The sequence below is a fragment of the Sarcophilus harrisii genome, chromosome 2 (assembly GCF_902635505.1).
Source record: "Sarcophilus harrisii chromosome 2, mSarHar1.11, whole genome shotgun sequence".
NCBI classification, from domain to species: domain Eukaryota; kingdom Metazoa; phylum Chordata; class Mammalia; order Dasyuromorphia; family Dasyuridae; genus Sarcophilus; species Sarcophilus harrisii.
This window is the reverse complement of record NC_045427.1, coordinates 233446408-233590586: the sequence shown is the minus strand read 5'-3', so window position 1 is coordinate 233590586 and position 144179 is coordinate 233446408. Positions and strand designations below refer to the sequence as shown.

Genomic DNA, 144179 nt, shown 5'->3' with positions numbered 1-144179 from the left:
AAAATTTAATAGAAATATTTTTCCATTTCTGTTTTCTTTTGATTTTTATCTTCATTTATTTAATTTTTGCAAAAGCCTTTTAAATTTATGCAGTCAAAATTGTCTATTTAATCTTTCCTGATTTACTTTACTCCTTGATAGCTAATAATTCTCTGCTTAGTTATAGTTGTAAAAGATATCTAATCTAATCCTCTTCTAATTTTTAAAGAAATGGTATGAATTTTTATATTCAGGTTGCATATTTTGGATTTATTATAGCATATGGTATCCTCGTCTCAGTCTCCTTGTCTTCTTACCTTGATTATTTATTTAACAAATCTTTTGCTAGACATAATAGAGATGAAGCAATTCATTACCTGGATAAATGTTAAAAATTCTAAACGAGTGGAGCTAGAAGGTGTGTGGGAGAAATTAGGGTTTAAGTCCTTGGACCGTATTTCCAGAAGTTGTCTGTGCTTTTACATGCTGAAGTGGCCACATTCCAATGGTAAAGTACTCTTTTGTCATATAGATCATCAAACACCTCTCTAGTTTAGGTGAGTGGAGGATTTTCTTTAAGTAACCAGTATAGGCTTAAGTAGGACCCTACATGTCAAATTCCTCTACCACCCAAGTCTCTCTATGATAAAAAAAGATTCCTAAACTCTGGCCAAAAACTCAGAAGTAATATTGTATACAAGGAGATTTCATTTCAAAAGGAGACTTGTGAAAGCCTCTAACAGTTAATTGTCCTGGAATTTGACCTGCAGAGCAGTGACTGCCAACCTTCTTGGAGTTGTTATACAGTATTGTTTGTTTAATTTTAGAACCCTCCTCTTTCCTCTCTCTCTATCCCCTCCTAAAAGTGTTGCATAGCATCTATTTAATTTTTAGTGAAAGTGAATCAAATAGTATTTCAGGAATTTTTTGAGAACCTCTAGCTATTTGGGATAGCTAGAAATATCCTGGATGTTGTAAACTTTGGATGTTGCAATGGCAACATATAATTTAAAAATGCTCTACAGTTTTCAAAGTACTTTTGTTTATATTCTATAATCTTGAAAAATCATTGTAAGAAATCAATTCCCTTATTTTTACAGATGAGTAAACTGAGGCCAAGAGAGGTCAAATCACTTTATCCAAGATCACACAGATAATAAATAACAAAGCAAGAGTTCACATTCAGGTTCTCTGTTTCATAATCCAGAACTCTTCCCTTGACATAATTCTTTCCTTATTGCTATAATTAAGTAAAAACTAACTGTGTACCCCTGGGATATGGAGAGAGTACTAAACTGAGAGTCAGTAGACCTAAATTCCAGTTACAGTTTGCCAATAAATTGCCATATCCTCTTAGGCATATCAATTCTTTCAGGATCTCAGTTTCTTTAGCTGTAAAATGAGAGTGAAATTCCCTGGATGATCTCACAAAGTTTCTTCTGTGATTCTTAGTTTTTGTTTCTCCACCTAACTAAAGTTCTGGCTGCCTCCATAGGAGCTATGAAAGAATCTTTTTTTAAAAATTTCTTCAGTTTAGACTGTGGGTTTAGTAACTCTTGCTTTGATTTCTTTGGCTCATAATTGCTTCAAACTAAAACCCACAACATTGGCCTTTAGTTTCTAGAATTTTTTTTTAAAATATGATTTAGAACTAAAATTTATTTACCAGCCCTGGGACATGCTGGAGCCGTCTTTGAGTCGACTCAAGAGAGACAATTGTTAGATTTTCAATGTGAGCATTTATACCTTTGCTACAAACAAGGGCATGAATATTTTATTGATTGTCAAGATTTAAGAAAGATGGGAGAATATGTCAATAATGCAGATTTAAATTTAAAAGTGTGTTGTTCTTGTTGTTGTTTGGAGAGCCAGCTGTTAGTCATGCTTTACCACATCCCTCTACCAGCCCATTAAGAAGTAATGGTGACTTGGAATAGGAAAGGGGGAATAGAACTAGTGATCAAATTAGCCCCCATTCAACTCTGTGTCTCTCATTTGATGAGAATTTTCCTCTGGTGTTTGTTTCTGTCCTCTTAACTTCCTCACTTCTTTCCAAACCTTTTCCATGAGGTTTTCTTAGATTCCCCAACTTCAATTCATTGTGGACATTTGTGTCCCTGTCCTAGTTCTCCTACTAGATTGTAAACTGTGTGGAGACAGGTATGTATGTTATTAAATTTTGTCTCTAAAACATCCACTTTTTAAATATTTAATGAATGCTGAATGTTATCTTCTGCAGATCCTACCGCTATACCATATTGTGACATGGAGATGATCCTGGGTTCTTGAGGGCTTTGCCACTAATGTATAATCTCCAACAAACTACACCATGTTGAAAAGCTTTAAGTATGATTCTGGCAACAGACTAAGTCTTCCTTCTGAATTCCATTGTAAATATGGAGAGAACAAACATTGGGAGGTTGACCACTTGCTTATGAACTGTTTGGCTTCAGTAGTCTAGGAAAGAAAGGAAAATGCAAAATAATCCTTAATTCTATGTTGCTCCCTTCTGCTTCTGTCCAATCAAATCATTGACTTTTTAGGGTAAAAATAAAAATTCATTCAAAGCAAGAAGAAAGCATAAAAATGGAAAATACCCATACAAACTTGACATTTTTAAAAACCTTCCTTTGTGACCAATTTTTCAAGTTATTGATGGAAAATGGGATATTGATTGAAGTGCTGTATGTCCAGCACTAGTCTTTCTCCTGAGTTTCAGTCCTATGTTGGCAGTTGTTTATTATATGTTTCAAACTGGATCTTTAGAATCCATTAGTCAGTCAATCAAGTAGTCAATGAGTAGAGTTGAGAAGGAAGAGAATTCCAGAGCAAATGCTGTTAGCTGAGATATAGAATAACCTGTTGGTGAAGACCAGTGTCACTAAATTGAAGAGTTCATGAAAGGAGAGAAAGTTGTAAGAAGACTGGATAAGTAGGTGACTGAGGGATAGATTATAAAGGATTTTAAATGTCAAGCAGTGCATGCAATATTTGATCCTAGACCTTATAGGGAGCTCCTGAAGTTTATTGAGTAGGGAAGTGACATGGTTAGACATGTGCTTTAGAAAAATAACTTTGATGGCTTCATAGGGGATATATTGGAGTGGGAAGGCATCTCAAACAGATCTCATCATTTTTTCTCCAAAATCTTTGGCTTTATCAAACTCCTCTTTTTCTGTCAAAGACACAACCAATCTTCTAGACTCCCACGTACCAAGTTAATTTCAATGTTGTCCTTAATTATTCATTCTCCCTCTTTCCACATATCCAGTTGCCAAATCTTGCCATTTTAACCTCAATTATATCTTATATCCAACTCTTTCTTTGCAGACACACAACCACCAATTTAATTCAAGCTTCTTTTTTTTTCCCCACCTCTTTCATCTACTGTGATGGTTTCCTGATTGGTATCTTTGACCCAAGTCTCAGGATGTAAACTCTTTGAGAACAAGGAATATTTCTCTTTTTTATTTTTTGCTTCCCAGGACATAGGGCAATACATGGCACATAATAAAAACTTGATTGAAGAAGACACATACACAGACTAAAATAATTTTATATAAAAATTTAGCTAATATAAATCAGGGAGACCAAAAGAATCTAAAAAGTGTAAATTCAAGCAAATATTTGACTAACTTGTCAAGTGAAAAGAGATGATAACCAAAAGCAACATTGTTTCAAAATATAAATTCATTTTCAAAACCTTATTATGTTTACATGATAAAAGAAACAGGAAATATAAACAAAAATAATTTTTAAAAATTATGACAGATTATTAGTAGTATTTCTTAAATAAAGAAATAGTGGAAAGTAAAACCATTTTCAAGGCATCATTAGGGCAATTAAGGATAGAAATGGAAAGTGATAACAAACAATAGAAAAATGGAACAGATCTACAAAGATTTTTAAAAGCAAACTGCTTTCATCATCAAGGATATTTGAACCAAGATATTTGGACTCTAACATCATAGTTCCAAATGTGCTTATAGAAGAGGAAATAGGCAACAAAAAGAACAAAGTCAGAAAAAGTAGTTCGATTAAATCAATTTTATTTAAAGAAGATGGGTGGAGCTAATTGGGAGGATGATGAAGAATTGAGTTCTAAAATTTCTGGAGGATGGGAAGACATTAAAGGCATGAAAAAAATCTGCAGACTTTATTAATCCTAAAAAAGAAACAAAAAGTGAAAGAGGGGATAACAACCACTGACCTATATGCAAACTTTCCCATCTGTACAAAATCTTAAACAGAATAATACATTTATTCATGAAGAATTTGCTTAGTAATGGTGTTAATAAAGAACAGGAAGCTTTCAAAAGCAATATTTCATATTGGGCTACATTTTTATTTTCAGATTGACTCAGATATAAGGAGGATTATGAAAGAGCATGGTAAAAACAGTGCCATCTTTTAGACTCTCTTCTAACAGTGTACCTCTTTCCATCCACAAATCAAAATTATTCAATATTTCACAAGAGCACAGAATTTGAGAATTAGAAGAAATCTCAGCAGTCATATAGTCTAACTCTTACACAAAAGAATCCTAAATATAGCATATCTGAAAGTTGTTGTCCAGACTTTTCTTGAAGGCTTCTGGAGAAGGGATCCACCACCTTTTCAGGCAAAGTCATCTTACTTTTGGATGCCTCTAATCGTTTGGAAGTTTTTCTTTGGTTTCTTTATGATTTCTATCTAACCTATTGCTCTCAGTTCTGTTCTCTGAGGCCAAACATCCACATCTAATCATTGCTCCCTATGACAAGCCTTCCATTAACTGAAGACAATTATCATGTCCCCCAGGCTTCTTTCTTCTAGGATAAACATGCCTACTTGACTGATTGTAATATATCATAAACTCCCATGAGTCTTTCTTCATTCTGGTTCCTTCCTCTGGATACTCTCTAGCTTATCAAAGATATTCTGTCTTTCTTGAAAGATAAAACAATGGTAATGGCCTTGTTCTATGACTTTCTTATAAACATTAAGAAAGATATAAATAAGGAAGATGGCCAGAGTGTTTGCCACTGTCTTGGAGTAGATGGAGCAGAGTCCAATTTGAAGAAGTATTTGCAATGTATGATTAGGATAAGGTCTTCTAATTGCCTCTGTTTTCAGATAATAGCTGTTAGCAAGCTCTAGAACATTTTAGAATCCCCTGGAAATTTTGCGTGATTAGTTACAGATGAGATAACAAGTAAAAAAATATTTGTCTAATTAAGATTGGCAGTATATTGAATCCATCTCTCTCCCTCCCTCTTTTTATTTCCCTTTCTCTCTATCTGTATGATATGTGGTTCTAACTATACATATATATATACATATACATATATAGATAATTATATCTAATATATATAGCCATACTTGTTCTTTCTACATTGATAAAGATAATATCATAGGTCAAAGAAACAACATAGATATAGCAGTTAGATGCTATAGTGGAAAGAGTGCTGGATTTGAAGTCAGGAAGACCCAAGTTCAAATACAATCTTAGATGTATACTAGCTATGTGACCCTGTGGTGTCCTTAGGATTTATGGAGAAAGCAAGGAAGGACTCTGCCATATTGAGTGGGCTCTGCCACATTGAGTGGACCCCCTTTGGGCAATTTGTGGAAGGACAAGAGTAAGTCCCAGAGGATGGAAGAACATGAATGGCTTTATTACACACTGCATATTTGGAAGGAATATTCAGTCAATTAGTGCATATAACCACTTGCATATTTGTTGAATTGAATTACATTAATCTAAATTATTAGAATGGTAGAAAATTTTGCAAATGAATGATTAGTTTCTCCCAAGCAATGAATAAGACTTAAAACTGAAAGAAACTTTAGAGATTTTCTTTCTAATACAATCCCCTAGTTGTAGCAATTAATAGGTAAAATTGGGATTTGAACCTATAACCTTTGATTTTTCTGAGCCAGATGGAGCACAGGGTCCCTTGAAAATTGTGAGCAAGTATAAATAAGTTGTAGGCAGCTCTAAAGGACTAAACAGTGTGGGCTTTCCATATTTTGTTTCCTAGAAGACAAAGTGGGGATAGGATGAATTGGAACAGGGAATAGGACCAGGAAAACCTCAATTCAGAAATCCCTCCCTTACACTATTTAGGGAGTGCTATACCTCCTTTGGTGGGTTGCAGTAATTAATAATAATAATAATAATAATAATAATCTTATCCTGCACTCTAGAGGCTATAGCAAGCTAAAGTTCAGCCTGAACTTATCCTCAAGAGGTTTTCAGTCCCTTGGAAAATGGGTAGCTGGATATAAAAACATAAAAAACTAGGTGATATTTGCTCAGTAGTAGACAGAGTAAATACTAAATAACTTCAGAGGAGAAGGTTATGATCAATGGATTTTGACAGAAGTCTAGGATTCAAATGAGTATTAGGGTGAGACAGAGAAAGATTTGAGTCAATGTTGCAGGATAGGGGATTTGTAGGGGCAACTAGGTGGTAAAGTGGATATAGTACTGATCCTAGAATCAGAAAAACCCCTCTGGGCAAGTCACTTAACCTTGTTTGCTTCAGTTTCCACATTTGTAAAATAAGCTGAAGAAGAAAATAGCAAATCAGTCCAATCTCTTCCAAGAAAACCCCCAATAGGGGTCAAGAAAAGTCATATACAATGAAAACAATTGAACAACAAAGGGGATTTTCATGAAAAGTTTGGGGAGCTGGTTTATTGGATTAATCCTATTTATTTACTTAAATTTACTAAATTTAAGGATTTAGTAGAAGACAAAAGTTGGGAAGTGACTTCTGAAAAGGTTTTTTTCAACTGATTTCAACTCCATAGTAACAGCATGGAGAAATGGATGCAGTGCTATATTTGGAGTTCTGAAGAACTGGATTCAAATCATTCCTCTGATGCTATGTAACAATGAGCAGATATCTTAGTTTCTCATAGCCTGCCTCCCCATCTGCAAAAGGGAGATAATGGCATTTCTCTCATAGAACTGTTATAAGGAAAATACTATATAAATTTTAACTATTATCATATCTCCATTCTCTTTTCTCAAGTTTTCTCTTCTTAGTCTGTCAACAAGCATTTAGTAAGCACTTAACTGTGTGCCAGGCACTGTGCTAAATGCTTGAGTTAAAAGCATGAAAAAAAAAGTCCCTTCCCCTCAAAGGAGTTTACAATTTAATGGAGGAAGGTAACATACAAAAAGTAAGGTAAGTCTGGGCCTCCTCTTGAATTTGAAGCTGAGGAGCTTATGGCTCCACTCTCCAATCAGAGAGGCCCAAATTGGGGATAAAATGTGAGTTCCAAGGCTAATTGGATTTTATAGGATGATATTTCCCAATGAGTAGTTTGCTGGGAACAATTCTTCTCCTTCCAGTTCCATGTATAGTTTGGTCTGATCTGCAGTGATCTCACCATCATGATAGTCCTAGTCAATGAACTCCAATTTGTTGGGTCTCTTCTTTCGTGGTTTTCCACAATAATATTTTCTATTTTTAGTGTGATTAGCTTAGAGTAGAGGGGCACTGTCATCTTCTATAGTCTGTGCTAACCTAGGTTGTCAGTGCATGAATTGGAATGACAGGATTATTTTACGAGGCTATTCATTTCATTATGCTACAGTGTAGACCATTTTTCACAATCCAGTCTAGCACCATGTCTTCCAATCCAACCACATCTAGACCAGTCTTCTTTTTCCATCACTGTATCATAAGAACAAAGGGAGGAGGGAAAGAAAATTAGAAAGAAAAATAGCAACAACTCTCATTTAGTTATACAATTTATATAAGGTGAGATTTACTTCAAGATTCTCAAAGTGCTTTCTTTTCTGTGAGGCAGGAAGTATTATCTCCATTTTACAGACAAGGAATTGAAGTATGGAAGGAAATAAGCATTTTATAGTATCTACTATGTGCCAGGCATTCTGCTAAATACTTTACAAATATTATCCCATTTAATTCTTACAACAATCCTGGGAAATAAGTGCTATTATTATCCCTACTTTATAATTAAGGAAATTGAGGCAGGTGGAGGATAAATGACTTGTTCATGGTTACATAACTAGTAAATTTAAGGATGAATTTGGAACTCAGGTCTTCTTGACTTCAGATTCTGTCTCTGAAGGTACTGAACTGAACTAAACTAAACTGAATTGAAACTCAGAGAAATCAACACACAGAGTCACACAATCAATTAGTGGAATCTGAATCCATGTCTCTTGACTCCAAATCCAATTCATTTTCTCCTATATTACACTTTATCCAATCAGAAAGAATACAGGAAGGAGATATAACTATTTGCTTTTAGGTGATGGAGGAAAAAGAGGACAGATCCTTATTCTCCTATAGCCTTCCTCCTGTTTTCCCATTTTTCTTTTTCATTTTAATTATTGAATAATTCTAATTTAATTAGTGAACAATTATCCTACTTACTGGGGACTTCTAGCATCCATCCTGGTGAATAATCAGGATCTTTCACTTAAGAAATACCGCTGATATAAAAGAGATGAAAAGACAAAATTTGTACAAATGAAAAAGTTAGAGAACAAGAAGGGATAGATAGATATACATATATAGATATAGATAGATAGATATTGGTATCTAAAACAAAGTTCTAATTCATGTACTAGAAATAGTCAAGCAGTATAAATACATTGAATACTGGCTTGAGAGTCAGGAAGATTTGAGTGTAAATCTCACTGGAAACTTATTAGTCATGTGACTCTGAGATGAGTCTTAACTTGCCGTAGCCTCAGTTTCTTTATCTGTAAAATGAGAATAATAACAACAGATAACATGTAAATTATCTCACAAACTTAAAAATGTTAAATACTTGTTAGTTATTATATTATAAATAGATCCTCAGAGAAAGAACAGCATGCTGTAGAATAGAGAATCAAGGACTTGTAGAATTAGGAGGGATCTTAAGGTACATTTCATTCAGTGCTTTCATTTGACACTTAAGGTAGGTGGAGCTGAAAGATTAATTGACTTATAGGATGTCCCAAGTTGTGAGACTCTGGTGCAAACCCAAACCTATTGAACCATATTGTAGGATTCTTTATTTCCTTCACAACAGTCTGCATCCCAAGCAAAAAGGTCAAAGAATTTAATAATTGAAAAGGATTTTAGAAATCACCTAATCCAAAATCTCACATTCACCAAATAAAGAAACTGAGGCCCACAGAAATTAGTTGACATATATCTAAGGTCATGTGATAAGAGTCTGGATTTGAGTACAGATCTTTTGACTAGAATTCTAGGAGTCTTCATGGATGTGTAGGCAGGGAGGAAGGGTCCCTGCCAGTGTGCCCTGGAAATATAAAGGGTACAGAGAGAGCTGAAAAAGTAAAAAAAACTTAACCTCCTCTAATGGAGAAGTAACTGTGTGATGAATAGGCCAAATGACTCCCCCACCAGCCAGGACCAGCCCCCGGGTCAGCAGATGAACACTTTTAAAAGTAAACACATATTTTCTTCTTTGCTACATTCAGACCTCCTTAGCAGAAGGTTAAACTCGACCTAATGACAGATTCCTAGAAGTGTTAATTTATTGAGACAGTAATAATCCACTCATGATTTATGGTTTGGAGGGATTACTAGACTATTGTGGTGGGTCTGATAGGCATTTATTACCTACTTAACCATTTAAGTATAACAAAAAAAATCCTAGTGGCACAAAAGGTGATGAATGTTTCTGTTAAAACACTCCATTAAGATGATTCATTAACATGACAAAAAAAGTGCATGGCCTTTGTCCCACTTAAGGCCTGGAACAGTCTAAGAGACTGAGAGATATTACCTTAGGAAATGCTGTTTTGTGCTACATGGAATTGGCATAGATGCTTCAAATCGTTTTCTCTGTCTCTCCACAGGCTGCTTTCTCTCTCCCCATTCCCTTTCTTCCCCTGTGTAACTAGATCTTTGCTCACTTGAAACATAAACTCTTTATCAAGTTCAAATTACTTTGATAATATGAGAAAACATATTAATTGCTGTTTTTAAAAGAACTCATAATTTAATATATACGTTAACATGTTTAACATGTATAGGACTACCTGCCATCTAGGGGAGGGGATGAGGGGAAGGAGGGGAAAAGTTGGAACAGAAGTTTTTGCAAGGGTCAATGTTGAAAAATTACTCATGCATATGTTTTGTAAATAAAAAGCTATAATAAAAATAAATAAATAAGTAAATAAAAGAATCCATAGACTTTGAAATATTCTACTTCTTAGGATCAAGTCATTTTGTTTATTTCCCTTGTTCCTCAGAAAGAGACATACCATCTACCGACTCCAGGCATTTTCATTGGCTTTTCCTCTTTTCTGGCACAGTCACCTTCCTTATTTTCACCTTCTCGCCTCGCCTTGCTTCCTTCAAGTTTCAGCTAAAATGCCACCTTCTAGAAGAAACTTTTCTGGATCTTTCTTAATTCTGGAACCTTTCTTCTGTTGATTCTTTCCAATTTATCTTTTATGTAGTTTGGACATAATTGCCTGCGTGTTGTCTTTCTCATTAGGAGAGTTTCTTTAGAGCAGGTACTGTCTTTTACCTTTTTGTATCTCCAAACCTTAGCACAGTAGGTGCTTAATAAATATTTATTGACTGACATTTACTCTTTTCAAATAGTGTTTCTATAGTCACACTATAATAATTTTATCATAGCATACAAGACATGGCAACTGGCTCATAGAAGATGCTCAGTAAATATTAATTTGTTGTTTGATGTACACAAGAAGCAGCTGGTTCGATGGAAAGAAAGCCTTGGGTTTTCAGTTTTGGTCCACCACTGTCTAGTTGGATCACTGGAACAAGTCACTTCATTTATTCGATTCCTCTATAAAACAAGGGTTTTAGACTAGATATTTTAGGGCTCACTTAACTCCAGAATGCTATTATGTTTGTAGATATAACTGTGAAGACTTTTTTTCCCACAGAATCCATAGATTTTTCATTGAAGGCTATCTCTAGTTATCCTGATCTATATCTGGCCACTGGATCCAGATGGCGCTTGCACAATCCTCCTTCACTTCAATCCAATTCACTTGCATGTTACCTTCCTAATGTCATGGTCCTCTTCGAGAACAAAGGACAAACAGGTTTTCTCATCTGTCAAATGGACTGGATTACATGAATTCTAATCACTTCCCACTCTAATTACTACAGTCCTTTCCTGTTCATCCTTAATTTCTGTACACCTTGCCTCTGGCTGGGGGTACAATGAATAAAAAATTGGAATGAGCCAGGAAGATCTGAGTTCAAATCTTGCTTCAGATACTTACTAGTATATGTATGTGATAAGTCATTTAAACTCTCTATGCCTTGCTTCCTCATCTGTAAAGTGGGAAAATAATAGGACCAACTTCCTAAGTTTTTTTGTGAGAATTGAGTGAATTTGAGTTTGTAAACCCTAGAGTGCTATATAAATGCTAGTTTTTAATGATAGTTTATAGTTGAAAAAATGGAGAGAATTGAGAGGCAGTGTAACATAGTAGAAGAAACACAGCGTGGGAGGGAGAGGATCTGAGTTCAAATTTCTGTTCTACTTTGAAGAACTTGTGGATTTGGGGCACATCATTTTATTCCTCATGGGAAAAATGAAGGGATTAGATTTCCTTCAAGGACTCTTCTAGCTCTAAATCCTATTATTTAACAATGTATTTTTTGCCCTTTGCTTAGGCGACCCAGTAGTTAGTTATTCTTTCTTCCAAATATGCAAACACAATCATAGCCAACTCAAGAGTCCTGGGGGGAAAAAAGGAGTTTCTGTTTAATTAGAAAATCCCATATACATTCTCAAGAGGTTCACAACGTAATGGGAGAGATAATGTGCAAATAAATATATTTATTATATATGTAAATGTATACATGTTTAGTCATTTTTTCAGTCTTGTCTGATTCATCATCCCCAAATGACTGCTCCCATTTGGGGATTTGACAAAGATACTGGAATGGTTTGCTTCTCCAGCTCATTTTACAGATAAGGAAACTGAGGCAAACAGGATTAAGAAACTGAATCCACTTGGGAGATTAGAGTGCTCTAATTAGTGTCATTGGATTATAGAGTTCATGGTGGAGAGTCAAATGGAAAAGATAGATAGGGAGTAGGTAATAAAGATTATAAAGGAATTGGTTATAAAAGCCAAACAAATAATTTTTTGTTTGACCCTGGAAATGATAGGGAGTTTATTGAATGGGAAGAAAAGATGATATGATCAGACCCATGCTTTAGGAAGATTATTTTGATAGCTGAATAAAGAGGGGCAGAGACATGAGACATAGAGGTTTCACATGTACACTTTCCGAGCAACCATTAACAATTAGTAACTTAATCTCTCTCATTTTCCTCTGTCCTAGGAAGATAATTAACATCTTACCCCTCCTTACTACCTCCTGGAAGAGTGGCTAGGAATCATATGCTGTATCTAATTCAAAGTGGTTTCTGCTTCTTGGGAAAAGGAGCTATTTGTTCATAATAGATAGAATATCTGGCTTGGAGTTGGGAAGACTCATCTTCCTGAGTTCAAATACAGCCTCAGAGATTGACTAGCTGTGAGATCCTGTGCGAATCACTTAACTGTGTTTGCCTCAGTTTCCTCATCTATAAAATGAACTGGGTAGGGAAATGGAAAACTAGCTCAGTATCTTTGCCAAGAAAACCCCAAAAGGGGTTGCGAAGAATTGCACATAATTGAAAAATGATCCAACAACAATTCTACTTAAATTCAATAAGTATTAAGTGGCCTGGAGGATCAGAGCTTTTTATATATGTTGTTTCTCTCATTAGAATGTAATTTCCTCCAAAGCAGGAACTGCTTTTTCTTTTTCTTTGTATTCCCAGAATTTATCACAGTGAAATGATTATATTAGGCTTGGAGGATAAGATGATTAAAATTAGATGCTGTTCCTTGTGTAAATTACATTCTAATTCAGAAGATATGCTAAAGAATAATAGCTTATTTCATGGATTCCTTGCCACAACAAAGTTGAATGAGCTGTGCAAGATTTATTAATCCCCATTTGACAGATGAGAAAACTGAGACTGAGAACCATGTTATCCATTATTGCATAGCTAACAAATGGAAGAGTTAGGATTCAAGTCCAGACCTTTTGCATTAATAAAAAATGCAACCTAACTGCAAAGGAAGAAAGTTCAGGGAGGGAAAGATGCTCTGGGGTCCTATAGTTGGTTAAGTAAGCCTTCCCATTGGCTCCATTCTATGAGCTGCTCTGTACTTTCTGCATGTGCTAACTGTGATCTGTGGATCACTACCAATAAAAACTGTTCACACCCTTGTGACCCTGGTGACAGACTCTTCAATTTACCTTAAACACCCTGACAACCTAGCTTTCTATTTTCATTTTACTTAAAGGTTAAATTCATATTTCTACTTTCTATCTATAGGTGTGTCCAGGAGCAACTAGGTGATTTAACTGTCTGGAATTCAAAACCAAGGAACCTTTGAACTTTGAAGCCATAGTCATCCAGGGAATTGCGGTCAACTGTAGTCACTCATGTTATCAGAAGAGCCTCACTACAAAAACGCCTTTAGTGGGCAGACGGAAAATATGAGAGGTATTTGCCCAGACACTACATTTGTTATTGAACCTGATTTTGGAGATCTTAACCTCCTAGCCACCTTACCTAATGGGGTCCGGTTCCTCCTAGAGGCCATGGAAATGATTAAGTTTAAAATAATTAAGGTTGCTAAGTGATTTCTCTCCTTGTGAAAATGATAGAAAGGAATGTTGTCATTATTAAAAAGAGAACCAGAATGCTTAGAAGTTTGGGAATCTCACTCCCAATGAATATTCATTCTCATTAAGTTAATTTATTAATTTCATGCTTGGCTGGAAACGCCTTGTCATCACATTCCCCCTGTTGCTACAACACTTGGGGCTGGCACAACATCTGGCTCTGCCACATCTGTTTTGGCAGAAAACTCAATATAACTTCTTATGCTGGTGGAGAATGTAGTAGGCTTAGATTTTTCTTGTGGTCAGATGCCAGCTCTTTCACAAAATCCTAAGGTCTTAAAATATCACAGAAACTTAGAATACCCATGAGCAGAAAAAGAGAGAGAGAATAATAAACCTGCTGACCTCACAGAGCTTTTGTATGGATCAGATGAAATGAATGGGGAAAAGCACTATGCAAACATGAAGTACAATATACATGTCAGCTGTGTTTGATTATTCATCATCTCCCATAAATGATTCATTTCAATTTGAGAAAAATATATTAAATACTTATTAGGTGCAATGATCTGTACTAGACAAGTAAGGGTACAGAGACAAAAATCCTCATAACAGCCATCTGGGTGGGGAGGCAAGGTAGGGTCAGTATTGTTCTCAATGGAGAAAACTGAGGCTTGAGGCAGAGAAGTCAGAATGCCAGACTGATTATAGTAAATATATCATCCCAATCTTGTATTCTTTCTGTTGTCCCATGTTGCTTTATACCCTAGGCAGCCTCGAGTGAGAAACCAATTATAAATGGGTATATAAAAAAGTGAGTTGGGGGCTAAGTGTATATTTGTGTGTATACCCCCCCAGACTCGCATATGTATATAGACATGGATATACACACACACACACACATATATATACACACACACACATGCATATGTGTGTGTATGTGTGTGTATAAATGTACATATATATATACTTTAGGACTTGTTGGAAAGAGTGCAATCCTTCCCTACCACCTTCTACCTTTTAAGGATGTTGGGAAATGAAGAAGAATAAAGCTGATGGATTAACACATCTTTGATACATCAAAAACTACTATGTTATTGCCATTTTAGCATACAAAGTTACTCATATATAACAAGCTGTTTCCTACTACTATCTAGTGAGAGGCAAGAAAATCAACTAACACATTTAATCATAACCTTGTTCAAAGACCATTCTTCTGTGATGAAAGCAGTTGAAAGGAAATTTAATTCAATGAAGAATTATCCAGATCATGGTTTGTATAACCTTTCCTTATGAATTGTTTGAAAACTTATATCCAAAGATCCATGATTTCATTCTTGTGGGTACTCCCCCACTAATATACCTCTGCCCCTTAGTGAATTGGTTTATCAGTTGCTGTGGCCAAAAACATTTTTGTGATCTAATAGTTGACTTGAAAGTGAGCCATTCTGAATTTTGAATTGTCCTCAAAATACAACCACACAGTCAATCATGGGGCTTGTCCTTGAAGTTAGGTAGGAACCAGGCAGAATCTTGAAGGAAAAAAATCAGCATTACAAATAATAGCGTCTTTATAAAATTGTAATTAAATATTTTAGAAATTGTGATTGATTTGAATAATAGAAATTTTGATACTTTGATAAAAGGGAAGGAAGATTGGTGTAGATTAGACATCACATTTGCTAAATCAGGGCTTCTTAAACTTTTTCCCATACTACCCTTTTTCTCTTGAGAAATCTTTGTAAGACCCCAGGTATAAGGGTATATAAATAATTATGCAAATCAAACATTTATTGACAACAAATCACAATTTCATGACCCCCACATTCACTTACAAGACCCCATGTGGGGTCACAAAGCACAATTTAAGAAGCTAGACTCTAAACAAAATACAGGTAAATTTTAAGAAAATAATCTTTTGTTAAAAACAAAATAAAATAAAACAACAACAACATACATACACAACCGTATTCTCATACTTAATTAGTAATTCTACCCTTAAAATCTTTTTCTAGGGCCTCATAGCGGAGCTGCCTGATTTAGGATATATCATTGTGCCCTACAGCCTTTTCATTAAGTCTACTCCGATTAAATCTGCCACGGTTCTCATGGGCAATGGTGGGGGATTATATCTTTTTTCATTTTGTACACTTGCTTTCCCTGAATCTCATCTCCCCCCAGATTTAGGGAAACCCTTGTCACTTTGGTATGAAGTTTGATGTTATACAGATTTCCCATTATTATTAAATTCATAACACTTAGCAGATACTAATTATGGAAATTTTAATGGCATTTTCCTATTTTCCTCTCCTTCCCTCCCCCTTTTCTTTTTTAAACAAGAAACAAAATACAACTAATTCTCTATTGCAGTCGGACCACCAAAGCAGAGGAAAGTGTAGTCAGTCCCTTACTTCTGAGAGTTTTTACCCTGTGTGTTCTGCTCTGTTTGTCCTTTTCAAAGGCATCTCAATGAGAAGCCTTGATGAGACCTCCACTAGTGGCACTGTTTAGAGAGGGACTCATTAGGAACAGTTTGGTCTGAACAAAAGGAATTCTGTTCCTATTGTCCCAGTCACAGTTTAGACTTAGTAGCTGGAAAAACTCTCTTAAACTTAACTAACAAACCAATACTTGCTTAACTTGTATAGTCAGTCATAAAAGGGATTCTGAATGAAGATTCAGAATAGATAATTTACAGCTCAAAGGGGGCCTCAGTGAGGTCGTTTCACATGTCACAAATGTTTCCTATTAAAGACTATAGGATGTTTCACAGTAAATGGAATTCTAGCCCTCCTCTTGCCCACAATCTAAAGGTGATTATTTTTATTCATCTATGTCTCTGAAAAACATTTTTTTCCAGAAAGTAATATAGAGATCAGGAGGAAGACATATAGAAATACAATAATAGTAACCATCAGATCACAGGAGGCCATAATAATCTCAGAACGTAGGTAGTATTATTAGTCCCATTTTATAGATGAAGAAACTGAGAGAGGTTAAATCACTTGCCCAATGTCACATAGCTAGAAAGTGTCTGAGGCAGGATTCAAATTCAGGTTTTCCTAACTCCAGATCCAGTACTCTATCCACTGAACCACCTGGCTACTCTTTAGAAGTGATTAGAAATGCCTTCCATGTTAACACTTGTGGTTAGTGATTTTCTGCTGCTGAGATACAGGAATATTGCTTCCTGCAAGCAGTGGCATTGTGGTGAACCTCTGGAACCTTTTTTAAACCATGCAGAATCGGGCCAGAATCTAGTTGTTTATATATCATTGTGGAAGGGGACCTTTTGTGGCCAACTCTTTGGAATCTTAAATGAGTTTGGCTTCTCTGTTCTCTGGGATTGGGTCATTGACATCTGTATAAAACTCTGATATTTAGCAAAGATGCTATTTTTAGAAATGCTAACATTAAAAAAAAATGCCTATCACTTTCCCCTTTGCTTTTCATCAAGATTTCTACAGAGTGAGTAGCTAACATTTTCTCTGGTTGTACAGAATACATTATTACCTCTGAATCATTTCATCTAAAGCTTAACTTCTCTCTGAAACTGAACTAAGGGCACAATTCTCATTGACATTGATGATCCCTGTGTTTGGGAAAATGTTTTCTTCTGGGCACTTAGTAAGAACTGGCACTAATGCAAACAACTGAAAAATTAAACAGGAAATTTAATTTACTAAGAGAAGTTGGCTTCAAAGTATGTAGAATTTAAGTGCAAAGGAATTAAAATAATAGAATCTTAGAAATGGAAGGGAGATCAGTGAATCCCCCCTCCATCCACATACCTGACAAATGGATATCCAATTCTGCTTAAATACCTCCAGTGAAAGAAGGTTGATTACCCTCCTTCCAGTGAGCCAAATTTACTCTTGGATAACTTTGATTATTAGGAAGTTTTCCCCTGAAAACAAGCCAAAATTTCATTCTTTGCAAATTCTACCTTTTGCTTCTTTTTCTATCCTGTTGAGCCAAATAGAATAAATCTAAACTCTCATATGATAGCTCTTCATTATTTGAACACAGTTATCATATTCCCTTTGAATTTTATCTTTTCAGGCTAAATATTTTCTATTCCTCCAACCAATTCTTCTATGCCATAAACTAAAAGCCCTTTACCATCCTGATTGTCCTTCATCATTACTTTCTAGTTTATGAATATATTTCCTAAATTTTGGTGCTAAGAACAGAACACAGTATTCCAAATGTGCCCTGACCAGAGTATCATTTTCTTACTTCTGGAATAAGTTAAGCCTCTGAATTAAATTCAAATCACAGGTTTTTTTTTTTAATTTTTACATTACACTGCTAACATATAGATATTGTAATCCATTTAAAATGTCCACATCTTTTTCAGACAATCTTCTGTCTAACCATACCTCCTTTTTTCTTGTACTTGTGACAAGAATGTTTTGAACCCAAGTGTAAAACACTAATCATAATTTGATTTTGTCCAGTCCCCTAGCCAGTCGAGGTCTTTTTCAAGTAATAACTCTGTTAGAAAGTATTAGCTATCCTTTTAGACTTTGTGGCATCTGCAAATTTGATGAATATGTTTTCTATATCATTATGTAAGTCTTGACTAAAATATTTTGTGATACAAGGATAAGCACAGATTCCTGGGATAGTCCATTAGAGCCCTCCTTCCAAGGTGACATTGAACCATTAATAACTAACCTTTGAGTCCAGTCACTCATCAAATTCTGAATCTATTTAATTGGATTATTGTATATTTAAAATCATTCCATATTTTCTATTAGAATATTATGAAATACTTTAGCAAATGCTCTATTAAAATCCACATACATCATATATTACATATAATCTTTTACACATGTAATTTAAATATTTTTCTAATCTAACTATCTAGTGATTCTATCAAAAAAGAAAATAAGATTTGTTAATTTGGCATGAACTGTTCTTGATAAATCTATTCATCCTCTGCACTCTTTGAAATCTTTTTTTTTTTCCAAATCTAGTTTGCATGTCAGATAATCTTTAATCTCCATCACAAACTCTTGGAATGAGTGGTTAGGTTCCTCAGAGTTCTCATAATTTTTACTTCAGCAACAAATCCCTTCTTGTTAGTGAGAATCAAAGGAAAATAGAGTTGTTCTCTGTATCCTTCACTATATGGAAAGATGAAATTATCATCAAGGCAAGTCAGGGAACTATTAGTTACTCTGATTTTGGATGAGAGTGATCTTCAGCAAATGTTTGAATAATTGAAGTCTCTCATCATTGCTAACAAACATTTATGGAGGGCCTAATCTATGACAGGAACTGTGCTAGATACTGGAGATCCAAAGATAAAAATGAAACAGTTTTAAGAGGTGAAAGTGAGGAGGGAGGGTATTCAAGGAATGTAAGACAGATGGTGCAAAGACATGGAGGGGGGAAATGGAGTGTTCTGTATAATTAATGATAAGATTGTCCATTTGGATTTTAGAGTACTTAAAGGAGATTAAGCTGTGAAAGACTTTGAAAAAATCATTTACATTAACATTGTTTAGTATCATTATTTTGTTTTTACTTTATTTATTCTGAACTTAAATACCCCCCAAAAGAATATTTCCATACTTATAGCAGAACAGAAAAAGAGGTTTCTTTATGAAATCTTTATTTTTTATAACCTTTATAATTTTTACAAAATTATAATCTTTATAATTTAAAAAAATATTTATGAAACTATGACTCACCATTTTGTCCCACTTGCTAAAAACAAAAAGTATATAATGAAGTCTACTCATCACTTTCAAAACTCTTTTGTTTATCTGTATTTCTTTCTGAACTTCTTTTTTCTTTTGAATATTAAAGAAAGTTTCAATTTTAAAAAGGGCTCTTTTATGCTATCAGGAGAGATAGCATTACACAGACACAGACACACACATACACATGTATATGTAAAACAAAATTAGAGACAAATTTTGGAAAGGATGGAAGATAGTGACAGCTGGAGGGAATCAAGAATGGCTACATTTACAAAGTGGTGACTAAGCTGAGTTTTGGAGGAAATAAGGAATTCTGAGAAGCAGGGAAAGGCATTTCAAATAGGAGAAATGGCTTGTTCCAAAGTATATAAATGGGAGATAGTGTCCTGTGGGAGAAACAGAAAAGAAAGCCAGCATGGCTTAACCACAGAATGTGAGAAAGGGAGCAATGTATAATAAGGTTATAAGTGCAGGATAAAGCAAGGTATGAAAGTCTTAAGAAACCAAACAAAAACATTTGTATTTGATCCTAAAGGAGCTCTTGGAGATTTCTGAGTTGAAGAGAGACATGATTAGGAAAATCCCTATGATAATTATTTGGAGACTGGTTTAGAGAAAAGAAACAATTAAGTCAGGGAAACCAATTAAAAGTTATTGCAATAGTCTTTGATGAGAGGTGATGATAAATTGAACTAAGGTGATGCCCATGTGAGTAGAGAAAAGAAGCTGATGAGAAAAATTTTGTGGAGGCAAAAATGACAAGATTTGGCAACTATGATAAGGCAGAGTAAAGGGTCAAGGGTAATAATACTAAGGTTATGAACTTGGGTGATTGGGAAGATAACATTTGAGATGAGCTTTGGGAAGCCAGGAATACCAAAAGGCAATTTTGAGGGGAGAGATTATTTTAAGTATGAAGGACAGTTAGTTCAAAAGAGAAATGGAATGTCCTACATGATATTTAGTCATTTAGACTTTTTGTTGTTGTTGTTGGCAAAGAAAATGGAATGATTTATTATTGTCTTCTCCAGTTCATTTTACAAATGTGGAAACTGAGGCAAACAGGGTTAAGTGACTTGTTTAGGATCACACAACTAGTAAGTGTCTGAACTCAGGAAGATGAGTCTTTCTGATTATAGTTCTGAGCCACACAGCCATCCTGTGTAAGGAATAGCAAATAGGTCAGCATTGTTGAATCTTAAGAATTAATGGACGTGAGCAAAATATATGAAGATTAGGAAGGAGGAAAGAAGCCATATTGTGAAGAACTTTAAAATGCCAAGCAAAAGATTTAATATCGGATCCTAGATGCAATAGGAAGGCTGCTGGAGTATATACATGAGTGTGTGTGTGGGTTTGGGGGGCATTTTAGAAAAATCATTTAGGTATCTATGTGGAAGGTGGGTTGGAGATGAAAGAGACTTGAAATACAGAGACTGATTAAAAGTTTATTGTAATATCCTAAACAAGAGGTAATAGGATTTTAATTTAGAATGGGGAGAAGGACTTGTATGAGTAGAAAGATGGGACATATACCTATAGTTGTGAAGGTAGAAATGATGAAATTTGATAAGTGATTGTATATGTGCAGTGAATTAGAAAGATTAGTCAAGGAATACCAAGTAACCTGAATCCTAGTTATGTGTACTTTTTTCCTCAGACTTAAAGTTCTTAAAAATAGGTTTCAATGACACTCTAGAATATATACAACATTTAAAGTACATTTCAGTAACCATTTCTTGTGAATTAAAGTGAGTTAAAGTAAATGTGAGTTAAAGACTATATCTTCATTTAATTTTTCCATGATTGGATTTTCCTGATTGCCCCAGGTACTTGCCTATGGGAAAACCTCCAGAACCAGTAAAACTTCTTCAAATTCTTTCATCCTACCTCAATCACTCACAGAAATGGTTTCACTCTGGATCAAATCATTATCCACAAATGTTCTACTTCTTTCATCATAATCTCTGACATTCCTCTATTTGACAATAATCTCAATTATTACATTTCTTTTTATGCCTCACCTTTCCTAAATCTATTCTTCAGTTTCTTTATACTTCCTATTCTTTTACCCCTTAGAACTCAAGTTATTAACTTTATCTTTACTTTCTTTTCTTCCCTTCCACATAATTAACCAATCCAACTCTACATTATTATTCATTCTTGGATCCCTGGCCCACTTGTCTTATTGTTGCACATCCTTTGCCAAACTCCAGCCTTGTTTCCTCCCACTATCTACTTTTTTCACTCCTACTCACATAATACAGAATGGAGCCAGAGGAAATCACACAACATGTAATGACTAAATACACTATAAATTCACACCATCCAACTATAACTGGACTTTCATTGTAGCAAAGCAGTGCTTTTATTCTTCCTTGATTGATTCCCTATTTAACTTCTCACAGAAATGGTTTCAAAACTCTTCTTCTCCCTTCCAATCTTTCATGCCTACCCTTCTCTCCACTTTCTCAGCAGAGGATCCCATTTTTACTGGAGAAATTGAGGTCATTTCCTCTGAGCTCCTTCTCTCCTCAAAATTGCTTGACATCATACCCCTCTCCCTCCTACTTGATAATGAAGTAGCTTTTTCCTTGCCAAGGTGAAACCTTTCATGTGTGCCCTTAATTCTTCCATCTTCTCTAACACATTTTCCAACATCATCCTCCCCTGACTCTAATCTTCAACCTTTTTCTTTCTACTGATTCCTTCCCTATTACCTTCAAACTTGCCATGCTCTTACATATTAAAAAAAAAAAAAAAAAAAACTTCACTAGACCATTGAATTATCTCAATATCTTGTCTCTTTTTATCATCCATCATTGGTCAGTCATTTTTCAATCATGTCCAACTCCCTATGAACCTGTTGGAGTTTTCTTGGCAAAAAAAAAATTGGTGATTTCCTTCTCCAGTTCATTTTACAAACAAGTAATGGACACAAACAGGATTATTATGTGACTTGCCCATGATGACACAGCTTGTAGGTATCTACAATTTGAACTCATGAAGATGATGGTTCCTGATTCCAGACTCAGTGCTCCATCTACTGGGCCACCTAACTGACCCTTTTCATCCAGAATTTTTGAAAAAGTTTTCTTCACTAAACTGACTGCACTTCTTTTTCCCTCACTCACACTTCAATCCTTTGAAATCTGGTTTCTGACTTTATCACTCAATAGAAACCAGTCTCTCCAAAGTTACCAGTGATTTCTTAATCATCAGATTTGATGTTTTTTTTTCCTCAGTCCTCATCTTTCTTATCTCACTGCTTCATTTGACACTGTTGGCCATATTTGCCCCAGTACTCAGACCACAATGCCCTCTCCTGACTCCCACCTGTTACTAAGCTTGGAGTCATGAAAACCCAAAATCAAATCCTTCCTCAAATATTAGTTGTATGACTGGCACTCAACCTCAGGCTTAGTGAAATCCTTTTCTAACTGAATTTGCCATCTTTATAAGTCTTTTTTTTTTTTTTTTTTTTTTTGCTCCATATCATGCCATAACTTGGATGGCTCTGTCCTGGTCATTTTCTCTTGGGACCTTCTATGTTTCCTTAGGTTTAAATATTTTCTCCATGGAAATACTTACAGATATGTTGATCCAACAACAGTCTCTGTTCTAAGCTCCCATTCTAAATCAACAACTGCCTTTTAGAGATTTTGATTTGGATGTTGCAAAACAAAACTTATTTTAAAATTTAAATCTTTTTCCAACAATAAAAACTTATTTTTCTCTCTCACTTCTCTCTTAATAAAAAAAAAGATGGAAATTTTACAACAGATATATACAGTCATACAAAACAAATTCCTTCACTGGCATCGATCCAAAAACATATGCCCCATTCTGAGGTGAATAGCATAGTTCATCACTGGTCCTCTGGGGTGCTTTTTATTGACTCCCTACCCCAAACAGACTTCTCTTCCAAACTTCCAAATTTATGTTAAAGACACCACCATTCTTCAAGTTAGATGAATAGATTGATAAATAGAGCAAACAAGCAAGTGAGCAAGCATGTATTAATGGCTAGGATGCACATACAAGCAAGCCAAACAAGTCTGTTATCTCTAGGGAGTTTACATTTTAATAGGGGAAGACAATATATCAAAGGGTATTGGAAAAAAAAAGCCATAAAGGAAAGCCTGGACTCTGGCAAGATAATCAGTCTATAATCAAGACCAGATTTATGACCTTGATTATTATTATCTCCTTGATTCCTCAATCTCATCCCACATAACCAATCAATTGTGAAATCTTGTTTCTACCTTAACAACTTTTTTCAATCCAACTCTTTCTCTCTACCCACCTTATTTCATACCTTCGTCATCTCTCACTTAGATTATTGCAATGATTTCCTATTTGATTTCATTGTTTCAAGTGTCTCTCCACTCCTATCCTTCATTCATCTGCCATAGTGATTTTCCTTAGGGGCACAGATTTGATCATGTCATTCCCTACTCAATAAACCTTAGTGGCTTCATGCTTCAGTAGGCTTCATGATTTCAGGAGTTGCTGTCACCCTAAATTTGGTTCATCATCTGATTGCCAAACTTCTAGCCCTGGCTAGCTAACCTGGCCCTCTAGTAACAGGTTGTTTCCAACTTTGTAGAAATTTTTAGAGTTTATAGATCCTCAGTGTCATCTCTAAGAAGTAGGATCAACTGTAGACCATGACAGAGCAACAGAGAAAATTTTTAAATTTTTAAATTTCATTTTATTTTCTAAGAAGAAAAGCCATTAATTTACATACAGAGTACACAAGTGGCTTTACATGTTTTGATTTTGTGAACAATTTCTATTATATATGCCACAAATTTTCAGATTGTTATAGAAATATTTTTTAAAAATTTATGTGGCAAATATATAGTGATAATCTTGAATTTAAGGGGAAATATATATATATACATATGTGCATATATACATATAATTATCAAGGAAAGTAAATTCCTACTGGATATATAGCATTACATTTATTTTTATATTCTGAGGCAGTCAAGAGCAGATAAATAATTTACACTGGATTGAGGGATTTTTATATTTTATTTTAATTGCATGAAAATCTACAAAAAAAAAGTCTATTGAATTTCTCAACTTACTATTCATTTCAAAATATAGGATTTAAATCTGAAAGCTGGAAGAAAGACAGAAAACCTAAGCTAGCCAGGATGGAATTTTTCCTGGTTATTATTAACTGGTTACCGGGAAAATCTGTTCCATTGGCAAGAATGACTTTCTAGAAAAAAGCCCTCAAAGTAGGACTTTGGTGGAAGTTTAGAAGAAATAAAACAATAAAAATCAATGCAAAGATGCATGGTGGGCATTACCCACAAATAGCATATGGTGTTATTAAGGATAAAATGTGTGTAAGAAATGCTATGTAAGACATTATTGATAATATTTATGACTGGAAAATGGGTCTGGTTTATCTTGGAGCAAGAATGAAAGATAACAGATAGCCTGAGAAGTACATTCTTATCCCTAAAACACTAAAAAAATTCCTTTTCTTCAGAGAGTTGGATAGATGTGTAGTGGAAGTCATATGGGAAAATATAAAAAGAGTTATCCAAAATAGGGCATAGAGGGATTGTATACTGAGCTGTTGTTCATTTGAAAAAAAATCTAGGGGTTCTGGTATCCTGTCCTGTAAATTCAATATGAGCCAGGAGTTGGCTCAAGCCATCAAGAAAGCTAATGAAATCTTAGGCTATATTAAGAAAAATATAAGAATATGAAGGAGGTTCTAATGTATTATATCCTGATCAGATTATACTTATAGCACCATGTGGTATTCTGGGTATTGCATTTTGGGAAAGGTGTTGTTAAGCAGGAGAGCATCCAGAAGACAAACAGGAAGTAAAATCTATGATGTCTAGTACAGAGAAGAAAAGACTAGAGAGGATATAATAACTGTATTCAAATATTTGAAGGGCTGTTAGCAGAGGGATGAGTAGCATGCTTCTGCTTGGATTCACCATACAGAAGCAAACATATCAGATAATAAGAAAGAACATGGATAAGCCACTTCATTCCCTTCCTGCTGCTTCCATTAAACAATTGATCTCTGGCTGTAGTAATAGAAGTAGAGCATCCAATAACCAGTGAGGTGATAATCCTATTGTCCTCTGCCCTGATTGGAGTCCATTCTTAGCATTGTTTTTATTGCTAGCCACCTCATTTTAGAAGGACACTGACATCCTTCATGTCACTTGGCAGGCGAATGCAACCAGGATTGAGAGGGGACTGTGCCATGTAGAGACTGGTTAAAGAACCTAGACAAGACTTGGGAGTAGGTCATTAAAAAGATGGTAAGAAAGACCCAATAGTTGTATTCAGATATCTGATGGATTGTCATGTGAACAAGAGATGATCCTTGCTCTATTTGTCCCAGGAAAGAATAATTAGGACAAAGACCTAATGCAGAAGAGGAGGCATTTACAGAAAAGTCAGATGTTGGCTAAATATAACAAAAACAAAATAAATTCTTAATAATTCCTTCTGTCCAATGGTGTCATGGGATTCCACTTGTAATGCTGTGAGTTTCCCATCCCTGGAGATTTTCAGGCAGACTGGGAGTGAGGATGCCTCATTTCCCTGACTTTGCCACTTATTGGGTCATCTTGGGAGTTTGGTGAGCTACAAGCTCAAAGGAGCCAGCAATGTGACATGGCAGCCAAAAAACCCAATATAATCTTTGACTGAACTAAAAAAGGCAAAGGAATGCTGAGGTGTATTGGGTTAGACCATTTCTGTGGTACTGTACTGTATTTGCCCACTAAATGACACATTTTAAGAAAGGCAGTGATAAGCTAGAGAGCATTTTGGAAAGTTGAAAAAGGGACTCCTGCTTCAGGCATGGGTTAGAGGAGAGGACCTTTGAGGTCTCTGACAGCTTTGTGATTCCCAGCAAGCTATAAGATCACCAAATTCCCAAAGCCCGAAGATGTGTATTAATAGGCTTCTGGATAAAAAGAATTGAATCTGCACTGGGTCAACAGCATGACTTCCATGAGTAATGTTCTGTTGTTCTATAAAAATGCTGTCTCAGAGATAGTAATGCTTTTTAAAACCAGTCTGGGATTTGTTCTGTTTACTGTTTAATGCCAAAAAAAGAGTTTCTGAAGTGAGAGATGACTGGGAACTGGAAAGCCAAGGGGAACTGAAGATGGCTAAACTCGTTGCTTTTTTTTCTTCATGAATATCAAAGAACCAAATGTCCGTAAATTACATTTTCTGGTTGTAAATGAGTCTTTTGAACCCACCATAAATCATCCTTTCAGTTCTCAAGACCCACCCTTTTCCCAAAACACCCACAAATCATTCAAATGAGCATTTCCTTATTAGAACTATCACTGATCATGTCTATGTAGGAGAAATGGTCAATGAAATACTTATTTTGGGCCTATTTTACATATTACTCTCAGAGAAAAAGCACCACAGTACATATAATCTACGAAACAATTAAGAAGAATCCTCAGGTTGACTATATCTCTATAATGAAATTTTGCAAAGTTAGAAGGGTTCACTGATGCTCTTAGTGACCATTTCAATTTTTTCTTAGTGTTACAACTCTTTGCATCTTGCTGGTGTGCCTTAGATTGAAAATATGCTAGAAAAAATTTCAGGCTGATCAAAAATATTTAATTATAATCAGGCAAGTATTATTTTTTAAAAAATCAATATTTTTAATTGTATATAGCCCTTTATAGCTAAGCATCTTTATATCCATTTTCTAGTTTGATATTCATACCACCCACTAAAATTCTTTTCCAATGCCTTATCATTACATGGTGGCTTCTTAGCTTTTCCAAGGATGTGCCAATCTCTGACAAGAACTACAAAAATTTTAAAGGATGACTAGCAATGACCTATATTCCTGACATCTGAAGATCACTCTAGCTCAGTTTGGAGAAACTCATCTCTCCAAGTTGGCAGGCTGCTTACAGGTTGATCAATACTTTGGTCACAATCACTCTTCTAAGTTATTGAGAGGTTACTGTCTGTATTGATGGAAGGAAAGCCTGCACAAATGAAATCATAGGTTCTTTAAGAAGAAGTCAGGTATAATAATCCTCATTTTTAGATAAGGAAATTGAGGTATTAGAGAGATAGAGTAGCCTGGCTGTGACTGGGAAGCAAGTTAAAACTCCAGGAAGTGAAATGATGGTCATCAACCCAGGTGTCCAAATTACAGGTTCAGTGCCCTTTCTATGATACAGCATGCTGCCTGAATCCGTTTGTGTTAAGTGTTTGGGTCCCTCTACATTGCTACTTGACTTCCTCATTTCCTGTTTTAAAGATCAGAACATTCGGGTCACAAACACTTGGAATGAGCAAAATGTTTCTAGAAGCTATTATGTAAAATGTGAATGAGTGTAACAACAAAGGGAAGTTTTCATTTTTCACATATGTGGGTTACCTATACTGTATACAAATTCACATTTGTTCAATAGAAATGTTTGTGGGCCTTAGGGTAACACTATCCTGTGTGAGGTGCTGGTTGAGGGATAGAAGAAAGGACACAAAGCTTTGTAAAATTATGAGGTTGTTCTAAATGTCCAGGGTCCTTTCTAGCTCTCAGTCTGGTGAATAGCCAGGTGAATCCCTGCCTTCAAGGACCAGGAAGTATAGAAAGGAAGATTAATAATAATAATAATAGCTAGCATTTTATAATGCCTTAAGGTTTGCATAACTCCCAACTAAACTCACTTAATTTCTATCTGCTTCTGGCTGTCTCTGTCTCTCTCTTTCTCTCTGTCTCTTGTCTCTGTCTGTCTCTTTTTCTTTCCCTTCCCTATCTCTACCCCTCTCCCTCTCATTTTACTGGAAGCTTTCCCTCTGTTAGTTAATTCCTCTTTATTTATATATAATTTGCTTTCTATAGATTTGTTTGCATGTTTTCTCTGCTATTAGATTGTAAACTCCTTGAGGACAGATCTTAGTTTTTTTTTTTTTTTTTTTTTTTTTTTTTTTTTTTTTTTTTTTTTTTTTTTTTTTGCCTCTTTTTGAATTTCCAGTGCTTAGTATAATGACTAACACATAGTAATTGTTGTTGTTCAGTTATTTCAGTTCCGTCCAACTCGTTGTGACTCCATTTGGGATTTTCTGGGCAAAGACACTAGAGTAGTTGCCATTTCCTTCTCCAGCTCCATTTTAGAGGGGTTACAGTAAGACAAGTGAGACATACGGGGTTAAATGACTTATCCAGTGCACAGGTAGTAAGTGACTGAGGCCAGATTGGAATTCAGGAAGATGAGTTTTTCTGACTCCAGGCCTGACACCACCTAGCTGCCTATTTAGCGCACAGTAAAAACTAAAATATTTATTGATTGAAATAGCTTGTCATTTTATTTTCATAACAACTCTGGGAGGCAAGTGTTATTATTATTTCCTTTTTACACATGAGGAAATTGAGGTAAACAGATTCATGCAATTAGGAAGTGTCTGAGGCTGAATTTGAACTCTGGTCTTCCTGAATACAAGTACAACACTATCTACTGCACTATTTAGCCAGCTGTCTCTGGCCAAGATAAAGAACACACATAATCATCACACAAGGCAGAGGACTGATGAATGCCTCGTCAGCATGCTTTACTTTTACCTGCTCCATACATGAAGCTAATGATGAGAAATGCTCAAAACTTTAATCAAAATTTAATGTAAATAACCAACAATGATGATAGTGATGATGATAACAAACAACACTGGGGCCCTGGGCAGCCATTTGTGTGTCCAGAACTTGGAATCATGGTTCCATCCCCAAATTTCTTTGGAGAAATGTGTGTGTGTTTTATTTCCATTTGGAATTGTGGTCTGTGCCACATGTACATTAACCTGACAAAAAACATTTATACTCTTAACTCCTCCACACCTCCACCACTGGTATTTGAAAAAAAAAAAAAAAAAAAAAACTGGTTTTGGTAGAAGAAAACACCAGAAAGTAGTTTATATAGGTTGTTACTTCAATGCAAGGAAAGATTTCCATGGAAAATAATATTGAATTTCATATATGCTAAAATAACTTGACTTTCCAGAGTAGATCTCCTTTCATCCACAGGTTTTTCAGATTCTACACAAATACAGAGCCTTATTCCCCATTTTATATGTGGGGGATACTAAGGTACACACAGGCTAAGTGATTCAAACAAAGCACCTCCAACTTTGGAGACAACCGTTCCTGTGCCAGAGATGCACACTTCATTTTTGTTCTATATGATTTTCTATCATTACAGATGTAAATGAACCTAGCTGGAGTAATGCACATATCAGCAGCATTCTTTTCTTCTTTTTATTGCCTTTGAAACATATGCTGACTTAGTCAAGATCCCTCTAGTAAGCTCTGATGGATGATGTATGAAATGAAAAATCTTTGTCCAGCACTTGGAGAATAGTGAGAAGGCTGTAAAGGCTCTCTGCTTTGTGGGACACTGAGGAGACACAACCTAACAGTACCTTACGTTACAATCTGTCTTTCATCCAGGAGAACCTAACCCCCAGGTGCAGAGTAGACTAATATGCATATCAGATTGCACCCCTCTGGGATGAAGCACAGGGTGCTTTCACCATCCCAGCTCCGTAAGTAGCCACCAAGAGAGAAAGCTTGAGGGGAAACTGGATAGGCCCCAGGAAAGTGCCTGAGGTTGCTGCCTGGAATGGGGGTTGGAGGAAGTGTGGAACACAGAGGAAAGACTGAAATGGACCCTAAGAAAATATTCCCCAGCCTTACACCCTCAAGGTTTTTTTTTTTTTTTTTCCTTTTCATGAGAAAGGCAGTAAGTTTTGTGTAGTGAAAAAAAGTCCTGGTTTCAGAGTCAGAAGAACTGTCTAGCTTTAATATTTAAGAGCTCAGTGATCTTGAGCCAGTCAATTAATCTTTATGTGCCCTAAATTTTCTTCTCTTGGAAACCTTGCATCCCAATATTTTGTTTTTTAATTTTTTTGACAGAAGTTTTTTTAATAATAGCTTTTCATTTTCAAAATATATGTAAAAATAGTTTTCAACATTCACCTTTACAAATTTTTCTCCCTCCTTTTCCCCACCTCCTTCTCTAGACAGCAAGTAATCCAATGTATGTTAAATATGTACAATTCTTTTATACATATTTCATAATTATCATGCTGTATAAGAAAAATCAGATCAAAAAGAGAAGAAAGTGAGAAAGAAAACAAAATGCAAGCAAACAAAAAGGGTGAAAAAAACTATGTTGTGATCCACATTCAGTCCCTACAGTCCTCTCCCTGGGTGCAGATGGCTGTCTCCATTACAAGTCTATTGCAATGGCCTGAATCACCTCATTGTTGAAAAGAACCAAGTCCATTAGAACTGAACATCATGTAATCTTGTTGTTGCTGTGTACAATGTTCTCTTGATTCTAACTCACTTTACTTAGCATCAGTTCATGTAAGTTTCTCCAGAACTTTCTGAAATCATTCTTCTGATCATTTCTTATAGAACAATAATATTCCATAACATTCATATACCATAACTTATTCAGCCATTCTCCAACTGATGGACATCCATTCAGTTTCCAGCTTCTAGCCACTACAAAAAGGGTTGCCACAAATATTTTTGCACATGTGTCTTTTTCTTTTTTTTAAGATCTCTTTGGGATACAGACCCAGTAGAAACACTACTGATCAAAAGGTATGCACAGTTTGATAGCCCTTGGGGCACAGTTCCAAATTGCTTTCCAGAATGGTGGAATCAGTTCACAACTCTACCAACAATGTTAGTGTCCCAGTTTTCCCACATCCCTTCCAACATTATCATTATCTTTTCCTGTCATCTTAGCCAGACTGAGAAATGTATAGTAATATCTCAGAGTTGTCTTAATTTTCACTTTTCTAATCAATAGTGATTTAGAGCATTTTTTCATATGACTAGAAATGGTTTTAATTTCTTCAGAAGATGTCATTTTCTGTCCCAAATCTATTGGTATTATCTTGGATCACTGCATTATTGAGGATCATTTTGTCTCTCCTGTTCTCCTTATTTGTATATTTGGTCTTACTTCCCTTCCCTACCCAATTAGATTGGAAGCTCCTTGAGAACAGGAGTGTGGCAATATATTTTTTTCCAGTATCTATAACATTGAATACATTTAAGTAGATAATCAACTCATATTTGTTGAGTTGAAATTCAGTTCACTTCTTTTTTTAATATAATATTTTATTTTTCCAAATACATGCAAAGATAGTTTTCAATATTTACCTTTGTAAAACCTTGTGTTCCAAATTTTTCTCTTTCTCCCCTCCCTCCCCAAGATAGCAAATATTTTGATATAGGTTAAACGTGTACAATTCTTCTATTCATATTTCCAGATTTATCATGCTGTACAAGAAAAATCAGATCAAAATGGAAAACATGAGAAAGAAAAAAAAAACCAATTACAGTTTGATCCACATTCAGTCTCCATAGTCTTCTCTTTCTCTGGATGCAGATGGCACTTTTCATCCCAAGTCTATTAGAATTGTTTTGGATTACCTCATTGTTGAAAAGAGCCAACTCCATTGCAGTGGATCACCACCTAATCTTGCTGTTACTGTGTTACTGTATACTATGTTCTTTTAGTTCTGTTCACTTCACTTAACATCAGTTCATGTCTTTTCTGAAATCAGCCTGCTCATCATTTCTTATAAAACAATAATATTCCATTACATTCATCTATCATAACTTATTCAACCATTTCCTGACTGATGAGCATCTTTATTTCACTTTTTAGGACCTCAGTTTCCTTACCTGTAAAGTAAGGAAGCTGAATTGTATTAAGGCTCCTTCCAATTCTACTTTCTAAAATTCTGTGATCTAGTAACTGACCATGTTTGAAGGATCTAAGTGCAGAGAAATTCATTACTAGAAATTTGGTCAGTAAGTAATGATTTTCCCTCTCCCCACCCTCATGGCAATTAAATTTACATGGAAGTCTCTATTAGCACAAATAATGGTCTAAATAAGTGGTCTCATTATTTGAATTACACTGCATGTTTCTATTGGGTTGGAATCCATGATCATACTTTGTTTGATTGTAACTCTGAATTGTGTAAATTCAAATACATAGGACCATTTATTTCACAGGATTCACTGTTTTTTACACACACACACACATACACACACACACACACACACACACACACACATATCTATCTGCATTTTAAATATGGGGAGTTGATGTTCTGTATCTGAGAAAGGATTACCCACCCACATGAAATCACAGATCTTTTGAAGTACATTTTAACACATGTTTATTTTCTTTTTACCCAGATGCTCCACACTTGTAGGAGCTCCTGGTACTCTTTCAAGGTCTCCTTAAACTCTGAGATCCTACAATTCACTGCACTCAGCTCAATCCTGCCAGGCTGTTTCTTTCTATTGAATTGGGAGTCAAGAGATCTGAATTCCAATTCATCTCTAATACCCACTAATTGTGTGACCTTGAGCAAGTTATTTAACTCAGCCTCAGTTTCCTCATTTGTAAGCTGGGGATAATCATACCTATATAATCTTACTTAGAGAGTTATTGTGAGGAAATCTCTAGTGTTCTATAAATGTGAGCTATTAGATTTGCCATCTTAAGCAATACTATCATAGTCATTCATCCAAAAGGCATTTATTGAGGGCCTACTGTGATTGCTAGGAAATGTTTGGGGAATGATGCATAGAAGACAACTAACTACCACCTCAGTCCCGATGGACCTGAGAGATAAGTCAAATTGAGGGTTGTGGTGTTTAGAAGGGGATCTTATCTATACAAAAGTCTTAGATAATAACCCATGAGTTCATTAACTCTGAAGCTTGCATTAGAAAGGATGGCATGCCTAAGAAAATAGCTAGTTGACCAGCTGCTTTCCTAGGAAGCAGAGATAGGAGAGACAGTTTGTCAGAAATATAGTAAAACAAGTTTGCTTATAGTGGAAAGTACATTGGAAATTGGAGTTTTATTCCTTTTTCTACCACTCTGAGCAAGCACTTAACCTCTCAGTTTCCCTTCTATTGATGAGACTAAGAATACCTGTCCTCCCTAACTGGATTGGTGTGAGAGTTGTGGTTCACAATTAAAGCATGTGAAAGTACTTTGAAAAGCACAGGTATGGAGTCCTAATACTTCCAAGAGATATTTTCCTCTGTATTTAGTATTTTGGCCACTTAGAACAAGTGCTACGTGCATTCATAAAAGGGAGTAAAGTTTAAAATTATGCCCCAGGTGCCTACCTACTTCACCTTTAAATTAAATACCAATTAATTGCCCTCTGTTGGTAATGACCTTCCTTCCCTTAGACTTTAATCTTTTCATTCTGGATTTCTCTAATACACTTAAGTAATATTGTATATTTAGCCATCTCCACAAAGGCTTTATCCTCCCCAGTTTGACTCCTTTTGCAGGGAACTTATATTCTCTCAAATTCCTTATAGCTACCAGTGGCCAGGGTACAGTGAAAATACCATAGGCATTCAGTAAATCTTGTCTTGTATTGCTCCTATTGTCCAGGCCCCTGCTTCAGCTAAGCGATCAGTAATCACCTTTGGCCTTTCCAAAGAGAAGCCTATTGGATAGAACCTCCTTATCCCGGAAAGGAAAGACCACAGAAATGTCAGTTTCAACCTACTTTTACTGCTTTTCTGCTACCCGTATGTGCATCTACCCATTTGGGATAATAACCCATGGCCAGAGTACTAACTAGAAAGAAAGATCTCACATCAAGGGGTTTGCCTGTTGCTGAAGTGGGGGGCAGAGACCACAAAGAACCACAAAGGGAAATCACTTCGACTCCCCCACCACCTGTTGGACCTTTGAAGCTCCATCTCCTAGCAGGAAGGAGAAGTGATAATTAATTTGCTTTGTTAGGTCCTTTATCCTCTACCTCTCCTGACCTTGGGCTAAATATCTATGTAGGTCAGGGAATATTATAAGTAAAAACAAAAAACAAACAAACAAACAACCCCCCCCCCCCACCAAAAACCCCTCAAAAAACAAACCAAACAACAACAGCAACAAAAACACAAAAGGCAACTACCCTTCTTGAAATGCTTCTCTGGGATCCTCCCCTGGCACTAATGGCAGCAGCTGGTGGGTGGGTGGGGCAGAAGGGTGTCGTTGCTGGCAGCTTTCCGGCCCAGAATGTTTCTTCCCTTGGGCGGGAGTGGAAAGTGTGTGTGGTGGTGGTGCTGGTGGTAGTGCTGGTAGTAGTGCTAGCGGTGGTGGGAGGCCAAAGGGATCCCCCTTCTATGAAAAACAGTTTGGGAGGGGAGGGTGGTCAAATGGAGATAGTAGGCTCAGGTGGGGGCACAGTTATATTCCTGCCCCTTTTCCTTTCTTTACAACTATTGTTAGTAAGTTCTGAAAGGCTCCAGGCATAGTTTGAAAACAGCTTCTAAACCACTTAGGTTAATTTAACTGCTTGTGAAGAGCCCACCCTGCTTTGAGCCCGAAGCGTCCCAAACATCTTGAAAAGAAACCCGGTGAGCCCTGGGTCATAACATGATTTTGTTCATTAAGCAGTTTAGAGTCTGTCTCTCTGTGCGAGTGTGTGTGTGTGTGTGTGTGTGTGTGAGAGAGAGAGAGAGAGAGAGAGAGAGAGAGAGAGAAGAAAAAAGAGAGAGAAGAGAGAAAGAAAAAAGGAGAGATAAAAGTAGGGAGGGAGGCAGAGAAGAAGAGAGAGAAAAGGAAAGAGAGAAAGCAAAAGAGAGAAAGAGAGAGGAGAGAGAGAGAGAGAGAGAGAGAGAGAGAGGAGAGAGAGAGAGAGAGAGAGAGAGAGCGAGAGCTCTGAGTTTTACTGGCTGCTCCTCCCACTAGATACAACCTCCCGCTGCCTCTGTCTGCAAAGCAACATTCAAACACCACTTTGAGACTTGGTGTGTGTGAGAAGTGGAGAGAGCAGAGCTGAGCTGAGGCACCCCCCCCCCCAAAAAAAAAAAAAAGAGTTTTGAGCAAAAAACAGTCCGCTGGGGAGATTCATTTCTGTCGTCTGCCTTCTTTATGTGGATCTTACAATCTGAGGAAGAACAAAAGCAATATTGAAAAAGTTAGCCATGAGAAATGCCTTGCAGTGGCTATCTGGGGAAATTGTGTAGCAAGTGACCAGGGCTCTGAGGCAGCCTCTTTTCCCCTCTTGCCTCCAAACTTTAACTGTATTTAATGGTCAAGTATTTATTTGGATCCCCAGGCTAGTCCAGTTGCTTTTTTTTCTCCCCTGCCTGGGGAGCTCTGTGAAGCAGGAGAGATGCATGTGGTGTGGCTCAAGCCGGGACCCCCCAGCTTCCTGGTCCTGTGGACTCCCATCTTCCTTCTGCTGCGCTCCATCCTGGCCGACTTCACCCTGGATAATGAGGTGCACTCCAGCTTCATCCACAGGAGGCTCCGCAGCCAAGAGCGCCGGGAGATGCAACGAGAAATCCTCTCCATCCTGGGTTTGCCCCACCGGCCCAGGCCCCACCTCCATGGCAAACAGAACTCAGCCCCCATGTTCATGCTGGATCTCTACAATGCCATGTCAGTGGAAGAGGAGGTCGGCGGAGAGGAAGGCCAGGGCTTCTCTTACCCTTACAAGCCCATCTTCAGCACCCAGGGTCCTCCGCTAGCCAGTTTGCAGGACAGTAACTTTCTAACTGATGCGGATATGGTCATGAGCTTCGTCAATCTGGGTGAGTGGGGTCAATGGAATTTGCTTTCCCCCTACAAGGTGGCACAGAGGGTATGGTGCTCCAAGGTGTCCCTATGGGAAAAATGATGGGGAGGAGGCTGTTAAATGGGCAAAGGAGATCCCCACTCTCCTTTGTGGAGTTAAGAAAGCGAACTGAAAAGGGGATTTGCGTTTTTGGTGGAAATAGCAAGGATTGGCGATAGAAAGGGCTCATAACTTTATTCTATCAGATCGGAAGAAAGTAGACTTTCTTCCTGAGATCGCTTTGAAGTGGCTCAATTTCTCTTTGCTATAATGAAGTCATACGCCTTTAACTGTCTAGAGTTCCCCCTGTTCCCCACACCCTCTCACCAGACACCTTTCTTCCCACCTGAATTCCTCCTCCTTCCCAAAACAGAAAGCGGATGTTTTTCTTTGCCGGGTCTAAGGCGAACGTGGACTGGGAACGTTCCCAGGTAGGGAAACCCAGCGTGTGTGTGTGTGTGTGTGTGTGTGTGTGTGTGTGTGTGTGTACGTACATACAGGGAAGGTCTTCTGAAGTCTTTCTGTCTTTGCTGGTTGCTGCACCTCTTGGGAAGATGTAAAACCGGGAGAGGCAAAGAGCAAGTGAGATTCGGCACAGTTCAAAGCATCAGGCTTTGAGTCATGTGAATGCTCCCAGCTAAGGCAACTGCAAATGGACAGATCCCAGTGGATTGGGGGAAGCTGCCTTAACCAGATTTAAAGGGCCAAGCTTCTGTTAACCTGTTTTCCTAATCTCTCTCTCTCTCTCTCTCTCTCTCTCTCTCTCTCTCTCTCTCTCTCTCTCTCTCCCTCTCTCCCTCTCTCCCCCCTTCTCTTATCTCTCTCCCTCTCTCCCCCCCCCTTCTCTTATCTCTCTCCCCCCACCTCCAACCTCTTCCGTGATTAAATTCTGACCATTTAACATAATAACATACTCTCCTAGTCAGACTTCTGTGAAGGAAGTTCTCTCTACTACCTTGTAAAGTTGTACCTGACCTTTCGTTTGGCTTCCTTGCGCCCCTTTAACTGAGCTCCCTCTGGCAGATGGATTTTGTTTGCTTTCTGACAGCAATGCCCCTTCTTGAGTCAGCCAAGTTTGAGTGAAAACATTGCCATTGCAAGCATTCTATTTAAAATATATAATGATAGGTCCCTGGCTTACTGAATCCATTTTAAGCATTTATCACGTGTGGCTCACAAACCACCAAACATAGAGATTGGGTGTCTCCAAATCTCGGAACTGAATCTGGAGGGTAGTTTAGGGAATGGGCCCCACATTCAGACTACACCAGGCATCCACAATGGCAGGAAGGTTTGGGGGCTTGGAGAGATGCCATGGCATGTGTGTATATGTGTGTGTGTGTGTGTGTGTGTGTGTGAGAGAGAGACAGACAGACAGACACAGACAGACAGACATAAAGACAGAGACAGAAAAAGCAAGTTCAGAGAGACAGCTGTCCATCCTTTTTCTTAGCCTTTGTGGGGGGGGGGGGGGAGCCATCTACTGGGAGGACCTTGGAAAGGTGGGATCTGTAATCTTCCTAGAGCCTTTATTTCTCAAAACTCACATCTCTGAGCTTCTCATCTTTTGGCAAAAATAATAATATAATTCAACTTGAAATATTGGCATTTATCAAATATTAAGGTTTTTAAAAAGTGTTTCACTTTCTCACCCAAACAATTCATAAAATCCTATGAAGTAGGAAATGAAAAGTTACTTGTCCAGGATCACATATGAATCAGATCCTATATATGAATCCAGAGTCTCCTGATGCCCAAGTTAAGGGCTCTTGCCTCTATACTTTCCTATTGGGTTCTTTTTTTCCCCCTCTTCTTTTTCTTTTTCTTCCTCCTCTTTTTTTTTCTTCTCTTCTCTTCCTCCTCTTCTTCCACCTGTAGATCTTTCTCTCTCCTCTCCCCCTCCCATTTCATCATATTCAACTAGACTATTCTCTCAAACCAGACATTTTAGATGCAAAGTGTAGAGTTGGTATTCAAATATTTGGTTTCTGAGATAACATTATTATCAGAGTTTCTGTTTTCTGTGACTTTCATTTTACATGTGTAAGCTACTACCATAGCACAGAGAAAACTGGAACAAATGACTTATGTGTATATTTGAAATAATAATACTAAATCCATACAAACCCATCTAACCCAAAAGAGGAGGAAGGGTAAATGTTAACTTCTTAGATTTTAGGGAGGCAGCTAGATTTAATGGAAAGATTGTGTGATTTGTAGTCAAGACACTTGGGTTCATATCCCCAGCTCTGATATTTACTATGTCTTCCTGGGTATGGCCATTTAACCTCTCTCCTCCTCAGTTTACACATCTGTAAAATGGGAACGTAATATTTAACTTATTGGGATTGTGAGAAAACGTTTTGTAATCTGTATGGACCTTCTGTGTGAGCTTTTATTAAAAGCTTAGTTTCCAGGGAACTTTGAAAAATGTATTCTCATTTCCTCCCCACCCCCAAATCAATTGAGCTTCTTAAATTAGACTATATTTTTTTCTCCTTTAAACTTGCCCTGGGAATAAGAATACCTGGCTATTCCCCTTCATCTCGTTGTATAATGCACTGTATTAATTATTGCCCTTGGTAGGGTGGGAAGGGGGAGTAAAGAAAGGGAGAAAAGAGTACAGTGTGGAAGTCTTCAAAGAGTGCGCCAAGTAAAGCAGAGAAGTCGAAGCTCTATATTAAAATCCTGACTTAGTCCATTAAGGAGATATTTGTTCAACCCTGACTGGCTTTTGTAGTCAACTCTGAAAGCATGAAAGTGTCCTCCATGGAGAAGGCTCCATTATATTGAATTACTGTCAGCGTGGTCAGTCATTAGTTACTGGGCAGGCCAGCTCCAATCGTCTCTTATAGACAGGTGGAATGATTGCTAACAAGGCACTTTTGAGAGGTTTATCTGTGCTGTTTTGTTCCCTTGTCATGGGTGCATGCCGGGACAAGCTTAAAAAGGACACAGATCCCAGTGGCTTTCCTCCTCACTGTGTGCACACCTTTCAACCCGTTATACTCACGCTGCTTTCATCTTTAAAGGACAAAGACTGACTTGTTTGTGGACGTCCTAATGAATTAGACCAGCTACCAGCTAGAATACACATTCAAACGCTCCTGCCTCCAATGTGTGTAGTTTTCTGGTACTTCAAGGGCAAATTAGAAGAGTTATTGTGGGGGTAGAGTTTTTTTTTTTTTTTTAAGATGAATGAATGGTTAGATGTAGTTTGTATTAAACCTTATCCCAGTTTACTAAAAGGGACAATTCCCACAGATTATTGTCTTTCAAAGCTAAGATTTTGTTTCTGCTCAGAACCAGAAAATAATACAAATATTGTGCGCCTAAAGAAAAATACTCCTCTCTCTGTAGTGGGGACACAATTATTGTATCCCTGTCCTATCTTTGTGCTGATGGCATTCTAAACTTTCCTATAAGTTGCTACTCTTTGGAATAAGAAGGTAGTATACATGAGAGGGATAAAATATGGCATATAATAGAAGGGGCAAAATTTTCAGAAAGCCAGAAGTAATGGAAATGAAAGTTTCAGAAGTAGCCTTCCAACAAAGAGCAGCCTCTACAATAAAGCAGAATGTAATGTTAGACAGTTAATTCACGTTCAGATTTTAATGGGCCTGGATATTTGAGTTCAATAGCAAGATTTGTAAACTGGTTTGGATTAACAAGCCCCTGACTTCTCTGTGTAGATTAATTTTGGAATTCAAAACAGGCTACTCACTAGAAAACAGTCCCAGGGCAATGCATGGTTTCTTAACTGAATCCAATTGGAAATCCATCCCACTTTTCATATGGAAAGTCAGGCCACTTCATAATTCTTCTGAGGAACCCCAGGCGTCAGGGATGTGCTATTAGTGTTTATTCCCGGGTGCAGGTTATAAAGGAAGTAAATAGTTTCATCTTTGAAGTGAAAAGAGAAAGCTGAAAATTAGTCCTCCTTGGAATCTACACATAAGAGTAGTTTTTGTTAATATAAATCAAGAAACCTGAAGAGCCTCTAAGTTTTTTTTTTATTATTATTATTTTATTTTATACCATCTGGCTATCCTTTTTGTTGACAAGTGTTTGGCATAAGGAACTATCCTTTTGCCCTTTAATAACAGGCCCTACCACTGTAGGGTATTAGAAAAAGATTCTGTAACAGTTTAAAAATTTCCTTCAGGGAATACTTTATAAAGTGAGCATGGGCTACAGGCATCTGCAGCTGTAACCTGGCTTGTGTTAAAATTTGGAAGGGGCTGCTCTACATTCCAGCACACTACAGGCCTTCATTGGTGTGTAGCCAAAGGTTAATATAGATGTCACACAGTTTTTCTGTGGAGAGCCTTAGATATAAGAGTGCACATACAGCTGTGTTTTTAGTAACCCTTTCATAATCACTTCTTTTAAACCTCATTTTCCTCTTCTATAAATCAAAGATTTTTTTTTTTTTTTTGGAGAATATTTGACCTGGATTTGAACTTATTTGATCTTCCCTGTACTTCCCACTTGAAACAAAGCAGATTAAATCTTGGCCCTCAGTGCCAGTGTAGAATCCCATGATTCAGTCCATACTTTAGGCCTAGTGGTCAATTTTTTTTTTTTTTCAGTAAAAAAGGTGAGACAGGAACAACAACAAATGCAAACAAGGATTCAATGCAAACAGAATCAAAAATATATAAAGAAAGACAGAATTTTTAAAGATAAATTATTCTTTTGTAGACACCCAAATTCATCTTGATACATAGTTCATATAATATTTACATAGTTTACAGCCCTATCAGAATTCCTCTTGTCTGAAAAGAAATGATCACATAGCCAAGAAACTAAATTGCTAGAGAGACGACTGAGGATTGAATTCTGGGGAAACCACTGTCTCAGTTGATTACCATTTAGTGTGAATATCATTCTCTAAGGCTATGCTTGGTCCACTGCATGATGTGAATGTCTTGAACCTTTCTCATCTCAGCTGGGTTGGACAGTCAGTCAGGGTTATTTACCACAAGAAGCTGGACTCATTAATTTCTTAAAGATAAACTAGTAAGGCCTCTTACTGTTGACAGACTCCTTTTTGGCAGGATACTGCTGTGTTTTACCTTAATACATTTTGGCAGTGTCACTGGGGTTAAGGCTGACACAAGGATGCGTGCATCCTGTCATGTTATCGTCAGAAGGAATGCAGGGATTAGGCTTAAAAGTGGTGGTGGGTGAGTGGTGCAGCTGTGTACACTTATTATAAAAGATTTAAGTCCCACTGGTAAAATCAATATATTAAATTGCAAGACCCTCTGTTTTTAATTAGTTTAAATCAAATATGTTGTTAGTACCATTATGCCTTCCTCTTCTCCCAGTGAGTGAGGAAATGCCAATATTTACATAGAAACTGTTAATTTGCGGTGAAAATGATAACACATTTAGCTTTACACATCCAAATTGCTCTAACTTGATAAATACCAGAGCAATGCCGAGTTGACACATGAAGTCATTTGAGCAAAGGCACAGTGAAAGGACATATATTAAAAATGGCAATCTAGAAAGAATATTATAAGATGCTGGGCATCTTCTAGAGAAGAAAGTAGGTTTGATTTTTTGAGGCTGTGCTACCTTCATAGGTCAAATCACCTATTTTAGAAATAGTGGAGTGGCCCTTAGCCTCTATGCACTGAGCCAGTATCAAAATTTTAATTGAGGTTCACGATTCATCCTTCTACCTTTCATTAAAAAATCATTTCTTTTAAAAATCACTAAAAAATTAGCATGCAGATGTTTTGAGTTGGATATGGGTTTCAGCTCCTACAGTAGACTGTATCCTTGCACTGAGTAAATCAAGGGCACAGTATTTTATTACTAGGCTTCAAATAGTTTTCTTTCCTAATCTTGAGACTGTTTATAGAGGAAGAGGTTTTCTTTTGCTGCAAATGATCCCCCAATGCAAAAACCATTGCCATCACCATACTGGCTGCTGATTATTAGCAGTCGAATCGATGGTGTTCAGCTGCAGTTGAATTCTGGTTCTTGGAGCAAATAGTATTTGACAAATAATATTTGACAAAAATGTGACTTGATATTTCTTAATACAAAACAGATATTTGGTATCGTTAACCTTCACTGATGAAAAATTGCCAGCATCAAAAGTGGACTAGCAATGGAAATAAACATTGGGTTCCCTTTCTCCCAATAGAAAAAAAAAAAACCCAGGAGTGTTTATGATTTTGAGGAATATTCCAAGTACATGAAGTTTGACACATACTTATGTAAAATTCAGACTAGCATGGTAGATTCTGTTCTTTCAGCATTTGTGTCAAACTACATGTTGAATGCAGTGGAAAGCCTTCACTGATCCAGATTGAGTGGATTGAATTAATGGCAACTCAGAGAGTACAAGTTTTAGTGTAATTGCTTTATTGTTTTGGAACCAAGATGCTTATAATCTGGTTCCTGTGCAAACATGTTTAACGTGTGTTAATGTGTTTCCAAACCAGACCCTCTCAGCAAAATTCTGCTTTTCATTAATTGACATCGGTAGCATGGTACAGTATTTCAAAGAGCTGGCCAAATATAAACTGTGTTTCCAATTTCCTTACTTTCCTGTGTTTGGAATGCCAATGTTAATTTGTTCCCGTGGAAGAGTGAGGGCTGCCAACCACAGTTTTATATAAATGGCTTTACAGTGCACAGCTCCCAGTGTTCAATGATGCTTAGGAATGTCCTAGACTTCTCGTGACACTTTTGTACCTAATGCTCTGTATAGACGAGGGATGCTGCTGGTGCTGGTGTGCCAGAGAAAAATATTCATCATTATCAGAGTGGGAGAGAGAAAAGAACACTGGAATTCTCTCCCATATAGCTGATATGACTATGAATTGGTCATTTTACTTCCCAAGGCTTCAGTTTTTTAATTTGTAACATAAGGATCATCATATTTGCAATGCCTTTTTCCTGGGATGTGAAGAGAATGCTTTGTAAACCTAGAAGAAACATTATATACATGTAGATTTCTTGTTATTTTATTTAGTTTTTCCACTGTTAAACTATGAGTTTTTATCACTGAATTTCCTTGACCAATTTAGATATTCTGTATAGCCTCTATATTCTCTTTCTTTTTATACGCTATGTGTACCGTAGGCTCTAATTGTTATTTGGTAGCTGTAGTTAGTTCTAATTTTCTGTTTTATTGGTAATTCAAAAGTTAGTTGTTTTTTTTTTTAATTACTTATTGGGATAATACTGTTATAAAGTTAGGTTAGGCTTTTTGGTTTTGAGAGCTAAACTCATGCCTAAAGGGTATCTGATGAGGAATGAATGAAGTGCCCTGTCCAGGACATATTGTCAACCTGACCTTTTAAAATCAGTCAGTCTTATTATATTTTAATTTGACCTTAGTAGGGGGCAGGGAGGGAGAGAAGTTTTCCTTTCTGGAAGACAATCAAAGTACAAATTGTCCTACCTTCGACTGAAGTTCTGTTAATGAATGCTTCTAGTTTGCCTATCACAACTTTCCCACTTTATTACAACAGGTGTGGGATCTACCCTCTGTACCAGTGTGATGCTATAACAACAAACAAAGTGTTGTTTTGGTTCACTGAATTTAGAAGTCTTCTGAGAGTAGAGAAGGTAAAAAGCGCCTAGCTAAGGAAAGGCACTTCAAATCATGTGCTATGTCACTCAAGTCTTCCCATAAATTACCTTCAGCTATTTCTAAACTGTTTGAAAAATTTAACCCAGTGAGTATTAAGTTTCCATCCATTTCTGGGCTCACGTGGTAGTCTTTAACATCTTTATCTTCCTGGAGTGGCTTTCAAGTTAGAACCTTTTGTTGTCTGGTTTAATTAAATTTGGCTGGGAATGAGAACTTTCACTGTTTCCAGAACCTAGGGCCTGCATATTCTTATTTTCACAATTTGATTTAAGTTTGGAGGGCAATTTAAATTCAATTTTGCCTTGATAAAAAGATTTCAGAATTTTGTAAGGTGGGACTTGGTATGGTGATCCTCAGATTTAGAGAACCAAAGGCCTTTCATCATTATACTCCTTAAAGTTAGTAGAGAAAGACCTTTTAATATAATTAAGTCATTTTGTACTTGACTCATGGGTACTTGACTTATGCCTGGGGGGTGTAAAATAAAGCCTTTGTTGGTCCATTTGTCTGAATTACAATTATAGACATTAGGGAACAGACATACAACACTATAGGGTCCTCTTGGTTCAGGAAAATATTGGTCACTTAATAAGGGGGACTGCTACAGCAAAAGGTTTCACAAGCAAAATGTATTCCCTTCCATTCTGTTTTGTATAACTGGTATATATTTAGGAATTTTTCCCTCTGTGGATAAGTAAAATCCTATTTTCATCAATTAAAGTACTTGTCTCACCCATGATATTTAAAAGACAACAGTGATTCTCTTCAGTTTTCTTTCTTTTTTTTTTTTTTTTTTTTTTTTTTTTGGTATCCAGTGAAAGAAACAGACATGTTAGATTGATCTTGGTTTTGAAGGTATCAGTAAACAATAAATGAGAGTCCCCTAATTTTCTAATATGATCTTAGGTGGCCCTTTTCAGTTTTGTGCTGTTTGAACTGACTGAAATTTTTGAATTTCAGTTGTTTTTCATGCCAGATACATGCTATCTAGCACACTTCATCCCTCTCAGGCACTTTTGGCACCAAAATTTTAGGCTATGTTAACTGTTTCCTGATTTTTTTTTTCTTTTTAGTTCATGATATACACTTGGGCATTTGCCAGTACACACAAGGGAAAATTGTCTTTTCTTCCTTTCTGGATATTGACATTCCCCCATCACATATGCCCTTCATGTGGTATATGGAGATATTATTAACATAGCAACAACTGAACATCAGCTTTGGGTTTTCCTGGTGGTAAGCATGGATTTGTATCAATCCATCTGCATTTTCTCATTTGGCGCCTTTTATGACAGAGGGCACATATTTGGAAGAAGGTTGCCTGGTATTAGAGGATGTCTGGCTGTGAAGAGATCAAGGCTTACTTTCTAATTTGCTGCTTTGTTGTTGATAATTTTAAAATTACAGCTTTTTATTATTTGATCTGATAATATTGCGTTCAATTCCTGTAGGGACTGAACCATGACCTTGGTCTTCATGTGCTAATAAACTGAACTAATATGTAGTTGTACAAGAGTCCCTTATTTCTATGCAGTTTTTTCCATAATCCTCCCATTTTGTCCTCTTATTTCACATTTATTTTCCACCTTAATTTGTGTCCAGTGCATCAAACTTAAAGTCAGTTAAAGAGATACTAAGAGACTAGGTGAGCAGATCTCTTCTGAGAGTGATATACTCATTAAAAAAAAAAAAAAAAACTGCATTAAATGCTCTAACAAAACAACCTGTGAAAATGATTTTTAAAATAGTTATTAACTTTCAAATTGTGCTTTATGTTTAATAACTATACCATGAGTTAGTTGTTATTGGTATAATATTCCTACTCTACAGATCAGGAAACTGAAGCCAAAAGAGAACATCAGACATGCTCATGGTCACATGGTTAGAAAGGTTAGAAGATGGGAATCTCCATTTGGAAGAAGGGAGAGAAATAATGAGTTTACACAATTCTAGAACTTTCAAAATCACTAGTATTGGGATTTAAAGAGCTAAACATGCTAATTGTTCTTTCTGACCTTTAAAGATTATAGATTAGTTTAACTAAGTAAATACTGGAATGATTTGGAAACTATAGCACTCTTCCACACTCTTTACTCCAGACTTCATCTTGGGAGTTAAGATGACCACTGGGTCCAAGAGATCAATGTGACAAGAGTGAAAGATGCTCCTTTTCTGGTAGAATTATAGATAGCCTTTGTGTTTCCACTAAACAAAAATCTTGGTAAAGCAACAATTTGGAGATTTTTGAATTACAGCAGCTATGGTTTGAAGGGAAAGAAAATATGTTTAGGAGTATTGTTTAGTATAAAGCACTATATTTGATATCAAGAAACTAGGATGGAATTCTGGGTTGTGACACTTATTAGCTAAGTGTCCATGAGAATGCCCTCTCAAATGGAAGTTTATCTCTCTGAACTTCATCTTTGTAAGGGGTGGGTAAGGATTTTTTAATCATTTTTTTTGCATGAACCTTATGAGGTCACTTTGTTCCCCACTCCTTCCTACAAAAATTCCTTTTTTCTCCCCTTAACTTGAAATTGAACATTCATTGAGAAAAAGACTTTTAAATGGCTGTGGGTCTCATAATCTACATTGAGTAATAAATGTTTATATGATATAGGTTGCTGGTTGACTGTTTCCTTTTGGAGGAAACAATAAAGGCACCTACTTGCATTTTAACTACTTTACCACTGGGCTCTTAATTGCCTTATATCCATTTAATAAATTGAAGGGGAGAAGAACCAAAAATCATCTCTGTTTTCTTTTCTTTGACTCTGGCTGTTTTGTGTCTTAGAAATTCCTCCGAATTGGGTGCTGGGTTATTTCTCAAATGGGACACTGGGAAATTGAGGTGAAGGCTTTAATATGAACCACACACTCCCTCTTCTTTCTCTCCTTCCCCCACCCCCCTTTCACATGGAAGTCAGTGGAAAAAATGGCATTTCAAGGCTGATGGTCTCTGCTTTATTTTCCGGTTGAAGAGAACACAGATTGTAATCAAAATGTGAGCCCTCTCTTGGGGACTAGTACTGCTTGGGACTGAGACATTTTGATGACTTAGAAATGGAGACAGGAATAAATATGAGCCTGCCTTGATGGCAAACCTATTAGCACATCAGAATCTCTGTGTACTTAGCCAAATTGTTTTTTTACACTCCCTAAAGATATAATTATTATTGAACAGTGTTGGTACCTATTTTTGTCTTCTCTCTCTGCTATTATCACCTCTATGCAGGATGCCTTATCCAAACTTGTAATTTCTCTGAGACTGAATTCAATGCTTTGCACATAGTAGTTTCTTAATAAACATACTTTCCCTTTTCTTCCATTGATAAAAGTAGCATTGTAAGGTTTATAAAGCACCAGCTCCATATAACATTACCTGTCTCATGTGTATAATTCCCATTTTAAACATAAAGAAGATAAGGTTCAGAAAGATAAAACTACCACTTGAGAGGGAATCCTCATGGATACTAGGCTAGTAAATGTCACATGCCAAAATTCATTTGTAATTCTATTGAAGATGAAGTAATACTGGACCCAGAAGTTTAGCTTGCCATTTGCTATCTGTGTGAGGCAATTCACTTAAACTTTCTGAAACTCATTTTCTTTATTAGTCAAATCAAAGTGTTAGGTTAGAGAACCTCCAAGATACTTTTCATCTGTAAATATATGTTGTTCAGTCATTTCAGTCATTCCCCATTCTTTGTGATCTCCTTTAGGTTTTCTTGGCAAGATCCTGGAATGCTTTGCCATTTCCTTCTCCAGCTCATTTTACAGATGAGGAAACTGAGGCAAATAGGATGACTTGCCCAAAGTTATACAACTAATAAATATCTGAGGCCAGATTTGTATTCGGAAAGATGTCTTTCTTATTTTATCACCAGATGCTCTTATTTCAAGTATATCCTCTTCTTTGGGTGATCATACAACCTTTGTTTTTCCTAACTCACCTCTGCAAATGTCTTGGTATGGAAGGGTACCAGGGGATCCCTGGAATAGCAGGTTTCCTATGTTAGCAAGAAAGAGACAGAAAGAGACACACAGAGAGAAGCAGAGAGAAGCTCCGAGTTTCTTTTGGTGCAGAAGTGGCAATTGAATTCTAAGATAAGTCAGGACCAGACTGAGCCACTGGTTTTTTTCCTTGGCAAGCAAAATAGAGGAGAAATACACATATCTTAAAAAACCAAAACAAAATAGAAAGCCCCAGTACCTCTGCCCCACTCCCAATCATTTAAATGGTGTAATAGGCAATGCTTGTGAGTTTTTGCCAAGCAAACATTTTTGTCAACTCTAAGACCAGCCTATCTGCACGACTGGTTTTGTTAACATTTTCACCAGGAAACCTCTGAAGTGCCTCCAGACTTCCTGGCCCAATAAGAAAGTTTGTAGGGGGTAACAACAAGCCCATTTGTGCCAAATTTCATTGGGTTGACCTAGCTGCACCAGAACAAATGTTTTGTTTCATGGAAAGGATGGAGATTTTTCACTCTGAAACATTTGTAGGCAAAAACAGCGTTCCTGACTGGAGTATTTGCATAGTTAACATTGAAGTAAAGTATCAGTATTTTGGGCTGAGACAATGGAACAAGTAGTTATGGCATTATCTTAAGTATAACATGACAAAGAGATTCTGGATTTGGAGTCAGGGGATTTCTGACTTTCTCATTTGCTGTGTGACTTTGAACAAACCACTTATTTTTTTCTGGGCCTCAGATTTCCTGTAAAATGAATGTTGGCCGAGAGAAAACTCTGGGGTCTCTTCCATACTAAAGTCACTGTAGAATGTAGACATGGATCAGAAAGACCTGAGTTAAAATCCAGCCTCAAATTTAGTAATGTGTGACCCTGGGCAAGTCACTTAACTCTGTTTGCCTCAGTTTCCTCCTCTGTAAAATGAGCTGAAGAGGAAATGGCAAACCCCTCTAGTATCTTTGCTAAGAAAATCTCAAATGGGGTCATAAAGAGTTGGATACGACTGAATTGATTGAATAGCAACAATAATCTAAATGGGTGATACAGTGTATAGTAATGGATACAATGTTGTAGTTGGAAGTCAGGAAGATCTGATTTCAAATCTGGCCTCAGATACTTCCCATGTGACTTGGGACAAGTCATCAAATCGCTTAGTCTTAGTTTCTTCACCTGTAAAATGGATATAATAATAATACTTTCTTCACAGGGTTTTTAAATTTTTAATAGTATTTTATTTTTCCAAATAATTTTCATCATTCACCTTTGTAAAACTTTGTGTTCCAAATTTTTCTCCCTCTCTCTCTCCCTCCTGCGTCCCCAAGACAGCAAAAATAACATGATATAGGTTAAACACATGCAGTTTTTCATCATACTATACAAGAAAAATCAGGAAGGGGGGGGGGAAACATGAGAGAAAAAAAGTCTAGGAATTGGCTTGAATTATCTCATTGTTGAAAAGAACTAAGTCCATCACAGTTGAATATCACACAATTTTGTTGCTGCCTCACAGGGTTGTTTTAAAGGACAAATATATAAAATATTTCACAAACATTAAAGTACTACATAAGTATCAGTTTGTATTATCATTTTAATCATCCTTGTAGGGCCCACTGAAAGACCCCCAAATCCAATCTCTTATTATAGCCAATAGAGTTTCCACCCTCAGTTGCCTAATTTTTAAGCCTTTATCAGGAAACCCAAAGGAGATACATTCTTTAACCCCCAAGCCATAGGTCATAAGTATATTTATTGAATTATGACACCTAATAACATCTCATATGCAAGTACTTTATTCACAAATACTTTGAAAAGTAATGTGGCCTAGATATTATCCCCATTTTACAGACAAAGAAAGTTACTTAAAGAAATAAGGCTGCATATGTCAGAGCTAGTATGTCTAAATTCCATTATATCAGAGGTGGGAATTGAAGTTAGATCTGAATCTAAGATGACAGCTCCTTGCATTCCATTGTGCTGCCTCTCAATGTATTTGTATTATTAGAAAAGTTCTTCAATCTGATTGTCCTAGATAAAAGTGAAAGGTTACTTGTGCTGGAAGTTAGATACAAGGCAATCTAGAGTCATTCTCCTAGATCTTGTTCTACTAGAAAGTTGGCTCTTGTGATTCAAAACTGTTTTTATTCTGTATTAGCCTAAAGAATGTAAGGCAGCTTAAATGAGGTTGTGTCTACACTTGCAAGCTGTTTAAAAAAAAAAATTGGGGGGGGGGGGAGGGCATAAACATGTTGATGGTTAGCGGGATAGTAAATAGCCTTTTGGCTGAATTTTGTGTCATTTTCCTAAAATATTTTACATATAGATTATGTGTAAAACTATCTTAAGATTTATGTAAAAGGGGCAGCTAGATAGTGCAGTGGATAAAGCGCCAGACCTGAAGTCAAGAAGATCTGAGTTCAAATGTGAGTTCAGACACTTACCACTTGCTAGCTGTGTGATCCTGGGCAAATCACTTACCCCAAATGCCTCGGAAAAAAAGCCTGATTTATGTAAGAGTAACTTGATTCCAGTGTACATTTTTAGGGATTTACCAAAGATAAATTTCCTCTCTTGGCCATAGGTGTAATCCCTGATTAAAGCAGTGTGATTGAACAAAAAAACATTTACTAATCAGTAAAGAAGGGTAAAATAACAAGTGTTGGAGGGGCTGTAGAAAAACCAAGTCCATTAATTACATTAGGCATTCTAGAAAATATTTTTTCAGTTGGGAACAATGCCCCAGAAGATACTAACCTATACATAACTTTTGACTCAGTGATTCTATTATGTTTATACCTGAAAGAAATTAAAGAAAGACAAAAAGGGATGCTTATGTATAAAAAGTATGGTGGCTGTAGTGTCAGACAATGGGAAGTTAAAGAGATATTTATTAGCCAGTTGATCAACTAGCCTGTTAGAATAGCCAAATGACCAATAGAATGAATTGTGAAGATACTAGAATGCTAGTGTGCTGTTAGAAATGATGAAATGTATGGTTTCAGAGAAATTTGGGGACACTTGTATGAACTGATACAATATGAAGTGAACAAAACCAGGAAAATGACTGAAGCAATAGCAGTATTATGATGACAAATGATGCTTGAATATTCAAAAACTTTGATCAATGATTGTGAACCAGTATTGATGATGAAGCTTGCTACCCAACTCCTGAAAAGTGAGTGATAGATTTGAAATACAGAATGAGAGTTGTGGACACAGTCAGTGTGAGAATTTATTTTGCTTAAATATGAATATTTATGATGTTTTGTTTTTATTTTTCCAATGGAGAGAGAGAGAATGTGGGAAGGAAAGAAAATAAATACTTGTTAATAAAAAAAATTTTTTAAGTTCTAAAAAGAGAGCATTCAATTAATTCAGTATGTCAACAAACATTTTTTAAGGAACTACTGTTTGCATATTTCATTATAATGCACAATATTATGTAATAGTTGAAGCAACATTATAGTGTGGATAGAGGTGGCAGGAAGACGTAGTTCTTTGTCCCTGACACATATTAGTTCTGTGACCATGAACAAATCACTTAACCTCTCAGTTTCTTAGATAACTCTTCCCCAGTAGAATAAACATTCCTTGAGGTTAGGCTAATTCATTTTTGTCTCTATATTCCCAGGCCCTAGCACAGTATGTGACACATAGTAGTTTAATCAATTTTGTTGCTTGATAAATTACAGAAAAGTTCCCGGCCCTCAATACCCCACAAAAAGATATAAAACAAAGTGTTAATAAAGCTTCAGAAAAGAGAAAATTATCGCCAAATAGGGAATTGAGGAAGATTTCATCAAAGGAGAATTTGATGAAATATTTAAAATATTTGAAAAATAGAGAAAAGTCCTGCAAGAGGGAGGGGGTGTAACTTAAATATAGGCACAAATAAAAGGCTGCAAGATCCAAGTTCAAATCCTTCCTCAAACATTTACTAGCTGTGTGACTCTGGGCAAGTTACTTTACCCTGTTTGCCTCAGTTTTCTCATCTGTAGAATGAGCATAATAATAGCACCTAACTCCCAGGATTGTTATAAGAATCAAATGAGATAATATTTGTAAAGTATTTTACAAACTTTAAAGTCTTATGTAAATCCAAGCTATTATTATTGTTACACAAGGCAGTTTGCTTAAGTTTGAAAGATATACAATCTTAAGATCAGCTTCAGCTTAAAATCTTAAATTCTTTGTTGCTGTTGTTGAGAGGTTGTTTCACTTGTGTCTGATTCATTATGACCCCATTTGGGGTTTTCTTTCTTGATTGCCATTTCCTTTTTCAGCTCATTTTACAGATGAGAGAACTGAGGCAAACGGTTAACCCTGTGACTTGCCCAGGGATACACAGCTAGTAAATGTTTGAGGAGGAATTTGAACTCATTAAGATGAGTATAACTCCAGGCTCTGGCACTCCGTTTATCTAGCAGCCCAAGACACATCAATAAATACTAAAATGAAGAAAACTAACACGTTTATCTTTAAGGGAGACAAATCACATATTCTGATGAAATGAGATGACAAGATGAGTCCCCTGTTCCCAATGAACTGCTCCCTTGAATACTGAAAGAACTAGTGGATTTTATTGTTGCATTATTCTGGATGATATTTAAAGATTCAGTCAAATAATAGAGGTACCATAATGACTGGAGAAGGGCAAAGATCTCAATTTTTAATTAAAGGGGAAAGAATAGTCTACAGCCTTCAATAATTTTGGTAGAATCTAGGATGGAAAATGAGAGATAATAAACATCTAGATAGATAAGCAATGATGGGAAGTTAAGGAGGACTGGAACCTCTGGTGAGGGGGCTTACTAAATTCTTTTTAGGCTTCTTTATCCACTTTTGGTATCTACCTATCCTCCAATTGGCACTTTTGGCTCCAAAAAGCTGAAGCATATGCACATATAACAGCCATATTCCAGTAAAACCATTTTGACAGATGGATTAAACCAGATGGAGGGTAATGAATGACCTCAAACCTGCTGGAAATCTAAGAGAATGTCTACTCCAAGCATGTCAAGACTTACCCTGGTAGAAAAGATGTTTAAGAGCAATTTTTTCCAATAACATGAAGGCTGCTGAAGTTGGTGCTGTGGAGAGCTTAGAGCTTGGTCAAACATTGAAGAAACCAAGATCATCCACTGCATTTTATCCACTGGACTTGGATGACTCTGGAAGAAGGAGGGAGGCTGATGACTTTGTGCAACTCTGCCTCATTTAAATACAAGATATCAGCCCATGATATCAATGATCCTGAATAAACAACAAATGATGATCAAAAGAGCTACCATGGCTTTATAATAATAATAGCCAGCATTTCTACAGTTCTTTAAAACTTAGAAAACTCTTTATGTATGTTATGCCATCTAGCTTTTACAGCTATCTTGTGAGGCAGTGCTATTATTATCCCCATTTTGCAGATGAGGAAACTGAGGCTGAGAGAGGATAAGGGATTTGCAAGGGGTCAAACAGCTAAAAAAGGCAGCAATTGAATTCAGGACTTCCTGATTCTAAGTTCGGTAGTATAGTCACATCTAGCTGCTTTTCTTGGTTTCCTGTCAACTTGGGTTCTAGAGTCTGTGACTGAGAACTTGAGAGCAAAGTCTGTCTTTTGATTCTTTCTATATCCCCTCTTTTGCCTCTTTTGTATCTCTAGTGCTTAGCACATAATAGACACATATTCATTGACTGACTAGCTGTATTATTTAATATTTAATTATTACCAGTGCTTGGATAAATACATAGATGACATATTTATTAAATTTGTAGATATTATAAAATTTAGATTAGATGGATAAATAACAGATAAGAATGAAGCTATAAAAGAATATCATTAGTTTGGTTAAAACTAATGATATTCTTAACCAGAAACACAAGGTAGAATTGCTGAAGGACCAAAAAGTAAAAAAAAAAAAAAATTAGGCTTGCTAGCAGGGAAAACCCCTAATAAATTAGTTATACCAAAATTCAGTTAATTGCCACTGGATGTAGTAGATACATTATCACAGTCTTCAGTAGAATCTGGAGGACCAATTATTGGCTATTTTCTGAAAAGTAAATAGATAAATATCTTGTATTAGGAATTATTTTTTCATGCATTAGTTGGATAGATTACTGTGATTCTGTAAATAGTTGTATATTCACTATGATATTATAGATTTTGTGAGGGATACTATACAGAGAAGTTAAAGGTACAATATCTACTTTCATGGATCTCCCAATATCGTGGAGAAAGAACACAATAGAAAAATAGAGACATCTATAAAAGCAAGAGTCATGTCTTTAACTTTTCACATATTTGTGTGTTTTTGTTGTTATTGTTCATTTTCAACTCTTTGTGATCCTACTGAGGATTTTCTTGGCAAAGATGCTGAATTGATTTGCTGCTTCCTTTTCTAGTTCATTTTGCAGATGAGGAAACTGAGGCAAACAGATTTAAATGACTTTCCTATAGTCACATGGCTAGTAAGGCACTGAGACTGGATTTGAACTCATGAAGAAGAATCTTCCTTGACTCTAAGCCTGGGCACTTAGCTGCTTCTGTCTGTGTATGTGTGTGCATAGATCTATTCTTTCTATTATGTTCTCTCTAACAATAATGGGAGATCTATGAAAGCATGGATCATGTCTTCAACTTCATTATGGAGTATCTCTATAGTATTTTCAACTTTTCTGTATAGTTTATATATATATATATGTATGTTTCTTCTTTTCTAATATTCTTCCAAAAAAACAGAATAGTGCAAAGAAAAGAATTTGCAAAATGTTAAGTAAGAAGACTTGGGATCAAATATCACCTCTGATGATTACTCTGTTTGACTTTCAGTAAGAAAATTTTTAATTTCCTTGGACCTCAATTTCTTTATCCGTAAAATGTGTAGTTTGTGGACTAGCTGGTCTCTGAAGTCCTTTCAAGGTCGAAATCAATGATTCTTTCACTTTTCACATTTTAGGCAAAAGCATATTGAAAATGTGAAGATCTGTATGAAAGAAAATTGTTAAGACTTTCAGCCCTGGGCACTCATGGGGGCTTACACCACTGAGTACAAAGATGAGCCAGGCATGGGTTCCCTTTTCCAGGCCACCAAAGTTACTCTTTGGGGTTTAATCAGCTCTAGATGAAACATCTGGTTTCCAGTCACTGTGTTCAGGACTATCCTTAGGAAGTGCAGGACCCAGGGCAAATCACACTGGGTGGCCCCTCTTTTCTAACACTCATCTCCTCATGAAATTAGGTTAAGAGGACCATCAAGGGTAACCTTAAAGGGGGGAAAATCACAAAACATGTAAGCTGAGGATAGTTTCTAGGAAGATCAGTACCTATCTGCTTTACTGTCATGTTCATGGCACAAATAAGTCATGGGACTGTTCTTTCACAGAAATAGAGTCCAATCTCCTTGTTTTATAGATGGGGAACCTGAAGCATTGATTAGGAGAGTGACTTTCCCATAGTCACACAGCTGGCATTTAGAAGAGTTGGGACTCCACACAAATTATCTGGTTGCAAATTCATCACTCTTTTCACTCATTCATACAAAATTTCCCTCTCTCCCTCCCACCTTCCCTCCTCTTTTTCTCCCTCCCTCTCTCCCTTCCCTCAACCCAGTGGGATCTCCCCTCATTTTTATTTCCTACCAAATGCTTCCTTCAGTCATTACTCATCAGCTTGGTTGAGACATAGCAGGACTCCCCAAAATAACTATTATTTGAATTCCCATGTTGAGGGTTGATCATCAGGCCCAGCTGGAGGTTATTGGATATTTTATTGGATTTATCCTGACAGCCCAGCTATCAATAGGATGCTAGCAGATAGAATGGGGAAGGATAACCTATAGACTGGGATTTGCTATAGATTGGTGAGAATGATCCTTGATTCTTGACCTTTTCTTTATGGAATTTTTGAAACTGAAGATATTATGAAGCATCTAGTACAACATGGGGAAAATCAAATAAGACAGAATTCATCTCACCTATGACATCAGTTCATCTTTGGAGGCTTTACTTCAACTTTGGAGTTTTCTTGTGACTCCTTGATGGTCTTCTACTATGTCTCCTCAGCTTTCTGATTCAGACATCTATTATTTTCCTTGATCTTCATATTCATACCATTATTCTCATTCCCCGCCCCCCCAAAAAACCTCCATCAATCCCCAACCCATCATCTCACTTTTACCTAATCAAATTCTGATTTTGGATAATATAATAATGGTTTATTATAATGAATTGAGATTTACAACATTGCTCCTAATACATTTTAATATGTTCTCTGGTAATATTATTCCAAGAATTGCTATGAATTTGAGCTCTACAACAACCCTGTTAAGTAGGAGCTATTATTGTCCCCATTTTACAGATGAGAAAATTGAGAGAAATTGGGTCACAAACCTAGTCCATTTGTCAAGCAAGATTCAAACTATAAGTCCAGCACTCTAACCATTACACCACTTAGAATGTCAGTTCCTTGAGAGCTGCTGTAATTTCATCTATTTATCTGTGTATTCCCAATACCAAGTATAATATCTAGCACACATTAGGTGTCTGATAAATGTTTGTTGATTGGTAAATCCATTTATGAAAAATTGGGAGGGAGCGTGGTTGTGAAAGTCTAAAAATAACATTAATTTTAACTTACCTTAACTTAAACTTATGGCATACAAATTTAAAGACTGCATGGCTAGTTTCTGAAAAGCAAATAGATAAAGAATTATCAATCAGAAAAAAGTTGAGTGCCACTGTTTAAGTGACATAGAATCATAGATTTTTTTTTGTTTTACTTTTCAATCATATTTTATTTTTTCCAATTACATATAACGAAAGTTTTCAGCATTTATTTTTATAAGATTTTGAGTTCCAAATTTTTTCTCCCTTTCTCTTTTACTTCCCTCCTACCCAAGACAGTAAGCAATCTGATACAGGTTATACAGGTACAATCATTTTGTTCAGTCATTTTAAACATGACTTTATATTAGGATCATAGATTTTTCATTCTCATAGAATGAGAAGGGACCTTACAATTCATTTAGTCAACCCTCTCATTTTACAGATGAAGAAACTAAGGTCACAACTTAGGTTAAGTATCAGGTTTGGAATTTAAATTAAGTCCTTGGCTATGTATTCAATGTTGCTTCCTTTGCAAGAAGCAGAAAACCTAGTCTCGCTTTCCAGTTTCATTGTATCTTCACAAACAAGACAGTGAGTATTCCCTTATTTGTTCTATCAATTCTAATACAGAGATATTAAAAAAACCCGTCATTATATTAATAAGAATATTTGAGTTTCTCTCCCTCCCTTCCTCCTTTTCTCTCCCCCTCCCTTCCTCTCTCCCTTCCTTTGTTTCTCCCTCCCTCCCTCCCTCTCTTCCCTCTTCCTTCCCTTCTCTCTCTCCCTTCCCTTCCTCTCTTTCTTCCTCCCTCCCTTCCCTCCCTCCTTTCTCTCCCTCCCTCTTTCTTTCCCTTTCTCTCTCTCCCTCTCCCCCTCTCTCCCTCTCCTTCTCCCCCTTTGTCCCTCTCCCTCTCCTCCTCTGTCTCTCTCCTTCTCTTTCCCTTTCCCTCTCCCCTTTCTTCCTTTCCCTCTCCCCCTCCCTCCCTCTCTCCTCCCTCTCTTTTTTTTTTTTTTGAGAAAAGAGGCATTGTAAATTCAAAGTATCTTGACTAAGGGAAGAATTGTTTCATTTCCTGCTTTTCCTGCCTGTATCTTGTTGGTACAAAGTTATTTTCAGGTTATGTCCATCATTAGATCATGAGCCCCTTGAAAGCAAATAGCTTTAGACTTTTTTTGTGTGTGTGTCACTAGTGCTAAGCACAATACCTGGCATATGGTAGGTACTTAATTAATGCTTCTAGATTTGACACCGTATTAAATACTTTAAGCCAGAGGTGGCAAACTCTCAGCAAAACTCATTGTATGGCCCAGAAGATTGGAATGTAATTGTGTAATGTTTAATAAAAGAAATCAAAACACGATAAAATACAAATAATGTTCATTTGTGGTTTTCTAAGTCAATAAGTGGCCTACATGTATCCATTTCAATTTGAGTTTGACACTACTGTCTTAAGCAATTAAATTCCTAGAAGTAGGAAGGTTCCAAAGGTCATTTAGCCCAGTTTATAACTGAACAGAAAATATAATCTTTTCTCAACTACTCTTATCATTTCCAATAAGTGGTCATCCAGTTTCACCTTGGCGTTTGGAGGATAAAAATTTGGGGTCTGGGTCTTTTAATATGCTAAAATGAGAGTTTGTGACTTATAAACCAGCAATAGGTGGTATTAAGCCCAGTTTTCTGATTTATGAATTGGAGATTCTATTAACCTACTTCTTCCCCTACAAACAGAAGTGCCTGGCATAATATTGTATTAAGTAGATGTTCAGTAAAGATTTTTTAGATTAATTAATGGTGAACTTTCCCTCCTGTGTAATTTGAAAAAGTTAATTGTTATAAAAATGTGACAAGGGGTTATTTTGTATAAGTTAAGTAACTTGCCCAATTAAAATTAATTTACTATTATATTCAATTCAACAGGGACCCTTCTTGCCTTTAGCATTTTTTTTTTAAGGAAGTGCCCATGTTTAGTGCACCTATGATAGAAATGTACAAAGGATCACAAAAATGTGATTTTGTCCTAACAACCTCATCTTATAGATGGAGATTTAAAATAAGTAGCTCAATAGGATGAATGTCAAATTGCCCTATTTTTTTTTTTTAACAAAATTGAGAAGCCTTTAAAAATTCAGTTTGTATTTCAGAACTGCAGCTTGTGATATCATGCTCCTATTTTTAAAAATATACTTTGTAGCTTATAAATTTAGGGTAACTTTTTTGTTTTTCTTAACTGAAATTTCCTCAACAACAACAACCAAAACAACAAAAATGCAAAAGAAGAAATCCAAGTTAGGGTAGTTAGATATGTCATAGTTTGGAAAAATTTGAAAACAGAATGAATTCAAGACTTCACAACAAAGATACTGTTTCAGACTAACCTACCCCTGAAGTGTCTATTCCACATTAGTGCAAATGTGTGCACATTCCATTTACAGAAACAAAGCATTTAGAGATTCTATCAAGTGATCTCTCCCGTTTTAAGTGCTGCCAATAGATGAACAATGTCCGCATATGCTTTTAAAAGACTTTTATTTTGAATGAGAGATGCAAATCTGTGGCATTAAGGAAAAGCAGAACAATCCTTTATTTAACTGCACCTGTACCCTCCTGCCTAATGAGTTTAGGCTGATGGAATCCAGACCTCAGGAAGGATTATAAATTCTCATTTACTTCTAAAATGCCTTAAACCAGCTGTGCCACTCTAGAATCCAGTTCTCCCTGGCCGATTTGGTAAATGATTTTAAATCTCCTCTTGTGGTGACCCAACTCCTTGGGCCTTTTTTTTTTGAGAGGCCAGAACCGAACCTCAATTCATGCCATTCCATGGAACACTATTCCCTTACTACTATACAGCAAAATGACTTTTACCAGAGCATGAGGATAAGAAATCAGAAGTAGCTTCTGTGATAATGAGTCAAGTTTTCCAGAATCTCTCAAAATATTAGGGGTTTACAAGCCTTTGGATGGTGTGCCCCTCTCTGCTGTGATTTAAAATCTATGAGTTGTTTAACGTATATATTGGATTACTTGCCATCTAGGGAAGGGGGTGGGACAAAGGGGAAGAAAATTTGGAACACAAAGTTTTAAAAGGGTCAATATTGAAAAATTATCCAAGTATATGTTTTGAAAATAAAAACCTTTAATAATAAAAAAAATTCTATTAGAAAGAGAAGCAGGTAAGTGGCTAATGGATAGAGCCCTGGAACTGGAGTCAGGAAGAGCTGAATTCAAATCCTCAGATATTAACTAGCTGTCATTTAGCCTGTTTCAGTCTGTTCAGTTTTAGTCTGTTTCAGTTTCCTCATTTGTAAAAAGGAGGATAATGACACTGATCTCCCAGAGTTGTTGAGGATTGAATGAGATAATATTTGTAAAGCACCTCACAAACCTTTAAAGAGCTATATAAATGCTACTTCTGATCATGATGAATGTGAGAGAATGAAAGGAACTTGTTCATTCTCCAAAACTCCCCACCTGAGAATGGAGCAGTAAAAGGAACAGTCTTTGTAGCATCAATATGGGTTCTTCAGAGAACTCAGGTAAGATTTCTTAGCTGAAATAAGGCTAAACTCCTCACCACAGATAGTGCCTAGTAGCCTCACTGGTTTATAATAATAACAGTAGCTTGTGTTTTGCATAGTGGCAAGTTTATAAAGAACTTTACATATATCATCTCATGTGAAGGCTCCCCATAACTTTGTAAAGTAGGTAAGGAGGGTAGTGGGAGGTGTTCCCAAAGAACCTAAACTTCTTGACTTCCAGGCCTGGAGTCGGAAAGATTTCTCTTCCAGAATTCAAACCCAGCCTCAGACACTTATTAGCTGGTGGGTGATCCTGGGCAAATCACTTAAATTCAGTGTGCCTCAGTTTCCTCATCTGTAAGATGAGTTGGAGAAGAGAGTGATATCTCTTTCTCTGCCAAGGAAACTCCAAATGAGGTCATGAAGAGTCAGCACAACCACAAATCCTTCATACTTTGTAGGGATAAGCACATAGCACGTGCTTAATAAATGTGTATTCTAATTTTATAGAGGAAGAAAGAAATCATAAAAAGGGAAGGGGATCTCTTTGTGCAAAAATGTATCACCCCTTTTTGTAGTGTCAAGAAACTAGAAACCGAGTGGATGTCCATCAGTGTGATAATGGCTGAATATGTTATGGTATATGAATGTTATGGAATAATATTGTTCTGTAAGAAATTATAAGCAGGATGATTTCAGAAAGGCCTGGACAGACTTATATGAACTGATGCTAAGTGAAGTGAGTAGAACCAAAAGAACATGGTACACAGCAACAAGGTTATGTGATAATCAACTCTGATGGATATGGCTCTTTTCAACAATGAGGTGATTCAGGTCAGTTCCAATAGACTCGTGATGAAGAGAGCCATCTGCATCCAGAGAGGACTATAGAGACTGAACATGGATTACAACATAGTATTTTCATCTTTTTTTGTTGTTATTTGCTTGCTTTTTTCTCATTCTTTTTCCTTTTTGACCTGATTTTTCTTGTGCACATGAGAAATGTGGGAATATATATAGAAGAACTGCACGTTTAGCTATATTGATATTAAACTTGATATTTAGAGGAGGGCATGGGGGAAGGGAGGGAGAAAAATTTGGAACACAAGGTTTTGCAAGGATGAATGTTGAAAACTACATTTGCATATATTTTGAAAATAAGCTATTATTTAAAAAATTTATAGAGGATGAAGCTGAGATATACAAGGCATAAGTGACTTGTTACTTAACTATAGGGTAGTTCTTAGCAGAGTATTATTGCCCACAGCTCCCGACTCTAGGACCTGAGCACTTTCCCACCAGAATATTTAAATTGCCTTCTTCCTCCCTACCACAATTCCCTTTCTATGTCTTACACCCACTATTTCTTCTAGTGTTCTACCTGACATTTCAAAACTTTGAAGGAATAGATCTGTGTAATACTATTAGAAAAAACTAGCAGCTTAGACTGTGAGGTATTATAGAACAAGTCTTTGTTGCTATTTTTATTTATTCTCTGAGTGAAGGTGGTATGTTTCAGCCTTTCAACACATGCCAAAACTTGGTCTTCTCCCTTGAGGGCCTACAACCTGAGAGAGATAGACAGCACAATTCAGACAGGAAGAACCGGATGAGAAGGTAGTTAATTCTAGGCAACTTTCCATTGCCCTACCCCTGTTCTTAAATATTTTCTCCTTTTCCCCCCAGAGCTAATTGAAGCAACTTGAAGAAGCAACTTTTAAGAAAGCCATTGAAGTTTTGCTAAAATAAAGAACACTGGAATAAGAATACCAGAATTTTGGAACTAGCTTTGCTACTAACTTTCTGTAGGACTCTAGAAAATTCATGTAATTTCTATCCTAAGTTTCATCATCTGTGAAATAGGAATCATATGTATTCTATAGGGATGTTGAAGATCATATAAGAATAGATATGAGTGCTTTCAGAAAAATTATTTTTATATTTATGCAAGAGTTCTAATTTCAACACGTCCACCGTTTGAGACTTATTTGTAGACATTCAAATATTTGTTGATCTTGGATCCTCTCCTAAAAAGTACCTGTTTCTTCTATGAGGAAGCCTCAAACACTGACCACAAGGATAATGCTACAACGTCACATGGGCACATGTATTTCTTGCTTTCTCAAAGGATGAGGGAGGAGTTAAAGGGATGGAGAAAATTTGGAGTTGAAAACTTTTTTAAAAGTACAAGAAAAGGATAATGCTATAGCAAAATTTCTTCCTGAATGTCTCCTCTACTCCAAAAAAAAAAAAAAAAAAAAAAAGGAAAAAAAACCCTCCCTCAAATCCCAGGAAACAGAAATTGCTGGTATGACAGATTGAGAAAACGTGAGAAAAGGGGTTTTTTGAGATTTTTAAAAAGGCTTCAATAGTGTTTTATTTTTTCCAATTAAATGTAAAAATAATATTCAACATGTGTTTTTGTAAGTTTTTTGAGTTCCAAATTTTCTCTTCCTCCCCTACCTTTCCCTTCCCCAAGACACCAAGCAATCTGATACAGTTTATTCATGCACAATCATTTTTAACATATTTCTATATTTGTCATGCTGTGCAAGAAAAATCAGAACAAAAGGGAAAAATCCATGAGAAAGAAAAAACAAATAAAAAAAAGGTAAAAATAGTATGCTTCAATCTGTTTTCACTCTGCATAGTTCTTCCTCTGGATAATTCATATGTAAAGTTAAAGCAAAAAGGTAACTACTGTGGGGATAGGTGGTTGGGAAGATGGTATTTTAGTTTATATTTATCATATGGGAAGAAAAGCTTAATATTTGATTATATATAAACTTCAATTTGTGTAAAGAATGCTGGATTAGGTAGGCGTTGGCATCTGGGCTTAAGTTCTGATTGGTACTTGCTATCTGGATGGTGTGGAGCAAATTGCTTAACATTTCTGAGACTCAGTTTCCTTCTCCATATAATCAAGAAGATAATATTCACATGGCATGTCTAAATGAGCTGTTAATTGCTATAGAACTGTGAACTATGGCCTTTGGCATTCTTAGTGAATTAAAAAAATACACAGCATAGAGAGGGAGGAAGATTTTCAAAAGAAGGCTTTGGCAGAAAAAAAGTATATTGTAGTGGGATCATGCCAAGGTGAAAGTCTTTGGGTACAGGAGAAGAATTTTTGAACACGGATGATAGGACATTCCCCTAAAAGTTTGGTAAGTGTGGCTTCTTGTCATTATAGAGTTCTTGGTGATTATACCTGGCTTGTCCCAACACTTTTCCAAAAATGAAATCTCTTTTGCTTGTCTTACAATGGCCAGGTATAAAAAGGTTCTATTGCCATTGTAAAGGGTGTAGATAAATTTAAATATTACATATTTAAAAGGAATAACAAATTGTAAATAGTAGATTTGCAGTTTCATGTACAATCATCTTTTAAATTTTACTTTAATATGAAAATGCTCATTTTATTGTTAATTATTATTTATATAATGAAACAATTATTTTATATAACATAATAAATTATTTTATAATTATTTATTAGTATTTTGTTATTTAATAAAATATAATGCATAAAACTAAAAACAGAATAATAGGAAAGTTCAGTTTATTTGCTAAAAAAAGACACAATTCTTAAAATAAACAAAATAGGAACAAGAGTTGTGATTTCACTGAAGATTAGGAACTCCCTAAGGAGGAAACTCCCTTCACCAATTCAGATTGCCACCTTTTCTATAATTTATAATCTTAGCCAGTTACCTGGAACATTGAGAGATTAAATGACTTGTCCATGCTCATACAGTCTTTCAGGATCAGAACTTGAACACAATAATTCTTGGCTATGAGCCTTGCTCTTTATCCACTATATCCACTTTACCATGATGTTACCATAAGCATGTTATTTTTTTAAGTTATGCCAATAGTAGGAATATCTAGGTTGAATAATCTAAAACCATAGAAAACTCAAAAAGTCATTTCTGTTTTTTAAATATCAGGCTAGATTTGCATTTCTAATGATCATAAATTGTTGTCTTTGAAGGGGACCTCTATATTATATGATGCATTCTTTCTATTTTATAGGTAAGGCCATTAAGGATGAAAAAATAAGTGAAATGATTTCATTAAAGCAACACAGAGCTAGTATTAAGACTGAGTTTCTTGGCTCCTATACTAGTGTCCTTTCCACTAAATCACAGCTGTGCTATGTGACAGTAGTCAGTTTTTACTATTTAAATTCACCTGGAATTGGGTCAGGATATCTCCTAGGAGTATACAAGGTGACAAAAGAAGCTGGTTTGAGATTAAAACTCTACAAGGGCTAAATTGGCTAAGATTGGGCTAAATTATATCTCATTTCTCTTATAGCTCTGACATTCTGTGGCCCAATGAGTCTGTTATCACAAGAGCTCACTATACACTCCCCCAATTGCCATGTCTTGCAATATATATTTCAACATCTTTTTGAGACTAGAATCCCTCATTTGCCAGCATTTGAATTGCTCTTATAAACAATTTGCCTGAGCCCAAGAGATAATTAAACCCATCTTTCCCACCACTCCCCCCTCCAACCCCTACACACACATTTTCCCCATCCCTTTGGTTCATCCAGTTTACAATGATAACATTGTTCAGTACAGGGCAGCACACGTGTTGATGCTGCAATGTTTAATCTTGTGGTACAGTATTCCATTCTTTCTTCTTCCCCTCCTTCCCCCTTCCATCTGTGAAGGATAGAGACTAGGGGTGACAAAGGAACTGCTAACTCTGATGTCTGACTAGCTGAACCAAGTTCTCCAGGCTCCGTTGAGGCAGCCTTTCCCATTCCTGGAGCCTGGTACAGATGTGCTATGCATCATTGCTATTAGCACAGTGGAACGCCTAACAAGGAATCAGTGTTTCATAAGACTCCCCAGAGAGTCCTCAGTTTGGTGGTGCTCCAGGTGGTCCTGTTGGCAGCTGAGACATTTGGTAGAAAGATGAAAAGCTGAAGCAATAATTAAGGAGGAAATATTATCAGTGGAAGGGCTTGTCTTATTCCCTTCCCTTTCCCTCCTCAAATTGCCAAAGTTCTCTGCCTAATTTTCCATTAGGAGATAGGCATGGATAGGGATGGAAGTAGAGTTAGAATAAAGTAAACTTAAGTTATTGGTCTTTTTAAAAGGGGATGTTTCTGATGCTTCTAGAGACCAGACAGCAATGATGGTATCTTCTTGGCCATTTGGAGAATTTGCCATTTCTACATAGTAGTTGGGGAGTATTTCTGTTGAGAGTTTCTGCACCCCCCCAAAGTCTTTTAGGCAGTTTAGACTTTCTCTTAGCTTTGGTTTGGGGTAGGGCAAAGGGTCAAGGGTTTCTCTAAAAAACTCGAACAGTCATTTTTCAGAATAACTGGATAATAAAAAAAAATCAGATACTGTAGTTTTGTCCAAGTTCTGTATTAGTGGTGTTATTAAAAGACCATTTTCATGTGTGTTAGTCTCCTAAAGTAGTACATTTGCTCTGTTTCCAGAACTCCCAATTTATTACGTGCCTTCGGCTGCTTTTTCTGAGCTCCCTAATCTCACCATGTAAATCTTTTGGTCAAGGGGGTTGAATGAATGAAAACCAATCATTGAATTTCACATTCCCAAAGTCCTACAGCAATAAATTCACCCCAACAGCAGTCCCAGTAACTCTTTCTGTCAAATCCAACAAGAAAGTCTATGCCTGAGAACACCCTATTCCCAGTTGAGTGCATCTATGTGGAATGGGAACCCTGGGGGAGAGAGAACTAGGGAAGGCAGGGTGAGTCAAGGGAATAGGGTATCTGTATCCTAAGAATTTTCACAGTTAAACAGTCAAAGTTTTGAAAAGATGCTATGTGCAGTCTTCCGAGTAGATGGTCTAAGGAGCTTTAGGGCTCATTGGCCTGAATTTCCAATTTTCACAACCTCATCAATACCAAAGGAAAATGGAAATGTTTGTTCAGTTTCTACAAGTAGTAAGAAGCTGCTTCTGATGCACCTAAGATAAAGGGAGATGTCAGGGATATAACTGGGTGAGAACAAAGTGACCTGACTTTTTAATGTAGCATTCCTAATTTGTGGTTATTATCTTAGGGAAAATCACTTTCCTTTTCCATAGTAGTTTCTTAAATCTACAGATTTAAAACAACATTTGCCCCAGCACAAGGAAATGCTATTGCAAAAAAGTGAGCTGTCTGTATTTTAAGTGTCTTACAGTGCTGGAAGAAAGAAGTTTAAAAGCCCACATGTCTGAAAGGAGCACATTTAGGGAAATAAAATTGTTTATTTTTTCATCTCTTAGCTCTTCAGAATCCTAGCCAGCAGGGCAGTTTCAAATAGCAAATGAAGACCATGGACACAAAATTTGTCTTCTTAACAATAAATCCATCCCTTAAGGCACATTCACTTGCCTTTTTTTTTCTTTTTTTTTTTTGGTATAAGTTGTGGACCAATGGAATTTGTTCCATTGCAACCTTTACATATATTTATGATGGTGAGGCAGGAATAAATGCAAGCTCCTTTTAGATAAGGACCCTACTTATTCACCAAAAGTAAGATAAGTACTCAATAGTCATTTTCCGGTAGTGGAGACAGGTCTGAAATGAATTATTGATACTCTCTCATTTTGCCCCTTCTTGTGGCAAATAGCAACAATTGGCAATTGAATGAATGAATAAGAAAAACATTAATTAAGCACTGCTATGTGCAAAGCACCATCCTCTCTCCAAGCCACCAGAGCTTCCAACCCAATCCCCACCACTATCATTAAGTAAAGAAACCATTGTGGAGAGAGTGCTCTTTCTTCATCACTATCAGTAACAACTGATAACCTGCTATCCCTAACAGGCAGATAGGAAGAAGCTGGCTAGAAATAATAGAAAAGAAATAGATGGGGATCAGACCTGGGAACTAGTCTCTGCTTCTGTCACTAACTTGCATGTTGACTTTGAACTAATCACTTACATTTCCTAAGTTATAAGCTGATATATTTGCCCTAATTACCCAACATGGATATCATAAGGATCAGAGAAATTTTGAGTCACCATGTCATTTAAAGTGAAAATGTCACCAAGTATGTGATTTAGTTTCTTAAAAGAGAGCACACACACAGAGACACACATTTAGGCTATCAGCATTTAACTCAGTATTTGAAATTGGTGTTAAAGCTGAGTAATTATTGATATCCTATGACCCCTTTTTTGGACTCTGCAACTATTGCTATAGAAAAAGCAAAGGGGTGCAGGATCTTCATGAGCCCGAGGACCATTTTGTATTTTTAGCTGTTTTGTGAGTGGTGAGATATTTGTGGCGAGATATTCAGCATCTATCAGGCAGTCTTCCCTTGTGAATCTCTCTGTCCTTGGAGAGGCTAGTCTTCAATCTCTGGGAGTATTGGAAGCCTTTTCAGCTTGATGAATCCTTGGAAGAGTCTGTGTTATACTCATTTGACAACTGGAGGACTGTACATGGCTCATCCTCTGAAATAATATGAAATATTTCAAATTAATTATTTTAATTAATAATTAATTATTTAATATATGAAAAATTTTGCAAAAAGTGCTATTCTGCTAATGAAAAGCATAGGTAATGTTTGAAGTTATTCAATATGATTATTATAATTAATAGTGATTTTTAAAAAAAAGATAAATAGTCTCTAGAACAGAGATTCTTAACCTGGGATCTAGATTTCAGTACTTTAAAAACTTAGGTAGGAAAAAATTTCATCTTTATTGTAACTAGCCTCTAAATGAAATTAAGCATTTCATTCAAATATTAAACAGCAACAACCCTCTCCTCTGAGAAGAGGTCCATAGTTTCCACCAGATTACCGAAGGAGTCCACAGCAGTGCACGCACACACACACACACACACACACACACACAGAGTTAAGAATCTCTGCTAGAAGTCAAGCATCCCATTTGAAGACTGATTAGTAATGACCTCTATCCATTAGCTCTTCTGCCCCAAGCCCACTGGTGGTCATAATAATGGAACAAGTATGATTTGGGCTCTGTTCCTGATGGAGACTACAGCCCGTTCCTAACAATGATTAATGTAGGCTTAGGTACCATGGTAACTCATCTACCATAGGTATATAATGACAGTAACAATGAGGTAGAAAGACTTTGATGTGTAATTATTGTAATCCACTTTATACTTACTACAGAGAAATCCAAGTTGATGAGTTATATTTCTAGATGTTTAAAATTCCTATAGAAAAATGTCTATAATGAAAATAAAAAATATTAAAGGAAGGATCCCCTTCATTGGTTTTCCTAGAAAAGTTTTGCTTAAAAAAATTACTAGTGGCTTATATCAATTTTTAAACCCCAGTTGTGTTCATGGAGGGAAAAACTTAAAACTATTTTTCTCCTATTCCTGTCTCAGTATTCTCTTTATGAGAGAATGTGAGGTGAAGACTAATCAGAGACAGTGGTATGGTAGTTAGATTCATTAAGATCTAAATTCATATCCCAGTTATATGATCCCAGTTATATGCTCTGTGCCTCAGTTTCCTTATTTATAAAATGATAGGTGTTGGCTTCTTAATTTCAAAATCTACAGTCTTCACATCTATCATAGAACATAGAATCTACCTTTTTGTTTTCACTTGACCAATATCAGGATTGTTGAGTTTGATACAGCTTTGTGTGCCTAGAATTGACCTCAGTGACAGTCAGTCACACAGCCATAGACTCTGTCAGAACAAGGTTGACTTATGGAATGCATTATCCTTTGACTTATCTTTTGGTCTCAGGAATCTGGGTCCTTAAAAAGATTAAAGATTAAAGTCCTTTGCAAATCCCTGCCAGCCCTTCTGGGGGGTTGGGACTGGAATGTTGAGAGGGAAACAAAGCTTATAGAATTCTGACTCTGCGTCCTTCATCAGGGAACTTTCATTTCTTTATGTGTTTGTTTTATCGGGTAGGGTGGAATACAAAAATGTTTCATTAGCTTGTGCATAAAAACCCATTATTGGGAAGAAGAACATTTTTGTAGCCAAGAAACAAAAATTAAGGAAAATAAGTTTTGTCCTAAAAGTTTATAGATAGACATGCATTTGGTTTAGGCAGTAATTATAAAATTATCTTCTTGATATGGAAATTAAAAAAAAACCTTAGCATGGAATTTATGCATATTCTGTGTAATATTTAAACAATTTTTAAGTGATCCTTAGTATGTAATATATGCATATTCTAGGGGAACATCAAGATAGAAATTTTTTTCAAGATAAATTTTGGTCTTAAGTCATACATTTGAAATATGTTTCAAACACATCGCTATTTTGTTAAAAATCAGCAATTGGTTCTCCCCTCCCCCCCCCCCCATCCTTTTATTTCCTAAAAACATTTTCTGCATTTCTCAGTTTCTCTGCTCTAGAGTTCTTGAAATGACAGAATGCTGGTGACTGCTTTGGATTAAACAATGAAAAGTTGACTTTTATGTTAAAGACCTAAGACATTTTGTTGTTGGTAGTGGTTTTTAAGAGTATAAGGATGAAGTAGTATGTACTTGGTACAGGAGATAGAGAACTAGAATTGGAATCAGGAAGACCTGAGTTCATTATTGCCTTGGATACTTACTAGCTGTGTGTAACCCAAGGCAAGTGATTTCATCCCTCTCAGCCTCAGTTTCTGTATTGGTAAAGTGGGAATGATAATAGAATCTGTCTCACAGATTTTATGAGGATCAAATGAACTAAAATATGTTAAGCATGTTGCATGCCTTTTTAAAATCACAGAATGAGAGTAAGTTTTGAATTAAAATAAAAATCTGGTGTTGTGAATTTATATAGTTCTTGGGATTGAAACATCTAACATAATATAGATGAAAGGGATCTATAGGTCATCTACTCCTATCCTCTAATTTTATAGTGGAAGAAATCAAGCTTCAGAACAAAGAAATAAATCACTCCAGATCACACAGAAAATAAATGGCAGAGCTAGGATTTGAATTCAGATCTTCTAACTGAAATGTCCTTCCTAACCTTTCTTTATTTGGGTAAATTGATCCTTTAAAAAGTAGAGGAATCAACTAGAGGAAATTCTGTTCTGATCATGATTCTTTCTAATGCATAGGAACTTGTTACTGGGATGAAAATAATGTGCCTGTGGGCAAGTTACTCCTCCTTGTTAGAGACAGAAGAAAAAAGTATTGGGCATATATAGTCTGGCATGTAGCTTAAATATGGAAAGAACAGTTTTCAGAGAGTTCAGAAGAGGAATAAGAATGCTCCCATGGACTAAAATTCTACTGAGGAATTTAGTCAAGGAGACAAGGGAAACGCTCTAGAATGGAATTCCAAAGACAAAATAATTCCAAGGAGGAAGAAAAATAAAGAATTTGCTTAAAGAGATCCTCAAATGATGGAAGAAGGGGCAGATCCCCATATATGAAATAAGACTATGGGATGGCCCTAGAAAAGTCATATTAAAGCTAAGAAGGAATTGAATCTGGAGAAGGACCCTCAAGATAACAAGACATCTTTTAAAAATCTACATTGAGAGAGGGAGAATGAAAGAAGGGATGGGATATTTACTTGATGGACAGTGATAACTGATGACCAAAAACAAATAGTGCTACTTTCTTCTCATTTTGTTTCTATTGTCTTTACCAAGAACAATAAGTGCCAGACATTGCCCTTAAATTCAATTAGGAAGACAATATATACAAATATGTAGTCAATATCTAAAGTCAACAGGTATTTATTAAACACCTACTATTTGCCAGGTACTGTGCTAAACGTGAGTTATATGAAGAAAGGCAAAAGCAGCTCCCATTCTCAAGGAGCTCATAATCAAATGATTATGATAGTTTGATAATCAAATAAATAAATACATATGCATACACATACATGTGATAGACAATCCTGTATACAAGATATATATATATAGGAATGGGAATCTGAGATGTAGAAGCAAGGAAAGAAAGCTTTCCAGATATGAAAGGGCAAGTCAAGATACAACAGAGTGGGAGATAGAGTGTCTTGTTTGATGACCAACCAGGAGGCCAGTATCACAAGTGCAGAGTATGTAAAAAGGAATGAGGGGTGGTAGGAAAGGGACAGATTATGAGGGGTTTTAGCAAAAGCAACAGATGATTTTATATTTAATCCTGGAGGTATAGTTTTTTGAATGGGTAGCAGGGGCGAGTTGTGACATTATCATATCCACACTTTAGGAAGACCCACTTTGATGGCTAGATGGAGGAGAGACTTGAGGCAGGCAGACCAAGGAAAACACTGTCACAATAGTCTGGATGAGAGTTGCACCAGGATGTTGGCAACATCAGAGAAGAGAAGGAAATGTATAGGAAAGATGTTGCAAAGGTAGAATAGACAAGATGACAACAGATTGGATATGGGTATGTGCAGATTAAATACAAAATAAATATAAGGTAGCTTTGGAAAGGAAGTATAAGCGGCACATACAACACACACATACACACACACACACACACATACACACACACATGAAACAAAAAACCCATAAAATGCCAAATCAGAAAGCAAGCTAAGTTTGGATACAACAAGAGAAAATCAAGTTGTATTTGATAAATTTGAATCATCAAATTCATCTGAAGATCCTCAGCTATTGAAAAAGATCCTCCAATATGATTGATCAATGTGATCATTATCGATGATGTTTGAAGAATAATGGAAAATGGGAGAAATGCAAATTAGATAAGGCAACTGTCTTAATTTTCACAAAAGGGAGGAGAATATGGTATGTGAACTATAAACTACTGAACTTGACTTCAATGCTTAGGAAGATTTGGAAAGGGATCATTAAAGCAATTTCCTTTTTAGAAAGGAAAGTAGGGAATTTAAAGAAGCCAGCATAGTTCATGCCAGACTATTTTTTTTTTCCTTTTGGAATGGTTACTCAGCTCACAGTAGGTCATTAGAGTGCTATAGCTATTGATTATTTAGATTCTAGGAAAACATTTGACAAAGTATATCATATATTGTTGTGGAAAAGCTGGAGGTTAAAACAGCTAGAGAATTAAAACATTATCAATAATAAAAGCATTATCAATGGATTCAGACCTGGTTGAATGACTAAATGGTTATGATTCATTGATGACTAGGCAGGAGGGCTCCTACCTTCCCACTAGACTCTGAGCTATTGAATATTTTTATTGATAACTTGAATAAAGACATAGAGGACATGTTAGTGAAAGTTTAAAATGATTCAAAATTGGAAGGGGGTAATTAATACATTAGATAACAGAGTTAGAATCTAAAAGGACCTTGTTGAGTTAGAATATCAGGCTGATTGATGTAATAAGATGAAATTCAATAAGCATAAATAGGTCTTACAAAGGTTCCAGAAATCAACTTCCTAAGTATAGGATAGTTAGTGGTACTGAAATTTGCCTGAAAAAATCTGAAAGGTTTAATGAACTGTATGTTCAATATGAGTAAGGAGTGGGATAGGGTAGCCAGAGAAGCTATATGATCTGGGGTTGCATTGATTGATTGTTGTTTGTCCTTTTTTTCTCAACAAGGACTGATGATATCACAGGGTGATGTCTTATCTTGCACATGAATTGGATTTAAGTGAGACAGAACCTTATTCTGTCCTCCAGTTAATAAAGTTTAGTGGCAAGACAAATGTCAAGATGACTGAGATGACCTGGAATGGTAGTGGGTATATTTTCCACTATAAGGAGGTGATAATCCCTCTATAATAATCCTTGGTCAAAACATATCTGTGGTGGTGTGTTGAATTGAATAAGGCTATTATTAAGCTGTAGAGCATCTGGAAGAGAGCAACTAGGATGGTGAAGGTCCATGTAGTTGGAGTTGATTGGACACCAATAATCAGTTGATTTTCTAATTCTCTTCACCCCACTTTCAGTTGATGAAATCACAAAAGGACAGACAACCAGACATTAAGGTATTACTTTCTCAAAAGTACAAAGGAATGTTTTTAATTTGTCATCGTTTTATGAAGAATGGAGAAATCCTTCTTGATGGATTAGAGGACAGAAGGACATTGGTTCTGAAAGATGGTCAGGCCCAAGTCCAAGCCCCTTGTGGTGACCTGCTCTCCAAGTCTCCGATAGAGGCAGCAAGTAGTAGTAAAGAAGAGAGCCATCAGCAATGAAAAACCCTGCTCTTTTGAAGGAATTGCTCCTCAACCTTGGGGTAAGAAGGGAGAGATTTCCTTTTTCCTCCCTACTTTAGTCATGGCTACTTTCCTAGCAGGAGACATGAAATCTCATAGGGAAAAGAAAAAAATAAGAATAGAGGCAAGAGTCAGCTTTGAAGGACATGGTCCCTGGCAGCAGAGAAAGGAGCCAGCAATGAATGTGAGAGAAAATAATTGTCAGTCAGCAGTCCCTCTGGTAAGAAGAACAGACCCAGGGAGCCTCACCACTATGTCTAGAGAAGGCTATGCTAAGGGGTGTAGGTGTGGGGGGGTAGCAGTATGCAGATGTTATGAGAAGGACCTCAGGGTCCTGCAGTTTGGGAGGCATGAGATGTCTTGAACATTTCTGCATGTATGCTTCTCCTCCAGGATACTCTCAATATGTGCCCACTCCTTTTGATTGTGTATTTATGGGGTGGGTAGTATGCCCCGGGCTTATGGGGATAACATTTTGTAGCTATGTTCTTACTATTGAAATCTCAGGAAATACTTTTGCTTTGAGCTGATTGTGTCTACTTAATGACCATTGAAAGTAAAGTAGACCAGTGAGGCTCACGAACTACGGATTTAGACATATGGGCCCACAATGTATTTTGAACCCCAAATGAGAAGTCACCCCCCAAGGGATCCAACCTGTAATTTCTGCCAAATTGAGGAGTAGCTCCAGAGATACACATGCATCTGAAGGTCTGTCAAGAAGAGTGATTTTTGTTCAGTCATTTCTCAGTTGTGTCCAATTCTTTATGATTAGTAGAGAGGGAAGAACCAGGAAGGATGGTAGAAGATGCTTAGGCTGGACATGAGGAAAAACTTCCCAACAATTAGAATTATCTGTGAGTGGAATGGGATCCCTTGAGATTGAGTTTTTCCCCCATTAGAAGTCTTTATTCATAGGCTGGATGACCACTTGTGAAAGAGATTGGAGAGGAGATTTCTTTCGAATATTAGTTGGATTATAAGGCTGCTGAGATCCTTTTCAACTGTAAATCCTATAATTCTGTTAATTCTTATTAGTCCTAAAAGTATAATTCAGATGGCATCTTGTGGGAGGATGATGGGTGTGGAATATTACATATGCAGCCAGACAAAATCAAAGTCTTATTTGATATTCTCATTCTCTCTCTCTCTCTCTCTCTCTCTCTCTCTCTCTCTCTCTCTCTCTCTCATTTGCTGCTGAGGGGTATGTTAAGAAATAAAGTAAAACAGGGATTACTTTATTCTTTGTATTTACATCCCCATAGTATAGCATAGTGCTTGGCATATTGTTAGCATATAATAAATATTTATTTTCTGTTTAATTTGAAAACAAACTCTATCAGTTAGTGAATATTTAAAAAAAACTAAATGATACCAGCTCCAAATACTCTTTTCTGATATCTCCTCCAGTCTTGGACTTTACATGGTACTTTACTTTGTAATTGTCTAATGCATTTATTTAGAGTATTAATTGTCTGAATCTTTTTGTGAAATGCTTTTGTGAAAATATAAGCTCCATAAGGGCAGAGGCTATGTCTTTATATATCGTTTGTGTGTTGCCCAGTGCTCTATACACAGCATGTACTTATTATTGTGGAGGCATTTGTATAGTTCAGTGTTGGAGCACTGGGATTGGTCAGGAAGACTCATCTTCCTGAGTTCAGATTTGACGTACTGGCTAGGTGACCCTGGGTGACACTTAACCCCATTTGCCTCAGTTTCCCCAGCCATAAAATGAACTGGAGAAGGAAATAGAAAACCATTGCAGTATCTTTGCCAAGAAAACCCATGGACAATATTGGCATGCTATGGTCCACAGGATCATGAAGAGTCACAACTGAGAACAATAACTTAATATTGAACATTAAATGTTGTTAAATACATAATTATTAATTATTTCCCCAGAAGACAAATCCTGAAAAATTTAATCAGAATGGCTTTTCTAGTCCTGTGTTGATATTTATTAGGATCCTGACTTTTTTCTTTCTTCAAAAGGAAGAGATTGTTTAGTTTCATTTTATTTGAAAGTTTTATGGATGTTTTTGGTTTTTACTTAGTCATCATTTGAACCTGCTTGTAATAAAGAAAACTGTGAATATTATATTCTTAATCCATACCTTCCCTTTCCACAACTTCCTTACAGAGAAGAGTAAAATCTATTTCTTCATCTGTTCTCTGGTACCAAGAGGGATTATTACCAAAATAATAACAGAACAAGAGTTCTATTGCTTTTTAATCTTGTTCTCATTCATATTATTATAGCCATTGGGTGTAATATTCACCAGGTTTTTCTTCTCAGTTGTATGATAGGGACAGGAATTGTAGCTATGATTTCATTAAAGAGGGAATTTCCAGGTGGGAAATTCTTCTTAGGAAAGCAAGTTATCACCTTCTCTGCCTCCAAGGTCTCCCATTGCATCCTGGATCATCTCCAGTCATCCTGATCTATATCTTGCCACTGGATCCAGATGGTTCTGGTGGAAAAAGTGAGGCTGGTGACTTTGAACAGCCCAATCCTCACTTAAATCCAACTTATTTGCATGTCATGGCATCATGTGCCTGATGTCATGGCTCTCTTCAAGAATATAGGACAAACAATAACAAATCTAAGAGTATATTATCTAGTACATCAATACATTAAATGACTTGTCCAGGATCACGTAGCCAGTATGTATCTGAATGGGACTTGAATCTACATCTTCCTGGTTTAAAAGCCAGTTCTCAATGCACTGAGCCATGTTGCTTCTCATTTTAAAGTCAGCGATGAGCTTCCTTCCTTACCTGTAAAAATGGAGTTATTGGAGGAGTAATTCATAATTGTAAAGTGTACAAATGTGAACTACTGTTTATTTTATATGGAATACAGATAGATCCACAGGATTTGAACTGAAAGGGACCTCAGAAACCATCTATTTCAGCCTTTACCTGAAAAGATACTCTTTTTATATGATCCCTGCAAAGTTAAGCCCTAAATAAAGGGGAATCTCCTCTTGGAGGCAACTCATTCTTCTCTTTGACACTTTTAGGAAGGTTTTCTTTGCATGGAGCCAAAATGAACACCTCTGCTACTTAAACTCATTAGTTCTATTTTCCCTGCTGAGGCCACAAAAAAGAACAAGAGTAGTTTCTTTTGCCTGAGAAGCAGTAGGTTATGGTAGATAGAATAGTCATATTTTCAAGTCAGAAAACTGACTTGAAAATCTTTAAATCTTGGTTCTGTTATTTATTTCCTACAAGATCTCAAGTGGGTCACAAAGTCTCGAGCATGTCTTTACTTGAATATGAGAAGGTTGAACAATATGGTATTTAAGGTCTTCTTGAACTTTCAATTTTTCACCTAATGATTCCATATGATATTGCTTCAAATATGTGAAGCTGTGTGTATTCCTCCCCTCTAAGTCTCTTCTTTTTCTTCTTCAGTACTCAGGGTACTTTCAACTAATCCCCAATCCTCCCAGTAGCCTCATTGTCTTCCTCTGAATATTTTCCCAATCAGCAACTAGAATTTAGCACATTTCTCCAGAAGTGGAGAACAGAAGAAAGTATGATAAATCTGGTGGCAGAAGATTTGGGTTGAATCCCAATGATTTCTCTTACTATTTTAGTGATTTGGGGCAAGTCAGGGTCTTTGATCTTCTCTTTTGTAAAATTGGGGGTTTGGACCAAATGATTTCTAAGGTTTCTTCCTATTATTTAGCTGATCCTTGACTATATCCAGTCTGTTCCCAAGGCCCGTGGATGTCACTTTTGCAACATCTCTCAAATATGCCGCCTTCTCTCCTCTCATACTGCTACAACCCTAGTGCAGACCCTCATTACCTCACACTTAGGCAACTGCAATAGCCTGCTAATGAGTCAATTTGCCTACCTTAGTTCTTCCACTTCTATTCAGCTATTAAATAATTCTTTTATTTTTCCACTTTTTCTTTTTCCACTTTTTCCACTCATAACCCCTTTTTACCCAAGAAATTTTTACATAACCCAGAATATATAGGTGTATAAAATAGGTATATACCTCAAAAACATACTGATAATATATCATAAATTATTTTGAAATAATTCCTTGACATACATATAACTTTACTATTTATTAAAGATGAAAGCAAATTTGCATATTAATGAGATGGATGTGCTTGTTTATTTTTACATAAATAATTAAATCTTGGCATAATATTTGATATCTTTTACTGTTGCCAATTTTTCATGACTCTCACATTCAGTTACATGACCCCATATGGGGTTTCAATCCACAGTTTAAGAAGCTTTGTCATAAAATATAAGCCTGATCATGCAAGTCCCATCCCTACTTAAAAATTCCAGTGGTTCCCTAATTGCCTCCAGGATCAAATTCAGTTTGGCATTTAAAGCCCTTCAAAACCTAGCCCCTTTTCTACCTTTCCAATCTTTTTACACTTACTCTCCACAACATACTCTTCAATCCAAAGACACTGGCGTCTCCTGGCTATTCCATAAGCAAGACATTCCATCTGTTAGTGCCATGCATTTTCTCCAACTGTCTTCAACTCTCCCTACTAACCTCCCTGGCTTCCTTTGGGTCCCAACTAAAACCCCACATTCTACAGGAAGAAGAGACAAATTCCCCAGCCCTTTTTAATCCTAATGCCTTCCCTCTGTTAATTATTTCTTATTTTTCCTAGACATAGCTAGCTTTGTATATGTTCATTCTGTGTTGTCTCCCCCATTAAATTGTAACTCTCTAAGAGCAGGAACTGTGTTTTGCTCTTTTTATATCCCCTAGTGCTTAGCACCATGTCTGGAACTAATAGGTACTTAATAAATATTGATTGATTGACACAAGGAAAGCACAATGGAAATACTTTCTTAATGTAGCCTAAGATTGCCTTGGATTAGTTTTGGCTTCCATATTACACAATTAGCTTACAGTGCACTAATATCCCCAAGATCTTTTTCACAGGAATTATTGAATGGGTGACTTCTCCTGCCCTGTACCTGTGTAGTGATTTAAAACATACACACACAGAGACACTCAAATGACTTTACATTCCACTATTTAATATCATCTTATTAGAGTATCACTCTAGTCTACTGGATTGAGCCTGACTTTTAATGTGCTTGTTGTTTCTCCCAGCTTCATATCAGATGTAAATCTTACAAGTTTGTCCCCTATACCTTCATTCAAGCTATTGTTTAAAATGTTGATTAGCCCAGGACCAAGGACAGATTCCTGGTGTACATCATTGGCTATCTTCAAACCATTAATGATTCGGCTATTTTGGGGGTCTCTTCATTCAACCAGCTTAGAAACTATCTAATTATGCTCTCATCTTTTTTTTTCTTTTTTTTCTTTTTATTTTTTTTAATAGCCTTTTATTTACAGGATATATACATAGGTAACTTTACAGCATTAACAATTGCCAAACCTCTTGTTCCAATTTTTCACCTCTTACCCCCCCCACCCCCTCCCCTAGAAGACAGGATGACCAGTAGATGTTAAATATATTAAAATATAAATTAGATACACAATAAGTATACCTGACCAAAACGTTATTTTAATTATGCCCTCATCTAATGTCGAATTTCCAATGTGTATGCTATGGACCTTGCTGGGGATGTGGGGGCATTGAGTTACTAAAAGGAGTTTTTGAATCCATATTCATATCAAGCATTGTTACTTTGATGCTTGTTCCAACAAAATAGGCAGCTAATGACTTTGCACAGAATGTTTATGTATAACTGTTCTTAATATGTGTGTGTTATTGGGATTAATAAGACACAAACGCACTTGAAAGTAGAGCTGAATTCACAGTACTTTTTAGTTATTATGCATTTTCTCACTCTGAGGATAGTAATAGTCCCATCCCATTATTTGGGGTGATATCTGTGAAATATTTTTACATTTAAAAAAAACAGCCAACACTATTTAGTCTGTCTCTCTGATTGCCAAGAATGGCATGAGACTTTATCAAATGTTATTGCTCAAATCCAAGTATACTTACTATATGGCATTCCTCTGAAATACTAGTAACTATCAGTAACTCTGTTAATTTAATTGACAACTCAAACCTCATTTCTTCAGTACTATTTGCAAGTACTGTGCACAGAAAGGAAACTAGAGTTAGTTTGCTGTGACCTGGTCTCAGATAGTGTATTTAAGGCTAGACTCAGAATCAGGAAGACCTGAGTTGAAATTGTGCCTTAGACACTTACAACCTGTATAATCTTAGGCCATTACTTGTTTGCTTTTTTTTTTCTCGTCTGAAAATGAGAGGAATAATAGCACCTATTTCCCAGGACCAAACGTAAAGTACTTTGTAAACACTGAAGTACTATATAAATGCCATTGGTCATGCTGTCTCTGATTAGCCTTTCACACATACCCCATTCCCCCCACCAAACAAAACAAAGAATCACCTCTTTTAATGACATAAGAATATGAATAGTGTGTCAGGACCCATACTGTTTGGATATATTTGTAAAACCTAATTAAGGGAGTAGCTAAGAGTTAAATACAGATTAGTTAGGAGACTTTCTAGGAAAACATGTTGTACCATTAAAACTAGTGATTTGGCAAATGCGTTAGACTTTAGCATATGCTTCACTTTGAAGAATTCATGGAAATGTTTGTAAAAACATTAAAAAAATCAATCTTATCATGCTGAGTTTGTATTTTTAAAAACACTTAACACAGTGCCTGGTCCATAATAGGGATGCTATAAATGCTTATTCCCTTACTCTCCCTTTATATGCTATTTCCTCATGGACATCTTTGTTCTTTTTATCTCTTATTTTACCTTTGGGGCCATAAAAACTACTATTAAAGAACAATTCTTATATTACTTTTTCTCTGCACTTTGTAGATATCTTGTTAAGTAATAAGTCAACAAGGGAACATTGGTGACTGGGCTCAAATACTGCCGTGCCAGTTGCTAAGCTACCCTAGAGTCCTGAAGCTCGCAGCTGATGTATAGGAAGTTTGTGGGTCATTTCCCTAGAACACTGAGGGAGGGATGGTTACAGACAGGTCCTGAGCATCTCTGGAGCTGGAGCCTGTTCAGGAGAGGCTGGAGGGATGGGGAAACCCTCAAAGCCCCATCCTTCCTCTTCCCCCAGGTATAGGGGAATAGTAACAGATGTTGACCTGAACAGCTAGAATAGGTCCAAAATTGTCATCCTGGCTTGTTGTATCAACAGCCACCCCACCCATGTTAGGTCATTGAGGCCCAGAAAGAACCAACGCAGGCTGGGTCTGTTTGATTCCTGAAACCTGATCCGGTTTCAAGTGTCTCTCCCCCACATGGAACAGATTTCCCCCTCCCCCTTCTTTCCTTCTTAAAAAAACCAGCTCTCCCCCAACCCCAGGCAGTTAATCAGACTCCGTGGCACATTGTCAAAAGGCTAGCTTACACCCACAGAAGCTGGAGAAATTCAGACCTAAGGGCTCAAGCTCCATGGTGTGCTTACCTCATGCTGTTGTGTTTAAGGTATTGCTAGGGTCACCAAACAGTGCATGATCTTAACTCACCACATGTGCTACAGTTTTGCTTTGAAACTTTTTGCTGCCCTTTCCTAGGGCCTCGCCTCCGTGCCCCCTCCCCATTTCTCTTTGTCTCTAATTATAAATGATACATTTTACTATCTTGATCTAATATGTGGATTCTGGGTCAGTATTTCTCATAAATTAGGTCTGAAAAGATTTGTTACTTCTGGGTCAGGAGATACAGCCAGAGTGTAAAGGGAAAGGGGAGGAACTGTAAACAGGGAGAAGAATGGTTCCTTGAGATTCCTTTGAGTTCCGTTCTCCCACATGTTACCAGGATTTCAACAGCTGCAGTACATTCAGAGAAGCATGTGTGTTAATATCAAAGATCACATTTCCAAAGGGCCTCTCAGAATTCATGGGTATATCCACTTACATAGACTCAGAGTAATTAAATGAGCAATTACTTTATCTGTGTTGCATGCACAAATGAGTGGCCAGGTTTGGGTGGATTTTTTTTAAAGAAATCTTTTCAAACTATAGTTGTAAATGTTTTCAGAAACCTAAGAAATTATTATTTTTCTTGAGCACCAGCCTATCTCTTATACAACTTGATGATTCTGGTTCTAGAGCAAAATTTAACCTAATCTTAGAGTTTTCAAAATTCATTGGGCTGAAAAATGTCCACTTTCCTCTCATCCCATTTTTATTTTCCTTCACCTCTGTACCCCAAATGTGTATTAACTGGTCTCTTTAGGCCTCAGTTTCCTTAGGTGTAAAATGAAAGAATTGAGGTAGATGGTATAAAGTTCCTGCCAATTCTGTCTTCTATCCCCCTGCATAAAACTCTGGCTAGTCCCAATGAATGCTACTATTCTCTCTTTCCCTCTTTCAAAGTGAACATGTTCACTCTTGCTGAACACACCTCCCCTTTCTGTGAAGTTCATCAGCTCTGACAAATTTTTCAATTCAGTTATCCAGAATGAACTTGAACACCTGAACATTCTGCTTCCTGTAGAAAGGATTCTCTCTCTCTCTCTCTCTCTCTCTCTCTCTCTCTCTCTCTCTCTCTCTCTCTTTCTCTCTCTCTCTTTCTCTCTCTCTCTGTCTCTCTCTCTCTCTCTCTTTCTATCTCTCTGTCTTTCTGTCTGTCTATTTGTCTCTCTGTTTCTGTCTCTCTCTCTTTCTCTGTCTCTGTCTGTCTGTTTGTCTCTCTGTTTCTATCTCTCTGTCTCTGTCTTTCTGTCTCTCTGTTTCTATATCTCTGTCTCTGTCTTTCTGTCTCTCTGTATCTCTGTTTCTATTTCTCTGTCTCCGTCTCTCTCTCTGTTTCTATCTTTCTGTCTCTGTGCCTCTCTCTCTGTCTTTCTGTCTCTGTCTATTTGTCTCTCTGTTTCTATCTCTCTGTCTCCATTTCTCTCTCTCTCTCTCTCTCTCTCTCTCTCTCTCTCTCTCTCTCTCCCTCTCTCTCTCTCTCTCTCTCTCTCTCAGCATTTGGGACAGGATGATTTTAAACAGTAATGCTTGTCTTAAGAATAAGTTAAATTTTCAGCCTCCCCAGCAAAATTTTGTGATGGGGTCTTCTTCAGCGAGCCCCTTTCCCCCCTCCATAGAAGCACATTTACTATTTATTTGTCCTTTCTTTCTGGTCAGTTCAATTGTTTGCAAAATGTTGAATAGTTATGAATGTGGCCCATTAGCATTCATAGGATCCTAGAATTCTGAGCTAGAGACCTAATAGTCATTGAATCTAGATCTCTCATTTTAAAGATGAAAAAACTGTGTTAGGAAAATAATTTGTCCAACATTACACAATTAAAATGTCAAAGAGATGGAATTTAAGGCTAGAACCTTTGACCCCAAATCTAGGGTTCTTTCCTAATTAGATTACACCATAGAGTCCAAAGTAAAACTGTCACTGGTAGAGGTAGGAGGAGAAACAGGAGTTAAGTCTAGCTATCCAATTCAGAAAGTAGTAAAGAAGTGTGAAAATTGCAACATTTTGCCTCTTGCCCTCATCTTATTTTCTCTTTATCTAAAGTGAAATGATAGGGACAATATATTAAGTACCTGCTAGAAGATTTACAAATGGAAAGTCAGTTACCCTTTCTCCCCCCCCCCCCCCTTTTTTTTTTCCCAGTGGAGCATGACAAAGAGTTTTTCCACCAGCGCTATCATCATCGGGAATTCAGGTTTGATCTCTCCAGGATCCCAGAGGGAGAAGCTGTGACTGCGGCTGAATTTAGGATATACAAGGATTACATCCGAGAGCGCTTTGATAATGAAACTTTCCGAATCAGTGTCTACCAGGTGCTTCAGGAACATACAGGGAGGTGAGATTCTGAATGGGAGGTTTGCCCTTTTGCAGACATTATGGGGGCTAGGTGAAGAGGGTGGCGACAGGTGGAGTATTATGTGTGGTTATGGAGTTTTCACCATAAATGCCAAAGCTATTAGACAAAATTTTCAGCAGAAATTTGTTTATTTAGAATTATTGGGACATTCATTAAATTCTTAAATTGCATTCAGAGAGTTTATCTTTTTACTCTGTAGCCATTATTATTCTAAGTGATACTGGGGATGTTCTATGGAGGACATAAAGAACCATTAAGTAATAGAACAAAGTTAGGTGAATTAACAAAAATATTTGCCATTCATCATAAAATGCAAAAATTATTTTGCATTTCAAGATCTGAAATTGCCAGCAATTAAAGACATAATCACAGGTCTTAAAGTCTGAAGTAGTCTCTATGATCATTTGATCCAATATGTGTCCTTTAGAAACTTAATTTCTTACAAATATACCTTAAATGATATTAATTTTGAGACCAAATTCTCTTAAACTTGTGGGTAGGATCTTAAAAAGTCATGAGGATATCATTTCTAACTTTTTATAGTTAAAGTTACAGAAATATACTGGTATTATTTGTAAATCTCAAATTAATAGTTTGAATTAATAATGTCTTATAATACAACACATAGCAATTGGCTTTAGAAACTTGGGGGATATGTTAAAAAGGAACCATTTCTCCCATCAGCATCCCTAGAGTAGGACTGAGTGTGACTGATCCTAAAAACCTTCCTGAGTTAGGAAGGGAAAGTTATCTTCCCTATGGACAAACTTTTTTTTATCCTTTTGGGAAAATTAATTCAGAGCTAGAGTGGAAAGTACCATTGAACTGACCAGCTTGATATCATCAGAAAGAAATCTCAGACATTTTATTGGAAATATGATTTCTAGAATTATGGTGCAGTCTGAAATCCTTGTTCTTTCTTGAGCTTGCAGAGTGTCTTAATTGTTTTTAGGATCTGTTTATTAGCAAAAGTATTTAGATACCCTAATTAACCCATACAAACTTCATATTAGTCCTCCCATTGATTTATTATTTTGTGTGTGCAAAATTACAAGATGAGCCATTAAACCCATTCCAAATAATTATTAATGTATTCTCTACTCTGATAAATCCCTCAGGGTTCTTGAACAAGACCATATGTTAGATTTTTCTCATCTAGGCTGATTAATTGGAACTACAAGAACCTCAAAGACCATTTATCAATAACACTCAATCAGTTCTGTTGCATGATGCCTTGCTTACACCATTAGCCCACTGGCAGTCATAAAAACTTGTTGTTTTGTTCACAAAATCTGCTTCAAAAATATTGGTCAAGAAGTTAATCTCAGGAATTTGACTGGCCTGTGTGAATGCTGGGCCTGGCTCAACTCAGCTGTTCTGCATATCTGGTCACTATGGGATAGACAGCACTCAGTCTTTTCTCTATTCTCAGGGTACAGACCCAAGTCATGAGAGCTTTTGGTAAAATTTGTTTTTAATTCCTCCCTTCCTCCCACTCTTCCTCCCTCTCTCCCTCCCTCCTTTCCTTCCTTCCTTCCTTCCCTCCTTCCTTCCTTCCTCCCTCTCTCCTTCCCTCCCTCCCTCCCTTCCTTCCTTCCTTCCTTCTTTCCTCCCTCCCTCCCTTCCTTCCTTCCTTTCTTCCTTCCTTCCTTCCTCCCTCCCTTCCTCCTTTCCTTCCTTCCTCCCTCCCTTCCTTCTTTCCTTCCTTCCTTCCTTCCTTCCTTCCTTCCTTCCTTCCTTCCTTCCTTCCTTCCTTCCTTCCTTCCTTCCTTCTTTCCTTACCCTTGCTCTGTACTTTCTTTTAACCTGTGATTTCTTTTACTGTCTGCGCTAATTATCAAAGCTCTGTGGATTTTAGTTCCATTCTGGATCACTTTGTCTACCTATTTGATCCTGCTTAGGAGTCAATCAGCAGACTGAATTTATAGCCTGGTACGCGGAGGCCTGAATCACTATCGTTTGAAGATGAATTGGGTGATCGTGGCATTTCCTTGGCAAGGGGAGGCAGGAGGCAGGAGGCAGGCATAACATGCTGCACATTGATGTGCAGTTCTGTTCCAAGATTACTTGGGTATGAGAAGTGCTCCTTTGGGACCCATTCCTTTGCCTGGGATTCCTGCCTCTGAACTTTACAAGCTTAAGGCCTTGAAAGGTAAATCTGCTTGAGTCTCAGAGAAAGGAATAGCTCACAAGTAATTTTCCAGGAGTGATCTTTTTCTGAAGTCAAATAAACTCTCTGATACCTCGTTAGATGCTGCATTTTTGATTGAAGATAATAGGGACTGCAGGCCAGTCTCCCTACTTGCCTAACCCTTCCCTCTGCTTTTGGCCCATTGAGCTATACCCCTAAACTTTTCAGTTGGTAACTGAGTCTCAATTAGTGTGGATCATATTATTTATTCACCTTCTTACCATGTATTTCTTTTGGACTGGAATCATTCACCAACTATACTTTACATATTCACAACTTCCAATAGTATTGAATTCAAACACACGTAATCACTTCAAGGGGAATTTATTGTTTGCATTAATCAGGACCTAATTGAATAGCTAACAAAAAGACCTTTAAACCACTTCAGTTTCCCAAACTCCTAACCTTTCTATAAATGGGTTTTATATTTTCCCATCCCCAAACATTCTAGGAACCCAAGCATTTTTTTCATCTGTGAATCTCAGGTTATGCTGTGAAGGTGACTGCTAGCAGTACAATCCATTGCCATGAAAAAGTAGCCCTCCTAGCATTGCTCTCCCTGTTCTTGCTCTCTTGTGCTTTTCTGCCTCAGCCAGGGGAGCAGCCTTGCTCATTAGCTGCAGAAGGCACGCAGTGTGCTGACTGAGGTTTCATGACTGGGTTGCACAGCTGTAGAAGAGCTGGAGCATCTGGCTCTCTAGCTAACCTTTGTGTATGCTCCACGAAAGCCTTGGGGATGCTTTGGGATTAACCAGCTTTGGATCTGGCTGCATTGTCTCTTCTCTCATGGGGGTCACTTTCTTTTGACTCCTCTTGATCTTCTATCCAGATAAAATTCCGATAATAAGTCCTTGTGGATGCGTTCCAGGCCTAGTGCTTTTGTGCTGCTCATTAAGGTGAGGACACAGACTCAGACAGGCTGGACCAGACAAGACCAGGCTGGAGTGGGGAGGGAGGAGGGTCTTGGTGAAACTATAGTGTAAATTAAGAATGAGAATTCCGGGCCATTGGCAGCAGTCCTGGCCCTATGAGGAGGTGGGGGGGTGGGGGGGGTGGAGAGGGAAGAAGGGAGGCAGAAGTTCAACTAGGGAAGCAAACTAGCTGCAGAATGGGTAAGAAATGGAAAGTAGTGGGGGAAACTGGACCGTAGCTGAACAATGTTGTTTTAAATCCAGAAACTACAGATTGAGAAAAAGTTCAAGTGTAATCATAGACTTAAGGTTGGTGGCAACTTTAGAGATCATAGAATCCATCCCTGTAATAGATTCATAGAATTCAAGCCAGAAGAGACTTTAAAGGTCATTGGGTCCACCCCCTTATTTTAAAGATGAGAAATTGAGGATTAAAAAGGCTTGATAGAGTTTGTCCAATCCCAGTGCTGTACCTGCTCTACTGCCTGTCTCCCTCTATCTTTTTTTTTTTTTAAACAGATGAGGAAACTGAGATCTAGAGAGGTCAAAAATCACATAGGTTGTAGGAAAATGTTTGGATTCTGGGCTCTCAGGAACCTAGAGTTTTACTCCTTTGCTGAGTCTTGATTTTTCTAGATCAAGGCAATTATTTCAAAGTCTGAATTGGGGTGGGGAGACAGTGTAGGTGTTAGTAGAAACTAGGAGAAACACAAAACACAGTCAGATGCTATTAACCCTTTAATTCCCTGCAGTGGAAACTACCCACCCTTTCATCCCTGAAGCTTCTTAAGTATTTTACAGCTCTCCTTCACTTGTCCATAGCCCCATCTGGGTAGAACGTGGCATTTCCTTCATAGCTGTGCTCCAAAAGCCTCATAGGGGCAGGATATTTGATCCAGCTGAAAGGGCAGGAGGACATCTGGGCAGCAGATACGACCCTGGTGACACTGCAGAATGCACCAGGAAGGGTTTCCCTTGGTCCAAGGATGAAGTTGTGCAACGACTGGGCCTGCTGAAGGCCAAATGATTCTTGGCAGATGGATGAGAAAGTTGCCATGTTTATTCCAAAGAACCAGGTCCTTTCCCTTAAACTCCCTTCAAAGTCAGGATAAGCTCAGAGTAAAGTCATGAGGAGTCTGGTCTCAGCGTTCAGAACACAAGTCAAATCTAAAAAAGAATTTTTTCCCCTAACGCTCTAACAAACTAGCTTGTTTCCAATATACATGAAGAATAGGGGAGGGAAAGAATAGAAACTAAAATTGGCTGACCTCTCCCCTCAGCCTAACAGTAAGTAATAGGAACGCAGGATTAGAGATGAAACAAAAGTCCTCTGTCTCAGGAGATAATGACATAGAAGCTTACACCACCCAGGGCGTAGCTAACAATACAGACAGCTGCCTTCCCCAAAGGCACTGAGCTACTGGCCCGGGAAGGAGAAGGGTTGGGCCACATTGATTTGTTTTATTCCTTGAACTGATCTACCCAAGGTGCCAGCATTCTACCTCTCCCACCCCTACCTCCAGGTGAATGACATGGGCAAACTAAGGGACTCTTCCGCTGAGGCAGGAAATAGCTGCCAACCTTCTCTGATTTGCAGCAGATGAATACAGCATTTCTCTTTTAGTCTGAAAAATCTATTTATGCAAGTAAACAGATATAATTATTAAAGCAGTAGGATATATATTTATTTAGGCCTGTAGACTCTTACCAGGTTAGAGAGCTCAGTTGAACCAGGTTCTCATCCACACTTCTAAACAGAATAGATAGGGTAAGGGAGAAGACAATATAATATTCATCGTTAAGCTTTAAATTCGAATGGATATGAATCTCCCCTGTGACAACATTCTAGGCTGAAATATCTTCTATAACAGGTTTTTAACCTGCAGTTCATGAACTTGTTTTTAAAAATATATGTATTTGATAAGTGTATTTCAATATAATTGCTTTGCTTTGTAATTGTAGGTATTTGATTTTATTATGCATTTAAAAATATTCTTCTGAGAAGCCCATGTAGTTCATCAGATTGCCATGACACAAAAGGGTTAAAAACCCTAGTCTATAGCATAAAAAATTAATTGCTAAATCTAATGGCCTTTTCTCAGGTCTTGTCCTACTTGACCTTAGCAGCTTTCCACATGGTTGACTACCTCCTCCTGTATACTTTCTCCTCTGGATTTTTGTAACATTGTATTCTTGGTTCTCTTCCTACCTGTCTGACAGCTCCTTCTCAGATTTCCTTGTTGAATCTTTCCCTGTCACGTTCATTAACAGTGGGTGTACCCACCAAAGACTTTTTCCCCTGGGTCCTCTTTTCTTTTCTTTTCTTTTTTTTTTTTTCCTGTGCTTTCTCACAAAGGGATCTCATCCTATTGTTTGACTCAATGAACTTTTCTCTGTAGATGACTCCCAGTTCTATACATCTAGCTCTAATCTTTCTTCTGAGCTACAGTACTTTATCAGCTACTGGAAATTTTCAAACAAATGCCTTCAAGGCCTTTCAAACTTACCATGTCCAAAACAGAATTCATTTTCCTTTCCCAACAAACCTTCTCCTCTTCTGAACTTCCATATATTTCTTGAGGGCACTACCATCATCCTCTTGGTTCAGGTTTGAATCCCCAGCTTTTCATTCTCATTAATGCTACATAGCTGATTAGTTGGTAAATCTTATTGATTTCAATTTCCAAATGTCTCTTGTTTATATTCTCTTCTTTTTACTCACAGGTTTCCCACCCTAATTCAAAACCTCATCACCTTTCTTTTAGACTTTTGAAATAGTTTCCTTATTGGTCTAATCCATTCTCCACAAAATTGCCAAAATGATTTTCCTAAATTCCTATTATGACCATTTCATCTACCTTCTAAATAAATTTTCTTGGTTTTCTTATGGTCCACAGGATCAAATATAAACTACTCTGGCACTTAAAGTTCTTCACAAACTGGCCCCCTCTTCTGTCTTTTTTTGATTTCTAATACATTATTTCCCTTCATATACAATTTTGGTTCAGCCATGCTGGTCTCCTTAACTTTCCACACACAGGGTGCTTTATCATTTCTCAAATATATCCTTTGTGTACATCCTATCCCCTGTGGCTGAAATGCTTTCCTTCTTTACTTTTTCCTTTCAGAATTCTTTCAAGCCACAGGTTACAAACTATCTTCTGCAGGTGACCTTTCCCATCCTCCCTACTGCTGGGACCTTCCCTTCTAAGATTACCATGTATCTATTTTGTTTTTACTTGTTTCTACCTATGCATGTACTTCTTTTCTCCTTATTAGAATATAAGTCTCTTGGGGACAAGTGGGAGGAATGTTATTGCTTTTTTCTTTGTATCACTAAAATCTAGCAGAATGTCTGACCCATAGGAAACTCTTAATAAATGAATGCTTGTTGATCAATAGACCAGGAATTCTCCAGGAAGCCCAGCCAACCCGTTCCTCCCTCCCCAGCTGGAAAAGTACAACCATAGAATTGTAGGACTTTAGAGTTGGAAAGGACTTTAGAAATTATCTCAGCCAACCACCTCATTTTACAGAAGAGGAAACAGTGCTGATCCTCCCAACCCAGGCTTCCTAGTACATGTTCCATTCCCCTTTTTGGGGGAGAAGAGGGGCAATTTTCAAACTTCAATAATTATCTCGTGCATACTTGCTGAATGTGAAACAATTAGACCAGTGGAGGCAGGAAATATCAATGAAGTAAAATGCAACCTGGCCTTTAGAAGTTTAGTTAGTGGGAGAACTGAAACTTAGAGGACAACTCCCGTTTCTATAGAATTTAAAGCTTACAAAGTGATTTTCTTATATTTTGCTCTAAAAGGCAGGTTATATGAGTATTATTCTCAAATTCTATAGGATGAAGAAAGTAAAACGTAGAAAGGAGGAGGCACTTGTCCCCCAAGAACACTCAGCTAGAAAATGTGAGAGCTAGAATTTGAACCTGTGTGTCCTGACCTCTGAATCCAGCACTCTTTCATTGCTCCCATTTTGCCTCTATGAAAAGAACTTGCAGCATGAGGCTGTCTCTCACAGGTGCTTAGGATAAGAGCATGAATTCAATGGAAGAGAAGGCAATTTTCAGTAAAGGGTCAAGGAAGACTTCATTGGGAAGGTAGGAACTGAGCTGAGCCCTGACAAAGGTGTGACCAAAGCTCTGGACAGGTGGGAGGAGGGTTCTAGGTGGATGGTCAGCGGGATATGGTGTGTAGGTGAGGGAGAGCAGGCCCACTGCCCCAGGGATTTATTTTGAGGTTTTGAGGTTTTGCTCCCCCATCAGTAGCCACCTCCTGACCCCATTTTGGGGTAAGTGTAGTGGGGGAGAAAAGCTGAGCTGTCTGGTGAGATCACTCTGTATGTTTGTATGGTGCTGTCTCTTCCCTTAGTACAATGGCACCCAGGGGACTGGGAGGAGGCGAGGAGAAGGTGGGGAGAATGAGTACAGAACACACATGTGGTGGCAAATGTGGAAAAGAACCCTTTGAGGACTTTTTATCCTTCCATGTAGAATGGCTGAGGCCAAGAAATAATATGGATCCAAATGAATTGAGACATTTCCTGTGGATTCAAATTGGCTTAATCCACCTGGAGGTGGTATTTTAGGCATTTTTCATATCTACTACTGGAAAAAAATTCACTTTAACTCACTTTACGTGCAGACTATGAACAGGGAACTGCTGTGTTGGGGATACAAAGATTTTTTTTTAAAAAATGAAATTGTAAAGGGGAGAAAAATCTCTTCTTTCTTGAAGGGTACTTTGACTTCAGAAGGCATCTGTAAGAATGAGGGTTCAGAGCCACTGTCAAACTCTCACAAAAATTCTGAGCTAGTCTGCAACTCCACACACCTTGGATCTAGCTTTGGCTCCACTATCACTTGCTGTATGAAAGCAACTTTCCATTCCTGGGCCTTAATGCCCTGTTCTGTAAAATGGAGGTAGTGGTTCAGTTAGATGAACTCTCCTAGCATCCTTTCCAGCTCCTGCATTCTGTTTTCCTAATACCTCAGCTTTCCTGGTAGGTGTGTGGGAATCAATTTACCAACCTTTGACCTCCATCCTATTTGCCTTCTCCCCTGGGGCCTCTAGTTTTCAGTTTTAGCATTAGAACCTTTTAAAAGACCAAGAAGAGAACAACACATTTCAAAGTAACCAGCCAGCTTTCACAGAGGAGCTAATGTGACATTTGGAGGGCTCAAAAGGACCCCATCAAAAGGGCAGGCTTACTTACTTTCCCTGAAGTCTCCAAGCTTCAGTAACTCCTCGTCTTGGGGGGTGGGGAAGGACAATTCTTCTCCCCAATCAATCGCTGTGGAGTACCTCATTAGAAGTCAAGCTTAACTGAAAGCATCTTTGTGTCACTTGAGAAACTTTGCTCATCACTGGCACTGGGAAGTGGGTGGGGTGCATTTGTTCTGTAATTCAGGGGACTCATATTCTGCTCCATCTGACTGGGCCCTGATGGATAGGTGTGCTAAAGAGTATACATGTCCAGTCAGGCATGTAGAGATTGGAAAACTTCTCTCCCCACTCCCCAGCCCTGGGCCTCAGCTTCCTCATCAATAATGATTACTAAGCTCCTTCCCCCTTCTAATATTCTTTGAAACTTGGTCTTGATGGTGCTATGTAGTTAGAAGGCTTTGTGTCCTGGAGCAAGGCAGCTAAACTCCCTGGACCTCAGTTACTCATCTGTAAAATGAGGGGTTTAGATTAGATTAGAAGGAGTTCTCAATCTATGCTCTCATGATACTTCATCTGTGAATTCTGATAATAGTGCTTGCTGTCCTTTGATTTCTCATTTAGGATTCATTTTTGAAGTGGTTTTACAAAGATATATATGTCTCAATGAGCCCTTCTTCACAGGAATTTATTTTTTTATCTGTGCAAAGTATCTGATTTAAAGAGTTTTTGCAAAAAAAGGAAGAAGAAAATGGAAATCTTAAAGTCTCTGTAAGAACTCAGGCTTCAGAAAGTTCCTTTATTTAGCACCAAAACACCTGTAATGTGAGAAAACAGAGATGTTGGTCTCTGGAAATATTAGTCAGAAACATGGCACTTGGGTCTGGGGAAATCTTTGCAAATATGTACCACAATTTAACATTTCCTTACCTAAGTTTATTCACCTCAGAGTCTCTTATTTGATCACAGAATTTTAAAATATCCAAGCTAGAAGACCTAAAGATTCTGTTTCAACTTACTCATTTTAAGTAGGAGGAAAATGAAGTGAGGGAGTGATTTGTTCAAAGTTACACAGAGCAGAATGTCAGAACTGCAGACTTATGAGGAAGGTGAGGTGAGTAAGGGAAGGCAGCTCAGGTGCTGTTTTTTCACATAAGGAAACTGAGGTGTTCTTATCCTGGGTCACACAGCTGTAAATTAGGACCAGAGGCAGGGGTGGATCCATGAATTCAGTCTCCTGACTCTTGCCTGGTATTTTATTTTCCAGTGTCTCGTTCAGGAAGAAAAATTATTCAAGTCTGAAGGCCTCATTCTATCTTCTGTATCATTCATTGATGGTGCAAAGCCCTCAGGGCTTTCAGCCCTGTCTGATATAGCAAGTCTTCTAATATGTAGCTAGCTCTTTCAGAATTGAAACTGGAGACTAGTTTTAAAAAAAAACTTTATTCAATGTCTAACTGAGCCCAATTTCCAAAAAGTGAAAATTACCCATAATTATAATACTTTTCAATTCCATGGAGGTTTTCCTCTGATTGTTATAATTATATTTGCTGTTTGAGTGCCAACAGGACACACAATAGCGGACTGGGCTCTCATGCACTCTGGAGGATTATCCTGTACTTATTTGTTTGATATGTGCAATCAGAATGTCCCCTTTATTTATTTTATAACAAATGTTGGTGGAATTTACTTTTATGTTAAAGGCTTGTGGTCTGTACATCTTGATCCAGAACTTAATTCTGAAAGCATTTCGAACTTACAATTTAACTTGTCTATAGAAGGCTATTTTTCCAAATGCATTAACATCTGCATTTCATATCAGAGCTCTGTAATTGGTTCAACTTTTTGGCAGGAGGCAAAGAGAATTAATATTTTTCAGTTCCCTCGTAAGTAGTCATCTGTAGCAGAGTACTGTGCAAATCTTACATACCAATATGTGAAGGGCTATCAATAAAGATCATCCCTAAATCTATACTTATTAAGAGTGTTTAAGTGTTTGCCTCACTTAGTAAAGTTGTGCTGATATTTCAAATTAAGGTCAGGAATAGGGTTCTTGAGGCTTGATGAAGGGCAAAGGACCTTAAAAAAAAGTCCCTTTCCATTCCCTCAGTCAACACCCTAGCCCAGGCCCTTATTACCTCATTCCTGGACTATTACAATAGTCTCCTCATGGTTTTCCCCACCTCCAGTCACTCCCTTCTCCATACTGCCAGATTAATTGCTTTAAAACATTGCTTTGATCATGTCACTCCTTTGCTCAAAAGCCTTCAATGGTTCCCCATTGCCCTTAGGATAGAGTTTAGATTTAGTGAAAGCTGTCGTGGCCTGATTCCAACCTTTCTGATCATCCTTTCTTAGAGGAGTTCTTTGAATTTCTGTAGCACTGATTGTGAATTGGATGTTGTATAAGGGTGGAGAAAGAAATGGGGAGCTCTCAAACTATAAAGAAGTGTCCTGGTATAATGGGAAAAGAGATAAAGGAGGAAACAGAAGACATAGGTTCTAGTCATGACTTTCCTACTAATTAGCTGTTTGACCTTGGGCAGAATACTTAATTTCTCTGGGATTCAGGTTGAAATAAGGAGGCGGAAAAATAGTTCCAACTTCAAAATTCTCAATTTATTAAATCACTTTTTTTTTTTTTTAAAGAAAGAACAGGTGGTAATTTTTTTTTCTTTAGAACATTTAATGTGGTTGGAATCTTGTAGCACAGCTTGGTACATAGTTTCAGAAATATTATGGGCTAGGTTATGTCCCTGTGGATATAACTTCATCTAGTTGAGGGAGTCTTAATTTTTGTTTGTGTCATGAACCTTTTGGCAGTCTGGTGAGGCTGACTCCCTTTTTAGAGTAAAGTTTTAAAATATATAAAATACATAGAATTATAAAGGAAACCAAAGGTTAGTGAAAATAAAGGTGTAATTTTTTCCCCTCATTTAAGATCATAGACCTCCTTTAAATCTAGTCATGAACTCATTTAAGGGTCTGTGGACTTTAGTCTGAGAACCCCTCATTTATTAACAGATTGAGACAACTAGGTGGTATGGAGTGCTAGGTTTAAAGTTAGGAAGTCTTGAGTTCAAATTCAGCCTTAGACACTAGCTGTTACTCTGTTCAAGTCCCTTAACCATTTTTGCCTTAGGTTCCTCATCTGTAAAATGGGTCTAATAATAATATCTATCTCTCAGGGTTGTTATGAGGATTAAATGAGGCAATATTTGTAAAGCTCTTAGCATAGTGACTGGTACATAGTAGATATTTAAATGATTATTTCTTCTCCCTTTTTACTCCTAACAGTCTGTAGAACAGGTGTTAATAATGGCCAGCCACGATTCCAGAAGACTTATAATGAGACATGTTACTCACCTCCCACTTCCAGAGAGAGAGGTGATATGTGGTTTAAGATTTTTCTCTTTCTCTCTCTTTTTGAACATGACCAGTTCGGGAATTTCTTTTGCTTAACCATTCGTGTCTATAATAGGTAGCGTTTTCTTGCTTTCTTAATGCTTGGGGGAAAGGGAGGTGAGAGAAAGAAAATTTAGAGCAGATTACAAAACTGAATTTTAAAAATTAATAAAAAGAAACATGTTAATCTTTTGAGTGACACTACTGTTCTAAAAGATTTTGTGGTGTTTTTCACTGACTGTATCCTAACCTTTCTTTTCCTTATCTCCCCAAATCTTAGGAATAACCTAGCTCATATTCTTAGCTACCAACTCATTTCAGTACTAATCTTCCTAGACTGCCTAATGGAAGCTCCTTAAGGACTATACCATTTTAATCTTTGAATTCTTAGCACCTCACCTGGTGCCTGCCAAGTTACAGGTACTGAATTAATGAATGATGGATGAATGAATAGTCCTCAGCGAGAGGGAAAATCCTTAATTTCTTCCTCCTCTTTTTATCTTCTGCTATTCTGCCAGACCCCATTGTGCTTTCTATTCCACAAATAAATGGTGAAAATCCAATCTCTGCTCTTCCTATTTCTATATCAGAATTTATCTCTTAGGGTTAGTTTTTGTGAAGATCAAATGAAATATTTGTTAAGTGCTTAGCACAGTGATTGGCACATAGTTAGACACTATATAAATACTTATTCCTTTCCTCCCCTCTGCCTTTCTTCAGCTAATTTCAGACATTGTTGGCCTTTTCCATTCTCAGTTCAAACATTTATTAGGATCTGTATATGTTTTAATATTATGTTGTATTCAATTCCTTTTTTTTCCCTTCTAAGTCCCATTCTCTGACTTCTGTGATTATTGTAACTATTTGGAATTAAAGCTCCCTTGCCTTTCTTTTCCTTCTCTTTCCCTTTCCCGTGTCCCTCTCTTCTTCTTCCCTCTTCTCACCCATGTCTCCCCCTTCCCCAATCTTTGTTCTTTCCTGTGTTTGTATCTGAGGATCTCACTTGTACTTACTTCTTCAAGTAATGTAATTCTTAAATTTGGTGTGGCATAAAAAAAGGCAGAAAATGATGCTTGAAATTGTCTGTGCATCTATCTTGGTGTATTTATTGGTATATACTACTCCGGAGTAGTATATTTGAAAGATCCTAAACTTACTTCACTTCTATTTTGGTCAAAACTGGAGTCACTAGAGGAAAGGGGGCGATGAGGAAAAAATGTGAGGAGGGAACTGTCTCGAAGTCTGAGTTTCCCTATCCACCCACCTCTGCAAATGCCCAAAGTGGACAGCTGATCAGCTAGTAATTTTCTTCTGTGGCATTTCAGAGGCTGGTTCTACTCTCAGGGCCAAATGTTTTTTTTTTTTTTTTTGGGGGGGGGAATCCCACAGATCTTTAAATTGCACCACAAATATGTCCCATAGTGCAGAAATCAGCAGCTTGGCTCACCTCTTGTTATCAGATTTCTTGTATGGATTGAGGCTTAGGTTGAGGGAAGTAAAGCAGGGCCTCTGGTTTTACAAAAATTCTATGGCCTGAACTCTGGAATCTTAAATCAAGCAAAGAGGTCAGATTTGAAAACCATATTTAAGTCTTCTATCTTTTCTCCAGCTGCCTGTTCCTGCTGCCTGCTCAGCTCCCTCTCCTCCTTTTTTTCCCCTGGTTTCTCCAACCTTTCTCTTATTAGCATTTGTGGCCACATGTGTTGGCCAGCATCTTGGCTCTATAGAAAGAAAGGGAAAAGAAAAGAGGGAAAATAGACAGCTAAAAAACTGGGAAATTCTTGGACACTTCAGGACCAGCTCCAACTTATTTGGCTGTTACTAAGTCCCACGGCAGTCTGCTGCATGATTGTAGGATGGGACTGCATGACACATTCTGCGGAGGAGCTGCCAAGGATTCCAGGAGATGTTTTCTGTGTGTGGTTTAGGGCAGAGTTTACCAGTTTAGCATGTTGGTACACATGAATGCCTTTTGAAGGCCCCAATGGAATGGGCAGCAAATGGGGTTTTCCCCATGACTCTGGCTCCTGCTCCTCCACCTCTGCACCCCACACAGTCTAGAGCCAGGACCACTCCTGTCAATCAGTCTCCCTCCACTCTCCCAAAGTAGAAGCCAGCTGAAGGTCACCTCTGATTGCCAGTGTGGGTAGCTTTCAGGTCTTTATTAGTTACACTTTGGTTTCCTTCCACTTTATCTATCCTTTATAACAATCAAGTCATGAATATTGTTGAATTCCATCCCTTTCCCCCCCTTTTATTTGGTTTTACTTGTTACAGTCAAATGTATATCCTTTTAAAAAGGCCTATTTCTGTGCTTTTCCCTCTGTCCTTTTTTCTTAACTCTTTTGTTTTTGTCAGATCAGGCTATAAGTTACTATATTAGACTTTAGGAAGGATGAACACATGTTTTCTTGCAAAAATGTCTCGATACATTCCTAATTCACTAATGAAAAGGACACTAAGATTTTATTCTGCCTGCTCCTGAATTCCTTCTTTAGGTAGATGGGCCATTTTGTTTGTTGTTCGCCTTCCCTTCCCCGCCATATGGTGTCTTTCCTGTTTCTCTATATGGTAATACTGGTATGCTGGGTCATAATTTTAGCTGTTAAATGTATTACTTGCCAGAGTGGGAGCATAGGAATCAGGGCTAGCTCATATGGCTAGGTGTGTTTATGTCTATTAATAGGGACCTAGAAATCTATTTCTTTGGAGATATCTTGCTACTTAAATAAGTTATTTTCTAATTGGAAATCTTTTAAGGTAAGTAACTTGGGCTAAACCAAAATTCAATTGAGGACCAGATTTATGGGTTTGTTTAAGTTACTTTAGTGCCTAAATGCAGGCTCCTGAGAATGTAATGAAGTAACACATCCTGAACAGAATAAAATCAACTCAAATCTACAAAGGGTTCTTTTTAACCTGTTGGAGTCAGAGGACATGGAGGTAAATCCCACACCTTCTTTATGTGATTCTGGGCAAGTCCATTAATTTCTCCCAGTTTCGATTTTCTCATTTGCAGAATGTCTCTTCTAGCTTTGTAATTGCTGTCCTAAGGAAGGCCCTCCTGTAGCTAATTTGTCTGTTAGCTTCATGGAGGAGATCATTGTAGGAAAATACCTGAAGAGCATCTGGAATGGGGGAGGGAGTAGAAAGAGGAGGAGGAAGGAACCCTGGCTATTTTGTGGATGGAACATTGCTGTTCATGCTGGCTTTTCCACCTTCCTCTAAATGACTTAATTTTAGTTTTCCTGGCTTTTTGCTGCTTTAAAGGGGATATGCTTTAAAAACCTCAGACCTGCATGACTCTGTTTTTCCTTATGTCTCCAGGAAGGTGGGCACTATTTTGATATCCTGGTGAGTGTGAGGGGGTGGGGAAGAAAAAGGGAGGGCAGAAAAGGGCATTCCCTGAAATCTCTGGGGAAGCCTAGATCCAGCAAAACCACTCATTTAGCTTGTCCTGTGGTGTTGTGGAGGAGGCATGGAAAAAGCAATGAGTTAGGACTCAGGAAGCCTGAGTTCTAGCCCAGGCTTATGCTACTAAGTCAGCCAGCAGGACTTCAAATCACAACCCCTTCTTTCTCTGGGCTTTGGATTTCCCACTTGTCCAATAAGGAGGCTAAATTCACTTCTTGTAAAAGGATCACAGATTTTAGCTTTAGAAAGGGCCTTAAGAGACCATGTAGTCTCTTATTTTGCAGATGAGAAAATGAAGCCCAAAGAAATTGTCCAAGGCCTTGCAATGCAAGTGATAGTATTAGGAGAGCCTTGGATTTGAAATCCAAGGCCCTGCCCAGACCCAACATTCTCAGATTCTGAGCTGGACTAAGGGGAAGGTGGAGAAGTGGAGTGGGAAGAGGTTGTCTTGACTTTCCGGTGGGGGTGGGGGTGGGGGTGGGGTGGGGGTGGGGTGGGGGGTGTATAGATCTAAGAAATAGAAAAGCTGACTGGAATTTGACAGTGGATCTGAATATGTATCTTAGTCTGTGTGGGTGGGACAATGAACACCTTTGGTACTTGTCTTTGATCTTTCACTGAGGGTTTCCCCTCCAGGCCTATTGTTTGAAAAGTTTGCTATAAATACAGGCTCTTCAATGGATTCCACAGTTTCCCAGACTGACTCAGCCCCAGCACCTAAGTGTCCTGTTGTCTGGTTGGGTTGCCCAGATTGCATCATATTAGTTTAGGGAATTGAAAGTGATGTTAGTGCAACATGTAGAACTTTTAAAATGTTTATTTTCCATCTGCAGTCAGCCCATCAAGAAACAAAATGGCAGAGGAGAAAGAGGTTCTAGAGTGGGCACCGTGCTTAAGATGAAAGAGTTTAGTCATTAGAACCTGGAGATTTTGCCTTGGTTCAGAATGGAGAAAACCAGAAGTCCCAGGCTTTTTGAATTGAATTACTATGAACTGAATATTATAATTGAATATTATGCTATTGAGCCTCTTAAAATCCCAGAGGTTCTGGGAAACTTAGATCACAAGCCCTTTGCTTGTTGTCCTGGTCTTAGGGACACCAGTTCTGCCTCATTCTAGATCAAAGTTGTCATCAGCAGAACTATATTGCCCTGCTCTGGTGACATTGCCTTGCCATTGCCATTATTCCCTCATCACTTACACGCATACAAACAATACGCTGCAATGACATTCTGTAATTGGAGATGATGGATGGATTTCTGTGCTTCGGATCCATGTGAACAATCAACAGTAGCTACATAGCTATGAGGACAGCTTCTTGGATGTGTAAGTATATGAATCCAAGACTCCCCTATTAGTACTACCAGTGGAAACCTTGGATTTGCCACCAGAGGTACCACTTGTAATTCCATTTCTGTCACTTGCTATGGGAATTTGAGCAACTAACTCAATCACTCCAGTCTCATTCCTTATTGGTGGTGTCAAAAGGATCGACTGGCTGTCCCCTGCAGTCTCTTCCATCTGTAAATCTGTGATCCTGTGTAGCTTTTCTTGCATATTGTATATGAGAGTCATTTTAGAACTCTGGTACAGGACAGCTAAATTCTAATTTCCACTGTGCTACTTTCTAGTTGTATGACTACAAGCAAGTCCCTTTGCCCTCTGAAACTCAGTTTCCTCAGCTATACAATGAGGGAGTTGGGTTAGATAACCTCTCTGGTCCATTTCATTTTTAAATTTGTGTAAATCTACATGTTGTTCCCCTTTATACATTTTACATCCAGACAAAATATCTTCCCCACACTCTCCCATCTCTGCCATCTCACTTTACTCTCTTCTATATGAATTGTATTTCTTTCTCTCCTCTTTCTTTTATATTCTCTAGCTTCCTTCAAGGCTCAGTCTCTGTCCTGCTTTCTACAGGAGCTCCTTTTTGATTCCATTCTTTACCTTTATCAATTGCTCGTGCTTTTCCCTCAAAATTTTGAATATACCTATGTATATGTTGTCTCAGTTCCTGGAGGTTAGGGACTGCTTTATTTTTGTTCTTGGATCCTTGATGTGGCTATCATAGTTCCTGTTACTTAGTATATTTTTTAAATAAATGCTTGTTCATTGATTGTCATAGCCTTGAGTACTCCAGGGCCTTACAAAGTGGAGTTTGATGTTAAATATGATAGTGTTTGGATGTCTTCCAATGAAGGACAGTTAGAGGTCATTTCAGATTCATCAGAGTCAGTCTCTTGGAAAGTGACTCTTGTAAAACAGCAGTCCTAGCAGTAGAATGCTTTGTAATTTGGGCTGGGAACTCCTTGCCTCTTTAATTGCAGATATTGGAGAGGAATCTCTTCAGTCCTCAGATCTCAGCAAAAATAATGGCGATTTTTTTCCAGGTAATCACAGGAAAATTTAACAACTATGAACAACTAAATGACCAAACAAAAACCATTCACTTGACCCCACCATCTCTTCAAGTTATTCTCTTTATCTTTCTTTTCTTTTTTCTTTTTATTTTCTTTCTTTTTTTTTGTGGTCAAACTTAGAAAAAAAAAAAAAAGCTGTTTAAGTTCTTTGATTCCAGTTCCTTTCTTCTCATTTCTCAACCCTTTACAATCTGGCCTTCAATCACATTATTTGGCTAAAAGTATTTTCTCTTCAAAGTTACCAGTGGTTTTACCTTCCATATTTAATTGTCTTTTTTCAATCCTCATCCTTTTGACTCCTTTGTAGCAACTGATATGGATGTCCAGCCTTTCCTGTATACTGTCTCCTATCTGGGTTTTTCTAACACTGTTTTTTTCTGCTTCCATAATCTGATTGTTCTTTCAAAGAGTCATTTTTGGTTTGTCATCCATATCTTGCCCTTTGATTGTAGGCAGCCCCCAAAGCTCCATTCTGGGCCTTCTTTTCTTTCTCTTCACTCCTTGATGATCTCTTCAGCTCCTATAGATTCATTTACCTTTTCTATTACTCTGACTCCCAGATCTAAAAATATACTTTCCCTTCCAAACTCCATAGCTATATCACTAACTGCTCATTGAATATTTTCATCTGGATGTCTCATAAGCATCTCAAACTCGGGATGTCCCAAAATAGAACTAATCATTTTTGTCCTCAAATCCATCTCTTTTTCTAATTTTCTTATTTCTGTTGAGGGTACCACCATCTTCCATCCCCAACATCTCTCACATCTCCTTTTAACTCACATAGCTACCATCCTATGTTGAGAACCTCACCACTTCTTGACTGAATAATTACAACAACTTATAGAAAGAACTTAATAATGCTTATTGTTCACTATATTTAATTAAGTGTTGTCCATGGATTTCTGTCTGTTTCTCCCTGGCCTCCCCAACAAGGTCAATGGAGAATAATTTTGTGACCATTGAAACTATAAACAATTTTCATTGTGACATTTTCTTTTTTTATTATAGCTTTTTATTGACAAAACATATGCATGGGTAATTTTTCAACATTGACTCTTGCAAAAACTTCTGTTCCAACTTTTCCCCTCCTTCTCTCCATCCCTTCCTCTAGATGGCAGGTAGTCTCATACATGTTAAATATGTTAAAGTATATGTTAAATACAATATATGTATACATATTTATACAGTTATCTTGTTGCACAAGAAAAATCAGATTTAGAATCATTGTGCCATTTTCTTGTTCAAAAGCCCTTATGGGTTTTAAGATTAAAATCACAGGTATAGCCTTCAAGGCCCTACAGAATATGCTTCTTCCAACATTGTTTCCTATTCTTTTGGAATTCATACTTTCTAATTATAAAATCATAGATTTAGAACTAAAATATTCACAGATATGCACATGTGTATACACATACACATATATATATACATACATATTTTAATTTGTTGATACTTTTTGTTTTTACAAATCATTTCCAATTATACACACACAAATACATCTTCCTAATGTTTCATTGTTAGAAACATTGTTTAAAAGGATAAAGAAAAAATATTAAGTAACTACTGTGACAATGTGTGTGACGCTCTGTACCCAGCCTTCCATTTCTTCAGTGAATAGGAGAAGTATATATATTTCTTCATCTATTCACTAGAGCCAAGATTGAACATTTAGGTTGTAGTGGGTCAGCTTAAATTTATTTTTATCCACACCTTCATTTTCCTGATTCAGAAACCAAGGCCCCCAAAATATCACTGATAGTTCATAGTCCATTTGGGAATTTAAACCCAGGCCATCAGATTTCAATCTAACCCTCTTTCTATTGTACTACACTGCTGTTGTATTATTTCAGCCTGACTAGTGTTCTCTCAGTCCCTGGATGCTGTCTTGATCTGCCTTTTTCTCTTTTGCTCCTGCTCTCCCAAGAGTGAAAGAGAAGATACCAAAAGAGGACACTCCCCCAAACCAAAGCTTTCCAGCCTTTTAAACTCTGGGGCTGTGCTTATCTCTATTTTTGTACCTTGTCTCTTGCTGATCTTCTTGCCAGGTAACCTACCCAACCCCCATCTGCCCCTTCCCCGCCCCCCTTTTCTCTCTATCTAAATCCAGTTCATCCTTGAAAGTCCAGCTCCACCTCAGCTCTGTCACACCTCCAGAGATTCCTGCTCCCCCAAACTCTCCCATCCCCTAAGCTATTAGTGTACCTAAAGCCCTCACTTCTCCTTTTGACACTTAGTTCCAGCCTGGCTCATTCAACTATCTGGTTTCCTCAAATAGATTTTATATTCAGGAGACAATTTTCTACTCCTTCAAAACTTTTCCATTTACCTAGCACAGAATCTTCCATAGAGTGAGGGATTCAACTACCTGTGCAAGCAGAGATGTGTTGGAGCCAGATAAAACATATTGTTAAATTCTCACTTTGGCAATTTGTAACACATGCTACAGATCAGGACTTAGTTTATTGTTTTGAAGACTGTGACAGAGAAAATGTTAATAATGCAAATTAAACTCGTAAGTGTGTTGTGGGCACATTTTGTTTTGTTTTGTTGTTGCTGTTTTCCAAAGAACTATTTGTACAATATTTATCAGCCCACTCCTGAATGCAGAAATAAAACACAAGCTCTTTACGTACTATCAAACTCCATTCCATCCCTTTCACACACCCATGCTTGGGCTTATAGTTAGTCAGCACTTGATGAAAGTTCATTTATACTTATTTAGGAGGATCATATATTTAGAACTGGAAGAGACATGTCAGGAAGCCAAGGTTAAATGGTTTTTCATGGGCACACAAATAGTAAGGGGCAGAGTCAGGATTGGAAGCCAGGTCTTCTAACTCAATCTAGTAATCTTTCAGGACTTCATCAGCATCAGACAAAACAGTTGAGAGACTTGGTTTTATTCCTTTAGTAAAAATATTTTAATCATATCTATAGTGTATAGAGAACTGATTCTAGGTATGATGGAGAAATAAAGTCTAGATAAGCCCTGTCCTCATGATGCTTCAAGTCTAATTAGGGATTAAGGCATCATCACTGTTAGCTTGTTAATAATACCGATGATGATAGGGAACATTTGTATATCAATGTGTTAAATGTTTTACAATCATTATCTCATTTGATCCTCACAACAGTCCTACCTAGGAGGTAGGTGCTATCATTATCCCTTTTATAGATCAGGGAACTAAGAGAAACAGAAATAGAATGACTAGCCCAGAGTTACACAGTTATTAAGTATATGAGGCCTGAATTGTACTCAGGCTTTCGTGACACTTGGTTGGATGCTATTAGGCATAGGCAAAACTAGGAATTCTTGTATTTGGGGCACATTTGGTTAGGTATAGGAGTGGTTTACGATGGGGAGTATGGCATAAAGGATTGTCCTCCCTAGGTTCAGCAGGGTGCTAAGAAAAGACAATTTATTCCCCCAATAGGCTTGATCTATTTTGCCATGGCAGAGCCAATAATCCCTTACTCTTTTCCATCCAGGTCAGGTCTAATTGGATCAGATTTTGGGGTAGCTTGCTTCTTTGTAGAACAGAGTGGGAACAAAAAAAAAAAAAAAAAAAAAAAAAAGAAAAGGGTAAAATTGGATAAAGTAGATGGATGGTGGCCCAGGATCAAATGAAGGAAGTGTGATCATTAATAAATTGCTTCAGAAAGGATCTCCTTTATGATAGTGTCCTAGGACAAAGTCTAGGTTAACTTGCTCTAGTTAGTTTCTGATGTAGCATTAGAGATGTTCTATGTACATATAAATTATAGAGAAAAAAGTCATGAAGATGGGTATAGTGGAGAAGGTGAAGGAGATCAAAGCTTATGTTGATAGGATTTAGTATGATAATCTTTGAAAAATGTGTTTTGTGGTACACAATATGAAGTAGACTGCTAACTTATTGCTTTAAACAGCTCTGATGCTTTCTGTTTAGTTGATGGTGCTAATGGTTAGGGACTTGTTATTGCTTATCTTTCATTTTTGAAAAGGACCAGTGGAGTAATGTCTTGACTTATGCATGCATTGAATTTAAGTAAGACAGAATTGCACAAAGTTGTCAGCTTCACTTTCTCTTTCAGAGTTATTAAAATCCAGTGGCAAGATATAAGTCAGGACCACTGGCAGTGGTCCACGATGCAGCAGATGACCTTAGCATCTTTGATGTCAGAGCAAGCTCTAAGAACTTCAAAGCATCTGCTTCAGTTGCCTTCATGGCCTTTGGAACAAACTGTTCTCATCCACCCATTCTGCTGAGTGAGAGGAGCATGTGATGTGTTTATAAAGGACCAGCTCTGGCATAAGGTCTTTCTGAGCCCTCTTCAGGTTTGTTCATCTACCTGCCACTCAACTCTCTTGTGACTCCAAGAAGTTGTAGCATGTACAGTGGTCATATTAAAACAAACCATCTCTACAGATGGGCTATACCAGGTTGAGGGTAACCAACAGAACTCAAACCTGTCAGTGTTTTAGGGGGGATGTCTTCCCTGAGAATGTGGGGACTTCTACCCCTTTGGGGATTTAATCTCGACATAAAAGATTTTGCCTCTCTCTCCTAAACTCTCTGCTCATTGCCAATCTTTTAACTGCCCTGGCCCTCTCAAACACATTAAAAAAACGGCCTACACTTCCCTTCATCTGATGGCCAGAGAAAACTGAAAGAAGGAAAAAAAGCTTAAAAACTCCTAGTCCCCAAACTCTCATTGATTCACAGATGAGTCAACAAATTTGGCCCTCACTTTCACAGTTTGTAATAAAAGAATGTTTGACACCATTTTGGCAAGGCATGCATTGTTTAAAAGGCATAGCTCTGCTCCCCAAGTTGTCATTGTTCTATGGTCCAAAAGGGCTTGTCCAGGGATCTCACATTTTCCCATTTTCCTGTAAAAGTTTCCAGCAAAGTCATCACCCAAGTGTAACTCCTGTGTTCTGGCAAGAAAATACTGTCCCCATAGAACATCATAGCATGTCCATTGATATTTTTCAGAATTTTATTCAATTACCACTTTAGTATGACAAGTACTTATTACATATCTACTTGTATAGAATGTTGTGTAAGGTACTAGGGGCTGGGGTGGGGGAAATGGGGAATGATGCAGAGTTTCAGAACATATGGTCCTTTATTTCACAATGCTTTTAGTCTAGTGGAAAATATCACACACACACACACACACACACACACACACACACACACTACTATCTAACACCCCACAGGAGAGAGAGGTAATCACATTAGACTGTGGGGTATAGTGGATACAGCACTGAAAGGGGTGTCAAGAAGCCTTAAGTTCAAATCTCATGACAAGATATTTACTATGTGATAATTAACAAGTCTCTCAACTTTTCTGGGGCTTTTTTTCATCTGTAAAATAAGGAGGGTGGAGCTGATGATCTCTAAGGACCTTTTTCCCTTAAATCTATGCTCCATCTTCTCCAATAGATTGCCCTATTATCCCTACTCATTTTTTTTCAGTCTCTCCCAATCTACTGGCTCTTCCCTACTTACTGCTCATAGACATGCTTACGTCTCACCCATCTTCAAAAACTTTCACTTGATCAATTTCTCCCCATTAGCTATCATCCCATATCTCTCTTCACTTTTATAGTTAAATTCCTGAGAAGGCTGCCTACAATGGGTCCCTCTATGTTGTATCCCCTTACTCTCGTTTCAACTCTCTGCAATCTGGCTTCTAACCTTATTTTTCAACAAAACAGTTTTCTCCAAAGTTACCAATGGTCTGACCTTTTCTCAGTCCTCATCCTTCTTGATCTCTCCATCACCCTTTTCTCTCTGATATTCTCTTCTTCTCCAGGCTGTCATGGTTCTTCCCTACCGTATCCAATTTCTTCTTCTCAGTCTCCTTTTGCTAAATGTTCAGTCATTTTTCAGATCATGCATTCTGATTAACCACTCACTATGGGTATTTTCCAGGGTTCTATTTTGGGCCCTTTTTCATCATTACTATTTTACTTGATAACCAAGTGATGAGATAACCTCATCAGCTTCTATCAATTTAATCCCTATCTCTAAACTGGTGATTCTCTTATTTACTTATCTAACAGTAACTTCTTTCCTAGGCTCTAGATTAGGAAATCTTATCTCTAAATGCCTTGAACAGCATGTCCCAAAATTAAACTCATTATTCACCTTTTCTCCAGACTTTCCCTATGACTTCTCATCCTTCCACTCAAGCTTGCAATGTAGGTATAATCTTAACTCCTCAATGTCTCTGTCCTCTCTCCTTCCCATGTCCAATCTGTTGCCACAGCCTATTGAATTTACCTTTATAACCTCCCTTGCATATGACTCCTTCTGCCTTCTGACACTGCTACCATCCTGGTATAATTCCTCATTACCTCACTCCTGTACTATTTCAATGGTCTGCTGGTTGCTTACCCTGCCAGTCTCTCCTCATTCCAATTCATCCTTTATTTAACTATCAGAATGATCTTCCTGAAGTGAAGATCTGACTATGTTGCACTTCCCCTCCAATAAACTCCAGTGGTTCCCTCCAGGAGATCCTATGGATCAAATGTAAAATCCTCTGATTGGCATTCAGATCCCTTCATAACCTACCCCCCACTCACCTTTCTAGTCTTTTTACACTAAACTCCTATCCCTATACCCAACTTTTCCCTTCTCCCCTTCCCTGACCTCCTTATTGTTCTTCAACAAGAAATTCCATATCCCAACTCCAAGCATTTTCACAGGCTCTCCCACATGTCTGAGATGTTCTTCCTCTTTATTTCTTTATTTTTATTTCCTGGTTTCCTTCAAGTCTCAGCTAAAATCCCATCTTCCACAAGAAAGCTTTCCTGGTCCTTAATTCTAGTCTTTTCCCTCTATTAGTCATTTCCATTTTATCTGGAATTTAGCATGTTTGTAAGTAGTTATCTGCATGTTGTCTTCCTATAAGACTGTGAGTTCCTTGAGACCAGGGGCTTTTTTTCTGTATTCTTAGCACTTACCATAGTGTCTGGCATATAGTAAGTGCTTTGTAAATGTTTACTGATTGACTGACTGATCCTGGGAATTATGGAGAATATGAAAGGAGAGAGACCAGAGAAGGTTTCATGGAAGAGGTTTTATCTGAGTTGGACCTTAAAGGAGAGATAGGAATTCAACACATGGAGAGCATTTGAAATGTTAGGAAAAATATGAATACAGGTACAGAGGGGGAAAATATAGAGCATGTACAATAGATAAGGAGAATTCTAGTTTTTGTAAAACATAGAGAATATATTAGGGAAAAATAGCATGAAATAAGATTTAAAAAATGAGGACAGCACCAGATCACAGGTGGCCTTGAATAGCAGGATGAAAAACTTAGCATTTAGGTAATAGGGAGCCATTATAAGACCTTGAGCACTGAAGTGATATAATCAGATTTGTGCCCAAGATAATTTGGTCAAAAAGAGAGAGTAAAAATTGCCCTTACAGCAGTTAAGTATTTGAACTGCTGAATGGTCATTCACTTTCAGGACTTCCTGTATTCCACCCCTTCCTTTTCCCAAAATATCATTTAAGTAAAATCAGAAATAGAAAGTTATGGTCATAGAAATTTAAATTGATTCAAACACAGGAGAAAAATAGTTATTATATTTAATTGCCCTGTACATACTGGAGGCTTCAGCAAAAGGTGGGAAAGAAAGGTAAGGATTAAATAACATAAAATCATCATTTAAAAGTCCAAGTCAAATCCCATAGAGAGGGGTTATTAAAGGTTTTTAAGTCTTTGTCTCCTTGTGGTTCTGGATATCATTTGCTTTTATTTTAACTTTCCCCTTACTTCCAGAATAAAGCTTTTTCATCCTGAAAGACTGATTGAATTAAAAGGAATTTTTTTCCTGAGAGAATGAGGGGAAGAAATTCAAAATATCTTGAGCGTCTGGTGAAAACTGACATCAGCTAGAAACATAAGGAAGAGGCCCTGATGGGAACCAGCTTTGGTCATATAACTGGTAGAAATTTCACTCAGACATTCATCATGTATATTAATATCAATTGTGTGTGGATCTCAAAGCACTTGAAAAGCTTTTTATACAGTGCATTTGGTTATGCCTATTTTTACTATAGATTGAGACTAGAAGGGATGAAATGACATTAGTAGAACAGTAATGAGATGAGAGCTTGGTAACCTGGACTCTCAGCTCTTATTTTTTTTTTTAGAAGAGGCTGTCCTATTTCATTTTTGTATCAGCAACATCTATCAGAATTTCTTCAGGGATAACCTGGCATGGTGAAGGGATCAATGACTTTGAAGTCACAAAACAGGCCCCAAACCCCAGCTCTGATACTTCCTAGACTGTGTGATTGTGGACAGAAATCCTTCTCTGCTGATTTCTACTTTCCTTCTGTGAAATGGAAATGGCAATGTTCAATAGTTCCTCAATGAGAAAGGAATTTCAGAAAGGCCTGTATGAATGCAAGCTGTTATTTTTATTATTGCACAGAGTAAGCAGTAAATTTTTGAATGACCTTTCTTCAATGAACATAATACTAAGATTTTTTCTTTTTTTTACAAAGTATTTTCTTGAGTGCCTATTTCTTTATTTCCCTTCTCTTTCATTATCAAATGAGGTAACATTTGTAAAGCTAAATTTATCACAGTGCCTGACACTGAGTAGGTACTTAATAAATGCATTTTCTATTCCTTTCAAATACCTCCTTTCATTATGGTGAAAAAAAAAAAGGCCCCTGAAACTTTCATTGAGGTGCCAATTACTATCTTATTTGTCCCTTTTGGGAAAATTTTCTTTCCCTATTTTCTTCTACTCTCCCTTAAAGACCCTATCTATGGCATGATTGTAAATTTCTTGCTCAGTGATCAAACCATTCCTGAATAACCACTCCCCCAGGTGATTCATATTCCTGTCTTCTTTTTCTTTTAGGGATTCAGATTTGTTTCTGCTTGACAGTCGAACTATTTGGGCTACGGAAGAGGGTTGGCTGGTATTTGACATTACAGCCACGAGTAATCACTGGGTGGTGAACCCACAGCACAACCTTGGCCTGCAGCTGTCAGTGGAGAGTCTAGATGGTGAGTTCCAAGACCGTATTGTCAGCAGTGAGAGCTTGAGTGTGTTGAAGAGCTCGAGCCCAGACTAGTTTTAGCACAGTCAATAATCATGTACTTAAGTGGGATCTTTTGAATGTTTTATGCTTGAGTTTCATTAAGGGGCAAGATTTTTTCCCCCAAAAAACAGTTTCAGCATTTTGAGTAGGAATAAAAATCAATCCCCCCACACACACTTTTTTTCTTAAACTAAGTAAAAGAGTACAAATTTAAATGATCACTTGTGTATGCAAGAGTCATGCCTTTTTTGACCCTTAATTTTTTAACTTGGGTAGAGAATCATTTGAGGAAAATGTAGAGGGATGAGAAAGGGAGACAGGGAAGAAGAATCAGAGGATGGAGAAAAGAAGAACAGGGAAAGGCTGAGGGAAAAACACGTAGAAGACACGTGCCATTCCATCCACCTCTTCTCATTATATGACAGTTCTAGCTAAAGGCATTCCATTTGTAGGGGAATTTTTAACCTGGGGTCTATAAACTTTTTTTTAAAAAAAATTATAACTGTATTTCAACATAATTGTTTCCTTTGTAATACCACAGATTTTACTTCATACATTTAAAAATATTATTCTGAGAAGGGGTGCATGGACTTTATTAGGAGGCCAAAGGGGACCATGACACAAAATAGGTTTAAAATCCATGATATTTATTTATTTATTGAAAAACCCCTGATTTTTAAGAGGACAAAAAAGATCAAGTACTTGCTAAAATACAAATATTTTCCAAAGCAATCTAAGATCTCACTCACAAGGATTTATTGTTTGCCCCCAACCTCACCACAAATCTAACAGTGAACAGCTTTCTATAACATTTATCACCCCCCTCCCCCAAAAGTACTAGCACTTAGTCTTAAGGAATCAATGTTCTGTCCACTTCCTTTGGAAAAAGTAGGGAGAGAAGGCCATCTTGTAGAATCCCTGTAAACACTTTGCCATGAGCTGATGAGGCAAGCCAGTTGTGAGTAGGATGTAGGTGGGGTTGGTTGCATCAGTCACTCCTCCCAAGAAAATGTATTTCTAATTAAGCTGGGATGGTTCCCAGGCTTGCTTGTATATGGGTATGTTTCTCCTTTTCTGTTCTGAGGATGAGGATGAAGAAAGAAATGGCTGAGATACTGTGGTGCTGTTCAGCAGTGGTTACCCAGAATGAGGTCTCCAGAATGATGGTGGCAATAGGGGAGACTGAGGGCTTCGGAAGGCTTAAGAAGCAGTCCCAGTTTGCTGTCAGTACTACTTCTGAGTAGCTCACTTCTCAGTTCACTACTCCCTACCTATAACCCTATCATTTGGGAGTCCAGTGCAAGGGTAACAAAGACTTTTGGATCTACCTACAAGAAGAAACTGAGGGGAATTTACCTGAGGGGGGGATAGGAATGTTGAGTTTGATTCTTGGAACCTTAGCTGCTTATTCTTGCTGAATGTTTAATTAGGTCAATAGCATTTTGGATATTCCACTTTTTTCCTCCATCAAGTCTTGGCTCTGAAGGAGGGATGCATGTGTGTGGTTTGGAAAGTACCTAGTTCTCCACAAATGTGAAGCTATCCAACTCAGTCATGTATTGGGCAGAAAACAACCCCTGTAAAATTCTGGGATTATTCTCCAACAGCGCTTTTTGACTAAATTTTCCTAGCTGAAGAGGATCAAGAAAAATCCTTGGGTGGGGGAAATAGTAGTATCTCAAATATATGGGATTAAAATAACAACAGCTACAAAAAAAAAACAAAAACAAAAACAAAAAAAAAAAACAGCGTTTGTTCTCCTGAGAATAAACTATAGGTGGTTATCTTTGACTCTTGGGAGATGAATCTGAAGCACAAACAGGTTATATCATTCATATCATATATCAAACAATTCAACTGGAAGGAAAACCACCCACCTCGTCATCCAAGATATATTCTACTGAATTGTGTCTCCACTCCTGCTACATTTCTGGAAGAGGGCATACCACAGGGGCTTACTCATCAGAAGCTTCCTGGATGCCCTGCTGAGATCTCTTCACTGTAGTAATGTATAATCCCCTTTTAGATTGGGAGTTGGACTCATAGGAAGAAATAAGTTCCTTTCCTAGCCAGATTAGCTCTTAGGTTTCATCAGTTCAAGTGATTTGTGAGAGATAAGCCTACATACTTTCCTTATCAGAGGACTCACTCCTTTGATGCCCTGAGAAATCAGCAATAGACCCTTTGAATGATTATACACAGAGACTTGGCTCAATCCAGCTCCCACTTGGGCTGCTTAGCTCTCAAACCCAAGAGATAGATAATTTAATCCGGTCCTAGAAGTGTTATTCTCTGCCAAGCCACCAAGGGTGGGGATGAGGATGAAGAAAGAAATGGCTCATCATCCTTGTATTTGCTCTAAATTCTGATTAGGTTATTTTTTTAATTTAAAAAAAAAAGGATTTGATAAGGGTTTGGTGAGCCCAGGGCCTGCTTGTATTAGTCACATGGAACTTCTCAAATTGACAGGCACTAGGGTTTTTCTGCCTTCTCCTGTGGGCTGGGCAGAGAGCCTGAATAAGATGCCACCTAAATGGACTTGATCCAAATGGCTATTGCTCCTTCCTGGGCTTCTGCCATTCTGGGTGGCTCCTTGCCCTACTCTCTGGCTAAAGAGACAGCATATATGCTACCAGCTGTTGCTGGTTTGGTTGGCCAGGGGAAACCCTGATCCCAAAGCTTGCATTAGAAATCAGAAAGGGTTAAGAGAATGAGGGGATATATCTTATGGTCACTTTCTAGATTCTTTCTCTAGGAAGCCTTAGTATACCTGAAATCACAAAATGAGAAGACCAGAACAGATGTGATTTATCTATCTATCTATTTACTTATTTATTATTATAGCTTTTTGTTTACAAGACATATGCATGAAAATAACTATGTGGACATGTATACACATACATTGTCTTTTTATTATTATTATAGCTTTTTATTTACAAGATATATGCATGGGTGATTTTTCAGCATTGACAGTTGCAAAACCTTTTGTTCCAATTTTTCCCCTCCTTCCCCCACCCCTTGCCCTCTAGATGGCAGATAGAGCAATACATGTTAAATACATTTAAAAATATATGTTAAGTACAAGATATGTATACATATTTATACAATTATCTTGCTGCACAAGAAAAATTGGATTTAGAAATAAGGTAAAAATAATCTGAGAAGGAAAACAAAAATGCAAGTGGACAAAAACAGAAGGAGTGGAAATGCTATGTTGTGGTCCACACTCATTTCCCATAGTTCTTTCGATGGGTGTAGCTGGTTCTCTTCATTATTGAATTATTAAACAATTGGAACTGATTTGACAGAACAGATATAATTTTAAGCATTTGGCTTAATTTTTTTTGAAAGGAGAAAGAAACTACTTTTTCCAATACTGATTCTGGTTAGAGAACCTGAGTCTAAATACCACTCTGATACATATTACCTGTATGGTTCTGGGCAAATCATTTAATTTCTTCTGGCCTCTGTTTTATATTCTGTAAAATGGGAAGTTATACTAGATGCCTCTTTGAGGTCCCTTCAATGAACATAACACAGCAAGTCCACATACCCATCCATATGGGAAGGTAGGAATAGGACATGGGTTCCCTGATTGCCACTCTACCTGGATCAGCCTATCAGACATAATGGCATCCATATCCATAATGCACAGAATATATCTCTTCCATCATGAAATCTGAATAACAAACAAATTAGAATGGAAGCACACTCCATATGTTATATGTCCAGAGGAAAATGTGTGGTTGTAATTATATAATATGTATTTATTAAGCAGTTATTTATTATATATTAATTAATGATTAATAAACATTCATGATTAAGTTTTTAATGAAAATTATGTATTCTTATTCTTGGGCTAGTGACATTTTTTTCTTATATAATAGGTTGCTATGGTTAGCTACAGAGAATACCCACATGGCAGCAGCCTTGTTTATAGCCATAAAATTAATTCAAATTACTGCATCTTATGATCGAGAAAAGAGTCTCATAACTAGGTTGGTATGAAAATCTGGGAATCTTTTAACAGAGATCTTAGAGACTAAGGCAATATTCCCTTCCCTGTTGTGCTGGAAATACTTATACCTGAAACTTTTCTGGGGATTTATAACCATTCAGTTCTTGAATTCAAATTACTATCCACAACACTGTTGTAGGCAGCCCTCCCTGACCAGAATAGTAAAAAAAAGTAAACAAATCTTTGTGACTAGCCTGTGCTGAATGCCAAAGAAGGATGCAAGAGAAAAAGTGGAATTCTCGTCCTTGGTTTATGTCTAACACGGATCAATCAAATATTGTGACTATAGACAAGCTATTTAACATCTAAGGACCTCAGTTTCTCCAGTTGTAAAATGTGAAGGTGGATAGGATTGGTTGACATCTAAGATTTCTTTCAGTTCCAAATCTGTGGTCCTATGATCTAGGAGTTTATTAGGTATAATAGGGGCATTATATCTTTGCTGTCTTAAGTTCTTATATGAAGAAAACTATCAAGAAGCTAATTTCTTCACTAAAGCAACAACAAACAAATGAACAAACTATAGTTCTAGGATATGTCTTTCCCACAATGATAACAGACAATAAGACTCCTAACTTTTTGAAATTAAGAATAATGACAGCGCTTGATTCATTTTCATCTGCAAGGAAACTGGATATTGATAAGTTTGTGAGGCTATGTTCTGAGACAACAAAGTCACCTTGATTTTTTGAACCAAAGTTCTTGATTCAGATTAGAATCTTCTTAAATTTATTGAAAGCAATCTCCTATATTCTAAAGACAGGTTAGTTATGTATATATATTTTGGAGAATGAGAGACCAATGAAAACAATATTGAATTTAGAGGTAGAAGACCGAGATTTGAATCCTACCCCTTGTAATTGCTACCTGTATGATTTTGGGTGAGTCACTTCCTCTCTAAAGTCCAAATAGTTTTCTCATGTATAAAATGAGGTGATTAGATGAAGTATATAACCTCTAAGATCCCTTTTAATTCTAAATCCTATGATCTGTTGTTATTGTTTTGATTTAGAGATGAAGAGACTTATATATATATAAGTATATATATATATATATATATATATATATATACTTTCATTTGCAAAACTTTTAAGCACTTGATAAGTAGCCCTTTTATTTACATAGTCAGAATTTCTCTTTGCATTCTTCTGGTTTTCATCCCATCATGATGATAACCGGGACCTGAACTCTGTGGAGAAGAATCAAAAGATTGAAAGAAAGCATCTGGCTCCCAAAATGATGAGAATGTTGTGAATAGTTGCCCTGAATGGACAAAAGATGGATTGAATTTAAGACCATATCAGGACCTGACAACTCTGCCAGAGAGGCAGGGAATTGGGTAGAAGAAAAAAAGGAGGAAGGGACAGAGAAATGGACAGGAGAGAGGTTGGCTAAACAGAGGTTTCAGGTGGGGGTTGCTCTGCTTATGACACTGGAGTAGATGACCCACTCTCTGTGTCTTGTATCTGGAATTCAAAACTAGCAATATGGGAGCTTCCTGGGAGAGGAATGTATAGGAAATTTCCTCAGAAACACACATAATAAATGAACTTTCTAGACTCTTGGGTCTTGGGACAGTCCTTCATGATGTCAGTGATCTCTAAGGGAATTCTAGTGACATTTGGCCTCCAGATTTCATCTTTTCTCCCATATAGAACATATTGGTATGGAAGAATGAATATTAGATTTCCTTTGTTTTTATTTCCTTCAGGAGAATAAAGTGGTAAACTGAGGTGAGAATAGTAAACACAACAGGTTTGAGTCTAGGTACTATGTTTTATTAACTTTCTATTTCATGTAATAAATGCATTTGAAACTCTAATATGAATGCATTTTCTTATTTGAAGTTATGTGCAGTGAGGAAGGTGGTGATAATCTTAGTAGGAAATTATGAATAGGTGTGAACACCAAGTCATTTTCCTCCAGCAAATTCTAGGTAGGAGTCTATTAGACCAAAATATTAATATGGTTCTGAATTAATATATGTATGTGCATATTTCATATTTTAAAATCCTAGACTTTAGTTGGAATCTTAATCTTTTTTATGTTGCCATAGACTCCTCTGCCATTTTGGGTGAACCTTAAGGTCCCTACTCAGAATATTGTTTTAAATGTATAAAATAAAATAAGATTATAATAACTTTAAAATCCAGTTTTCAAAATTAAAAACAACAACAATAAATTCATGAACCCCAAATTTAGAAGAACCTGGGTCAAGCTAGGGATGCCTATCTGAAGCCACATCTATCCCTAGCTGGGAAACAAGGGACTTTTTGGACAACTGCCTACTTAACAGGGGGCGGGGGGGTATGGTCTATATCCTGACTATTTTTACATGGGTGAGTCAAAACCCTCATTCCGTGTCATTGCTTGGGATGGTTTTGTTGTTGTTGTTAAAAGAAAAAAAAAAGAATGGAGCAACAACTTAAAATCAGATAATCTATCTGGGAGAACAGTTCTTTTCAACCCTCAGTTCCTTTTATCTTCTGAACTGACCTCCTCCTTAGTTACCAACAATAGTGCTGATTCCTGTCAAAAATCACACTGGCATCTAGCAATAGCTTTGCCCTCCACACCCCTGTCTGCCACATTCACTATGCAAAATCCTCTGCAGACCAAACATTTGTTCTGCTTCCGGAAGGTTATTTCCAGTAAAGAGTCTTGTACATATCTTCATTGCTGTGAGATAGCATTAACTTTGCTCCCTCATAATCACCCCAGCTTGGAATTCAAAAATAGGAATTAAGGCACTTAAAGAAGAATTTGTTATTCTTAAGTTTGGTTAAGCTGAAGCAACTGAGTAGAGAAACAGTGGAGTGATTCATTAGCTGGAGGCATTCTCCCAAACTAAGCCGAGAAATATGCTCTACTGACAGTACCTATGAGCAGCAGCTGACTACTTGAGTCTCTTTAGTCCATTACTTATTGCTTCATATCCTGTTTGTCTCCCTTGTTAAGACAAGGCAGAAAATGAAATGGGTCTTAAAAGATAGAGACAGTACCTGGTGATCCAAGAACTCAGTAGGTGACAAAAAATTCTCTTGGTGGTGGGGAGAATGCTTTTAAAATGGAACTATTTTCTGGTTTGACATTTAATCTGAGTGAAGAATTTGAGATAAAATGTTCATGAGGAATATCCTCATAGGTACAGGGATTGTTTGAGGTACTGCCCATATGGAACAAGAAAGTGTGGTCCTGAGAAATGCCATCCTCCTCTAGTTAAGCCCATCATCCTCTTTTCTAAGAAACTTTATATTCCCTCAGTACTTATTAATGAGAACCTTCTCCTTAGGATCTCTCTTTTGCCTTCTTATAAACTATACACTTTGTTTTCATAAATGTCATTCATGTTCTATGAGACAGATAATCACTGTCTCCCTACATGCATACTACCACATGTACATTATACTTTGGGCACTCAGGAATTATTAATTAGTGTTAATTAATAATATTAATAAAACATTAATTGCAATAGCTAATCCTGGCATTTAGTGCTTTCAGATTTGGAAAGTTTATATATTGCGATTGATTTAATACTCACAAAAATCCTGTGAATTTGGTGCTATTATCCTACTTTACAGATAAGAAAACTGAGCCTCAGAGAAGTTGAGTAAATTGCCATAGATCACACCACTAGTTAAGTATCTGAGACAGGATTTCAATGTAGGTCTTCTTGACCCTGTTGTGTCCAAATAAATCCATTCTGTTCACCAAAAGGTAATGAATAACATGGGGTTTTCTTAGCTGTTCCATTAGATTGAAGATGGTTTTGAATACCACCATATTGGTCATATGTAAATGTGTAACCCGCCCCCCCCCCACTCCAATGCTTCTCACAGTCTCCTTAAATGTAGTAGGCATTTGAGAAAGTGGATCCCTGGAGCCCTTGCCAACCTGCCTTGTGCCAGTTTGTTCAATAGAAGAAAAAGGGTAAGAGCATTGGCTTTGTTGAGTAACTCACTTTATGTAGAAGACAATAGAGGCAGTAATATATGTGACACTTCTATCTTGCCATGTTGAATGTGGCTCTGCACCCAGTGGCTTTTTCTCTAACTGGTTTTTTAGCTCTCTGGTGATTTTTTCCCCCTCCAATAACTGATTGAAAACATGTCCATTCTCTCTAGATGTTTATGGCTAACAATGATTCTTATTTTGGTTTGACCCAAGTAGAAAGACCTATTGGACAAAGGCATGGTTAGTTTTTTCAGAACTCAGGAATACTCCTCCCAGGATTAGAAGAGGATTTTGTCCTCCACATATTGGATGCAAGTGATGATACTTAGTGCTTTCTCCACCCTGCCCTCAGAAGTCCTGAGATCTCCATCATCTTCCAGTATGATAGTGGGAAAGAATTGAGCCCTGATGGACACCTCTATTACCCTAGAAGCATGTTTTTTTGTTTTGTTTTATTCCAGACTTATGGATTATTCTTGACAGCTACACAATAACCAAATTACCTCCAGATCAGACTTGTAGATGGAAACTGTTTGCAAATTTCAAATTTAATATATCTGGAACAATGTCAAGGTTTCATGCAAGGCATTTTTATTTTGACTTAATAACCTTCCAGGGGGAATTTACAGTTCCTAGGGGCTACATTTTATGGTTTCTTTTATAGAATCACTTCAAATTATAGGTTGGTGAACTTAAAGAAACCTCTCTAAAGAATGCAGAAAAATCTAATGTTGAGTGGATTTAAGGTAAAATAATTATGGATGGGGGAGTTTTATTTTAAACACAGGTTTTAAAGAAGTCTCTTGTGCTGATCTGTTTTTTTAGGGGATAGAATTTGTCCAGTTTCTAAGTCTGATGTATTAGATTCCAAGCAAAGTTAATTACATATATACAATGATCACTGCATTTTCTTTATCAAGTCGTTTTACTATTGTAACCAGGCCTGATTATTTGGCAGCTTCCTACTGTGCTGGCATGACTGTGGATCTTGATCCTGTCTGCCCCTGGTGATCCTTCTCTGTGTATGTCTGATATCTCTTCAGGACAAAGCATCAATCCCAAGCTGGCAGGTCTGGTTGGAAGACATGGTCCTCAGAACAAGCAGCCATTCATGGTAGCATTCTTTAAGGCTACAGAGGTACATCTTCGTAGTATCCGGTCTACAGGAAGCAAACAACGCAGCCAAAACAGATCAAAGACACCTAAGAACCAGGAAGCTTTGAGGATGTCCAATATTGCAGGTATGTAGATGTGGAGAGGGGTCTAGTAATCGTCCTTTAAATTCTCTAAGGTATTTTAGGAAAAGTTAAGGAAGGCTGTTGTAGACAGAGGCAGAAAGCAGCTTTAACTGCTTACTCTGTGTTGTGAGAAATTCAGTTTAAGCATAGGGTTAAACTTTTTGTGAGGATAAGTTAATATATACTATATGTGTTGACAAGTAAGACTTTAGACTATTAGAATATAAGGCTATACATTTATAAAATAAGATGAAGTCTCTATTTTTGGATGGTGGCTTAGATATATGTCATTGTAAAGTCAGGATACCATGCATTTAGGCTAAATGACCTCTCATGATTCCTTTTATTTGATAGGATGCTATAAATATGATGCCCTGCCCTTTTCTTTCAATGGTATTTGGGTTGTCCCTCTGTTAAATTGCTTTGAAAAACATTCCCAGGTCTTTAGGAAGAATTTTTAAAAATTCTTCATCTTTGTTAATAATGGGCTGATACATCTTATTAGTTAAAAATAATATAAGTTTAAAGAAATACAAAAATAGAATGATAAAAGAGTTGAAATTGTTCTTCCAAAGGGACTTCCTAGGTCAGTTAGTCCAATTGCTTTCATAATATGATCATAGGTCAGAATTGTAAATGACCATGAAAATTATCTAAATATTCATATAGTCACCACTCTTATATAGGATCTTGACAACTCACAATAGTTTTCTAATTAGTCTCTTTGCCTTAAATTATTCCATGATCTAGTCTGTCTTCTAGCTCATCTGCCAAAGTGGTTTTCCTGAAGCACAATTCTGATTATGTCTTCAAACGACTCTCCTTTCCTCAACTCAATAAACTCTAGTGGCCCCCTTCAGGATCAAAATAAAATCCTCTAGTATATTTAAAGTTCTTCACAGTCGGGCTCCCTTTTCTCCTTTATACATATTCTATAATTATGATATCTTATCCCACTTGCTATTCCTTATACATAATACTCCATGTCCTGGCTCCATGCTTTTATACTGTCTGACCCTATGGCTGGAATGTGCTTTCTCCTCATCTCTGCTTATTAGCTTCTTGAAAGATTTAGTTCAAGTACGATTTTCTTCAGGAGTCTTCTTCAATCTCCTCCTCCCCCCAATTGCTGCTAGTCTCTGCCCTGTGAGATTACTTTCCATTTATATCATGTTTATACAGTGTTGTTTTAATTTTCTTTTCTTCATTAGAATGTGAGTTCATTAAAAACAAGGGACCTTGTTTTAGTCTTTCTTTTTACTTCTACCCTAGCCCAGTGCCTGGCATAAAATAAGCATTTAAATTTACATCAATTGCTCAATCTTGTCCAATCTCCTCATTTTATAGATGAAAAAACTGAAATGTAGAAATAGGAAATAACTTGCCCAGGATCACACAGGTGATCACACAGGGCTGGTACTAGAACTCAGATCTTCAGATCTTATCCTAAGGATCTGTCCATTATATTTTCTCTCAGAATTCAATTCTATTTAACTTGATTTAAATGTTTATCTAGTGATAAGGTAGGGAAGCAACTGAGGCTGTAATTAACATCTGCTTGTGCTGGAGTGAGTTGAACCAACCAAAAACATTCCCCAAGAGCCCTCTCTGGCCGAGTATCAGGCCTTGTGGAAAATATAAGGCAAGACTTGAGAAGGAAGAGGACACATGTGCTTCTTATAAACTCATGGTCTAGGAGACTATGAGACTATGGAAAGGAAGTAACAACTGGATTTGAGCTGGAATTAACTAAATCCTGTTAGTGACATCCCTTGTTCAATTATTTAATTCTGTGATTTTTAAAGTCATGGCATTTATTTTAAAAAATATTGTCTTTTGTTTTTATGTCCCATTTCTTTTTCAGTGTACCTCCCTTCCTTCCCTGCCCTTTATGTTCAGTCATTGAATCCTCCCTTTTAACATAGAAAAAAGAATGGTTAACCAAAAACAACCAACAAACACAGCAGTGACTAAGATATCTGACAGGAAATGCAACACCCTACATATTCAGCAGGAGAGAAGTGTTTTCCTGGGACCTTACTGGTCATTGGAATTAATCAGTTAAAGTACATTTCAGTGTTATTTTCATTTATATCATAGTCATCATTGCATATATTGTTCTACTAGATCAGTTTACTTCCTTTTATATCAGATCAAGCAAATCTTTTCTTGCTTCTCTGGATTTCTCATATTCATCATTTCTTAGAGTGCAGTGACATTCAGATATGACAACCATTCAGCCATTTCTGAGTTGATGGGTACCTACTTTGTTTCTAGGTTTGCTGCCACAAAAAGTGCTGCTATCAATATCTTAGTATATATAGGGTATCTCTTTTTCTCTCATTGCCTTAATCTATATGCATAGTAATGACATCTCTTAGCCAATTGGTTTTCAGAATGGTTGGGTCAAGTAATTTGAGTTTATCAGTGACATCTGGGTTCTCTCTTACTGGCTCATTTATCTTAAGCATCTGTTAGCCTTTTTTGGTGTCATTTCCAGGACAAAAATCATTCCCCTTGACAAAGAACATAAGAATTAAGCAGCTTTTCTTTCCCTCTGTTGTCATCTATGCTTGTTCTGTCCAACTCGGGCAGCTCACAAGTCCACCCTTGGACACTCTGTTTTCTCCCAATACAACTTTAAAAATATCCTTCCTCTTTTTCTTGTCTTTACCTAGCTTAACTTATTCTGAGCTTTAGTTTTTCTGATATCAGCTTTATAATAGTTTTTCTCACAGACTTATTCTTTGTTATCTGTTCATGCTTGTTCATTAAGTGACTACAGTACTTAGCATACATTGGGAATTTCTAGACATTTGTTTGAGTGACTGATAGTTTTACTCTCTGTACAAATCTTTTTCATAATCTTAAGTTGGTTGCTAAATTCTCTGTGTATCCATAGTACTCCCATTTTCCCTCTTCCTCATGGGAATTATTTCCCTTTATGTCTTCAGCATTTCTTTAGACCTGAGCTGACTTCCTCTGTTGAATGTTAGTCCAGGAGTTTTTATCTATCCTTCCCCAAAACCCCTCAAAGTTTTCTATCAATTATAACATTGTTATATGTTCCTCCCTATTAGTGAAAATCAGGTCCTAAATAGAATTTCCTCTTGTTGGGCCTTAAAAAAAAGTGATTTCTTCCTTCCTTCCTTCCTTCCTTTCCTTCCTTCCTTCCTTCCTTCCTTCCTTTCCTTCCTTCCTTCCTTCCTTCCTTCCTTCCTTCCTTTCCTTCCTTCCTTCCTTCCTTCCTTCCTTCCTTCCTTCCTTCCTTCCTTCCTTCCTTCCTTCCTTCCTTCCTTCCTTCCTTTTTCTTTCATTCTTTTTTAAAAGGCAAATCATGATGTTATTGGCTGATCTGTTTTTAGCAGAGAATTTCAGGAAATGTCTAGATAATTGAAGTCTTTCCCCATCTCACTACAATATGTATGTGTATGTGTAGATGTATTTATGGTGGGAGCCTTGTGATCACTTTCCTAAGTGTATCTGTTTTCTCTTTTTTGTCTAGGTGGATTGTAGTGTACTCTAATAGAAAACTCAATTCTACTTCTCTCCTCTATTAGTTTTTATCTAAATTTTCTCCAAAATGCTCCTTCCCTGTAGTTCCTGGATTTCCTAACTTAAGTATGCCTTTTTAATATACAATGGCATTCTACTCCACTTTTATCTCTCCTTCACTCTGACATTCTTGTCCCCTGACATTTGTACCTCCTGCTTGCTTAAACTTTGAGCATTTATGTATAGATCTTAAAGACCATGGAATTTGCTTTTGGTTTCATGGATTTTGTCTCTATTGTTATTTCTCTTCATTTCAGTTGAATTTAATTATAAACAACACAATCATCTTTTAGGACTGGGAAACCAAGCCTTTTTCATGCAACCTTCCTCAAGGATAATGATTTACAGTTAGCCATTGTAAACTTAACCAGCGGCTGATTACACAGGTTTCAGATTAGCCAGGCTTCTTGCATCCTTCTTCATCCTTCCTCCTTCATCCTCTGGGCTTTCAATTAGATATCTCTATTAAGAGAAAAACATGAAACTTGAACTAGTCATCATGACTTTTTATCTGCTTGGACCAGTAATTTAAGGGAAAAGATAAAGTAAACAAATCTAAAATTCTTTGGATTTTCATTGTCTAAGCTATCCTCATTACTGGTAAAGAATTTGGAATTTTCATTTTCCTAGACCATCCAAGTCCCACCTATGCCCCATCACCCAGACTTACACAATACTCAGCTAATTGGATGTCCTAATAACTTATGGCCAGTGTCTTCAGTTGACCCAAACCAATGAACAACTTCTTTCCCTTCCTCAGGTAATGCTCTGTGAGGCCATAGGGGATAAATTTTAATTGGAAAGTCCTTGGCGCATGCCTGTTGCTTTTCATTGGGTAAGGTTCTTGATAAGTCCTTCCCATATGTCTTACCCTAAGTAATGTTGCAGCACATAGCCAGCCATTATCCTAAGTGGCTCTAAGCCCAACAACGATGTGTTACGGGGCTCTACCCTAAGCTGAAATAATCAGTTTGGTTTAGTCTAAAGCTACCACCACCAACTTGCCTATGAGCAACACTTTTTTGCCGTGAATCTGATTCTTAGAACTTTGCCGAGTTTGTGACTGATTGATTAAGAACTAGTAGTTGTGGGATGAGAGAAGGAAGGATTCTTTTATTTCTTTGTCCAGGATCAGGCTATTCCATGGGAGCAGTGGAGTCTATATTGGGGAAGAAGATATGGTACTTTTGATTCCCAGTGGTTTAGCCAGGTGAAAAACAGATTCAATTCAGTCATGAAGCACTTGCTGTGTGAGAGGCAGTGTTGTGGGTGTTTGCCCCTCTTGGAGTCCAGAAGGCTAGCATTCAAGTAGTGTCTCTGGTACAAACTGGTCATAAATAAGTCACGTAAATGTGCTAAAACTCTTAAGTTACTATAATTTGCTCATTTGCATTGGTGGTTGGAGTTTCTCTAGCTAGAAATTCCTGAAATTGATCCCTTTATCAATGAAGTTACCTATCTGGACAAAGAAGGAGAAAGGGGGAAGAAGAGGAGGAACCCAAGGCATTGTGTATTGAAGATACAAAGATAAGATGTTATTTAGTATGTGTCCTCAAGGAGCTCACATCCTACCTTTGCCCAATGTCTAACTTTTCCAGACAGAGCTTAAGTAGGGGTTCTGGGGTTACCTAGAAACACTTAGGTGTAGTAGAAAGAATCCTGAATTTTGATTCAAGGGGCTTGGCATCAAAACCTTATAAAGCTTCTTACTACATGTGTAAATCACTTATTCTCTAACTTTTAGTTACTTCATCTGTAAAATGAGAGATTTAGACTAAAACTCTATGATCCATTTCAACTCTAAAGCCTATGATCCTGGGGATATAGGAGCACCTATATCAATTAAAATCTCATTTATAGAATCAGATTTCTGATTATCATTGTGTTTTTATCACTAAATTCCTTTCTTCTTTCCTTCCTACATTCTCTTCCTTTCCCTTGAATATTCAAAAGCACCATGAATCTATTCTCCACCAGAAGTGTATATGTCTCTTTCCTTCCTTAAATCACTCCCTAGATGGAATATCAGTTATCAGTATTGGCTTAATGTCCTATTTGAGTGATTTGGGGAGAATCATTATTCAGAGTTTTAGCAGTGTTTGTCTCAATGAGTCCTTCTAACCTATCTGCCAAATTCCTGGCAACCCAAAAGGCTTGAATCACATAGCCAAGGGAAGCCTCAAGGCCTTTCACCCAACCTCCCATATCAAGTTGGCTCTCTATCCTCCTTGGTTTTTCTCTCTCTCTGGAATGTTAGAGTAATTGACTCCATAGCCCCTTCAGAATTCTTCCAGCACATTAAGAAGGGAATTCATTCTGGGGGAAACAAGAACATCAATTCCATTCCCCCTCACTCCCTCCATGGGATGGAACTAGTTTCTCTGCAAGTTGGCTGGCCACACAAAACAACATCCTTCTGAAAGAGATTACACTGAGAGAGGCTTCTGTGGCCTGCTGCTGGAAGCCAGATGGGGTTTTGATTATTTTTATTGAATTCATTCCTGATTTCACCACATACATATACATAGACATACATACACATATACATACATAAACACATACATATATACATGTGTATATAGTGAAGTGAATGAATGAATGAATGGAAATTCACATGAAGATTTGACAGGTCTTTTGAAGAATGTATGTGGAGGCGATGGTAATAGTATCTAAGTGCCTTTTTTACTTCCTGCCAAACTGTGTCATCAGAGGGAGTTGGAGACTTTTAATTAATGGATCCCTAAAGACTAAACTTTCATTTGGGGAAATGTGCATTTCACCATTCCGTTATTAAAGATGTTCATGTGACTCTGTGTTTGTGTCATGGTTATGGCAATGTTGTTAATATTGGACTGTGTATTTTATTTTTGTTTCCTTTCCTGATTCAGAAAACAGTAGCACTGACCAGAGGCAAGCCTGCAAGAAGCATGAACTCTATGTCAGCTTCCGAGATCTGGGCTGGCAGGTAAGTCCATTAGCCCCAGTGCTGAGTGACCATGGGACTACAGATAGCATTTTTGTGACCTCTGTAGAAGGGACAGCTCTTAGGTTTCCCAAAGCTGTCACGTTCTCTGCCTGGTCATGTTACCTTATGTAAAAGACGTATAAAAAGGTAGTCATGAGAAATGTTTGGAAATTTGTTCTCTTGAGAAAGGACCAAAATTTTTACTGAATTCCATGTTATGGTGAAATACCAGTGGATTTGCAGCTTGGTAGAACCTTATAGTAATAACAATAATGAGGATGAATTAAGAATAATAGTCAACATTTGTTAATTGTGCTTTAAGTTTGTTAAGTGATTTACAAGACATTCATTTATATAGAATTATGTAATGCTAGCTGATGCAGTGGATAGAGAGTTCTAGGACTGAAGTCAGGAAGATCCATCTTCCTAAGTCTAAATCTGATCTCAGACACTTACTTGCTATAGGACCCTGGGCAAGCCACTTACCTCCTTGTTTGCCTCAGTTTTCCCATCTGTAAAATGAACTGAAGAAGGAAATTGCAAACTACTCCAGTGCCTTTGCTTAGAAAAGTCCAACTGGAGTCACAAAGAACTGGACATGACTGAAACGACTTTATTAAACAAAATTTCAATTGATCTGAATACATGCTCTGAAAGGCATGTGCTAGAAGTATTATGCAGTAATATATGCAGAAGTGCTTTGTAAATCCTGTAGCTCTACAAGAATATTAGCTACTGTTATTAACCTCATCTTACATCTAGGGAAACAAACTATCCACAGTTGTGACCTGCTCAGCATAAGAAGCTATGAAATAGATAAAGTAGCATTTGAACACAAGTCCTTCTGACGCCGAGACCAGCACTTTATTGTACTTCCTAGCAGTTTCACTTGTAGATTAGTGCTGAGGAAAGGTTCCTAGAATGGTGAAAACCATGCAAGGATAAACATACTGTTTTGAAGAATGAAGCAACTTGAATCTCATTCTGTGTCCAGCCTTACCCTCCTGTGATTTCCCCCACACTCACTGATCCAGAATGCCTTTACTGTGATGTCCTTGGAATTTATCTTCCCAATTAGATCACAAGAAAGGCAAGGGACAGTTTCTCTTGCTTCCTACATATCCCCCATTATGACTAGTAAATGTAAGGTACATATCATTGCGATGTTTCCCTGTCTTCATCTTCCTTGTGAGTTATTTAACAAGTAACTCGTGACCTGTCTCTATTTTTTCCAGGACTGGATAATTGCTCCTGAAGGTTACGCAGCCTATTATTGTGAAGGAGAGTGTGCTTTTCCCTTGAATTCTTACATGAATGCTACAAACCATGCTATTGTTCAGACACTGGTAGGTGCTTTCTGTCTTGATCACCATAAGCTTGCTTGCTTTTGGAGCTTTACAACTGAGTAAGCCCAAGTGACTGAAAATCAGCCTTCAGTTTTGTATTAAGAAGATGAATTATCTTCTCTGTTATTTTGAAGGGTTGAAAATAATGACTTGTTCTCATTTGAATTAATGCAAGATTAGAGTTGGAGCAAAAATCTCCATGGGGCTAATTGTTCTATATTAAGAAGAATATCCATTTAGGTAGATTCTCAGAAGGTGAGCCTCTGCTGGTCTAAATTTTCAGGGAAGGATTAAATAGATGGCCATGTCCTTGTCAAAGTACTACAAGGACTCTACTCCCAGTGCTGTACTCCTGTGGTTGATGTCTTATGCCTGCTGCCCTAGCCTTGGAACTCTTGTCCTTGAAGGTTCAAAGGGAAGTGATAAATGGCCACACTCTATCTCTGTCTCTAAGACTGGGGTCTTTGTCTTGACTAAGGCAGTGGAGAGATGTCTGAACAGCATTCATTCATTCAAAAGACATTCATTAAGTATCTACTGGGTTCAGATCATTGTGTGAACCATTGCAAGACAGACAGAATTTTGTTAATACTGTGAGTTCATAGACAATTAGAATTACAGTTTAGGAAAAAGATAAGACATACATATAAACAAATAGTAAAACATCAATGAGAAATTTTATAGTACATAATATAACACGTGACAGACAATATAGTTTGATAGGAAGGGTCTTGCATTTCAAGTCAAGTGACCTGGATTTGTATTCTGGCTTTGCAATTTGCTACCTATTTTGAATTACTCATTTAAGCCTCTGTCAGCTTTCATTTCTTCATCTGTAAATTCAAACATTTGGGTATTTTGGTTGGGGTATATCTAAGGTTTATTGCAATTCTAGATTTAGTTTTATTATGCCTTATGCCATAAATGATAAACATTAATTCTATAATAAACATATTAGAGAGAAACAAAAGAAAGTGCTTTATATGTAACTGAGGTAGAGCTAAAATGTTAGAGAGAATTGTAGCTCCCTAGCATGAAGACAATAGTTGGGATTTAGAAGTGAATTAGTCTATGAACTCACTGAGAAAGGAAGGAAAATATCTTAGGGATTGGTGGATTTTGGTCATCAGGATCTGAATTAGGTGGTAAATTTGAATCACATAAGCTTCAAGAGAAGAGAGAAAGAAAAACAGAAAGAGGCAAAAACACAAAAGTTCTAAGGGAGGTAGGGTAGATAGATCAATTTTGAACAAAATTCACAGAGGGGACTAATTTGAGATAAAGTCAGAAAGGTATAAGAGTATTGGATTTTGGAAAGTCTTGAATCACAGCAAATGAATTTTAATCTTACTCAACAAGCAGTAAGGAGGCACAGAAAAGATACAGGATTCTATGTAAGAAATATTATTCTGGCTGTATTTGAGGGATATATTGGAAGGACAGAGAGTGAATATGGGAAGACTCTTTAGCAAACTAATGCAATACTTCTGGAGGGCAACCTTCAAGTTAGGAGAAGAGAGAGAACCCATTGTTCCAAGTGAGTGGGTGGGTTAGAGCTGGGGGTGAGGGGGCAAAGGCTTCAAGTTCAACTATAGAGCCTGTGCCAGTGGACATCTGCTGGGAAACTTGAGTTCTGAGTGCCATTGCCAGTCCTCACCAGGAGATAGTTACAGAGAGTGTACCCAGGCTTGTGTCTAGCCCAAGCTGATTTGCTCAGTAGTAGTTGCCAAGCTAAGATTTACTGATAGTTCAGAAACAAAAGTGATACAGATGTTGGTTGTTTATTGCATACTTAACCTCATACTAGGAGCATGGGAAGCCAAAGAACCTCCAAGAACCTCCAGGAGCTGTCTAACTAGAGAGATATTACAGACACATGAAACAAAAAGTAAGGGGAAAAAAAGATGTTAAAGGCAGGAAAGCTTGGGTTTTCTAATGTGAGTCTAATGTGGCTAGGACCCAGAGTATATGGAAAGGAATAATTTGAACTAAGGTTGGAAATGTTTGTGGATGTCCAAATGCCAAACTAAGGAACTTGAATTCTCTCTTGCATAAAAACCTTCATTGAATCTGTTACTTACAGAGTAAAGCCTTGGCCAGATCTGTATATTATTAGTAAGATGATCCTTACAGTGATGCAGAGGAAAAATTTAGAAAGGGAGAGAGTAGATGAAGGAAGACCTGTTAGGAAGTTGATGAAACAGTTCAAACTGGTTGAATGAGGGCCTCTAAAAGAGTTTTGGCAATAGAAATTGAGAGGATGGGGGAAACATATGAAAAAGATTTCTGAGGTGGGAGATATATGATTTAGTAACTGGCTGAATGAAAAGTAAAGGAGAAGGATGAGTCAAAAACAACATGAAAGTTTCAACATGAAGGACTATGGTAGTGAAGGGTGGCTTCATGGAGAAGATTGAACTTGGCTTGAATAATAAATGCTAAGTTTTATGTAGTGCTTTAAGGTTTGCAAAATGCTTTATGTATATTATTCATTTGATCCTCAACAACCCTGTTTTCTTCATTTTACAGATGAGGAAACTGAGGTAAATAGTGAAGTGATTTGCTCAGGGTCACAGAGCTAGGCAGGAGATAAACTTGGGTCCTTTTAATTCTAGTATGCAATTTGCTGTGAAGGAGTATGTTCCATAATGAAAGCATGGAAGCAAGAGAAAATATCTTAGAATCTTGGAAGATCAGTTTGTGGTCTTTATTTGATAGCAGTGAGAGTTTTGGGGATAATGAGGATGAGATGAGATTAAAAAGGGTCTTCAAAGCCAGTCTAAGGAATTCAATTATGATGGGGTAGGAAAATGAGAGCCATTACATATTTTTGAATAAGAGAGATATAATAAAAGTGAGGTTTAGATAAAATCTGTCTGATACTGTTATATATTCAACATTTGAAACCTCCCTAATGTCTATATAGCCCCTTACACATATTAAAGTTCTTAGTAAAAGTTTGTTAGACTGAAATGAAATCTCTGAATGACCATTTGTTACTAAATTTGCAATGTGGATTAAGTTTTTCTTTTAATATCTTACTAATATACTTCCTCCATTACCATCTTTCCTACTTTTTCCCCCTTCTAATTTTGACTTTGTCATTGGCATAAAGGGGACCCCAAATCAGGGAGAGAAGATAAATTAGTATGGATCTACCTTCCCTGCTAGAAACAAAAAAAATTTCTTTATATGCTATGAAAAATGGAGGAGTAGAATCTCATCAGGTAAGAAAACAAAACAAAACAAAACAGTGTTAGTGGTCCAAAGCTTATAGGTAAGACTTTGGCAGTAATTTAACAAGTAGAACTATTTATGGCTTATGCTATACTTCTTTAGAACATCATTCTCAAAGATAATAGTTGAAAGGGATCTGGAAGGTCATCTAATACAAATCCTCATCCAAGTGTAGTCCTCCATTACAACAATCTTGACAGTCAACCAGTCCAGACTTGAACATTTTCAGCGACTAGGTGGTTACTACCTTACAAGTCAGCCTATTCCTTTGTTCTACACCTTGAAAAGGATGTTTCCCTCCTAATGAACTGAAATCTGCCTCTTTGCAAAGGGTCTGCCTCCTGCTTCTAGTTTTGACTTCTGGAGCCATATTGAAGTGTTTTGGCAATGTCAGCGTTTCATATATACTAAACTGTTCTTATCTTTTTTCTCCTGCCCCTTAGTCTTCTCTTAAAGAAGCCCTGTATAGTTTTGGTTTCTTCAATTTTTCTTACATGATATGACTTCTAAACCTTTAGTTGTCCCGTTTGCTTTTGTAAATTTGCATCATTTGTAAATTTCTCTCTTTAAGTTTGGGACCCAGAATTCTAATTTTAGTATTTTAAATGTGATTAGATCAGAAGGTAATAAAGTCTTTCACGTTCTGGATGTTCTCCAAATATGGGCACCCCATATTTTTCAGTGTAGAGATCTAGGATAGAAATGTTCTTCTCTGTAAATGATTCCTGTAGGAGAGAGGAATCCAGAACCCATCCAAGAGGAGACGTCTTTACCCTTCTTTTTTCTTTTTCTTTCTTTCTAGGTACATTTTATAAACCCAGAGACTGTACCGAAGCCTTGCTGTGCTCCAACCCAACTCAATGCCATCTCTGTTCTCTACTTTGATGATAGCTCCAATGTCATTCTCAAAAAATACAGGAACATGGTCGTCCGAGCCTGTGGCTGTCATTAGGCTGCCATCAGTTTAGCCTCAGGCTTCAGATCTTCTTGTGCTGCAGAAGGAACTCCGTTCTGGATCATTTGGCAAAGAGCTGGGGCCTTCCACAACACATCTTTTTGAAAGGAGCCACACTGCTGCCATTTTCAAGGGTGTGTGTGTGTGTGTGTGTGTGCGCGCATATGTGTGTAAAAGGTGCAGGGATGATTGAGCAAAATCTCAAGAGCAAGATGCTACAAGCTGGCACAAGAAAAACAAAGCAGAAACAGCCTTACTGAAAATCTGGCCACAGTGATTGGCTTCTAAGTCTCAACCCAAAGATTACTCACTCTCTGAGGGTAATTATGAACATCAAGGCCACCCAGCAGGGTAGGGGTGTGTATGTCTGTGTGTGTGCACGTGTGCACGTCTATATGTGCTTAGTAAGAATGACTTGGAAGTTCCTGTAATAAAAGTCACAATAAAACGAATAAATGAAAAATGGTTAGGATGTTAGATACATTTCCTAAACAATTTATCCCAATTCCTTTATTTACTCCAACTTCATAAACAGAAGCTGTGGCTGGGTATCAGGGGGCCCTGAAACCCCCGGAAGGTCTCGGCATTTGACTCACAGGAACAGAAAGCATGTATGGGTTTACTCAATCAAAACACAAGTAGGTAGAGGGGAAAATAAATTTCCACTCTGGGGGATATGTTGACGTTGATTGGAGAAGGAAAAATCCAAAGTAAATAAACTCCAAAGGACGTGTTCACTCTCTGTATTTGTGTTGTGTGTGCCAGAGATTAAATAGGCATGTTAAATACCAGCAGAAATCTGATTTGCTGTTGTGGGGGGAAAATGTCTAAAGTCTGAAATTAAGGTGGGCCAGGGAAACAAGTGACAACTCATTTATGTTCTGAACTTTGTGTGATACACTGGCTACATAATGTTAGACCTAAAAAATCAGGCGCTCTGAGAAGCCACTATCAGGTCCCCGTTTGAGTTACCAAGTGTTTGAGATTTAGAAAACTCCTTCAGAATTGGGGGTCTTGTGAATATCTTGCATCTTCAAAGAGGCAACCTCCATTATGTGTTGTAAATTACCCAAGCATGAGATTCCAGTGACAGACATTAGGATTCCATCTCTACAAAGGACTTGATTTGAAAATGTCTCAGATGTTGAAATATAATTAGTTAGCTTAAAACAATCTTTATCTTATAAACTAGATTCAAGGTTAACCTGCCAGGTTTTCATTTGTATTTGATGGTGAAGGGTGGAGACCCATCAACCATGGCTTAGTGAGTGTGGGATGCTATTCTGAAGTCAGAAAATCAAGGCTATGCTTTCATTGATCAGTCTTTGCCTATTTATTCTGATTAGTTTCTTGATGCTAAGGGACTATGGGTGTGACTCGGTGCTTTTGGTTCAAACCTGTACCATGTGCCTTATTAAAATTGTTTTGAGCCAACTTGCAAAATATTGAGACTTTATCCAATGGTTCCTATATCCCAAGTTGTGAGAACAAAGGGCAAGTTGATCTCAGATCGAGTCATGTGGGGACATTGAAAAATAAATACTTATTTTAAGAGTGAAAAAACTTTTGTTCATTCCTCAGCTAAGTTGGCACACAGGAATACTGGGCTTCTAGTCGCCTGCTGCTTCCCAGTAGGTCAGGCTGTGGATGCCTCATCAATTGTGGGCAGAATATTCTGTTTAGGCTGAGCTGAAGACTTTAAGGTCAGAGTGTGTTGGCTCTAGGCATAAGCCGTCCCATAGTTAGTACTGTCTCAATCCTTTACCCAGCCTAGGCTCCTGTGGTCGCTGGGTTAGCTTTCTTGTTTGTTTGTACATTTTAAGTGTAAATAGTTGTCACGACAGAAAAATTATTTATTTCCATCCCAGTTTCCTCTTTAATCACTTGTTCAGGAAAATGATTTTCATCTCTTTAAACACTTTTTGTTTCCTTATTTAAGAAAATATTTATTTTAACAGTTGGACAGATATGTACACTTCTGTTTTTTTTTCTTCCAATAGAGCAGTCCTTAGAGAAATTTTGTACAAAAATAGAAAAATAAAGCATTTTGACTTTTTACTGCAAAGAAGCTTGGTTTGTGATCATTTCCCCCCTAAACCTGGCCTTTGGGCGTAGGAGGTAGTTGATGTGGAGGAGAGTGGTATGGTTCACCAAATAATATGGGGTCCTCAGCCTTTTTTTATGTGATGTACCCTTTTGGCAGTCTGGAAAAACCTTTGGATACCTTTTCAAGATATTTTTTAGATACATTTAATAAAATATGTAGGATTACAAAGGAAACAATATACTATATTAAAATCTGAACTCAAAATTAAGGTGTGGTATTAGGAGATTGAGAAAGAAACCTCAAATCATGCATTTTCCATTTGGACAAGTCATTTAATCTCAGTTTCTCATTTGTAAAATGGGAATGATGGTGTTTGCCAAACCTGTTTGATTAATTTTTGAGGCTCTAGCGTTTCAATTTGTCTTATAAAATGCTATATCAATGCCCTACCGATCCCTACCCATGATTGTTTCTGCCAATGGACTTTTTTTTTTACTCTGCCTAAAAGTGAACAGACACTTGTCAGTCTCTGATGCAGCTGTTTTGGGACAGAAGAAATTGAACAAAACAAAATGAAAGAGCAAAAAATTCTGAATGTTTACTAGGTTCAACTACAAAGATCCTTGATTGAATTACAGTGCAGCTGTCAGCAGCTGTTTCAAAGAAGCAGGGGGTAAATTAGTTCTGTTTAGGGATAACATAGTCCAGAGATTTAGTCATCCCAATAAAATTATAGAGGCACAAAAAAGGAAAAACAACAACAACAATAACAACAACAAACTCTGAAGTAACCCTTGCCAGAAAGCTGACATTTTCTAACCTGCATCATTAGAACATATTTTAAAGATGCTGCTGGCAGAAAGCTTTTCTTCCGTGTAGATACAGCAGGCATTTCCATGGAAGCAATTGAAAGATTCTTGTCTAACTACAGAATTAAGACAACACTATAACTCGAGGCATAGAATAATATTTGGGGTTTCCAGAGGCTTTGAAGAGTAAGTTGAAGTCTCCTGATTGATGTTAACAAAATCCCTGACCTGAAGAAGTGGGTAATGGATGTTGGGTTGAAGGACTTTCTGACAAAAATGAACCAGCAATCCTTCCCTAACAAGTTCAGCCATTTAGATTCAGGATTGATTTCCCCCATTTGTTTATCTGTAGAATCAATGAGGCCTTGTTTCTCGTTTTTCCTGAAGAACAGGCCTCTCTGGCCTGGCTTCCTCACATATACTCCTTTAACTACTTTACCTTTTGTTCATATTCTATCCTCTCTCTCCTCCCTTTCTCCCCAATTTGGAATGATCTCACATTTCCTCTATTTAACTTTTTCCCCAACTCTTTTAATATATACTAATCTCTTCCTTTTGGGTATTGCTTAGTTTACATATAATTATTCTCTAATTATTTTTGCCTGTGAGTTTTGTTTCCTCTTAAGGTATCAAACGTGCAGTAGGGCCATTAAATTGTGCATAAGGATCCCTGCATCTTGCATATTGATTTGGTTTTAACACATACAGATACCTCTGTTTTATTCTATTTTTATTTATTTTATTGAATATTTCTCAATTACATTTTAATGTGGTTCAGGTACTCCAGGAATATTGCAGACCATATTTTGGCCTGGTGTTTGACACCTCTGCTCTGGATTGTAAGTTCCTTGGGGACAGAGTTCTGGGTTTAAAATATTAAGCATCCAAAAATTTAAGTTTATAGATTAAGGTCTGAATTAAGGTTTATAGATTTAGGAATGAAAGACATCTTAGAGACCATCCATTCCTATCATTCTACAGACTTGTATCTGACTTCTCCATAGAATCATAAAACTTCAAGGATCTCAAATCATTTGGTCTGGCTCCTCTTTTACAAATGAAGAAATAGGATCAAAGAGCCAATATCACTTGCCCAAGGTTACATAGAAAGGGTCAGGACTAATACCAAAATCTCCTGACTCTTACCTAGTCAGTTAGGAAGAAGCATTTATTAAGCCTTTGCTAAGTGCCAGGCATTGTTACTGTGTGGAGATAGATAAAAGAAAAGTACCAAATTCCACTCCTCAAAAAACAAACAACCAAACAAACAAAACCTAATCCCTACCAAAGATCTTATATTCCATGGGGAGAAAACATGCAAGAATATAGAGTAATATAGAGTGAATGGATTAACTCTACCCCTTTTCCAAATTACCTAACTCCTGTTGTAGAGTCTGTCATCCTTTCAGGTACATAAATTGAGTCCTTTACTCTTGTATCTGATCAGTTGCCAAAATCTAGTTGCTTTGATCTTCATAAAAGCTTTCAGATCTGCCTCCTTCTGACCATCAACATTCAGATTTGAGCCCAATCGCTTCCTGGATTATTGTAGCAATCTCCCAGTTGGTATCTCTGTGTCCAAGTCTCACTTTCCAAAAGATTCTCAATGCTGCTGCCAAAGAAGGTATGAGTGGGATTTCTTTTTCTAAGGCAATGTGTCAGTAAATACTCTGCACTCAGAACCTTCAATATTTCCCTGAGAGTTTATTCATAAAATACAAACTGGTCAGTTTGGTATTGACTCCTCTCCACTCTTTAGCTTTCACCTCCTTTTGTAGGCTCATTTCATATTATTTCATTTCATTTCTTATGTGTTCCAGTTCAAGTGGACTATTAGCTGGCCCCTGAACTCAATATTATATCTCCCTATGTTCCTGCATTTGTACATGCTTAAATGCTTAAAATGCACTCTTTCTTTCCCTCTATTCCTCTGAATCCTTCAAGATTAAACTTAGATGCTCCCTTCTCTATGAAGTCTTCCTTAAATCACCCTACATCACCCCATCCCATCAGGGTTCTCTCCCTTCTCAGATTACTTTTTTAGTAGATATAGCTGAAAGAACCCCTCATCCCATCATGGTAGAATTACTCTTAAGGACATTTTGTTTTCTTTCTATCCATAGCATCTAATGGAGTGATTTACACAGGTTAGGTTCTTAATACATTGGTAAATTGAATTAATCTCTATGTAAGTTAAATGATCATCCTGAAAATTTAACAATAGGCTCTGGGGGACAAGTTTGAGGTTTTAATTGGCTTGTATGTGTTCCTTATTTAGAGTGAACCTGCTTTATAAATCAGATGTGTCCCTGAAAATTGTATGTAAATTCAATGATAATTATAATAACATAGTACTTACTGTGTCAGGCACTGGTCTAAGACTTTACAATTATTATCTCATTTGTGCTATTATTATCCCTATTTTGCAGATGAAGAAACTAAGCAAACAGAGGCTAAGTGACTTGTCCAGCTATTTTAAATCCACTTAAGGAATTGGTTCTTCAAAAGTTGCTTTGCAATGGGTCCTTTTATAATTGGAAAAATTGTTTCCTAACTTATTTTTTATGAACATCTGAATTTTCATTTATTGGGTTTGCTTTAACATGAATTCCACCTGTACTCCACCAACTAAGGGCATCTTGAGGGTGGAGGAAGGAGTTTAGATCACTAATGGATAATTGTGGACTCTTATTATAAACCCCAGTTCCCTTTTCCTCCAGCTACTAAAGTGGACTAAGGTGCCCACAGTTCTGCATTCCATCTAGAACAAACAAAGCTTTTAAAAATCATTTCCTCTTCAGATCCTACAATCTCTCAACTCATTTTTTTTTTCCTTCCCTTCAGGTTGGGCTGGTATTTGAGGGCTAAGGATGAGGAAATTTAGAATTTCCTGGAACCCTACTCAATCCTTTTTGATACCAGCTCATTACTGGAGATTTTTTTTTTAATCCAGCCGACAATAATAATTGCAATCATGGGGGTAATTATGAAGTCAATTAACCTGAGGAGTAATCTCCCAATCCAAGGAGGCAATGCTAACTTCTTAACAGCTTGAAATCCAGAATTTTCAAGGGAAGGAAAAGGAATTTTCATCTTCTTTTGGGATATTCTAGACCAGGCTGTGTTCTTCAGGAGTTTAAGACTGTTCTTTCATGTTCTGCTTTCCCTGGGCATCCTCTATCATTCCTGGGAACATACTTCTGTATCTCCTGCATGATAGGAGCCTGGGACAGTCATTTAACACCAACTGCCTTGCAGAAAACAAACAAACCAAACAAAAACAAAAGAGACAAGTAGGAAAATTCTGTAAAGGTTTCTACTCTCAAGAAGAATTTTGTATCCTTTCTAGATACTGATTTGTTAATCCTTCTTATCTATGTCTTCCTCCAGGACAATAGCAATGTTAAATATTAATAATAGTTAACATTTATATATCATCTCATTTAATCCTCACAACTACTCTGGAAGGTAAATGCTATTAGATATTAAATATTGAAGAAGACTAACCAGAGACTATCATGATCTCTTTGTGAATATTCATTTTTTTTTTTTTTTTAGTGAGGCAGTTGTGGTTAAGTGGCTTGCTCAGCAATCACACAGCTAATAACTGTTAAGTGAGGTTGAGTTTGAACTCAGATCTCCAAGGCTAATTCTCTATCCACTGTATCATCTGGCTGCCCTTATACTTGTTTCTTTAGTCAGAATAAATATGTCCTTTCCAAAGCCCAAAATTTGGATTCTGCTTCCAGAGAAATCTTGTTTTTCCGTCCAAGCATACTTTCTTGATCTCTTGATGAATTCCTTGGCAAATCGAAGAGATCATGGAATTCTACATCTAGAGATATAAGGTACCTCTGAGGTCATCTGGCCCAACCTTGTCCATTTTACAAATGAGAAAATTGCAGCACAAGTATTAAGCACCAAAAGTGAGTTTTAAACCTGAATCATTTGTCTCCAGAGACAGTGCTCTTTGTGGTCTTGAGCTAATTATCTCTGTTGGCCTTAGTTTCACCATTCTTAAAATAAAGGAGAGTGAGGGGTTGAACTAATTAACCTCTAGGAACTCTTTAATCTCTAAATCCTCTTCAATAAAAATTCATCTCTTTTCTGACTCTTCTGGTTGTTTTCTCTGCCCCTTGGTGCTTGGCTCCTCTTAGGTTACTGGTTGACTTCAAAGGTTCCTTCCTATTGCCCAGAATTTTGCTTTCCTTTTTTGAGCAGTGTTTTGAGATCATGAGCTGAAAGCTTCATCTGGTATACTTATGTATATTCTACCTCTCAAGACCTACTTTGAAAATATTCCAAAAGTCTTTTTTCTAACCTTCTTTGGGTACATTGATAACCCTGAACTCTCAAGCAAATCAGTATGTGTCAGCAGACTGCAAGCTTTGGATTATTCTACACAACGAAGATCTATTTTGTATATAAGCAGCATGCTTATTACTTACATGTTATCTCAGTGTGGAATGGCAGCTCCCTTAGGGTAGGGATTATGTAATTTTTGCTTTGTATTCCTAGACCTGGGTTGGAACCATGCTAAGAAATTTTTCAGCCACAGTGATTTCAAAGCCCACCCATGAAGATGTTTTTCTTGGGGGAGTGGGGAGAGTATAGGAGAAGTTGCTCTCTTGGTCACTGGAGAGAGCACACAAACTAACTGAAACATAGACCTTTTAAGCATTGAAATAAATGATGACCTGTCATCCAGATATTGTAATGGCTTCCTCCTATTCATTGCTCCAAGAAAACAAGTGGATTTGGGAAGTTAGGAAAGAAGAATTTGAGCTTAGATCCTTGTTATACTAGAATACTCTGAATGTTTAATGCCACAAGCAATTCACAAAGGAACAGACTAAATACTTCCAATGTTCAGGCAGGGGAAAATGGCTTTGACCATGATTTACAAAGCCCAGAGGTCACCATCTTTGTATTTTACCCATGCCTGTGCATATCATATTTAATTAAATTATATAAAGGCTGCATAAAATGGTTTCAATTGCTGAAGAGAACAGAGAAATTACATATTTGAGCTTTGACCCTCTCTAACCAAATCCAGATTCTGAGTCTTTCCATTTCAAGAAATTTTATTTGAAATCATCCTCCCATCCCCCTTCCAGCTTGACATATCTATGGCAAGTAAGGTGGTAACTTATCCGATTCTGAGCAATTAGCCTTCATTAGTCAGGCCAGAGGTCAGGTGGCTTTGTGGCTTGGCTCTAACACTCTTTCTAGAGACTGTTGTCTTTCTTTAAAGCCCAATAAATGTCCCTTTCCCGTTGCCTGATCCTTCCCTTTGGATTCAGAGGGCATTCAGGAGAACTAGTGCCTCTTGTGCGAGGGTTTGCTGAACATTTTTGAGGGCTGTTTATCCACCTTTGGGATCTACCTGATTCACCCAGCTCTCACCTGTGGCCCTAAGAAGCTGTAGCATGTGTAGTAGCCATATTCTGGTAAAACCAGCTCTGGGTAGTAGCCATATTCTGGTAAAACCAGCTTCCTGTGGAAGGAATGGGTGGGTGAGAGCAATTTGTTCCAATGGCCACCAAGGAGGCTGGAGCAGGCATTGTGGAGTGCCTACAGCTCGGTCAGACACTGAAGACCCCAAAGCCTTCTCCTGCAGCCTAGGCCACTGCCAGCCACTTGATTTTTGTCCTGCCACTGAACTTCAATGACTCTGAGAGAGAGAATGAAGCTGATGTCTCTGCCTCAATTAAACTCAATTCATGAGCAAGTCAAGACATCACTCTACGATGTTGGTCCTCTTCAAAAATGAAGGACAAACAACAGACTGAGTTTAATACAACTTATGTGATTAACTCTCTGACTTCAGCTTCCTTGTGTGTAAAATGAGAAGACTTGGATTAGATTATATTTAAGGTTCTTTCAAGGTCTAAATCTGATTCTCTAGTCCTATGACAATGATCTCTCCATGACTGTGATAGGATCTACTCTAACTTGCACTCTGTTGATCTATGACTATACTTACTAAGGTCCCTTGCAACTTTGGAAAGCACTTAGGTGCTTTCCAAAAGGGTGTATTTTCTGGCCTAGTTGAATAACTTTAAATTGATGGGGAACTCAGCCCAGTTTAACTTATTTTGAGCATTGACAAAGGAACAGATGACAGATGAGTTAATGCCTCCATCACTCCTTAAGCTGTCCCTAAAATAATACCATTAGTCTAGCTTTGCAGGTCTTTTTTTTTTAATCTAAGGAATGAGGCTTCTGTTAACACTGACCAGAAACACTTGACTGAGCCAGTAATCGGGGCAAACAGTTCCATTTCTGATTTAATTCTACCCCATACACACTTGGCCTAAGCCCATCTCTAGTGGTTGCATTCCAGGGTATATAAATAGGTTAACTTTTTGTATATATAAATTGCTCAATACTGTACATGGTAGATAGAGCCCAGCTTGTTGATTTTTTTGCAGACTGAACACCCACTTAAGTCAACAGAGTTCACAAAAGGGTGATAACCTCCAACCTCTCTTCCTTTCTAAACTATAGAAAGTCTGAGAGTTGTCTGTCTACAAAAAAAGTTTCCTTTTGGGGCTAGGATGGATTGTCTCATCAGCTGCTTTTGGTATTCTTTCTCCTCCTTCCCATTTCATTGCCTCTTTTTCCTTCCTCCCTGTGGGATTTTGCTCATGATAGTCTCCCCCCAAAAGGAGGAAGAATTTTGAGAAAATGTACTTTCAAAGTAAATATGGTTCTGAAAAATCATGTCTCTGTTTTATTTTCTAAATCGAATCTTATTTAAAAGGCCCAAAGTAGGCACACTGTATAAAATAGAAGTAATTTTTTAAAAAGAGAAGAATACCTTAACAGTGAATAATTATACCTTTGGTCTGTCTCTTTGATAACTCCACATTTCATGTATGTTTGTTTAAAGCAGAATATGTATAACTTATTAAACACACACACACACACACACACACACATACACCACAATACACCTGGTTATTGCAATAGGATCTTATTATCAATAGAAGCTTAAGTCTGTTTTCACAAAAGGAAGGGCTGAAAAAGATGGATATTCTTGATCAATTGTTGACTCAAGGAAGTGAGGTCCCTCTTTTAAATCCATAGTTTAACATTCCTTATTTTTTTCTTTTTATCTATTTGATTAAGTGCTAGTTTTCAAAGGACTCAACTGATTTTCATATAATTTGGTACACCAGTTTTAAGAAACACTTTACTTTGACTTGTGGTAGGAAAAATGGCAGTCAATAAAAATTTTACAATGGGTTTATTATCAATTGTTTAAAAAATTTGTTTCTAATTAACTTTGGTCCATGGATAGAAATTACAGAAAGATGTGATTATTCTGAGTGAGAGCTATAATTCATAAAACTGATCTCTTAGTAATCAAAAATAGTGATCATTCCTCAATCTTCATTCTTTGTCTTTTTTGCAGCCTTTAGCACTGTTGAGCACCGTCTTCTCGCTATTCTCTTTTTAAGCTTTTGGGAAACTACTTTCTCCTGGTTCTCCTCCTACCTCTCAGACCCCTCCTAGTCTCCTTTGCTAGATCCTCATATAAGTCCTTCATGCTCTCTAATTGTAGGTTAGCATTCTGTAGGGTTCTATCCTTTGCCCTCTTGTTCCTTTTTTCTACTTCACCTGGTGATATCATCAGATCCAATGGATTTAATTCTCAATTCAGTGCTGATGATTCTCAAAACTACCTATTCTGCCCTAACTTCTCTGCTCACTTCCAATCTTGTATCTCCTATTGCCTTTGGCAAGATACCTTTTAGACATCTCAAACTGGGTATCCAGTAGATAGCTTAAATGTACTATCTTCAAAACTGAAGTCATTGTCTTTCCTTCTGAATGTTCCCCTTTTCCAAATGTTCCTATTAGTGATGAGTGCAACACTATCCTTCCTGTCTCTTAGGCTTGTAACTTAGATGCCATCCTTAGCTCTTCACTCTACTCCTGTATCCAGTTGGTTGCCAAGGTCTGTTGATTTCTCATTTGCAACATCTCTTGAAATAATCCTTTCTCTCCTCTGCCGTCATCAGTAGGCCCTTCATAACCTCATACTTGGACTTCTGCAATAGCTTGCTATGGGTCTGCCTGCCTCAATTCAATATATCCCAATCCATACTCCATTCGGCTATCAAAGTGATTTTTCCTAAAGCATAAAGTCCAATCATGTCACTTTCCAGTCAATAAATCCCAGTGACTTCTGATTGCTTCCAAGATCAAATTAAAAACCTTCTATTTGTCATTCAAAGCTTTTCATAAGCTATTCTCTCTCTTTCTACCTTTCCAGTCATTTTATGTCTTTCACTTTTCCATCTACTCTATAATCTATTTACTGACTTTCTTACTGTTCCATGAACAAGACATTCAATCTCTTTGTTCTAAGCATCATTTCAGCTTACCCCCTATTCCTGAAATGTTCTTCCTCCTTATTTCATCCTATCTTCTTTCCTGGATTTCTTCAAGTCCCAATTAAAATCCCACTCCCTACAAGAAGTTTTTCTTATCCCCTTCTTCATCTTAATGCCTTCCCTTCTTTTTAATTATTTCCTGTTTTTTCTGGATATAACATGTTTGTATATTTTTATTTGCTTGTTGTCTCCTCCATTTATTGAGAGGTCTTTAAGCATAGGGATTGTCTTTTGTGTCTTTTTATATCTCTAATGCTTAGCACAATGCCTGGCACATATTATGTGTTTAATAAATGTTTATTATCTGACTGGCAGAATCACTAGTAATTAAATCTTAGGATATGAATGAACATTCTATTGGGCATTTTTAATGTCCCTTTCTACAGTTTTACATTTGTCTTCTTAAATGACATTGGCCTCTGGTTCTCACAGGTTTAGCCAGAGAAGTTCCTTCTTTAACAATTCCCAGATCCTAGATTTCCCCTCCTGGAGCAAGAAATTGGGGCCTTGAAGAACGAAATATCTCTGCAAGGGAAGGAGAGGGGACTGAATTCAGGGAATGTAAGAGTCAGGTTTTTTAAGAGTTCAGAGGTGAGGGTGAGGGGGGAGCATACAAACAGTAAGTAAGTGAAAACCAGACAGCAGTAAAGAGTAAAAAGGATATCAAAGGATAGGATGAGTAGGAGAACAGATGCAAGACCCCATGGTGGAAACACAACTCTGACTTGCCAGCTGGAAACTATTGTGATGGAGGCCAGTGCTAGATTTACCCAGCTAAGTGGTTGCACTCTTTGGGGAGCATGTGGGCAAATTCTGACTATGGGCTTATCCTGAAGATAAGGAATCAAAACATCACAGAACCAGTCCTTGCCATTCCCCCAAATAGAGAAAGCCTCTTCCTCCAGCCCCATCATAATACAGATGTCTACTTTGACCAGAAAACTGTTTAGTGGAGATAAAACAATTAGATAAGTTGTAGTCCAAACCTTCAAGTGGTCTGTACTACAGAGTGAGATAATAATTAACACAGATGGATTTTCTTTGATTAAAGATGCTCAAAAGTGCCTGAGTAGTGCATCAGAGAGTAAAGTACAGTGAAATGAAGCATTTTGTGAAGTTTGAAAGAAGAACCTTATCAAAACCTTCCTCTCGAAGAGAAAGCAGGTGGGCTCGTTTAGTTAGGAAGTGAAAGGGTGGACATGAATGTAAGGGAGAAGGTACTATAGGATTAGGTAGAAAATAGCAGAATTAAAGGCAAGAAGACTAGAGAAGGCATTGCATGTTTAGGGGCTACTTAGTCAAGTAACAAAAAGGCCATAGAGGAAAGTAATATGAAATAAGATTGGAAAGATTGGGTGGTACCTAGGTGTGGAAGATCTTGAACTCCAAGTAAAGTTATTGAAATTTTATTTAGTGTGTTATTAAATTTGCGTTCAAAGGAGTGACACATCGGTGGATATCAAAGTGTTACAGAAATTTCTTGTAGAAGGAAGACATTAGGAATTTCAGAGGTAGGAAAGAGGAAGCCTGAAAAGCCAAAGAAGAAGGGAAAAAGAGAGCTGACCCCTTTGCTTTTTGCTATTTATTCAATATGGGAATCAAGAGCCATGAGTTTCAGCTTGGACTCTGTCACTGAGTTGCTCTGTGACCTTGGATAAATCACTCCCATTTCCAGATCTCAGTTTCCACTTTTGCGAAAATAGAAAGGAAGTATGCACTGGACAAAATGATGTATAAGGGCTCTCCTATGTCAAATGTTCTATGTCTCTCTATGATTCTCTCCCTCTACTCCTCTTCTTGTTCTGCTGCCAAAGGATTTTCTGGAGTGCTGGATACTGTGGCCAGTCCTAACCACCCATGTGGTGTGGGCACACTTGGAGGCCTGCTGCATTAAAAGTGTGGTGACTTGACCACTTACCCAGAAGCCAAGAGGATCCAACTCTCAGTTCCCTTTTGAAAACCACTTAACCACCTCTCTTTATAGGGAATAGGAAGGCAGCAATTGAACAGAAGGCTTCTTCCCTGAGTTCTTCTTAAGTGAAGGTATTTTTTTTCCTTCCTTCCTTCCTTTCCTCCTTCCCTCCCTTCCTTCCTTCCATCCTTCCTTCCTTTCTTCCCTTCTTTCTTCTTTCCCTCCCTTCCTCTCTTTTTCCCTCCCTCCCTCCCTTTCTTCCTCCCTCCCTTCCTCTCTCCTTTCTTCCCTCCTTTTCTTCCTTTCCTCCTTCCTTCCTTTTTTCTTTCCTTCCTTCTCTCCCTCCCTCCCTTTCTTTCTCCCTCCCTCCTTCTCATTTTCTTCCCTCCCTTCCTCCCTTCTTCCCTTCCTCTCTTCTTCTCTTCCTTCCTTCCCCCTTCCTTCCTCTCTCCCTCCTTTTCATTCTTACTCCCTCCCTCCCTTCTTCCCTTCCTCCCTTCTTCTCTTCTTC

At 37.3% G+C, this 144179-nt stretch overlaps 1 protein-coding gene across 1 annotated transcript; it reads left to right on the top strand.

Moving 5' to 3' along the window:
- The first annotated feature begins 35086 nt into the window (after positions 1–35086).
- Positions 35087–132478, top strand: BMP7 (bone morphogenetic protein 7). The gene is made up of 7 exons (XM_031951671.1): positions 35087–35993; positions 82425–82617; positions 109044–109192; positions 118243–118440; positions 124881–124957; positions 126193–126303; positions 130343–132478. The coding sequence occupies exons 1-7, from the start codon at positions 35573–35575 to the stop codon at positions 130490–130492; spliced, it is 1299 nt and encodes a 432-aa protein (XP_031807531.1). The 5' UTR covers positions 35087–35572; the 3' UTR covers positions 130493–132478.
- Positions 132479–144179: the final 11701 nt, after the last annotated feature.

What these genes read in the sequence shown, in the direction of transcription:
- BMP7 (XM_031951671.1), top strand. Translation starts at nt 35,573, where the DNA reads ATGCATGTGGTGTGGCTCAAGCCGGGACCCCCCAGCTTCCTGGTCCTG. An exon ending in GAGGATGTCCAATATTGCAG is followed by an intron (nt 118,441 to 124,880) that starts GTATGTAGATGT and finishes TTCCTGATTCAG; the next exon opens with AAAACAGTAGCACTGACCAG. An exon ending in ATGCTATTGTTCAGACACTG is followed by an intron (nt 126,304 to 130,342) that starts GTAGGTGCTTTC and finishes CTTTCTTTCTAG; the next exon opens with GTACATTTTATAAACCCAGA.